We start from the raw sequence: 116,216 nt of genomic DNA, 5'->3' as shown, positions 1-116,216 counted from the left end.
CCTCTTATAGTTAAATTGAGATCACAAGAAATGCAGTTTATTTTTTTTAAATAAGGGATTCTAAATTAAACATTTATTATTTTTTCCCCATAGATAGTATTTGGAGATTATTTTGGATTTTGAAAATATAAGGAGAACGTTAAAAGTATATAACGGTCTTTTTCCTTGGTAAAATATAAAAACTATCGATGGCCCGTCACGCCGAATCGATAGTACCTGTACCATCGCTATTTTCCGCCAGCACTAGTAAACTCCCATCCCTAAGTCTTGTTTTTACTTTTATGAGCATTTAATTGTACCGATTTAAGTAAAATAATTAATCAAAGAAATCCTAACTGATACGTGGGAACAATGGTGAATGACTCTGGTCTATCGACAGTGGACGACTTGGAGCAAAAACTGAATTCGGCCAAGCAGTCGCTGGTGATCCTAAATGAAAACATTCGCCGCATTGCTGGTCGCGTCCCCAAGGATTCCCTGCAGAGGTATGAATCCACACAAGTTGTGCCTAATTTAATTAATTAATTAATGCGGCTGCATCACAGATCGGAAAAATTCAAATACACTCAAGATGGCAAGAAGAACGAGCACAATGGTGAGCGACCGTTCCCCCGAAATGCACCACCCGGTGGGGTCTTCAAAGACAAGCGGCGAATGTACGAAAGCAAGAATCCGAATTCCCGTTTCCCAATCGAAGAGAACGAGGGTCGGCCACCACGGATTAACTCGCGGGTCATCCGGGAGATGCCAACTAAAAAGGAGATCGTCGAGGCACAGGGCACAGACTCTGAATCGAGGGCCAGGAATCGCAGGATGTTCGGATCGCTGTTGGGAACCCTACAGAAGTTCTGTCAGGAGGAATCGCGACTGAAGAGCAAGGAGGATAAAAAAGCTGAGATCGATAGAAAGGTGGAAAAGCAAGAACTGCAGGAAAGAGCGATGCTGAGGAAACAGCGCGAAACACTATTCTTAGACAGGAAAAAAAAGCAATTTGAGATCCGTAGATTAGAGTACAAAATGGCCAGAATGAAGGACTTCAAGGTCTGGGAAGCAACTATGTTGAATGCGAAAAGTAGCATCCGAACAAAAACGAAACCACATCTGTTCTTTAGGCCAAAAGTGCATTCGCCTAAAACGGAAAAACTGTTGAGCAAAAGCAAAAGTGAAGCCGATGTGTTTATAGAATTCAGGCGCGAAGAATTGGAAGTTGAGCTAAAAAACTTGGAGAACATGAACTTTGGGAAAATGGAAGACGATACTGCAATAGACGAAAGTTTCTTCGAAGAGCCTGACGACGAAGAGCAGTTGGATAAGTGTAAGTAAACTTCAGTTTACCCTAGGGCTTGAAATATGATCGTGCGGATATCGTTGTGTAGGGCAATTGGGTTTCAATTTATAAAACCTATTTATGAAACTTTAATTTATACTACAAAAACCAGATCTTAAGCAAATAAATTACAATACGGTGATTACATTTAAAAGTTATATCGTATTTATCAGCTCAGATACATTTGTTTCAATGTTCTACTTCCTGTTTCTATTGCAGCTTTATAATACGTTAAGTAAAGTAAGCAAAAGTAATGATGCTATTCTAGGAATAAAGGATTACAACTAATGCAATTTAATAAATTATTTGCCAAAACAATCGTTTTACTTCAGCGAATGAAGGGGTGTTTAAGAACAACAATTTGTGGACAAAACCAGCCTTGCCATTATTTTTGTCTACTTGAACTAAAACTTGGAACCAAAATTGTTTACTGCAAGCAAGCTATATTTGTATTTTTCAAACAAATTTGTAAAATTGTAAATAAAACTAAAAAATAATTTACACGCAAGATTGGATCGCGAAATAGGAACATTAAATACCTAATTATGTATTTTTAGATATAATCATCCTGCAGCTAAATCACTTCAGAAATCACATATTTCATTCTTGCTTCCAAATTGTTTGAGGAAGTAATCAATTTGAAATGAGGCGTTAAAACAATTATAATTCTTTAAGCAATAAGTTAAGAACTCTTATAAGATAATTATACCTTTTTCGCCGTCTATAAAAGTTTTTAATTAAGACCAGTAGTCAGAAGCAATTAATAAAAAAATAATATGTTAACCTCTGATTCTTGTATTCGTGTAAAAAGAATATTGTTTTTCTGAAAATAAAATGAGAGCATTAACATTCGCCATATACAGTAGAAAAATACAAATTCGATTAATACGTTTGTTATACACGTACATTTTATTGAAATTTAGGTGATTTGAAGTGGAACCGAATTTTTGTATTTATCCGTAGAATGTATGATTCATTGCTCCTCACGTGGATGTATTCTGAAGACTTTGGCATTGGAAGCTTTGGATGTACTTAGCTTGGGACGCGTTCCCAACACGACCACTCACTGGTCAGATCATCCTCCGATGCTCCGCAGTATCCAATCGGAGAAGCTACTCACCAGGGTGTAGACCCCCGGAATGGTGGTCACGCCGCACAGCGTCGGTCCAAAGGCAACGATGCCGATGATCGTATAACGTCCACTTGTTCCAAAGACGCCGGAGGTACCGTCGTCCATAAAGGGGCCGCCACTATCGCCTCGGCACACGTCATTCATGGGCATCCCCTGGGCGCACAGGTGGTTGGGAGTAATCACAATGGGCTGCTGGAAGTTCTCACTAAGACTGGCATAGGCGATGGCGCAACTCGTGGTGTTCACGATGGGCAAACGTATAAAGCGCACCCCAGCGGTGGAGTTTGATGGGTCCATCGAACTATTACCTGGTCAAAATGTGTAGCAGAGAATATATACATTAAAAACATAATAAGCACTGAATTATATTTCGATCGCATTGATAGTAAGTTAAAAAATTTAACAGATCAGATATAAAGTATTTTCGAGACTCACTTTCAGTATTCCCAATACTCCAACCAGCAGCCACTCCAATCTGTCCTATCAACCTGTTTCCCATTGTGATTGGTCCGTTTAAGGGTAAGCATATGGGCGTGAAGGTGCCTGCAGGGTTGGTGGTGGTTATTCAGCGTGATCATTGACCTAGGATAGGAGTATAATCTCTTACCATTAGTGCTGTTGATTCGTAGGAGGGCAATGTCATTTGCATACTTGGGCTGGTCGTAGTTGGGATGAACTATAACCTGCTCGATGGCAAACGGAATCGCCCCATCCTGACTTCCCAATCGAACATGGGACCTGCAAAGGAGCGTGGATTACAAAAGATTTAATTAGGCTTTAGACTTACAGTTCCAAATCGCTGACTAGGTTGACCACACAGTGGGCGGCAGTTACGATGTGGTTGCTAGAGATCAGGGATCCCGAGCAGCGAAAGCTAATGCGGCTGCTGCCTGAAAATAATATCGTAAAACTCTTGTAATAATAAAGATTTTTTCTTGTTTTCAGCACAACATGTGCGCTTGCCCTTGTTCAGGAAGGAGTCTACCACCTCAGAGCAACAACCCTGATTCTTGCCCAGCTCCTGGCTCAGGGGGCGGTCCTGGTGCTGGTGGAGGTGGCCCTGGTGGCGGTGGAGGTGGCCCTGGTGCCGGTGGAGGTGGCCCTGGTGGACGTGGAGGGGGTCCTGCCCAAAAGCGTGGAACGTGTGGCCCCAAACCTTGCGGCGGAAATCAGTGCAATAAATGCGGTAAGGGGGGCCCTGGAGGAAGAGGTGGCCCTGGAGGAGGAGCTGGCCCTGAGGGAAGAGGTGGCCCTGGAGGAAGAGATGGCCCTGGAGGAAGTGGTGGCCCCGGTGGCAGACGGGCTCCCAATGGCGGTGGTGGAGGCGGGGGAGGACCATTTGGCCTGAGTGCCCCACCAAACAATCGCGGACCCAAGGCTTTGGGACTGGCTGCTCTGCTTTTTGCCGTGGGCGTCTTCCTTACATTAAAAATGGGTATTGTGGCCAGTGAAATCGGATGAGCGCAGCCAGGACGGCATTGGACCCGGCTCTGATCTCCAATGCGGAGTTATTTCAAGAGCATTTAAGAGGCGTTGCGTTGGGTAAAATAAATTCGAAATTGCGTATTTAGCCTATCATTAGATGTACTTACTTCGGTTGCGATAGGCGATCCTGGTCAGCCAGGGAAACTGTCCGGCACTGGCCTGCTCTCCTCCCAGCAGTCGGCTCTCTACATTTATCCCGCATCCTTGAGTGTTCTCCTGTGTGAAAGGTGGCACCAATGTGGTTGTTGTGGATGAAGAAGCAGGAACTGTTTCAATTGGTGTAGCTAATGTTGTGGTAAACGGCGCCAGGGGCGGACCTTGATCTATGTTGGAGTCAATTGCCTCCTCTCCCTGCCGCAGGAAGCGTAGGTCCCCGGGAAATACTATGGGCTTATCTTTTGGCAGAGGTCGCAGTAATGTATCCCGTTCTTCGTGCTCCACATGATACAGAAAGTGGTGTCCCAAGCCGAACCGTCGGTCGAAGAACTCTGGTTCCACGGGCGGGGGACAATTGCGTTGTTCCTCGAAGTTCCAGTAGTCGTGCAGATTGGTCTCCGCTTCCAGATAATCCCCGTGTGTGTGCCGGCTGCCCTTGTCACTATCCCCATCATCCCAAATCCAACGATCATTCGGCGGAGCAAAGCGCATCTTTCGACTTGCTTTGACGGAGGATGACTCATCGTGGTTTTGCTTGCGAGAATTCGGACAGCAGACGAGCGGCTCGAGGCCTTGGAAGCCACAACTGGCGCTGAGCACCTTGGCGAACACAGCGGACTGTTCTCCGGGTCCGTGGTGAAGTAGAAGGCGGGCAAAGGGGGCACATTTACCCAGGCGGATGCAGTGGCAGGCGGAGGCTCTGCGAACCCCTGAAAGTAGAACGGATGACCAGGCTGGATGACAAGGCATGAAATCACTTCTCGAAGGTCAATGTCGGCACAGCAATCGCGAGCCAGAAAACCAGCAAACCAGAAGTGCCCACGGCAATTACTCACTCGCTTTTTTGGTTCGGCATTCGCCGTCATTCGCGCGGTTTATTGCCCTTCGCTGGGAATTTCTAGACTAAGACCTTGACCCACTAAGAGGGCTGGTCTTTAATTACCCCCTACCGTCGCACGTTTGTGTCTTGAGTCATTGGTTTATTAGGGATACCCGGGATACGAGTACTCACCACTCAAACACAGGATGCAGAATAAGAGTGCGACGATTTTCAGGCGCCGCATTTCGAACGATACAAGTCAAGAAATTGGGAAACCAGTAACACAACGTCACCCGTCCAAGTGCGAAATTGAAATAAATTGGTTCAATCTCCGAGCCAGCATGCATATCTTACTTCCACACTTCCAGCTCTATTCAGATTTCGATTTTAGCGACGACGAATCAAAACAAAAAGAGAGCTCGAAAAAACCAATTATCAGGCAGTAAACTCGGGTTGGGCCACAGCCGAAGACCAGCCGCAGCAGCAGACGAAGAGTAACCGATTGTCATCCAGAACAGATCAATACAAAACATGTTTTGCTGGCTAGCCAAACTAAACTTGAAGCTGAGGAATAGTAACAGGACACCGTTCAGAATGTGGAACTCTCTTTTGCATGTATATTATTGATGCTTACTTTAAAGTTTATGCTCTTAAGTTAGGCGATGAAATGAGCGGGGCTAAGGGCTACAGAGTGCGAACAAAGTCTTTTTAGTCGGCCTAGCCCAGAAGTGGGTTCGGGCCCAAGGATTGGCTTACGTAACTAGAAATGCATCGCTTGGAATGTCGAGTTGCCGATGATGTAGAACTAAAATACTTAACTACTCATTAGGCCTTTTTTATAGTCGATCTGGTTTGTCTTCAACGATCGTGCCTGGCCTAAGCCACGGGGGGAACTTCTGGAGAAGCCACGGTGACTGTAACGCTATTCTCGACCTGTTCTACAGGTTCAACAATCGGCTGGGGAGTCGGGGATGGCGATGGTGATATATTCACCGCAATCGTTGTCACTGCAGCCGCTGGATAATGGCCATTTACATCGGCATTGCTATTGCAATCTTCACCGGCAGACTTTTCCACGTCGTCGTCATCAACGGGCGTTTCTTGGCTTAAGACCGCCGCCAAGCGATTGTCATCTGCTTCGGGAGCTGGATCAGCTGCAAGTTGCCCCGTCGCCAAAGCGGCGACCTCCGTCACTTCTGACTCTGGCATCTGCTCCAGTTCGGAGTCGCCGCCCTCTTCGCTCGCTCCATTTGCATTTAAATGCACGGCTACGTCGCCATTGTGCACGGAATGGGGCCCCCGAAGCTCATTGATTATTTTCTCCCCCACCTTCGCGTCGATCTCACTGATCTTCTCCTGCAGCTTGCATTTGAACTCGATCGGCCACTTGGGGCTCCATTCACGGAATAGCTTAATCTGCGGACAATAAACCATGAGAAGGGGGAAAACCGAGCATGGAACTTTCTACTACTTACGCGGCACTGGAACAGGCTCATGGGCTTGTCCTGCACTGCTGCGTTGGCCAGCGAGTTGACCAATCCATTCACCTGGCCATCACTGGCGGCAGAACTGGATCCCCGGGCCAGGTACTCCACGAAAACGTAGACAAAGTCATCCCGCTGCAGCTCGCTCCACTCGTTGAACCACTGAATTATGTAGCGGAACTCGCCGTCTATTGATAAATTGCTCATCGACATCCCGCCTCCGTTTGTTTATATTGCTCTTTCCCACGATGCTAACGCCCCCGCAGTTGCTCTGCCTGGCTTTTCAGTGGATTTAGCGATGCGCTGGCACGGATTCGGAGACTCGAAAAACGGTTCGCTACGATGCGGTTGCAAGTCCAGACTGCTGGCTTAACTGCTAAGCGTTGAGCTCTAAAGTCGCTAGTAAAAGTAAAACCCGTTTCCGCTTCTAATTTTTTTTTCGAACAGGCTCGGCTTTGTGCAATCTAGAGATGCGCACCCAGGAGAATGTTCTTCACGATAGGCACGAAAATTGTTACAAAGCTTATTATGCTAATATGGCTTAAGAAATATACAAATGTCATCTTACACTTATTAGATGCTACTAAGAGATATCATACTTGGGTATATATATAGAGAGCTGTGTGTAATTAAAAAAATGAAATTAAACATTTATATGGCAAAGGAAGACATTCAACTCGTAACACGAAAAGTTTTAAATCACGAATGCATCTCTTGAGTAAACCTGCCTCAAAACAGCTGATTAGCGATAACTACTCTTAAGATCGTATCGATTAACCGCACCTGCGGAGAAACTTAAAAAGGTAATGAATCATTACAAATTTTTGAACTTTATTACAACAACTAGTAAATGTCTTTTGTATAGGTTTGCCTTTTCTTTCATGCCAAAGCAGTTCATTAAATCGGGTAAGCATACACTTTGAAAGAACATTTAACAATAAATAAGATGAGCAACTGCAATTTATTTATTCGTCTTCCTTTTAATACAATGCTCAAACTTACAATTGTCGGCTATGCAGATTTACTTTTTAAACACGTTTTTAGGTAGAACCATCGTTTGAATTTCGGAGGCATTCAGGCTTATTTAGAGCATTTGGTGGGAAAGTCATTATACCATTTGGTAACACTGCCTTGAACATTTTCAGACAGTAAATAACTTTAAGAAAATCATTTATTACAACTAAAAAGATGTCTTCGTCCGAACTGGAAGCAAAGAAGGCTGCCGATGGTCAGCAGGAGGCGAAGGTGCCGGCAGGCGTGGAGATTACGGGGTCCAAGCAGCCGGAGGAGGACACAAATGCCCGTACGAAGGCGGAACTCGATTTTGCCGCGGCGGAGCAGTACAAAAATCAGGGAAATGAAATGCTCAAAAGTAAGTACCTCTGGCAATCACATTGGACCGTAACGACCACGATTAGTGTCCTGCGAGCAATCCATTCTGTGAGTCCACTTTCCCAGTGCCACCTTCAACATAACCTTAAAACAATGGCAAACTTTGGCTGTGTGTGATAATTTACAAGTCTGCCGGAACCTATGGGGGTATAATTATTACCATTACTCACCCTTTGGTCTATTCCCATAGCCAAGGAGTTCTCCAAAGCCATCGACATGTACACCAAAGCCATAGAACTGCACCCCAACAGCGCGATATATTACGCCAACCGATCCTTGGCGCACTTGCGCCAGGAGAGCTTTGGTTTCGCACTACAGGATGGTGTTTCGGCGGTGAAGGCGGATCCTGCCTACCTTAAAGGTTACTATCGCCGGGCAGCAGCTCACATGTCTCTGGGAAAGTTCAAGCAAGCCCTTTGTGACTTTGAATTCGTAAGTAATCCCCGGCAGCACCTTGGGTCCACCACTCAATAAAAATTTATTTTCAGGTAGCCAAGTGCCGGCCGAACGACAAAGACGCCAAGCTCAAGTTTACCGAGTGCAACAAAATTGTCAAAATGCGCGCCTTCGAACGAGCCATTGCTGTGGATAAGCCCGAGAAGACGCTTTCGGAGATGTACAGCGACATGGAAAACATAAGTAAGTGGCTTGTAGTTACTCTATGTAGACGTAGAGATTAACTTGCTTTTGACAACGTATTGCAGCTATTGAGGATGACTACAAGGGTCCGCAGCTGGAAGACGGCAAGGTGACTCTGAAGTTCATGATGGAATTGATGGAGCATTACAAGGCACAGAAGCGATTGCACCGCAAATTTGCCTACAAAGTATGCGTGTAACTCCAATCCCAGCAGACCTTTGAATACTTATACAATTTGTTTCAGATACTCTGCGAGATCGACACGTACATGCGAGCTCAGCCCTCGCTGGTGGACATCACTGTGCAGGATGAGGAGAAGTTCACGATTTGTGGCGACATTCACGGTCAATTCTACGACTTGATGAACATATTCGAGATCAATGGTCTGCCCTCTGAAAAGAATCCCTACCTGTTCAACGGCGATTTCGTTGACAGGGGTTCCTTCTCTGTGGAGTGTATATTTACGCTGTTTGGTTTCAAGCTGTTGTATCCGAATCACTTCTTTTTGGCGCGCGGTTAGTTTTTTCTTCCGTTCAGATGTGGAGATGTTATTTATAACATGCTTTAAACTTATTCCAGGCAACCATGAAAGCATTAACATGAACCAAATGTATGGATTCACTGGCGAGGTGACAGCGAAGTACACCAGCGCCATGGCTGACATATTCACGCAAGTTTTCAACTGGCTGCCGTTGTGCCACTGCATCAACCAAAAGATCCTGGTCATGCACGGCGGGCTCTTCTCCACGGAAGACGTGACTCTGGACAATATAAGACGCATCGAACGAAATTGCCAGCCGCCCGAGGAAGGTCTTATGTGCGAGTTGCTGTGGTCCGATCCTCAGCAGTGGATGGGTCTGGGTCAGTCGAAGCGAGGCGTGGGCATCCAGTTTGGTCCGGATGTTACCGAGAAGTTCTGCAAAGACAACAACCTGGACTACATCATTCGAAGCCACGAGGTTAAGGATATGGGCTATGAAGTGGCTCACAACGGTAAATGCATAACAGTCTTCTCTGCTCCGAACTATTGGTAAGCCTACACATTCGACCCTTAAACTTTAGGTAATCTGTTACCTTTTTTTGCAGTGATACTATGGGCAACATGGGCGCATTTATTACCATTACGGGTAACAATTTGAAACCAAATTTCAAATCATTCGAGGCTGTGGTAAGTACTAAAAAAGCAACTATATTCGACTCAATTCATTATCGTAATCTTTTCAGCCACATCCCGACGTCAAGCCAATGGCCTATGCCAACAGCCTAATGAACTGGCTGGCGTAGTCAGTTTCGCATTAACTTCAATAGCTAAAACATACTCCCACACAACACATACCAATTTACAAACAGCTTGAGAACTCACAATCGCAAGACAGCCCAGCTTACAATGATCAAAGGAGAGGAAAAGGATTCGAAGATGCTCAATAGACTTATGCACACCGCGAGCTGCTTCACTACTTAAGTACGAGTATGGCGAGTCCATAAGGCGTAGGATGAGTGGAGGACGGGGAAAGGATCAAGATCACAAATACAGAACAGCAATCATTTTATAAATTCAGCTATATTTGATACAGAACGAAATGTTATAGTGTATAGTGGCTTTAGAAGTCGGATGCTAAGTTTTATCGGTGCCAAGCATCTGCGGTTCCACTTGTAAGTAAAATTGAAAGAAAAAGTTTGTTTATGCATAGCATTTAGTTATGGCTACCAAAACATAATATACGAGTACATATATACAATTTTTCATCAATTTTGTTTGTTCCGAACGCTTTATTTGTGTATAAAACCCCAGTTTTGTTCAAAAACCTTGCCTTGTTTATATTTTATAAAAGTCATTTCAATAAAACTATTCAAGTTAGATACCTCAATAATAATCCCATACATTTTTTTAATCCAATAACTATTGCCTACTCTCCGGGCACAAACAAATCAGTATGTTCTGATCAAAATATCCGAAACTGCATTAAAAGACACCTAGCTTAAGAGCCTGTAATGTTAATCGAGTGAACAGAAATCAGAATAGAGCAATTGTGAAATAAAAAATCGGTCCGTTCTTTATTAATCAAGATCTGCTCCACTAGCTATGCTGAAGCCCATGACCCCGAAGATCTGGTTAACATTAGCCTGATAATCCTTAAGATGGGCCCGCTGCAACAGCGTAACGTATACGAAGGGTCCATTGTAAGATATAAGTTGGAGGAAGAACGCCCTGGCCGGAGTCTGTAGCTCTTGCGGCTGTACCTGTGACAGGTATATCACCACCGTGCTCATGATCTCGTGCAGATGCCTTCCCTCTATCTGCAGACCTAGTATAAAGTCCGCAAGGCTCTTCAGCAGCTTAAGCTGCAGTTTGTACTCCTGAGTCTGCGCTTGCGAGGTCTCCGTACTGCTGTGCAGGGAAGCTGCCTTCAGGAACTGCTTTAACTGGGGTATCACATCACTGAAAAGCACAAGGAAAGGGTAAAAAGATCTAGTTATCCTCGAAACAGAGGCTTACCTAAGGCTGCGTTTAAGTATAAAGTCCTTGGCATGAACGCCTAGCAAGTGCAGCAGGGTGAAGCATCGGTTTAGCACCAATGCGTCCTTTTGGCGGAATTTTTCGATCAGAGGTTGCCACACTAGATGCACTAATGGCAACAGCTCGTCCTCGTAGTCCGCCAGTAATGGCAGACCACTGGAGAAACATTCCAAAGCTGCAATCTGCTGCCCCTGATCAGCGGTGGAAATGAACTTTATTACTTGTCCTAGTATATCCTTAACCATTTCCACGTGGCGCGGAAGAACGGGCTTCGTGGGTTTCGCTTCTGTGTCATCAGCGTCGTCGGCTTCATCCTTTGCCGACTCCTCGGCGTCGGCCATGTTGGTGTCGCCATTCATATCATTCAGTAACTTTGGCCTCTCCAGCACACTCATCCACGTGCTTAGGACATTCTGCTCCTCATCCACTTGCATCGGCAGCTCGGCATTAACCTCCGCCGCAGCATCATCATGCCAATCGGACACATGATTCAGGAATGCTTTGAAGACGCGAAGATAAGAGTGCACGTTGGTTGTCTGGTGCGATTTGGAGCACTCTTCGCGTATAGTTTGGAATAAGCTCTCCAGGTGGGGCACATTGCCGCGTGTGCTGTACTGCAAAACGACGGTGAGGATGTCCACGGCAGCCGTGCTATCTGGCGATCGTTTTAGCAACGCGTTCAGGTGGAAAGTTATGTAGTCGGTGGAGCATTCGATAAAATGTGAGGGCTCCGCATATTTAAGAGCGTACTGCATGGAAACGAACGCGAAACTGGCCGCTTGATGGACGATGGTGTTACTGCTAGCCACCTTGAGAAGCACTTTGTGTAGACTTAAAAATATATGCCTGTCGAAGGTATCACCAATAAATCTGGCACAGTGACCCACTGCATCTAAAATTAGGCAGGTGTGGAGCACATTGAACTGGGCGTCTGCAATGGTCACCCGACTACCGACCACCTCCGTCTGCTCGTCATCAGAATCGCAGTCTTGGGTGCGTACTTCAATAGCCGATGAAAAGATGCCAGGAGTACGGTCCTCAAACCAATGCGTGGGCTAAAAAAAAATTATAGTACACATTGTACACATATAGAATCTATTCTTACCTTGTTCACCTTAAGGCGCCACGCCGAGTCAGGCTGAAGGGCCAGGTTCCAATGCTCGTCTCGGAGGATCTGGTCCAAGAAAAGTTTAGCCAGCACCAGTCGACTTTGCCGCGCCTTCTTCTCCTGCGGCGTTACCATCAGGGTTAGAAGCAGCACACACTCGTTCATGGATGATGACCTTTGCTGAATCAGCTCCTGACAGTAATCAAATACAAGCCGATTTATTGTTGGCTCAGTACCCAACAGGGCTCCAATGTCATATAGGATATCAACTGTACGCTTTGAGCTTAGATGCTTGAACTGCCTCCAAGGTAGTTTGGCCAGTTCGGCGGCCAGACCTTTGGAATCACCTTCTCGAATACGTCGAAGAGAGTATTCCTCGTTGAGAAGGTCCCTGGTTGGCCGTTGGTCTAGTGCTGTCAGCAGACAAGTGACGAACATCTCCAGATTTTTGGGAACTAGCAGCAACAGCTGCAACTTATCGGTGTTGACGTTGCGTAGAAATCCTTTGAAGAACAGAAGCTCGGCAAACTGTTCCTTCTCCTCGCAGCGATGCAGTATGCGTGGCCATTTATTGAGGTGTGCATCTAGCAGCATCTCCGCATTCTCATCGAATATGTCTTGGCTGCTGGCCTGTTGTTGCAGCAGAATTAGGGTGTCCCTGCACCGCTGGGCTATCTTCTCATTCTCGTCCTCTGACAGAGCCAATACGCTCTCCAGTACGTGGAGAAAATTTCCCCTCAGATTGTAAGCACAATGTTTTAGCAACAGGCAACACATATCGGAGTAGGATTCCCTAACCCGCAGGGCGCTGTGAGCCCGTAGAATACTCATTTCGGCAAAAATTGGTCGAAGGCGCCGCGAAGTGGCGGCCACCCACTGATGTGAACGAAGCTCCGTTTGCATTTGATGCAATCGCTCCTCATTCTGTTCTGTAGTAGCCTTTTTGCTGCCAAAAAAGGTGAAATCACATTGTTGAGCTAACAGGTCCTCGTTGTTTTTGAACAGTTTGCGGAAGGCATCTCCATCGTAGCGCATTTTTAAAAATTCATCAGTGGTCTCCTCAAACATTATGCAAATAATTCGTCCCAGCGCTTGAATGGCCATCTAAATATAATATTTAAATCAATTTAAATGAAGTTATCTCTTCCAAAACCATCGAAAAACTCACCGATTTTATAGTCTCTCCCACCTTGTCATCTTTCATTGATGTTTTGAACAGTACGATGAGTACCTTGGGAAGGAATATAAATATGGTATTGGCTACCTGACTACGCAGGACAACATCCACTTGATCGGATTCGTCATGTACATAGAAAACCATCATCAGGCACTGAATGGCTGTCTGAACTAGTTTTCGATACTTTTCCTGTTCGATGATTTCCAAGAGCATGATCAGTATCTGGCCAATAACCATCGCAGTCTCCTTAACGTAGAAAGACTCCACCACATCAGTGGTGGACCGACGAAGAGCCTCGAATATACACTGAACGGCAGCCAGTTTGATTTCCTCGGACAGGTTGGGTCGCATGGCCGCTGTCTTTGAGTCGCGTACCTGTTGCAGCACCACCACCAGGATGGAACGCAGACCCTTCTCATCGGCCAGGTATGTTTTGGAGACAATGTTGCTCAAGCAGTTCATCAGGCTGGTGCGAAGTTCCTGGTTTTCTCTACGGAAGGAACACTCTTCTCTGAAGTCGAAGTCCCAAGCGGAATGGAGCCACTTACCCAGTTAGCTCATCCAGTTTGACCACCAGTGGCACCACCGTTTGCACCTGGTAAATGCGCATTTCTCCAAAGTTGAATCCCTCGATTGCGCGCTCCACCACCGACAACGTGTCCTTGCTGGGCTCCTTGATGAAGCCTTCCACCGCCGGCTTTATCTTCGTCACATACCACTCCAGATGCATCATCGTGGCAGCAGTTTCCACTAACCAAATAAATCCAAAGCGAAGCCCGGCAAAAATCCGCGAAGCTGTTTTGAACCAACAGCTGTTCAGACAGTCACATGCAAACGCGAGCGTTTTCACCCCGCCACCCACGATCGCTATCGAAGGCTATCGGTTATTTTGAATTGCGCGCCAAACCGCCCCCCAATTTCGATTGTTTTTTTTTTATTTAAACCACCAGTATTGACTAATATATTTTGAAGTTTCAGGATTTTGGTAAACTCGGGATTGGCTTAGTTAAATACTGCAAGTTTACATAATCAGATTGAATTTGAAATTAATCATCTAGCTATAGAACTCATGCTGAGCTTCGTCCTTGCGCACGCTGGTCTTATAACCCTTTTCGAAATCCTTGGCGTTGACCACATAGCGATTCTCGCGCACTGCATGCATTCCAGCCTCTTGGCAAATGGCATTGATATCCGCATTGGAGATCTTGTCCGGACGTGCAATAAAGTCCTCTAGGTCCACATCCTCTCCCACATTCATTTTTGAGGTGATTGTGGTAAAAACTAAGCGCTTCTGGCGTCGATCCGGCAATGGTAACTCAATTTTCCGATCCAAACGACCGGGTCGTAATAGAGCCGGATCTAAGGTATCTGCACGATTGGTGGCCATGATAACTTTAATGTTGGTGGTCTCATCAAAGCCATCCATTTGGTTGAGTAGTTCCAGCAGAATGCGCTGCACCTCGCGATCCGCACCTGTCTGTGCATCGAAACGCTTGGTGGCAATCGCGTCGATTTCATCAATGAAGATAATTGAAGGAGAATTCTGCTTGGCCAGGCGGAAAAGATCTCGCACCATGCGCGGCCCCTCGCCTAGGTATTTCTGGACGAACTCGGAGCCCACGACACGAATAAAGGATGCAGTTGTATGATGGGCCACCGCCTTGGCCAGCATGGTTTTGCCACATCCAGGTGGTCCAAAAAGGAGGACGCCGCGCGGGGGATCAATGCCTGCAAGAGAATCAGTGGAAATAGTCGTTTGATATTGCGATTACCCACCAATCTGCTTGTACAACTGGGCGTGGGTCAAGGGCAGCTCGACAGCCTCGCGTATCTCCTGTTTTTGGATATCCAAGCCACCAATGTCCGAGTAGCTAATATCCGGTTTCTCATCCGGTGATAGCATCGATATGGTGCTGTCCGCCTCCGGTGGCACCAAATCGACCAGACAATTGCTCTGCTTGTGCAGCCCAACCGAAGAGGACGGCTTCAGGTGCTCCCTGTCAATGGTGGATAGCACTCGAACGTAGTAATTGGAGCCGGTGGTGGAGGCCACTATGCCGTTGTTTTCATCCACTGCCTCCAGAAACTGACCAATGACTAGTGGCACGGCCTTTATGCGCTTCACTTCCTCCTGGGCGTGTATGAACTCCTTCTTCAGGTTGCGTTGCTCCTCCTTGATATAATCCTCCTGCACCTGGATGAGCTCCAGCTCCATCTGAAGCTTCTTGTACAGTACATACAGATCATGCGGATCCAGTCCACCGTACTTTTCCAGCGACTGCTCGTGAAACTGGGCAATTTCCTCCTTTAACAAACGCATTTTCGTCCTATCCCTGTGGAGATTCGATTCGAAGTTAAAAGCAATGACATGAATTTTCAAAGGCAGGGTATCGTACAAAAATTATCGATAACTGTTAACAGGATTCGAATGGCAATACTAAAAAAGCTTCAATAAATGGGCGTAACCAAAAACAAATAATTTAATTCTTATTAAATGCGTAGTTATGATATATATTATTTTAAAAATATGTTGATTAAGCTCGATCGATATATGAAAATTATACAATTTATAAAATAATTTTTAACGCCCCTTCACAACTTTTCGCGTCGCCACGTGAATGGCAATCAGCTGTTGCACCGACCTGTTGTTCTTCTTGGATTTGCTTTTGTTGTGTTTGCTTTTCTGCCTCCGACGTGGAGCGATCTATTTATATATCTATTTTGGTTTATTTTGGAACCACACATTCTCTTCGGCATAGGAAAAATATATATGCCTAAGCATTGGCACTTTTTGTGAGACATTCAAACGCTTAGTCAAGGAAAGGTGGCGGCTAGATATCGACATTGTGCAACGCCGGCTTCGATTGGGATATCTTCGTCAGATTCCATCGGGCAGAAATTTATAGATTTTCCAACGGACAAGAATATATAGATATCGGTGTCAAAACAAATATGGCCATTATGTAACGCCCCGATTCCTGTCCAGCACACTTTGCACACCAGCGACACCCGAAGGCCAAAACCGCCCGCAACATGGACATCCTTATCTTTCTGACGGCGGCGGCCCACTTGGTCTACACGCCCTTTACGAAAGTGGAGGAGAGCTTCAATCTGCAGGCTATGCACGACATTCTATATCTGCGAAACAACTTTACGCAGGTGGAGGACAACAGTTCCCCAAACCTCCTGCCAGATCACTAATGTCTTTCTGCATTTCAGTACGATCACCATGAATATCCGGGCGTGGTTCCCCGCACCTTCATCGGCCCACTGGTGGTGTCCATTATCTCAGCCCCGTTTGTTCTGCTCTTCGAGAGCCTTAGCATCAACAAGTTCTGGGCCCAATATGTAGGTAAAATCAGAATTTCAACTGCCTATTTCGGTATGTTAATTGATTGTGAACCCCTTAGTGCGCCTTGTCCTGGCTGGAGCCATCTCTGTGGCATGGAACAGCCTACGGCAGGCGGTGACAAAGATTTACGGAGTTGAGGTCCGCTTGTGGTTTACAGCCATAACTATTACGCAGTTCCACTTCATGTTCTACATGACTAGACCTCTGCCCAATATCTTTGCCCTGCCGATAGGTAAGTCAAGTTGACGGTCTCTGCTATGCTATGTACCCAATATTATTAGACTTTTTCTCGTTGCAGTGCTCTTTGCCATTGCCTATTGGCTGCGCGACCAGCACAAGCCATTCATCATCTGCTCTGGTATATCCATCCTCGTCTTTCGATCCGAGTTGGCGTTATTTTTGGGTATTTTGCTGGTAGTGAGCCTCCTACGGCGAAAACTTTCCATTGACGGGTGAGATTATCAATCATTGCATACTATTTAATCCTAATATTTGTATAAATAGGCTACTCAAAGTTGCTCTGCCGGCGGGCGTCTGCATTTTGGCTGCCACAGTGCTGGTGGACTCGTTCTTTTGGCGCCGCCTGCTTTGGCCCGAGGGTGAGGTGCTATGGTACAACACCATACTTAATAAGAGCTCCAACTGGGGTACCTCGCCCTTTCTATGGTACTTTTACTCCGCCCTGCCACGTGCCATGGGTGCATCGCTGGTGCTCGTGCCCATCGGCGTCGCATTGGAGCCACGTATTCGGCCATTGGTCGTGTCAGCTGTTCTCTTTGTCCTTTTGTACTCCATTCTGCCGCACAAGGAGCTGCGCTTCATCATCTACGTGTTTCCAGTTCTCAACATTGCTGCGGCTTGCGCATGCCAACGAATGTAAGCGTTGTATTATTTCATCAGTAAAATGCATTTCTATTATTTGTTTTCTCGTTTAGTTGGATGAACAGCGCCAAGTCAACGTGGCATAGCTTTCTGGCTCTTGCCTGTGGAGCCCATCTCCTGCTAAATGTTTTTATGACGCTCTTCTTACTTGTCATTTCGGGCACCAACTATCCGGGCGGAGCAGCCCTATCGCGATTGCATCGCTTGGAAGCTGGCACCTCCAACGTTTCCGTTCACATTTCCAACTTGGCCGCCCAGAGCGGCGTGTCGCGTTTTATGGAAATAAATAATGAATGGACTTACAGCAAGGACGAGACAATGAACTACACTCAGGCGGATCTGGTTGCATACACACATCTCTTGGTCGAGGCGAAGAACAAACAAAACACTGAACTATGGGCATCGCTCCAAAACGAATTCGATACGCTAGAGTTTGTTGACTGCTTCAACAGCATCGGCATTCAATACAATTCTCTGCTGCCGGTGCGAATAAAGACGAAGCCTTGCATTGGTATACTTAAAAAGAGACCAGTGCCTCCAAAAGAGGCATTAAAAACAAAAGAGAAAATAGCAAAAACTAAGACATCCCCGGTTGAAAAAGAAACGTTATTACCTCCTGTTAAGGAATTTCCAAAAGTGATAGGTGATCCGAAAATGAAAACCAGGTTACAAGTCGATGCTGATGATGATGATGGCATCGTGGCCACTGTGGAGGAGATGTCGCTAGAACTGGAAACGGATACTGAACACCATGCTGGGGCAGAGGCCATCGAAGCGCCCTTGAAGGAGATCAACTTTCAGGAGCTGCGCACCCTCGCCTTGGGACAGGCAACCAAGAAGTCGAAAGCAGCCACCAAGATGAAGATTCGACAAATTATCGAGCAGCACTACCGCGCCAAGGGCAAACAAATCGAAAACGACTCCGCAGAAACCCAAAAAACGCCAGGAAAGGCTGGATTACGGCAGTCCGTAAAGTCCATCATAAAGCAGGAGAAGATCAAGGAAATGATCGAGCAGATCGCTACGATGGATCTGACACGCATCTGCGATTTGGAAAAGACTTCGACCAAAGAATGCTTAAAACAGGTCATTGACAAAATAGATGACAGCTAGGGTTTGAAATCCAAATGACAAAACGTATCATACTTTAAACTGTTTTATTAAATTAAGCTAAGCGTTTGTTAACGACACAGTTGTAAAAATTTAAAATAAAAACAATAATAAAAGCGATTAAAAGTTGTAGGACATTCCTATATTTTGATAGAATGCTAAGTCGCGGCCGAAACGCACCCGAGTCGCGTCCAAATCGCGCCGAAGTCGCCTCAAAATCGCCACTAAGCCGCATGTAATCGCGCCTAAATAAACTGAAACGCTCAAACTAAACAAAAATCGCCAAATAGAATATGACACATTACGGCACGTGGTATATATTCTTTGCTGACCAAAAAGATATATATAAATTAAATTATAGAGTATTAAAATGTCATTATATATGTAGTACTAGTCAGTAGGGATATCGCAATATCCCCATCTCTAGCTTGAACGCGATATATTTAAATTAGCAGTGGTGGAAACACACCAAATTATTTCGGCAATAAAATCGAAATTACAAACTTCCAGGAAGCTGTTATCTATATAATAAGGTGTGATAAGCCTTGCGTCGCAGGTGTATCAACGCTAATCCACTTAATGGCGCTTTCACCACAGCCTAACCCCTAACGCGTATCTAACCACCAGCAATCATATGTTTTCTTATCACCTTCAGGTTGACCTCATACGCAGTACGGCGAATTTTGGAAGGCAATCGGTGCGCTGAAATGGAGCTTACTGGATGGGTGAAGAACTACGGCTGGGGCCGCAAGGGCATCAACTCGGCGGTGGCCCAGCTGGCCATGGCCAATGATCCCGACTTTCGGCTGAACGAGGAGGAGACCTACGCGGAAATGTGGATGGGCACGCATGTGTGCGGTGTGTCCGTGGTCAAGGAAACCGGAGAGACTCTGGACCGGGTGCTGAAGAAGGACCTTTCATACCTGTTCAAGGTGCTAAGCATCAAAAAGGCACTCAGCATCCAGGTGCATCCGAACAAGTGCGAGGCGGAGCGCCTGCACAAGGAGCGCCCGGATATCTACAAGGATCCCAATCACAAGCCGGAACTGGCCATTGCCCTCACGCCCTTTCTGGCCCTCGTGGGATTTATGTCAGCCGAAGATATCAGGGACTACATCGATGAGTTCCAGCCGCTGAGCAAACTCATTGGCAAGGAGGCTGTGGATCAGCTCCACGACTCGACCAGCTCGGAAAGCGTTAAGTTGTGCTACGAGAAACTGATGAAGACCGAAGAGCCGGTGATAGCCAAGTGCATCAGTGAGATAGCCAAGGATTACCAAAAAGGTGAGTCATTCTGTGCAATCTAAGAAATATTTGTAAACATTCCTCCAAAATAGAACTGAAATCCAACGATCTGCTGGAGGTGTTCACCAAGGTCAACAAAGACTTCCCCGGCGATGTGGGCGTACTGTCCCTGTTCTTTCTCAACCTAATCCGCCTGCAGCCCGGCCAGGCGATCTACTTGGGCGCGAACGAGATTCATGCCTACCTGGACGGCGACTGTGTGGAGTGCATGGCTTGCTCGGACAATGTGATACGGGCGGGCCTAACGCCCAAGTACAAGGATGTGGACCAGCTGCTGGAATCTGTGATCTTCGAAAGTTCGTATAAGGATCGCAAGGAGTTCATTCCGTACCGCATAGATGAGCAGGTCCAGGTCTATATTCCGCCAGTATCCGATTTCGCAGTGATAAATGTGAACATTGAACACTCGCTGGAGTCGTACAAGCTGGAGATACAAGCCTTCGGTTCCATATTGATAGTCCTAAAGGGATCCCGCATTCTTAAATTGAAAACCCAGCAGGGAGATAAGGAGATCTTGGTAACCCGCGGCAGCATTGTGTACATTCCCGTCGAGGCGGCGCCGGAAGTCGAGTTCGCCAAGTCCGAAGATTGCGACGAGGACTTCAGCGGCTACATAGCGACCAGCAACTACTTTCGAGTGCCCTAAAATTCTCAGTTAATCGAAATCTTTTGTACAGTGCAATAAATCCATAAACACGTTTTGGTGGTGAATTAATTTGTTTATATTTACTTGCAATTAAGGGCTAAGAATGTAAGCTAAAGTGGCAATAGTAGCGATAAATAAGTTATCTAATCAATTGGCTATACTCGTTCCATAGTACATTTCATAATTAACGAGAAATATCTTGCGCACAAACAGGTAGTTTCTTAAATATTTGCGATTATTGCAACCAACAATTTCAAGTACTTAAGCTACGAAACTCGATCGGTTACATTCACTGGGGAGGGGATAAAGTATTCATATGTAGGAAGCAAGAGGTTCGAGTGCAAATCTAGGGTAATTCAATAGAATCGGTGCTTGGACTGCTGGGCTGGGCTTACGAAATGCCCAAATACATGGCCTACTTAAAAAGGGTTAACAATGGAGAACATAAAATTGGCTACGTTATACATAATACCGCCCGTCTTTGTCTGGTTTGTCGGTGCCCGTGCGGGATGCGGTGGTTCTACGAATTGTAAATACATTAATTCACATTTATCCATCTCAGCAGTTGCTTGGTTTGATTTCACAAAGATCGGTAAAATGCTCAAAAAGTTTGTACCAAAAACAGAGTACATCATATACGGTAAATCTCATAATAAAATTGTTTCCGGCGCCATCTGGTTGCCATTTGTACACGAGTGTAGTAATAGTAAGTAGTTAGTATGTTGGTTCGCATATTTGTATATATATATATATATAGTTGTAGAAAGTAGTAGTTAGTTCATCCGGCTCGGCGGCTCGAAGTTCTTGTAAGTAGATGGGTTTGTTACGCTTGCGTTTGCCAGGAGTAGTTGCCACTACTTGTATATATGTGTATAATATATGGTATAAATAACGCAATACCACCAGCTACGGTTTGTGCCCACAACATTGGTTTCCTTCCCTAACAACATTGAAATGGAGGTGGTGTCTGTTCATGTTCGGTATGGTTTCGGGACGTGGCCGTTGTGCATATTTAACTCTTGAGCAGATTGTTGGCGCGCTTGTTCACGCCGTCCATGCGAATGTTGTTGGCATCGCCCTTGGCATTGATGCGATCCACCTGTTTGTTTTGGTTCTCCAGCTCGGAGCCCATGTCCAGGGCCATGTTGCGCAGGTTGCCCAGCATGGAGTTCACCTGCCCGAGATTCTCGTCCATCTCATCCTCACGCGCATCGTTCGTGATCCTGGCCACATAGCCGGACTGCGGTGGAGCACCCATGCCGCCGCGTTCCCGCTCATCGATGACCCTTTGCGGCTGGCTGGCCACGATTTTGCCATCGTCATTGGCCTTCCAGGCGCTCTCGCCGTCGTCCTTGATGTTCACCTTCTTCCATGGCAGCACGCAGATGCCGCAGCACTTCTCCATGCCACTCAAGTTCTTCTCCGCCTCCCTCATGTCCGCGTTGATTCGGTCCATGCCCTCCTCAATCCGGTCCAGCTGCTCGCCCTGGTCATCCAGGGCCACCAGCGTGCGGATTCCCGCCTCCTTGCTCTCGTCCATGAGGGCGAGCATCCGACGCGTGCTCTCCAGGGATTCATCGGCCACCTGGCCGGACTTAAACTGCAGCTCCTGGAGCTCAGTGCGCGGCTCGGCATTCTCCACGGCGGCCATTTCGGAACTGTCTATCTGGTGAGATCACTTGAACTTGAGCTTGGCAAGTGGTTGCGAGGCAAGACGGCTGTTTTGTTTTTTTTTTGGGTGGGGAAATCTGGCCAGTGACTCACTCGCGCGAGATGAAAAACTACCCTTGGTGCTGGTTCGGTGTGTGAATTCGGTGGATATGTAATTGAGGCGGGGCTAAGCTCGTTTGTGCTCTGTACGTAGGAACTTATTGACAAGGTTTAATAATTTATTTGCGAAATATGAATTTTCACACCACACAACAATTCGCCAATTTGTATACTAGAGCTGCAAAAAAAATCGATGTTAGTATCGATGTCGTATTCGATAGGCGATTTTTACGTGTGTTCACACTGTTTAATATTGCATTTAGGTTTAGTTCGCTATAAGTACAACTAAAGAAATATGGCAAGTTGCAAACCATTTACGAAAGAGGGTTTTTAAAAATTAAAAAAAGTAATTTTTACCATTAAATCGGAATTTAAAATTCGGTTTACCCTGCATAAACTAGTATTCCAGTCTGACATTACATATTTATCTATGACATGAACCTTGTTCGAGTCTGATAAAACACAATTATTTTATGTTTTCAGAAATATTTCCCATCTAGTCACCATAACCATTCAACTCGTCGTGTGTAGAAAAAAGTAGATTTATTTCTACAAAGTTTCCAAAGCGTTAACATCGATTATAGTTTTTTCAATACTTTTCATACTTCAAAGCCGCGCATTCCTAACGACGCCGTTGCGATCTTCATTGCGCGCGCAGTGTTGAAAAGTGTGTTTGAAATATTAACGCTTTGTTTTTTCGGTACAGCGTCGGTCTTCAGCTGCTCGAATTTTCGCTTAATTGCTTGTGTTTATTCATTTGGGATTTCCTCGTGGCCAATTGGGAATAGCATATACTTAGCCATGGACGATTCACGCAGATCGATGGCGGGCAAGGCAAGTGTTTGGTGGTTTCAGTTGGTGTTGCTTCCATTTGCCGGGAAAGGACTTTTCCACATTATCCCATTTTCATTGCTAAAACAATAGTTTCACTTCCAGCAGATCGATTCCCGTAGCTCATCGATAATGACAAACGATGAGAGCGTCTCCATGTATTTATCCTTTGACGCGGAGGACACTCTATCCAATGCCAAGTGGCAATCGGCCCTGGTCACTCAGAGCAGCCAGTTCCTGGAGGTGCACAACACCAAGATGGAGGTAAACAGCGATGATATGGACCTAAGGCGCACTATCCTGAAGGATCTGCAGCAGTTGACCATCGGGGAACCTGACCAAAATTCGCCCCTCCGCCCATTTGACAAAAGTATTCTCAACCGGCACAACGCCTTGTGCTCCACTCCCTCCAAGGGCAATTCGACCGCAACGCAGCCACCACAGATAATGGAAAGCATGGATCTGACCCAAATTGATAAGGAGAACACCCATCCGGAGGGGCACAATCACAGTGGCGGCGATAACTCGACCTTGTCCAGTTCAGTGGACGTGACCGCCAATACGGTTAAGGCCAATACCCTAAAAACTGGCGATGCTACCATGGACAATGTATCCTTGCAGGAGGCTGCCAAGACCCCAGGTCCCAGCCAAGTCTATCCCTTGAGTGCGAACGTTGTTTTAGAGAATATAACTGAAGGTAGGCTTATACCATTGTGATATGGTTTCGTTCTGTAAACATCTACATTTACAGTATCCAACGAAGGGGTATCCATGCTGGTCTCGCCCGGAGCCGAAAAAGAGGTCGCCAATGTCAACGAGGTAGTGAACGAAGTCTCTGAGCTAATTGCCAAAGCTCTAAAGATCTCCGCTGATTCTGTGAAGCCAAAGACATCCAAATTGAAGGTTGAGGCGGGCAAGAAGAGGCAGTCCATGAGCTCCACTTATTCGGGTGCCGCCCTACCGCGCCCTCGGCGCTCCTATCTGCCCACCACCACCGCAGAGACGCGCACGTACTCCTTCAAGCAGCGCATGTCGGTGGTGGTCAAGACTACGCTCAACAGCCCAGCTCGCAAGCGGAGTATCGGCGGCGGTGTGCCACTAAGCCGTCGCAGCTGCTTGCCCGTCTCCAAGCTAACAAAGAGCAACATAAAAAAGTCGATCGCTGTGGCCAGCGGTCGTTCGCCCGAGAAGATCGCCTCAAATCCGGCGAAGACATCGACAAAAAGCCATCTGGAGACAGTTTTTAGCTGCAAGAATTGCAGCGCAACCTTTCGAGTGAAGTCACTTCTTGACGTTCATATGCGAATGCACGATCCGGTCGACAACGGACCCAATACCCTAAAGCGTCTGAACAGCAATACGGTTGCAGCGGGAGGATCGAAGAATCGCTGCAAGTTTTGCGATAAGAATTTCGCACTGGAACGTGCTTTGCACATCCATCTAATGCAGAACTGCGACAAGATACCGCCGTCCGAGAAACGCAAGCTGCAGTTCACCGAGCTGAACCACGAGAAGAAGGCCCAGCTGCCAAAGATCGGTGCAACCAGTGTCATTAACCATCCCATGACGGTGCCCCAGAAGCCACAGCAACGCATGAGTACCATTCCCAAATTGGGTAACTATTGATTGAACAGCACGCGTGCTTAAGGAGAAACTATACTCTTATTTTCCAATTCACAGCTCCCTCACAAGGAGTCCAGTCCATGGCTCCTCCGAGCGTGAAGAAAGTTCCCAAGAACGTGGCGCATGCCGGCGTCTACCGCACTCCCACAAAGACTGTGCCCTGCCACATCTGCAAGCAGTCGTTTAGGAGCATACTCGAGTTCACAAACCACAGCCTGACGGTGCATGGAACGAACCAGCTAAAGAAGATGACCGGCAAAGAGGATGCACAGAGTGCTCAGGATTAAATTAAACGATTCGTGTGTAGCCTAGTCTATGTCTAAGTTAAGTGCTGTGGCGTAGATGTGGTCCAGTTCCGGCGCTTCAGCTGCACGACTGGACTGCTTTGTGAATTTTCTAGTTTTTCGTAAGCTTAATATGACATTCGCACAAAAAAAAAACTATCGTAGTGTAAATGACAGTAAATACATTATATTCTAGGTTACTGAACACTTTTTTAGTTTTGAATTTTGTGTTGCTAGATTTCTATATTTAATTTTTGTTTAGGTTATTGATTGTTGTTTTTCATGGTTTCCAACACGCGTTATAACAATCACTTGCTCTTCTTTTCCGGCGGTGGCTTCATGTCCACACCCTCGGTTTTGATATCCAGCGGTCCTGTGGCATTGTTCATTTCGGAGGTATTTCTAGCTGTGTTCAGATCATCGCCCGCTGGTGGCGGCTGCTGGAGATTCTGCAGCATGGGCGGTATTGGTGGGGGAAATTTACGCAAAAGCTCTGCCAGCAGCATGTCCACACGCTGCTTCTGAAACAGCGTGCCGCTGTTCTCATCCTTCGCTGAGTTGGCGTCCTTCTTATCTGACTTGGATTTATCCGACACTATAAGTAATTCGGTTGATTAGCGAACGCTTATAATATTAAGGAAGGAAGGAGCATGTACTTACAAACTTTGTTGGAAGAGAAGTCCCACGTGTAGCCCTTGTTGGGATGGTAGCGGGCATAGCTGCTTGCCTCCTCGAAGGCGGATTGCAGGTTCACCACGGTGTTGAGCTGGAAACGTAGTGATTAAGCAAATGCATCGGTTTCTCACAGGGTGCCACTTACAATGCGGGAATTGATGACGTTGGCAAGATCTGGCGCCTTGTAGACGGTGCCACCAATGATGTAGTAATCGGCAATCGGCGTGGCTTCCGAGGGATTATGACGGTGCTGCTTGCGGATTACATACAGGATGGGCTCCGCCACGTGCAGCAGTATGTATTCCAGGCCGATCATGTTGCTAAATGATGGAGGCGATTAAATTGAAACAGAATAAAAGGCAGAGGACACCTACTGCAGATGCTCCGGACCAAGGCGCTGCATCCGAACAGTCTCGTTGTTGCACATGTGATCATAGAAGGGATTCGACTTGCGGCAGAAGTAGTCCATGACGGTCTGCGGGCTGAGGGTGGCCATCATCTGGGTGTCGTGCCAGGAAAGGCGCAGGTGGTCATTGGTCATCTGTCGGCTGGCCATTGTGGATGTGGATGCACGTGCGCCTTGTTGGGATGTGGCGGTGGGAAGTGGCTGCAATGTTTTCTCGCTTGGCAATGACCACGACTAATTTGTGGGTCAATGGCGTTGAGAGAGCTTCTTTTTCCTTTTCCTATTCCTAGCGATCGCTTTGTTTACAAGCTATTTTTGGCCGCACGCTGCCGATTGGAAACTGTCGCTGGCAGTTTTTTGATTTATTTGTTGTGTAATAATTAATTTAGCAGGCCGTGGTGCACGCCGCTCTCGCTGCTCCACCTCCACGTTAATACTGTAAGTGTTTTGCTGATTAACTGTCCTTTGTAGCGAGCTTTTATTGTGTTTTCTACTCGTGATTTGCCTTGCGATCGCTAAAAAACCGATTTGTTTGTTATTTTCGCTTGGTCGACTGACCGCACTTCGCAACACTGCACCCAGTCGGCTGGCCCGTGCTGGACAGTGAACGTGCTGCGCCAGGTGGCAACGCTTTGTTTGGTGCGGAGAAGAAGAAGCAGCAGGGCAGCGTCTGCGAAAAAGTTTAAAAATAAACAAATTCCGTTTTAAATCAAACTGATATTCAATTTTCCGGGCGCGCAGTCAAATCGTAGCAGCCCACACACATACACCAAAGAGAGTCCGTTTCTAAGGCGAAATTTGTGCTCTCACACGGAACTTGGCCCATTTCTTCGGGACGCAATCTCATAATTGGGAATCATATCAGTTCGTTCTGTTCACTTCGTCGTGGCGCACGGGAATCAGACGCCAAGCAGCGCAGAGCTCTCGTAATGGTAACCACCCAGTAGTTATCTCACCGCACCAACTAGCAAATCAATAGCAACTCCAGAACCCATGTACATTGATTCACCCGCACAGGGCCACCACCCACTCATCCGTGTACATATATACTCTTGAGCATTGCATATATGTAAGCGCCAGTCAAGGTCGTACGATTCTCGACCAGGCGCAGATACATGTATGTGTGTACGAAAATGTTCTTTTTTTACGCCTCACCTTGATTTTCAACTATGCGATCGTGCGTGTGTGTCTGTGCTGTTTCCATGGCTGCCAATCTTTGTTTATTCCACCTGAAATGTGTATATTGCAAAGTCCCGTGTAAATAACCGGCTAAGTGTTTTGTGTGCCAGGATCAGTGTTGGGAAGGCTACAAGCGTTGTGTACCTAGCTTAGGTACAAGGTAGTTTCGAAAATATAGTACCAAATTCCAGTTAGAAAATATTTTAAATTCAACCGACTTTTTGTGTGCATCATGTAAATATAAAAAGTAATTATTATTTAGTTAAATGGTTAGGGCAATTGAAGTTAGGTTGAAGTATTGCCCCAACACTGGTCAGAATGAACTCCGTTCCGAAACGACTCAATTCTGTTCTCTTCTAGATTGTCGCACACTTTATAAGCGGATCCCTTCCAGATCTGAGGCACAGTCCGTTTCAGCAATATGCGCTACATAAAGTCGGAGCCGTACTATGAAGTAATCGAGCAGCAAACCCAATCTCTTACAGCCTCTGATCCAAAAATCCCAAAATCAATCGAACTAACCGTCTACCATTTACAGGGGCTTCCTCCATTCAATGTCAGCGGCAGCCCATTCAATGTGGTTCCCATTCACAACTACCCGGAGCTTATGAAAGACACTTGCGCCCTGATCAACGCAGAGTGGCCACGATCGGAAACGGCGCGCATGCGCTCCCTGGAGGCCTCCTGTGACAGCCTACCCTGCAGCCTGGTGCTGACCACCGAGGGAATGTGCCGCGTGATCGCTCACCTCAAGCTCAGCCCGATCAATTCCAAGAAGAAAGCCTGCTTCGTGGAGTCCGTGGTGGTGGACAAGCGGCACCGTGGACAGGGATTCGGCAAGCTGATCATGAAGTTCGCCGAGGACTATTGCCGCGTCGTGCTGGACCTCAAGACCATCTATCTGTCCACCATCGACCAGGATGGATTCTACGAACGCATTGGCTACGAGTACTGCGCACCCATTACAATGTATGGGCCACGCCACTGCGAGCTGCCCAGCTTGCAAAATGCCAAAAAGAAATACATGAAGAAGGTCTTATAGACGTCAACGCCAGTAGTAGTGGGCCTGGCTAAATTGGGCCATACCCAGCCCGATCAGAGAGTGGCAGTGAACTAGTCAAATTGGCAAATGCTTGAAATTCTTTACGGGTTTTACCTGCCAGCAGCTGCTTCGAGCCATAACCTGTGGATGCCAGGCAGTCTGCCAAGTGCATGTGTGATTGCCTCGTTGCTCTGGCAAATTGCAAAGCAGCTAAAGCTTTTGATTCCATTACACCGATAAGCAACCATTCATTCACCAAGCGCTTGTGTTGATTTTTAAATATTACTTTCCGCATGTATTTTTTAAACTTTTTGGTTCTTTTTGTATGACAAAAGTGATCCGGGCTGTTCGGTACATCTATAAGGCTAATGTTAATGTTTAGCAATTATAATTTGTTATAGTTTTGCTCAAGTGTGTGCATAATTGCTCCTAGACAAAAATCTACCTGCAATCTACCCGCAATGGTGATGATTATGATAATAAGAAGCTCAAGTATCTTCCAACGAAACATAGCAAATAGACATATCGAGCCTTAGCATTAAGCACTCAACGAAGGGCAATAACTTCCAATAAAACGTGTAGAAACTAAAGATTCCATCGCTTGTTCCTGGGCGGAAGTGGCGACGACGGAAACGCCTGTCTTGCAGCATGAGCGATTCAGTGCATCCATTTGGCCGCACATGACAAGTTCAAGTTCACGGCGACGACGTCTATAAATTGATGTTATTTTTTGCGCAGCCAAATTTGACGGGGGCTCGGTGCCCAAATGGTTGGTTAATGCCCGCCCAGCGAACGTAATGCTTTGTTACAGAAATAACCCGCAGTGATGTAAGGCACACAGATTTCTTTCTCTCGGCTGCCAAAAATCGCTCTCTCAGTGGGAATGGGACTATGACTTGGGTGTGACGATCGCGTCTCCGACAGCGGAAGCTGTTGATCGCTGTTGGCTTGCCCGGGGGCACGGTGATCTCTTATGGTTACACATTTTTTAAATACCTGCCCGGCGTTTGGTGCGACAGGTGCTAATGTGGCGACATTCCGATTGGTCGCGCCAATGTGATTCCGCACGTAATGGCTATTAAATTCGGATCTTCTAAAATGGAAAGTTTATTGTGCGCTCACAGTACGTATATACGGATGCGGGTATGCATGCAATTGGCGAACTATAGAGGACTACGATAGGAATATCAAATTTAATTTGTACGTCTTCAATGATCAGCTGCAATTGGTCACAATCCCATTGGATGATAGATAGTTCTAGGCACTTTTGGGGCTTTTGCCAATGCCGCAAACCTTGCGGTAGTGCTCCGGTTGCTCCAGGCTGTCGATAATGAACTTTCCCAGGTCGTATTTGGACACCAGACGAGCGGGGGCCTCGTCGTGGACGACGGTATAGGCGGTGGCCGGTTCATCGGCGATGTGCGGCGGCAGAATGGCGATCCAGTCAAGATCGCAGGCCTTGGTCAGGTCCAGCATGCGCTGGTGCTCCTCGTTTAGGCGGTGGAACACAGAGGGCACCTCGTTGAGTGGGCGCAGCAGAAACGAGGACATGACAATAGAGAATTTGGTCAGTTTGGCCTCCTTCATGGCCTTGATGAGGTTCTCGGTACCGCGGGATAGCTCCGTGGTGGCCTCCAGCTTGTTGCGGGTGCCCAGGATGACGGCCACCGCATCCACGCCCTCGATAACGCGCTGCACATCCTCGTAGTTGGTCACGTCTCCCTTGACCAGTTCAACCTTGGACTTGAAGCGTTCTGGAACTGTCTTTTCGCTGCGGTATAGCAATTTTACCGACAGACCTGAAAGGAAGAATACGGTTTAACTGGCGTTTCCGGGTCTTGTGGTGTCACCTACCCTTCTGCAGGGCGTGATCCACGGCACACTCGCCGGTCATGCCGGTTCCTCCAATAATAGCAATGCGTTGCATAATTCAGCTGATTCTTTAATTCCGATTGAAATGCGTTTAGTCCAGTCGTTGGTTTGCAAAAGTGCAGTTTCACCTGTGCTCCAAGCGCAACTTATCTATCAAATTTCCAATTCACAAGTGAATCCAGCGCGATTGCCTCGCATTCTCACCTCACCCGTAGCAATGAATGTACAGTGCTCTTTCTAAATAGTGAACTCTCACTAGTCTGAAGCTTCTGTAGAAGGTAACAAGATATTTAACATTTATTTTTATTTTTATTAAGCTACGACTTATTGCTGTAAAAATATCGTGTTATTTTTGTCTCTCTGCAAATAATCTTATTTTGGTTATTGGATCACTGCTTCTAGTTAGCACTGTTTTAGCAAAACAAAATGAATTTTTATATAGATTACTGTCAGGCACAATGATAAGGTATATCATATCTGGCGATAACAATTTTATTTACAAACGCTAATGGTCATTTGTCATGGTGATTAATATTAAAATTATAAATACATTTGCGAAAATTAAAATTAAAGCGGTTTTTCTCAGTCTGGCAGCCCTGCCGCTTGGTTCAGTGTGGTAAAGTGCGGCGCAGTTGAAAGTTTAACCGCCAAATCGTTACGCCTGCGATTCCGATTCTTCGGAATACGGATTATCCGCCGGATTCTTGACCCGTCTCAGTGTTATTCCCAGCTTCAGTTCACTTAGGAAGTCGGTGGTCACCGGCTTACGTTCTGGACGCGGCTTGATGCCACTTATAGTGGCCGCCTTCTGATCCACTTTCTGCAAGAATCGGAGAAGGATTAGATTTCCAATTTGAATGGTTGGCTACTTGTAATACCTTCAGCGTTACGCCTTGTCGAATGCTCTCCAAGAACGCATCCCTTGGGTCTCCGCCGGTGGAGGCAGCTGAAACAGCCTTGGGCTGTGATTTCTGCATAGGAGGCGGTTGTGGAACGCCGGCCATGCCACTTGGTGGAGGCGGTGGTGGAGGAGGAACGCCACCCGCGCATAAGACTGGCATTGGTGGCGGCGGTGGTGGAATACCTGCTGGTGCCGCTGGAGGCGGCGGTGGAACACCTACGGATGCCGCTGGCGGCGGCGGTGGTGGAACTGGCACAGGAGTACTAGTAATCTTTGTTTTCTGCGCTGACAGTGGTGTCATATAGACAGCCGAAGATCTAGAAGTCGGCTTGGCAGGAGGAGCTGGTGGCGCCGGCTTGGCAACAGGCGCGTACTGTACCGGGGACACAGCATACAGCGATCCGTTGGAAATCGTCGAGTTTGTATGAGGCACTATTGTTGGCTTTGGAGGCGCCGGCGGTGGAACGCGCATTGAGCCCACTTTCCGTTGCGGTGATATGGTGGCATACGTCTCATTCGCAACCTTTGGCGCCACAGAGGGCCTCACTTGACGAATGTCAATGGCCGCTGGATAACCATGTGTGTTCTTCGCCATTACCGCCGACGGAGGTGGAGGAACCTTAGGTTTCACACTCTGCTGAGGCTGCACTTGGACGGGTATCACACTTCCGACCTCTGCCAGTTGAAAAGGAGCTGGTGCAGCCGGCGTAGGCGCAGGTAAGTCTATATCGGAGATATCCACAAACCGCGAAGTAAGCGAGGCGTAGTTGGAGAAGTTTGGTGCCTCCGTTGGCCTCGAAACAGTGGCTATTGGAGGTGGTGGTGGAGACGGCGGAGGACTAATCTGGTTATTGGTGGAAATGGTGGCATAGAGCAGCGGCCTGGCTTGATCTTGAACCTTTGGCTGCGCCTGAAGATCACTTTTTGGTGGCTTAAAAGGCAAATGTTATATTAACAGCTTCCAGTTAACTTCAAGACCTACCATCCAAGTAAAATTGGAGTGAATGATCTTCTTGATCACTTCCTGGCGCCGCATGTCACTGATGTCCGCCTCCGTAATGCCACGCTCCATCATGTACTTCCTTAGCACCTTGTCGTTCGGATCGGCATTCAGGTCGAAGGCGTTTCGCGTGCGATCGCGCGTCACATCACCGGAAACGTGCTGAAAGTTGACTGGTCCGCTGATCTCGTACTTGGAGCCCTTGCTGCTGACCAAGACGCTGGTGGCGAAGCTGGGACCCGCCAAGGCCACCGAGGGCGGAGCGCCCACATACCTGTCCAGGCTGTTCGAGGAGGAGGAGCTCTTCATGCCGTCAAGACTGGCGTTGATGCTCACGTTGTCGGCGTAATGAGGCGGTGGACGAACTGCTGGTGGTGGATGTGCAAAGACGTCGCTGCTCACTTGCATAGACGGTGGCTGAAAGGAGAAGCAATGGCAGCGTTCAGGACAACTGTGGACAAAATCATGGACACTTTCGGCTGATGAAGCTAGCAAGATGGGATGCTGCAGGACATTACCACCCAGTAACCGGGTTCCTTATTGCTTCTAATTATGTCATAGACATAGGCGCGCCGCACAATAGCCGGCAGACGTTCGAGATCATCGGACAAATTGGCCTTGCGCAGATACAACTGGAGCATTTCGTCGGTGCCCTGGCCCCGCAGATCGAATGTCTTGCGGAAGTCAATCGCATTGCCCTCCAGCTGGCGGAACTCCACGGGCTCGGAGATGTAGGCGTATGTGTAATCCTCCATCGAACTGGAAAAACGGATACGTAGTTGGTAGCTGCGTTAGTACGGCTGCAAAGGAGGTACCGCCCATTGGCATTGTCTTGGATCTCTCCCCGTTGCCGCCGTGCGTCCACTGGGCCCAGCGGCATTATCTAGTACCCAATTTGCAGATAAGAACTGCTGGCGCAACTTGGCGTTTTATCAATTTCGGATTCGGATCGCGGTGGGCCTTCACGGACGTGACTCATCGACGCTTCCAGTCACCAGTCCAAACAGGCTAATAATTATTACAAAAGCCCATTGAAACGAGATGATGGTCTAGAACGTCAGCAGGCAGCGGCGATGAGCAAGGATCAATTACCGTGTGCACCTGGAAGCGCTGTGTGCAGGGATTCTGCAAGTGCTGAACCGGATCGGCTCGGCTCGGGGTCGGCTGGTGTGCTTGAATGGCACGGAGAACCTTGTGGTACTGATTAACGGCGGCGGTATGCCATGTTAGGCACTGCGTTTACTCATTTCGCGAGGCGTCTTATCTGAAACCGAAGTGCTGAATGCAGATAACTGGCGGCCAGTAATCACCTGGGCCAACTACGACGACTCCCGACTCCGACAGCCTGAGCCAAGGGAAAACATAAACAAATGGCGTTAACTACACTTTGTTGGTCTACGATATGCGTCTTGGCTGTCAGAAGCCTGGAAACATGTTGGGTAAGTCCAAAATCAAAAAATTCGCTAATGACTAATGTGTTCCAGGAGCGGAAACGGCTTTATAAATCGCTTTTATCACTTTCTGAGAGATAGAAAGGCATTGAAACTAGAACACCAATTATAAATCATTCCATTTTTAAAAATGAATATATGTGGGGGACTAAAAAATAAGGTTTCAAAATGTAAAATGTAATGGTTTGAGTTTCTGCTTATTGAGATGTACTTTAAATCTTATCTGATATGGGAAATTATAATTCAAAGTAATTTAAAGACTAAATTTATATAATATATATTTTACAATATACATATTTATAATATTCACTTGATTCATAGGTCATTTAAGTTATAACCTTATAGAAACGTTGTCATGTTTTGCTTTAGAAAACATTTAAGTATTGCCACCTTTGTTAGGAATCCTACAGAGTAGTCCGTTGCCCTGGAGTTACCTGTCAGTTGAGTCAATTTTCCAGCGACGGAGAATGCAAATCTCATTTCCCTACTTATCAGCAGTCCAAACGTTTCGTTAAAATTTCCGAACAAATTATTCCTGCGATCGAAACGGTACAATTTTGAACTTTTTTCGAATTCGGACAACTGTCGTTGCGCAACCGAGTTTTGAAAACTTTGAATCGCTTTTGAGAGTTTAAACTTGCTAGCGGAGACCAATTTTCTGCGAAAGCTACGCGATCGGACTAACCAGACTAGCGCCATGAAAATCAAAGTTTCGGGTGAGTATACGCTGGCCGAGATCGAAGTCGAGTTGGACCAGCAGTTGACCCCGAACGACCTGCAACCCGGAGCCACAGTGCTGGCCACCAACGAGAGTACTGGCGGCTTAGAGCGGATTGTCAACCATGAGGAGCTGTCCAGGTTCTTCGCCGTGGGTCCACCGGTCGCCTTACCAATGCCCACGGATGTGGTAGTGGAGCGCACATTGGCGGATCCGGCTTTCAAGCAAATCCTGCAGGAGGCTGACGGCAAGAAAGGCTTCGATCCCGAGGCGGAGCAAATAAAGATTCGCGACTTTTTGGCCGGCGTCACCTGCAGCAAGATGACCACTGAGCAATCGGTCTTTCATGGTATGCGAATAGATTCACTTCAATGGATAAGTTTTTATAGTATTCCCTACATTATATAGGATCTCGTTCCAATACCTCTGCGCCCACTGTCAACCGTATAAAGTGTCCGACATGTTTGGTCCAGTTCGATGCTGTGGCCTTTCAAAATCATGCCTGTGAAGCGAAGCCGGCCGAGTGGGCGGTGCCTCAGCAGGAGAAGCCATATCTTGTGCCTACTGTATCTGCTCCTCCGGCTCCGATAAGCAAACCGGCTTGCGAGCGGGTAATCAGGGAGAACCAAGTGCGTTTGCGACGTTACTTCAAAGATGAGATGAAGTACGATCTGGCCACAGGCATCGAAAGCTCGCGCATCAAAAACACATCAAAGGGTCCCAACGAGTGCACCATGTGCGACCGCAAGTTTGTCCACGCCTCTGGGCTGGTGCGCCACATGGAGAAGCACGCCCTGGACTTGATCCCATCGCAGACCAGCGAGCAACCACATACGATACCGGCTGCCGGACTGCATGTGGTGGTTAAGTGCAACCCTTGTGGCCGAATCTTCTATGATCCGCAGGTGGCCTTTAGACACGGCTTTATTCACGATTCGGAGCATTCAACGATGCGTCAAGGTCGAATGCCCCAAGTACCCTCCAGTACAGCAGATTTCAATGAGCTGCTGCTGGATGGCGAGTTGCTGTTAGACAACGATGCCACTTTTGCAGCGAGCAGTCCAAACACCAACCCACCGGAGAAGGAAATGTTTTCCAGCCTGATCTTGGGAAGCGTTTTGCAGTGCGAGTTCTGCGAGTACATTTTCGCTGACATAGCCGAGCTGCTTGTCCATTCCGCTTCCCATGTGGCGGAGCGGCGCTTTGAGTGCACCGCCTGCGACATTCAGATGAGCACGGCCAAGGAAGCCAGCATCCACTTCCAGACGGACTGCATCTTCATGCGCGAGGCAGTCAGGTCGCTAAATGTCACGATCAGTCGCTACTTTGTGTGCAATGTGTGCGAGCTGAAGTTCGCCAACACGGACCTGCTCCAGGAGCATCGGTAAGCTATTGGTTAGCCATTGAATGTATGATTACTTAGATTCTCTATTCTCTGTACTAGGTGTACCTCCTTTCACTACTTTCCTCGCCTCAGCGAGAATGGCAAGAAGCTGCTGCTGCCGTGTGAGTTTTGCGACCTCAACTTTGAGTTCGCCCACGAGTTTCTGGCGCACAACGAGGAGAAGCATCTCAACAAAAAGAAGCGCGAAAAGGAAGCGCGCAACACGGGCGCCGGCCGAATACGTCAGTATCTCTGCGATATCTGCGGCAAATCGTACACCCAGTCGAGCCATCTGTGGCAGCATCTACGCTTTCACCAGGGTAAGTGATACAGTGTGTATATGAGGATAAGATGATAATAGTTCCTTTTTAGGTGTGAAGCCCTTCGTTTGCCAGGAGGAAAACTGCGATCGGAAGTTCACCATTCGCCCAGATCTGAACGACCACATTCGCAAGTGCCACACGGGCGAACGTCCATATCTTTGTCTGGTGTGTGGAAAGCGCTTTCTCACCGGATCCGTCTTCTATCAGCATCGTCTGATCCATCGCGGCGAGCGGCGCTATGAGTGCGATGAGTGTGGTAAACGTTTCTATCGCGCGGATGCGCTCAAGAACCACCAACGCATCCACACCGGAGAGAAGCCGTACAGCTGCCTCTTCTGCACAAAGACCTTTCGCCAGCGCGGCGACCGTGACAAGCACATCCGAGCTCGACACTCTCATCTGGATGCCAACTCGCGTCTCATGATGCAGATGCAGAAATTTCAACTGGAGACGGCGGCTGCGCAGAAGGCTCAGGGTCATAATACCGAGCAGCAGGATAACGATTTTGCTGGTGGTGCCAGCACCTCAGATGTGCCCTCGGGCTCGGGATACGTGTCGATTGAGCCAGGCGTCGCGGAGATGCAGTACTCCATTGCGCCGGAGCAGCAGGACGAAATGGTGTGTGTGCCCATTGACCAGGTCAACAACAGTTTCTTTATGTCGCACTACATGCAAGCTGTTCCCATGGAGGAGGATGGTTCGGGGCAGCATATAATTGTCTTCGAGCAGCCAGGCCAGGATATGAACATGATGTCCATTTACAATCAGCAACAGGTTGGGGAACCAATGCATGAGGGCGGCGTACCCAAGCGGGCGCCTGAGGAAAACGCTAGGGTGGTGGTTGTCAAGAACAATCCAACTAAGCCGATCTTTTCGGATACCTATATGTAAAAATCGTATTCAAATTCGAATTTAAATAAAGCGGCAAGATAGCGAAGCTGCCACACTGTTCACTTAGCGAGTGGGCCTATAAAACAGCGTTGCCATTTAGTTTCTCAAACAGCGGTGCTAGACGTTCGATAATCGCTGCGATCAATCGTGCAAAATATCGATACTGCCACCCCCAGGTCAGGGTGCCATCGCTAGTTCCTTTTCTTTTCGAATTTCTCGTGGAAAACGCCAACATGGGTTTCGCTACTCTCTGGTACTCGCATCCCCGCAAATATGGCCAAGGCTCCCGATGCTGGTAAGAATTGTGTATCCCGTTGTTTGGCGCACGTTTTGATGTATAATTTGTTTAAATGTTTTCCCCGTAACCCCGTATCTTGCACGATTTTTGCTTGTTTGTAGAAAGTGGGGTTATACCCGACCCGCTTTTTTTTTTTTTTTTTAACGCATGGCGTCTGCCAATTTGTACTTGCTTGTATTGTCAATTGTTTCAATGTTCCAAAGGCTTTTGCCCCCGGTTGAGTACGGAAATACGTGTTTAAGCATCTAGAACAGTTTCCTTAATTAAGGGTGGCCAAAGTAAGAGCTGCGCGAGGCAAAACGAGCCATTTCCGAATGGATTTGGTCCAGCCAAGTGCAGCGACAGCTTTGCTTTTAATGAAACTGTTCCATGCTACGGAGATTCTCTGATGGAACCGAACTAAATATGATATACCGTCTCATTTTCAGCCGTGCCTGCTCTAACCGCCACGGTCTGATCCGCAAGTATGGCCTTAACATCTGCCGTCAGTGCTTCAGGGAGTACGCCAACGACATTGGCTTCAAGAAGGTGAGTCCTTCATGTAAAATCCTCAACGAACTGATAACTAATAGCATTCGTTTTACAGCTGGACTAAATATGTCCTCTTCGCATTTTAACGCGTTAATCGCGTCTCAAAGCAACCTCTTCCTGCATATTAATTTATGGAGTCGTCGGATGTCGGGGACTCTGTAAATTAGTATGCCGGCAGCAACAGCAACAACTATAATCATTTGGGGATTTAAGCAAGGACAAAGCACATCGAAGCATTGATTCAAGATAGCCAGAATGGCCAACAGCAACACCACAAAATTCCAACAGCTACCACCTTCCGCGAAGGATCTTTGTTACAGCACTAGTTTTGTTTAAATCTCCGCCTGATTAAACCCATAACAAGAAACGTATTTAATTGTGTCATAATTTGAGCTATCTTAGTGGGCATCCTCGCATTTGTGTTGATGGCTGCCGGAAAAGTGTGCATTTCCTTGTTTTTGAACTGCAGTGCAATCAGTCAGCCAGCAGCCCATCCAGTCTGTGTCACCTAATAACATATTAGGCCGCTACCAAAACAAAAGCAACCGGTTTGCAGCGCTGGAGACCAGGTCATCTCATCCCCAAACTTCAGCTCTCTTAGCATTCAAAACTTCATTGTTGTGAGTTTCGCCCGTTGCATAAAGGCTTTTGATGCCATGCGGACTTTAATGTGATATGCAAAACTGGCAGGCCACTGAACCCATTTCATATGCATTCATTTGTTGAGAATATTAGTCCCAAATCATAAATAGCTAGCTAAGTTACCACTCACTTGTGAATTCAAAAGCGGTTACGAACATAGATATATACAAAATGCAAAATGAGATTAAAAATTATTACTCATGATTTTACAAAATGACTAAAGCTCAGTTATTTTATATTTGATAAACTAAAATGTTTAATCATAAGTAAGAGGTCTCAGTTTTTCTTCGAGTGAATAAAGCTCCATCAAACTTTCAATCTCCTTGTCGACAGCGAAATGATAGTGCACAATAAACCAAAGAGCATGATCCGTGTGCAAGCCAGCCTGATTCCCACGCGAATGTGTCAGTCATGAACGGTTTATTCACCTCCTTAATTGTGATGGTGTCCTTTTCGAAAGCCGGAAGCAATCTCCTGGCTGTTGGCCTGCATTTCCTCATTTCTACGCCAGTGGGTTAGTGGTATCCACACGGAGACCCAATGCAATGATAGCCCATGCTCCGAGAGCCGGGCCAGAGTCAAAAACCAGTTTGGGACGCTAAAGAGCGGGTCAGCCCCCGCTTAAGCTCTCTTAGCTGTTTTGTCTGCTGGCTCTGCTGCCGAAAATCGAGCTAGCCATTTTGCACATTCGCCAATTGGGCTTGGGAGTCTGAAGCGGTCGCTTGGTGTCTAAACAACGTAGTCGCGCTTGCCCAACCCAGTATCAGCTAAATTCGCAGCCAAGATGTGTGATTAGTAGTGAGTGTGTGACACAAACTGCAGTGATTCCAACGAAAGGTCAGTGGCTCATCGACCACTCAAGTGATCCCCCCGCTCGCAATGAGATTGATCTGGCTGCAGCTCCTGGCTGCTGGGGTTGCTCTCTACCTGGCAAACTGTTGTGCAACGGCCGCCAAGGCATCCACAAGCCGCGGAGTTGCACAATACAAGCTACCGCTCCCTGCTCCATTGCCAGACCACGAATCTGTGGCGGTTTCAGGAGCGGATCAGGCAAGGCGACAGCAGCAGGGAGCATCCAACCAGCGGAGGCGCACTCAGGTCGTGCGGCGGCGCAGGCCCGCTTCTACAACAACAACTCCATCCACCTCAACCACAACGACAACCACATCGACAACAACTACAACGACGACAACAACAAGTGAGTGCCCAGATAACTTTGATAGACAAGCTATAGTTATATTGGCCATATAGTGTTGATCTAAGATCGCTGCAACTTGTTCGAATAGCCATGCAAACTGGTCGAATATGCTGGCACTGACCTAGCTTTTTGGTTTCGGCCATAAAGATCGAAAGTGGCATTGCGAATACAGACACAAAAGTGACAAAGAAGTTGTCTGGGAAAAGGTCACTCAGAGTCCACCGGTAGATGGAATACCCTTTGCATATGTGAGTTAGTTTAGGATCTGAAATCTAGCTCCCTATATATATATATCGAATCACTTCAAAGTTTCTAGCATCAGAACTAAGACGTTTCTGAGATGCTCTATACTAGTTAAGATCGGTTAGCCATTAGGCTACTTGGACGATCAAAAGTAAATCCAAGATTAATTGCAAAACTGCAGATAAATAGTTTCGCCTTGGATTCGCAGGTATCATTATTCTGACCGCAATGGTGGTATTCAAATTGTGAATAAAACCAGATATACCCGTTTGGGATTCGTTAACGTAGTTAGCCATAGGTGCATAGGTTAGGTGTAGAGCGTCGATAACTGGAGCACCAGAGCTTTCGAATCGGCTTCGGCTGCACCAGGAGACCTTGGCTAAGTCCGAACTGGAGAGGCGTACGCAAGGCCACGAATTATTGGGGCCTAGGCCTTTGCCAATTTGCATGATCTTGATCATGATCACTCGGCTATAGAATTCCACCCCATTTTCGGTCGTGGAGGGTATAAAATTAAATTAAATTTAAGCTGCTCCTCCATTAGCTACTTTTATGAGCTGGAAATTTTAAGTATATACCATCTAATTGCTCTCGAAGAAGATCTCGTTAACCCATGGGGGTAATGATCTGGGTATTTTGGCCGTTTTCGCGCGTGATTCACTTGCGTCCACCTGCTGTTGCAAGCAGCCAAGTAGACAATTGCGTTGGGAATGGGTCTATGGAGCCTATGGAGTGGGTGGGAAGCGTTGGCCAACAGGCTGCGCTCCAGCGGCAATTGTTGATCCATTGTTGGCCTGGCTAAATAATGAAACAGAAGTATACAAAAAAGCCAAATCAAACGCTGTTCATGAGCGGCGGGAACTGCGCTTTACTTGACGTGTAATGTCTGCTATTTGGAGCAGAAACACTAATGGCCATTAAGCACAGTGGCTAAACAGCTTTCCACATTCAATCCCCAGCTCCGCGTCCCAGCCTGGCCAACGGCTTCAACTTCTTTAATCGGAACTTCTGGAGTTTCGGCCAGCAGAGTCTGGTGGCAGTGCGTCCGCCCACCAAGCAGGTCCATCCGCCGAAAAAGTTTAGTCCCAAGGAGGAGAAGTCCGGCCAACGAAAGGTGGCCAAGACCACTAGGAAACCGATGGGTCAGAGAACCAGCACCACTAGTCGAAGCACAACAACAACTAGCACCCAAAAACCCACCACGGATGGACCCTTTCGCATTGCACTGCCCACCTTGAACTTCCCACGCGACAACCAGGATAACAGCAGGGATAGGGAAACGGAGAAGGACAAGAGATCGGCTGCCGAGCTGCGCTTGAGGTTCGATTGCCCGCGGGAGAACGAGGTGAGGTTCCAGCTATTCCCCAAGATCTGCAAGGCGGATCGGGACTGTGCCGTGTGGCAACGGGATGAGCTGTGCTGTGATATCTTTGGAGCAAGCAGCTGTGTCTCTGGGGTTCCAAAGCCGCTGGAGGAGACTCCACATGCTCGTAAGTGGGTTTAATCCTTAGCTACTATATCTATTATTCAATATATTGCTTTTGCTAGCCATCCTGGGCTTGATACCTCGCAAGTGCCCGAGTAGACCGCTGGCCGAGCTCTGGTGGGACGTCCAGGAGTGCTCCACGGACATGGACTGCTGGCCAAGGGTCTGTTGCCCGGATGGGCGTAGGAGATACTGCCGCACCTCGCAGCCGGAGTTGGAAACAGCTCCAGTGCCAGTGAAGCGATCCTTCGACTATCGTAAGTTAAACGTTTTCCGTATGGTAACCGAAATCAATCGAAGCCTTGCGCTTTTCCAGTTACGGAGTACCTGGAGTGCACGGCCCCGCCGCCGCCCATCTTTGACCTTCATCCGAAGGCGTGCACCTCCACCCTGGATTGCTTTCCGAACGTGTGCTGCCAGGAGGCGGGACTGCGCCACTGCCGGCCGCCCAAGAAGTCCGTGCTCACACTGATGGCCAACTTTCTCAACGTGGACTTCGTGAAGCGACTGGCACAGAATATCGTTATCAAGTAGGGCGCACCGTGAATTTCCCAGTATATTTCAACGTGCGTCGAGCACCTTCGACAGAACCATTTCGAAACCGCCGTGAATCGCCCGTGTTTGCTTGGCCACGCTGATAACCAAAAAGAAGATATGCCCACACCCATACCTTTCATATACGTACATATGTATGTACCTTTGTATACTGCGCACCCCATCCATTCGTAATCCTCCATTAAGTAATGTTCACCTAGCCTAGTATTAGACCTAAGCTGCATTCGTAGGCTAGCAGAGTAACAAGATATGTATGTATATATACGAACCATAAACTCCAACTGCGGCTTTTCCACTGGAGGTCTGAGGTGGAGGTCTCCGTAACCCTACGCCTCCTAGGTCACTTCAACCGACTGCCGTGGGGTTCTTGTTCTTGACTTATTTCGTTGGCATTTCGTTTATATGTCGGGTTCTTGCACTTTCATGTTAATTGCGCGATCATATTACATCTATAACTATATGGCACTTTTGCGCTATAAACGAGGCATTTCACAAAACAGACTGAGCAGTAATAAGTCTACAATCATATATTTTCATGAATCACCTATAAAATAATGGAATCCGATTTGAATATGAACTATCATTCCCCATTATGTTGTTTCGAAGTAAATACATGTTATGCTTTTTCGTTTTCAATTTGATAGGCAAAGATTTATTATTTCTAAAGCTAGCATTCTTTAATACGATAGCGGCTATATTCTAACGACCGCGACTGTATTTTTATCTACAAGTCATGAGTTCAAACCGCTGTGCTTTGAAACTCAATTCTCCAGTCGCTTCAGAAGTGAGGCATCTCAGATTGCCATGTTGCTCAACTGACTTCAATGATATGTACATATGTATATGCACATTGTGGAAAACACTTGACCATCCCATTTCCACGACGCATATTGCCGACCACGTAGCTACAAGCTACCTCCAATAAAAGAGAATCTAACCTATAAAACCCCAGGCCAATTGATTATGCAACACGAAAAGACGCAGTTAGGCATCAATTACTTTAATTGAACATTGATTGGAGGGGATGTAAATGAGAAAACATTGTGTTTTAGTATTGGGAATTATACAGAAATCAGTTCGGAGACGAGATGCAGAGCCTCCACTCCAGATCTTTCTTGGGGGGAAAAGCTCACTTGGAGCAGCCGCAGGCGGATTTCTTGTCGCCGCCGCACTTGCAGTCAGATCCGCAGTTGCAGGATCCCTTGGTGGCCTGGCTGGCGCATTTGCATCCTGGAAAGAAATAGGATTTAAAAATGAGTACATGCTGGTACATCCAGTAATCCATAAGCCATATAAGATGGGTGTTCCATTTTATGAAACTCAGTTGAAGAACTTCTTTCTTAGAGAGACGAACCCAGAGATTTCACTTTGCAGAAAGTTTAAGCTTGAATTTTTTTACTAGTATAACACCATTTCTCTGAAAGATCGGTTATTTCCTAAAGGATCACACTAGACTCCGAACTTACCGCTTCCGCATGGGCAAGGCATCTTGATTGAGTTGGATTTCCTCGACTTGTTCACTTCACAAAAGATAGAGATGGGCTATTTAGGCCTTTAGTTGCACTGAGATGATTCACTTGATTTTGCTGCTGACCACAACTGATGCACATTGGCCAGATGCTCTCGGTTTTATACACTTTGGAAACGCGGCTTTACACACGGGTCTTTCGTTCGGATCCACCTCTTTTGCACACGCCGGCCGGCTCCAAATTCGAGTGGAGACGTGTGCAGAAGCTTTCGTTCTGCCCGCGAAGAATTGGTTCGGTTCTCCACTTTGGGGACTTGTATGGGATGCAAAGCTCTTGGTGGGGCACATGGGGCATGCGCAGGCACTCGTACTTGCGTACCACATACTATGTATGGGGGTGGCGGTGGTCGGTGGGGGGTCGGGTTTCTGGGTCTCTTATCGGAACCAGAGGATAGGATAGGACGGCCTGCAGCAAAGAGCTAGTCACATCGGGCACCACATCCTGTCCTGCAACGAATTCCAGTGCAACGAAATGCAAGTAAATACTGCCACGCAATAGTTGGGACTCCCACAGATCCTTTGGGGCCATCTCAATCAACGGCTATGCGGATGCGGTGGCCATTACTGGCTTTTCCCTCGATTCTCGCATGTGGGTGGCAAGTGCAGTGCAGATAAAATCGATAAATCCAAGCCAAAATAAAGCGAGGAAAATCCAAGAGCAAAGCGCGTGAGGTGTACGAGGTGGAAAAAAAACGCACACAAAACAACGAGTGTGCGGGAAAACAAAACGTCGGAAAATCGCAAGGCGGGTCGGTCGAAGGGGGCGTGCCAAAGGTGTCACACGGGTCCACCAGGACAATCAAGCGGAAGTGAGCAGTTACGGCTAGTGTGTGTGCGAGAGTGTGTGTGTGTGAGGGGGCGGATGGGATGGAAACCCGTTCCGAATGGGACACTTGCCTTCAAAGCAGGCCTATTTATACCGCACCCGGTCATGGACAATCATAATCGTGGCGATAATGATGAGGAGAGGCTGGTGCCGATCTGCCAGTGGAGCGAAAAATCAATACCCTTCCTTGGCACATGGCTAAAATTAGCGGGATACGCTCACACACATTGTTTGCCCTTATTAAATATACCTTTAAAAAGGAGTCCTATCAACTTGGATGAGGAAGTTGCAAGGCAACCAAGGAATAGAATCATATATAACATAATCAACGCCTATCATTGTCAATTTAAAAGGTTCCAAGAGTTTTGTAGTGTGAAGGAATATACATTTTAAGACCAATTCAACTAATAAAGTGTGTTAACAAGCCTACTAGTGTATATCTCCATCGGCTTTCGGAAGTTCACTTTCTTTCCCATTTTGTTTTTGTTGCGGGACCCTAAAGTAGTAGTGCCACCCACGCCCACGCCCACCACGTCCCTACCACCCACATCCACCCACTGGCGAACCGGAAAGGTTGTGCGTGCGTGGGCGTTGTGGCCAAGCTGATTTGCTCTTAATCGTTGCAGATAAACGAAAGCATGGCGCCCAAGTAGAACATTCCACCAGCGACCGACAGCAAGCCAACAAGCTTCAGCTCCTGCTTCTTTCTATTCCGATTTCCACTCCGAGTTTGATATACGCGACCGCGTTTGACCCACTCGAATCCGTATCGGTAACCGGGATGACGGAGCAGAAGAATCAGGTGACGCGAGCTGCTCCGGAGCAGAGCAATGACTACCGCGTGGTGGTCTTTGGAGCCGGCGGCGTGGGCAAGAGCTCACTGGTGCTGCGCTTCATAAAGGGCACCTTCCGCGAAAGCTACATCCCAACAATCGAGGATACGTACAGACAGGTGAGTGGTCCGCCTGGTGCTAGAGATTACTCTCCTAATCCGCTGGTCATCGCACAGGTCATAAGCTGCAACAAGAACATCTGCACGCTGCAAATCACGGACACAACGGGATCGCATCAGTTCCCGGCCATGCAGAGGCTGTCCATCTCGAAGGGGCACGCCTTCATCCTGGTCTACTCGGTGTGCTCCAAGCAGAGTCTGGAGGAGCTGCGACCCATCTGGGCGCTTATCAAGGAGCTGAAGGTAGGTCCACTGCCTGACAATCATTCCTCATGTACTAACACATTCTGTGTCCACAGGGAGCCGACATTCCCAACATACCCGTCATGTTGGTGGGCAACAAGTGTGATGAGACCGCCGAGTTGAGAGAGGTTAGAGGATGTTCCGTCTGATCCTTCATATAAATACATGCTTAATCTAAGATCTAAGTTATAATCTTTAAGGGGGATCACACACAGAGAAATCATCTCTTGAGGAAAACCTCTAATCCAAATGTGCCATCCACAGGTCTCCCAAGCGGAGGGTCAGGCCCAGGCGACCACCTGGAGCATATCGTTCATGGAGACGTCGGCCAAGACGAACCACAATGTGACCGAGCTGTTCCAGGAGCTGCTCAACATGGAGAAGACGCGCACCGTCTCCCTGCAACTGGACACCAAGAAGCAGAAGAAGCAGAAAAAGGAGAAGAAGTCCAAGGACACGAACGGCTCGATACCGGAGAACGGCGATGCGGGGGCCAGCGCCAGCGGCGGGGCCAAGGAGAAGTGTCGCGTTATGTAAGCATCGGATGGCCAAAGAGCCAGATGGCCAGATGGCATGGCCATGTGACCCGGGTCACATTGCGTCGAGCTGAAGTGAACGGAGACGACGGTGACAGACAAATACTCGCCTTGGGGCAGCACCCTTGGGTGGGGGGTTGCTGGCTTAGGTAGCCACCCAGCCACCCACACGGGCCACGCCACTCCACACCACACCACGCACCGCACACACCACGTACCACATACCACATACCACACACACAATCCCCAGAAGACCCACTTTACCCACATATAGAGTTACCTCCATAACGAGACACTTGTATTTAGAAACTGACTGGATAAGTCGCACCACGATTGCAATTACGATTACGAGTATATTTTGCATAGGTTCTATATTCTATTCGAGCAGATCAGATCTTTCTAGTCGCACAGAGGACACGATACCAGATACGATACCACGTACTACATACATATATACATATATACTAATCCAAACACACCACGGAAACTAAACCTAAGTTTGCACATAATCGCATCTGAAACGTAACGGCATACATATCAAATGTTTACATACTTACATACATACTGCATGATCCACCAGCCATTCATAACCAGATATCGAAACGAAATCGAACGAAGCTATACACTATATCTCTAATGAAAGCCAAAGTACCTACTTAAAGACATAGAATCTGTATCTACAACGATATGATAACAAAATATTTACATGGATCCATCAACGTAAGACTTCTCCGTGATCGCCACACAGAGAGCATCGCGAGGCAACCGGAAACGGAAGTGGCCGCAATTGGCCGGAAATGGCCGATGCCTCCCCTGACTATCATTGCTGTTTAACTATTTACCACCTAACCAGAATAATACCGATTCGGACGATTCCGACGATTCGCCCCGATCGCCACATAAGCTAATGTATAAAATACTCATGGCCAACACAACACCGACAGCCCACAGTCCGTAAAACAGAAGAAAGAAGAAATTCGCAATGGCATTGTGTTTTTTGTATTATATTAAATATGTGTATGTACAATTTTACACTCATTTGCTGAACTTTATTGAGCAGCTTGAACTTTCTCAGTAGCAGCCAGATCGATCAGTCAGAGAGTTAGCCTAAGTCAGAATCACGTTTAAGTACAATTGCATTCGCATTCATCGTGTGAGCCAAGTAACGCGTACATCGAAGGATATTTGAAGAGCATTTGGTGCACTTTTTGCAGTAGCGTAGATGGGATATAAGTTGCCTGTTTTTAAAACACCTACCCATCTATCTAAAAGTATGTATGGATGGATGGATGTGTCGTACGTACGTATAACTTAACACAGACCGTTCCCAATTGTGGTATTCGTTATTTAAATAGTTAGTTGGCTTGTGCGTAGGCGTAGGCGTAGGAGTTGAACAAATTGTTTCGCATAGTTTGCTGTTGTTTGATATTAAGAGGATTAGTTTTTTTAAATTTTACCAATCGGACTAAGTGAATGATATGCTTTAAACGCTGCTATACCAATTAGCCAAATAGAGGGGCATGTAATTACATTAATTATGATGTTGCTCATCAAACTGGTAACTTTGGCTGCTGGTCCGCCGTCCAGCAGTGCCGGACAAATAAAAGTATAACAGCCGCCAACACAAATCAGATGGGGGAAATTACCCACTAGATCTTAACAAAAACAAAATAAATTGTTGAATTCGAGTAGAGAAATTATTAATCAAGATTATGATAGCGGACCAATTTGCGTATAAGATTTGTGAAATCAATTTAGATGAATTATCTCGGTTTGCCATAGACCTGGACGATTACGACGATATGCCAGCCTTAGTTGAGAATTCTAGTTAGCCTGCCTGTGCTTTGGGTTCTGCTTGGTGTTTTACTAGTTTTAGGTACGTTTAATTGTGGACAGCAAACTGGGTTTTGGCTATTCAGTATGTGCCGTATATTGGACAACATTCTCTGCATACAGTACATTTCACTAATGCGTAAAGTTACTTAGTTGCATACGAATTATAATAACAATGAATTGTAATTAAAGCATAATACATTTTAGGTGCATGATTTAAAATACAACGAATAAATATATTTACACCGAAATTCTTTTCTAATTTTTTCTTACAAATATATACACACACCATATAGATCTATATACATAGATATATAAATATATTAGTTGTATACATATTAAATTAGATTTTACAAGATTCGAAAACCGAATATTAAATTATCGCTTACATTCAATTAATACGCAACTCACAAATGAGCGCCCACTGCTAATAATATTATTATTAATAATCGCCTGAGCGCCAAGTTGTAAATATAAAAGATCAACAAGTTACATATAAAAATTATATCTGATTTTTTGAAGGGCCGGCATCATAACAATAATAAGCAAAATATAAACAGTTTCGTGGCCTACTTAAAAGATCTTATTGTTGAAGATTTATCTTAATAACACTTATCGCGCAAATGAGATTAAGTACATGCAAAATAATTTCAATAAAAATTTAACTATGACAAATCAAAAAATGAAAAAACTTAATTATTTGCCACAAGTGGTCTCTAAAAACTGGGTAAAAATCACGGACTTTACACTTAAATTACAAAATATGTTTATTTGCGGCCACTACACATTATCAATGTTATTATCCTCGTGATCGTCGACCAACGTGAATCCTTCATCTTCAGCAACACAGCTTTTGCTTTTGCTGCTGTTGCTGGAATCGCTTTTATCTAAATTTTCTTTTTTCGTTGGTGTGGTGGGAGATTCGTGCGCTTCCTCCAGCTCTTGGACGCCCGAAACGGCAGGAAGTCGCTGTAGCGACTCCTTTGGAACACTTCTCACGTTAATTACATTTAGCAGCATCTTTAAGTTGTCGCCCGATATGCAGTCCCCTTCGGGGGCCCGTGCATTAATGGGCTGGTGAATCGTTGGTGTCCCTTGTGGTGCTGGCCTGTGTAAAAGAGACGCCCATGCTCGGGGGCTCAAGATGTATTTAAAGGACAGCTTTATGATGTAACCCACTAAAAACACCAAAATGACTGGTGCAAGGAGGTTATACGGGAAGGATAATCCGGCTATGGGTAAATATGGTTATTGAAGTGGCAATTATTGACTGTGCGAATTCTCGAGCTTTTCATCGAATAATAAAGAAACATTCGAGAAGTGTTCATGCTTAAATACTTACAGGACAGTTTAGTCATAGTTCCCGACACCTTTTCTATCATGATTTCCAACTGCTTGATAAATAGGTTGTTCATGTACATAAAGAACACTTGATCTGGCATGCAAATGGAAATGCTGAGTTTTGCGGATTTTCTAAAAAAAGAACACTATAATCAATCGAGTTTCTTAATTAGATGTTATGTTCTTACTTGATCATATCTATCTTCTTAGTTTTTGGCGAGTCTCGGTATATGTAGCCTTGCAGTCGACTAAGCAAGGACGAATCAGGCTCATGGTGATGATTTACGACCTCTATTAACCTATCGATGTCTAATTCCTAATTATAAACATATAATGAGCACAATTTCACACATTTTCAGGCTAGACATACTCTGTTGCATTCTAAATAAGTCTGAATATATCCACACAAAAACACGCCTCCCAGAACAAGTGAAACTAGTCCGACACGGAAACGTTTGTGCACAATGACGGCAAGTGCAATTGCTAATGTTGCATATAGGATAAATTTCACCTAGGAATGAGAAAACCCATTAAATAGCAAATAGTCAAGTTTCCATAAAAATGCGCAACAAGTACCTCGGTCGTTTTCGTCAGTTCAATTACATCCTTGAATATATCCACCAATAAGGAGAAAAAACCTTGTCGGACGTATGAGCATCCGGACCTTCCATTAAACAAAGGAGCCTCCTCGGCACTCTCCAATATTTTTGTCAGCAAAACGTCCAAATCCCGAGCATTCTGCACCCTCTCCAGTTCATCCAGTTGCGATGGGAGCAGGGAGAAGAGCAGCGATCGCTTATGGACCGCCGACATAGCATCGTACTAATTACACAAAAGTTACACACATATGACGTCATGTCGCCAACTTTGGTCTAAACAGCGATCATACCTGAAAACGCTTGCGCTGAAACAGCATGTTGACAAACTTCTTGAAGTATGTGAGTGCCACGGCATCCTCTATGGCCACTGGAGACAAATCTGGACTCGCAGGACACTGGCAAAATTCGCCGGGCTGATTGAAATCGTTAACCAGGTCCGACCAGGCGGGATCCGGACTCAGCCAGGACTCATCGCTGCCACTCTGACAGCATACCCTGTGCAATACCAACAGGAAACAACTGACCGCTGCCTCCGTTCTCATTGTCCTGGTTTCTCAATGTAATCACTCCTAGGTTCAAAGCACTCGATAATAATTATAATTCAGCGCAATTTCGTGGTAAGGCGGCAGATGCAAATTGGCAGTGTGACCAAGTGCAGTTAGCAACAGTTGCCACATCTCAGCGGCACGTCAGTGCTGCAATATGATCTACTTATCATTTCAGGAAAATGTGGCCCCTTAATATTTATTACATAAACATGCTTTAATGGTTTTACTTCACTCTTACCGCAAATTGAATTGTTTTTATTAAAATTTGTATGAAATAATTTAAATAAATTGTTCATGCTTGACCAAGATCAAAAATCTTAAATGCGAAAAACTAAGCATTAAAATAAAATAATAGCTAGACTGTCAGCACCAAAGCTTTATGCGATCGGTAGATGGCCACACTGCGTGTTGTGAATAACTGTTTAGCCAGGTCAGCACTGCACCAAAAATTGCGTGCTTTAAACCCGAAATAAAAACCACGAGGAAAATGGTTAGGTCAGCTCTCGTTGTCGCAGCCATCGCACTTTCCGTGCTTATTGCACTGCAGGGCGTGGATGCCGACAAAAAGCAGAGCAAGAAGTACAGCAAGGAGGCCAACGACCCGCATTTTCAGCAAGTAAAGCAGGAGAAGTATGATCCGGACTTCAAGAGCATCCAGCGGCCATTTCGCATGGCCAAGTTGAATCTCGTGTGGGCCAAGGCGCAGAATGTGAGTGGACACCATAAGATATCTCATATTTTAGCGTACTAATCCCGATTACAGCGCCTAACAGAGCCCAAGCTAAAGTCACTGTACATGGAGCTCAAGATCCACGATAAGGAAGAGATCGCTTGGAAACAGCTCAACTCCCAGCACAAGGACAAAGACGGGCTGAAGGCCGACGAATTGCGCCGCAAGCTCATTGGCATCATGAGCAGCTACGATCTGCTAGAGCATTTTGACGACACGCAGGATACGGAGAAGCTTAAGCCCTACAAGGTACGTACCTAAATCATCTTTCCTAAGAGCAACAGTTTCTTTACATACAAGTTAACGTTCAGAAATTCCACGACGCTGAGGAACGACACAGAAACAAGAGTCTTTTCAAAGACAAGAAGCTCAACCGACTTTGGGAGAAAGCCGAGATTTCCGGCTTTACCGCAGAGGAATTGAAATCCTTGAAACAGGAGTTTGACCATCACCAGGATAAGGTGGATGTGTACTACAGCTTGCTGGAAAACATTGGCACTGTAGACACCGACAAGCATGAAAGTGAGTTTGGCTAAATACAGCACGAAACCCATCAATTAATTTCGTTGTTTACTCTCGTTAGATGCTATTAACACGGAAGACTTGGACACCTATAATCTGATTTCGAATGATGTCAATGAGAACGACATCAAAACCCATGCTCAAAACGTGAAGAGTTTCGAGAACGACCTTAACACTCTGCGAGGACATCACACGGGCATCAAGGATCACTACGATAGGCTGGAACGTCTGGTGTCCTCCGGTCCACACAGTCAGGACTTCATTGAACCCAAGGTTCAGGGTCTATGGCGAGTGGCCCAGGCTAGCAATTTTACGGTTAAAGAACTGGAGTCTATTAAAACCGAATTGCATCACTTCGAAAGTCGCCTATTGAAGCTGCGTCACCTGCATGCCGAGCATGCTCTGCAAAAGGAGAAATACAAGGTATATATTTCCTAATATCAATCAAGTTTGTAAGCCAACTAACAATTATTTATAGGGAGAAAAAGTGAAGGACAAAAGCAGCCGCTTTGAGGAAATGGAGGATCAGCTGAAGAAGCAAACTCGCAAAGTGGAGAAGCTCCAGGAGAACATTGAAAAAACCATCTTCAAGCACACCGAACTTTAATTATTTAAAAGTGAAACAGTGAAAGTGCCAAGCGAATAAATTAGATTTAATTGCAAATGTTTGTGTAACGCACAAATATATTCATTCTTGCTGCTATTCAGCATAGATATAATTTTGATACCAAATATCATTTGAACATAAATAAAATCTCAAGTTTAATTTTGAACTATTTACAATCTATTTTTATCTTTAAAAATGCCATGTGGAATAATTGCAACTTTGAAATATTTTCAAAGTACAGTAAAGGGTTAAGAATAAACCGTTAAAAAACAACGATAAAAATAGTATGACCATATGACATCTGGCACAAAACGCGTATTTCCCTCCACCCAGTAGGACCGCACCTAGTATGACCGCATGCCAGTCGCATTATTGTTGTTGTCTGTTTCGTTTGGTGGGCCAAAAAACAAGAAAATATTAGCTAAGCGAAAAGTTTAAAAAATTAATATATATATATATATATATGTGCAGCGGTCGGTGCAAGTGCTTTATGGGTACATAGTGCATATGTACACACACCGACATGGGCATGGTGGAGGCGTCGACGTCGGAACTGCGCCTGGAGGCCCCAAATTCGTACACGTACCTCCTGGCGACCGTCAGCCTGACGCTCACTTTCATCGTGATGCTGGGCGCTTGTCTCTGCTGTAAGAAGCGGATTCCCAAGTAAGTTCTCCCGATATCCCAGAGGATCAGCAATACACATCGTTTCGGTGGCTCTGGCGGGAACAGGGCGGTGCAGGCCAGCGAGAGAGTGAAAGTGGGTCTCTTTCTCCAATGCTACGCCGCCCAGTTCCAGTTGGATGCACTCTTGTCGCTCGCCACTCTCTCTATACCCTCTGTCTCCACAGAAATGACTTGATGGGCCTGGAGGGCATGGTCAAGCTGAAGAATCCGGATGAGGTTATTGTGGTGACCAATCTGGTGGGCAACAGCGAGTCCCAGGCGGAGCTGAATGCCTCCACGGTGTCCAATGCGGACTCGGAGAAGCGGTAAGTCCCCATTACTTTGCTGTCTACATAACTGAGCTGAAAGTAACGCATCCATAACGAATTTCCAGGTCGAGCACTGCAGCCCATCGCAGTTTGCCTGACATTCCCGTGGCCGAGAGCAATGATAATGGGTCCGAACTATACGAAACCGTGGCGGACAAGCAACTGGTAGATGGTCGCAATGCCCGTAGCCAAAGTCGTAAGTCGTATTTAAACCCATAAAATCAGCTCGTTCTTAATACCTATTTTAAATAACACCCACAGCACAACCAAGCATGAAGAAACAGACCAGCGTGTCGCAGCACAGCTCTATTAGCCAGGCGGACGATGTAAGTTCGCCGTACTCGCGGGTCAAGGGTCTTCCGCACGACTACGCCAAGGTGCGGGGCACCGAACATCCCTATGCCCAGCTGAATGCCCCATCCACGTCTCATGCGGCCAACCACGGCTCTACAGCAGCAGCTGCGGCGGCGGCGGTGGTGGCCGGATCCTCCAGCGATGGTATAGATCCAATGCACCGCAGCTCACAGCACAGCGACGGCTCCAGAGAGCATAATGACTCGGCGCCGGCGCAGGCTGAGATTCCAGCTGCCTCTGCGATTGCAGGCATGATTTCGGCTAGCCAAGATCTTCCCTACATGACGCCGCCCATCGCCAATCAACATTTTAGCGGGGACTCACAAGACTCGTCGAGTAAGTCTGTAAAAATGGAGATGATGTCATATCGCTAAATGTTTTATTTCACAGAGGGATACACAAGCATTAGTGTGAGGGAGCCGCTGGCCAACATTTTGGCCCAACAGCCACCTGGGAAGCCCTCGAACAGGAACCCAACATTATCGCGGGATGTTAATGACTCCCACTACGCCACTGTATCCGATGATTCTGGTGAGTCACAAGAGAAATGCCACATCTCTCCATGGCAATATCAATGTTATACGTATCTTGACTTTAATTTTAGAAAACAAACTTAAGTTAGTAATTTAACTCTTCTATTTAAGATGAGACGTATGCGGCCATTGAGGATCCCAATAACCGTCATCAGGCCAACGCCGCGGATATATACACTAGCGGATCGGAGACGTATGCGCAAATCCAGCCTATGCAGGCCAATCCCATAGTGGTGGCTGTCGAGATCAATAACAGCAGCAGTCTTCCGACCGCTAGTACATCCGCCGTCCGACCCACCAGCAGCAGTGGTGCTGATCATGCTATGCCCGTTCCACCGCCTGTGGACAGTTTGCGAGCCCAGATGCACTCGCGTCAGGCGTCATCCTCGTCGAACAATAGCTCGTCTGTCTGCAATTTGGGCTCACCTAAACCTGAAAAGCGTCAGGCGAATTCACCACTACCACCGACACCCAAGGCAAGTGCGGGCCAGGCGCACCATCTGCAGGCCGGAAGTATTAGCAACCTAGCGTCTGGACGGAATTCGGTCATATCAGTGATCGAAGCGGGCGCGGAAGGGCACGAGGCGGAATCTGGAGAGGCGTCGCCACAGCGCAAGCATAGCAAGAGTCTAAGTCCCTCCAAGGAAGGCGAGGGCAACAAAAACATTGAGGGCATGTACGCTAAGGTAAGAAGAATGTCTGCCAGTACCACACAACACATCTAACACTCCTTTATTAACCGTAGGTGATGAAAAAGCACAAATTCTCGAGGAACTCGCCGTCCTCCCAAAACAGCTCGCCTATTCTGGCAAGGAAACAGCAGCAAGATGGATTGGGGGTCAGTCCGCTGGACAGTGCTGCGGCTTTGTTGGTGGATGCACAGAAGGGTCGTGTGCGGAGCAACAGCTATTCAGCCAAGGATCATGGGTATGAAACGATTCCAGCCGACGGACAGATGATGCACGAGAATCGAAAGTCGGATTGCTATGCAGCCAACATGTTACAAAAGGAAAGACAGCAGGAAGGAGGAGGTATGTCGACAGCTCTTACAAGTCCCTTTGTACCAGTTCCTGTCCGATGATTGCTGGGTAAAATGTGCTGATCCCTGCGATTTGTCGTTACATTTTTCCCTGGCCTTGTCGCTAATCCCTGCCTAATGCCTAATCTGCCTGTCTATCTATCTGTCTCTCCTTGTTTTTCCCTTAAAATGCCATCCCAAACTAAGTTGCTATGCCAAAATGAAATATGCCCGTGTTTTTTAAACTAAAACAACGAAAATTTCATGAGTTTTTCTTTGGAAGTAGCCGTGGTTAGTATTGTCTGCAGTGCATCCATTAACACTTCTCATCAATTCGACTAAATGCTGTTGTTCAAGCTCATGACTAATGAAATGCTATTTTCGCCGCCCTTTCAGCGATTGCCCAGCCCGTCACGATAGCAACAGCAATAGCGATCAGCGCTAGCGCAAAGCACTACGAGACTATTATTAACCAGACACAACCGCCACCGCCTCCATCCAGGAGCAACAACGATCCTGGCTACGAGCAACTGCAACCGCATCCTGTTCCTACCGGCGAGGATGAGGCCAAAAAGTCCGACTATGATCCTAACTACGAGGTGCTCAAAAGTCGTGCTCACTCTGACGACGGCTATGCGAAGGTGTTGGATAAGAAGCGTCCACCTGCGAACGCTGACGGCTCCGGCTACAGCACCATTCCAGGGGCGGATGCCAACCACAACTATGCCAGCATCCTCGAGACAAAGGCCGCTGCGGAGACGGATCATTATGCACGGATAGCGGAAAATGCGGTGGCAGGAACGCCGGGCAGTAGCAGCAGTCGCTTGACCCCCACATCGCCCAGCTCCACATCCAATTCCGTGTCGCTTAACTCTTCAACGGTTGCCACCAGCACGCCGATCTCCTCGCAATATGAATCGCTGACGGGCACGGGGAGCGAAACGGATCCCAATTATGAGTCGGTGTGCTATCTCACCACGGCGTCCAATACAGCGACAACGACAACAGCGACGACCAACACTAGCAGTGGGATAGAGCCCGGCTACGAGCCGCTGCAGACGGATCAGGAGTCGGACACGCAGACGAGCAGTCCGCTGAGTGGGTCAGCATTCACGCCAAGTGAACAGTTGCTAGTGGACGACTACTTTCACGTGTAGCCCGTGTCCAGTGAGCTGGATCTCCCCTCATCAGTTTTTTGCTAAGCAATTCTTTACGCACACATATCATCCATTCAATGCACAGATCCCCCATACACATTAACGCTTCATCGTAGTTAGGAACGGCGACCGCCAAGCGACAGTCTTAGATTGCACGGCAGCGGGTCACTGACCCACGGACAAATCCGGGACAACAGATATCCCATAATGGCACAGCTTCATATCGGTTTGCCCTTTAGAATATAGCATAGCTTTAGGTTGACTTTGTGTACAAACTATTTGTATGAACGGCTCGACAATTGCTTCCGGGCGAGGGTGGGTAATCGCTCCAAGTATCTACTCCATTATTATTATTCTATCTCAGTACCAGTGCGTCCTATTTTAGGTAAATTAAAGGCAGGGGTCCCACTTGACGAGCCACTTGTTTAAATTGTTTAATAAGCACACCGGCGGTCGTTAGTGGGTTGTGTTTAGGCCAATGATATTTAAATGGCGGTCGGGGTTGGGTTGGGGTAACTTACCTACAATACACAAATGTATATTATATATATTTTTTATATGTTTTGGCGTTTTTGCTGCTTTTTTACTTTACTGAGGTCCGGTATAGGCGTAGGATATACACGTATTTACACACACAACACCCACGAGAAGGCAAGCCAAGTATTTGTATTTGATAAATGTTAATGGAACACTTCCAAGTATTCAACCAGCAAGAAACTAAGATAAAATGTTCAATAAATTATTGATGACACAACTCGGTCGCTATTTTGATATCTCTTTGTGTATAATTATCTTTATTTATATTGAATATGTATAGCTGTTTACTGGTTGCAACAAGGCGGATCATTATATTCATGTGGGGCATTGCATGCAACAGGACAGATTCGAATTAGAAGCAGTCGCTCTATCGATTCTAATCACAAGTAATAATATTCAAGGTTGACAATCAACTGATTGGCTGTCCAATGAACTTTCTTTGCTTTAGGCAACCAATCTTATCCACACCGAACGATTTCGTATCTGTCCTGATGGAGCACCCTTCAGGAGAGTTGTGCTAATTATAGATGATCGGTTGCAGAAGTCTTATACTCTGGTTTACATCGTTTTAACTAATTTTCATAACTTTAACTATAACAAAGAAAGACGTTTTTTTTAATTACTAACTGTACGATCCAAGTTTGGAGGAGCACAAAAAATGGGTTTACGGGATACACATAGCATTTGCAACCACATCGAGCACATATAATGGAGATTATTTGATTGGGTAAATGCCGGCTGGCAGTTCATCACGGCCCAGTGGCTGGTCCGCGGGTGAGTCGCGTCACCCAGACGTAGATGAGGGCGCACACCACGAACTGCAGGAATATAAACTGGTAGTCGAAGATTAAGCTACACCTGTGAAATGTAAACGATGAAACGCGCCCGACAAGCGCCAATCAAGCAGCCGCTTCCACGTCTCATTCGTTGTTGTCGTCAGCCATCGGGATAGCAGCTGCCGGCGCCACAGCCTCTGGAAGAGCAGGTTGCACCTGAGCGGGCGGCTGGACGGCTTGGATGGCCATTGCCATTGCTGGTTCCCGATTTAGCAGGGCTATGTTGCTGGCCTTCATGCGGGCTATGGAGGAGGCCATTCCAGAGCCGTTGCCCATAGCTGATAGACACGGTGACATACAAGGTGTTGTGCATGATGAATTGCTGATTTCACACTGGTCAAGTAGGCGGAGAAGCTCATTGGTGTCGGGTCCGCCATTGATTTTCTGCTGCGGCTCATCCTTGGAGAGCAGCGCCAGTGCGGTGGTTAGGTCCCACATCTGAATGGCGCCGTTGCAGTGACCGGTGAGTATGAACCGGGACGATACCTCGCACTCGAGCACACAGAAGGCCGAAATTGTGGAGCTATCTACGGATCTAATGACGCACACCCGATCCCCGTTGGAGGCCAAGCGCACGTACAACTGATCCGTCTCGGGCACCACCTTTTGCACGAATATCATGTCGTCGTAGTCACCGTAAGGTCCAAAATCATTTCCAGCCGCATAGCTGTAGCTGGTATCGGTAGCTTCCAGCGACACGATTTTGAACGATGCTTCCGGCGTGGAGCCCGGCTGGGTGGAGAGCATGCCCCGGAAGCGGGTCAGACGCCATGTTCGCACGTGGTGGTACTCGCTGCACACGGATACGAGATACTTTTCCGACAGCATCACCTTCGTTACGGGGCTTTGGTGCACAAAGAAAGTCTCGAACAGGTGTGGTCCATGGCCAGCTGTCTCCGGATGCTGGACGATGATTCGCACCGCTCCCGACTTTGTGCCATAGGCTATTTCAATCCAATTGCCACTTATGCTCGAGGTTTTTGGGGTAAGGTAGACCGAGATGGCTGTGATTGGGTCCAGTGTGACATCTTTGTAGAGCTCGGTAACCAGTAAATCATTGTCCTTTATCCGGAGCGGGAACTTCTGCATGTCTATGTAGTAGATGGAGCCGTTGTTGCAGCCCAGCAGCAAAAATGAGCCCGCGGAGTCGAACGAGAGCACGGGCACTAGGTCCTGAATCTGCCAGTGCTGCGTCATCGCGTGCCAGACGCCGATCTTGCCGGAGGATGACAGGGCCACCAGCTGACTGCCGATGAAGAACAGGTACTCCACTCGCACATTTAAATTAAACGTGCCCACATCCGTTTTCTGGCCGCCCTCCTGAATGCTCCACAATCTTATCTGACTGCCGTAAGAGATGGCCACCATCTTGCTGGGCAGTGGCTCTGCTGCGGAAGTATTCACCTTCGAGTTGATGGCGATTCTTTCGATGGTGGCGTCGATGTGGGGCGATGTGAACACCTGCTGCCATCCGTTGGAGTCTTTCACCCGGTAGCAAGTCACAAAGTGTGCGTAAGCCACTGCTATCCAATTCTGGTGCGCCTTAATGATTTGCACTCGCAACGGGTCCACCCAGTTTGAGTTCTGTGTGGGACTGAATACCAGGCCAACTTCGTTTCGAAAAACTTTGTTCAGATCCGCCGAGGAGTTCCGCGAGTGGCGCATAAAGTCCATCGAGGGATTACGTGAGTGCAACATGGGAGCTGGGGGATTGGCACCATTGCCAGTGCTACCTGTGCGACCAAGGCGCAGATCCCATGATGAATTGCGCGAGTGTGAGGAGCGTGAGGGTTCTGGAACGCGCACCATGGAACCGGGACGACTACCAATCGCACTTGCCGAAGTGGAGGGCAATGACTCGTCAACGCTAGTAGCAGGCACAGCTTCGTTTGACGGCATGGGCGGCGCCGCCAGAAATCCGTAGAAGAGCAAATCACCGCAGGACGAGTGGTTAAGGTCTTCGCAGAGTGCCAGGCGCTTGGTAAGCGGCGTGATGCCATAGTACTCGGCCTCGTGGCGCAGAGCGCGTATTTCGCAGTTCTTGATGTCGATGTCCTTGGTCCTTAAGTAGTTGAGTATGATCGAGAAGAGCGTCGGATCGCGGTCAATAAAGATGGCATTGTGCTCGTCTCTGAGACTCGAGATGCGTCCGCTGAGAAGAGCCGTGAAGAAGGTGTCCGGGATCCACGTAAGCGTTTGCCGCGACGTGGAAAAGCTATGGATAGTGAGATGGGATATTGCATGCGTCATCAATGCCGTTAGTGGGCCGTAATGTGTTGGTTCTTTGTTCTTACCGCTGACCACCCACATTGAGGTTGACCAGGTCGCTGCTGGAGGCGTGCGTGAAGTGGGACATGGCAATCCGATGACCCGCGGGCTGCCGCAGCAGCGGACGGTGAGGATTGCTCTAAATGCGCCTCTATTTGTGTGGCTTCCGTGCTCCCTGCGCTCCAATCAGCAACTGATATGGCGGAGCAGTGGCAGCGGCGGCAGCGTAGCAGATAACTCGCGATTTCGGTACCCAACCCACTTGACGTGCGCTGCGGGGTGCAATTTATTCGATTAACTCTTTGTGCCAGGCTATTTATTTATTTATTATTTGTTGCACTGCACTGTGGAAACTAGGGATGGGCAAATTGGTCGTGACTGTTCCCAGTCATGACGAGTCACTGTTTACGGGGGGTCCCCGTTGCATTTAGCTGTTTTGCTGACACTTGCTAGTTTTGCTTTTGTATGTGATAGCTCACAATGACTTTTGATAGTTTCCAACCAATATTTCATCATTAAAAAAATAAATAACATAGAAATAAACTTATTTTGGGCATCAGAAGGTATATGCATTTCCACATTTATAAGCGTTATTCTTGTTGAAGCAGTGTCCATCTCTAACTTTCGATTAAATTCCCATGCAATACGGTCACACTACCCTTTCCTCAAGCAACGGTTTATTTCGCTTGGTGGCAAATTTGAAAATATTTTAAAATTATGCCTTGAATTAAGCATCAAAACAAACAGCTCATGGATCTTACTGTCACACTCTGAGCCTTAGGAACTACGCTTTAGTTTAGTTTCGGACACCACTCACAATTTCGAAATAGCCCAAAATGCCGGCGAGGTGCGGTTGCTTGAAGAAGGAGGCTCGCGTCCATGTCATCTACGTGGGTGGAACCATCGGAATGATCCGCAACGAGTCCGGAGGTGGGTATATCGATGGTTCTAGTCCTTGTACCAATCAATTGTTTCCCATCAGTACTGCACACCGAGCCCAAGGTGCTGGCTCGGCAGCTTCAAGAGTTTCCCAGCTGCCACGACAGGAATTACACCAGCAAGGATAATGATGGTCCCATGATGGTGCTACCCGCAGTGTCTGGAGCTCCGTATAGAGTCCTTTACGATTTGATTGAGTTCTGCCCACTGATGGACTCCAGCTGCATGGGCTTCTGCGACTGGAAGCGCATTGCCAACGAAGTGGGAGTAAGTTGATCCTCGAGGATTATTATGTTAATCTAAAATATGCTACTTTTTTCGCAGAAGACATACAAGTCCTACGACGGCTTTGTGATCCTCCATGGAACAGATACCCTAGCCTACTCCGCCTCGGCACTGGCGTTCATGCTGGAGAGCCTGAACAAACCCGTGGTATTCACTGGGGCACAGATTCCGATCTTTGAAGCCCGCAGCGATGGGCGGGAAAACTTCTTGGGCGCACTTCTCATAGCAGGCAATTACAATATACCCGAGGTGCTGGTCTTCTTCGGCAACAAGATTCTCCGTGGCTGTCGCTCCACGAAGCTCAGTTCCGACTCCTTTCACGCACTGGACTCACCAAATTTTGCCCCATTGGGTCGGGCGAGTGTCAACATTGAGATAAACAGCCGCCAAATCTTTCGACCGTGCAATATTAAACCATTTTCACTTCATTCGGAACTCGAAAAGAACGTGGCGCTGCTGCGAATTTACCCGGGAATAAGTGCCAGTGTGGTCCAGGCAATCTTGAAGGAGCCAACGAAAGGTGTGGTCCTCCAGACCTTTGGAGCCGGCAATTTTCCGGTTAATCGTGAGGACCTGATGGACGAACTGAGGGAGGCGGTTCACAGAGGCGTTATTATTGTCAACATCACGCAGTGCTCGGCGGGCATGGTGGCCAACATTTACGAGACAAGCCAGGGCCTGATGGAAGTGGGCGTAATTCCCGGCTATGATATGACTCAGGAGGCCGCCTTTACCAAGCTGGCCTATGTGCTGTCCAAGCCGGAGTGGGACATTCCCAACAAGAAGAAGGTGATGCTACTAAGTTTGCGCGGCGAGCTGACCACCAACAAGGTTTCCAAGATTAACGACATTGATCTGATCGAGGGCGTGGCCCGCACATTGCACATGTCGACGGCGATGGAACGGCAGCAGATGTGCTCCACATTCTATCCCGCTTTGGTGGCGGCCGCGGTCACCGAAGGTGATGTCCACAAGTTGGGCGATCTCAAGCAGTACGGCGCCAATCTGTGCGACACCAACTGCGATGGTCGCTCCGCCATGCACCTGGCCTGCTTCCTGGGCAAACTGAACTGTGTCTGCTTCCTGATTTCCGCCGGCTGCCCGGTAAATGTCCACGATCGATTCAACCGCACGCCATTGCACGAGGCCATCGACACGGACAACCATGATATAATCAAGGCGCTGCTCAAGAACGGCGCCAAGCTGAACGATCAGCCGCTGGTCCAGGCGGAGCTACTGCGTGCTCTTACGGAACGGGGCAAGATCAAGCGATTGGAGTCATTTCGTCTCGCCGGAGCCAATCTCACGCTGGCCGATCGGACTGGACGAACGGCTCTGCACTACGCCTGCCAGTTGGGCAATCACGAGGTGGTGGACTATCTGCTGCCGCACTACGAGAATCCCTACATCAAGGATGAGCTGGGCATGTCGCCAATCGACTACGCCAAGGCAGCCAATCATGCCCACATCCTGACCCTGATGCGGTTCAAGGAGAAGGAGCTGGCTAAGCAAGATCCGTGTTCCTGCACGCAATAGAAGCACTATTAGCTCTATCGGTTTCTAAATTCCAAATTAAAAACGTAACTCAACATATTTTCTTATTTTTTTTTGTCAAATTTCAAATATTAGCTTATACCTTGTGTATATAATATAAGTATGTATATTTAGTTGTTTGTCCAAGTAAAGGGCGACGTTATTAGCTTGCATAGGTAACACATTAAAATCAATTTCTACATAGTATAGTCGCACGTCGAGGACGCACTTAAATTTTTGTTAGTAAAACAATACAATCGGATGTTCGTATATTTCATATAGTTGAATATAGAATATAGTATGCAGTATTTATGTGGTTATTTGATCCGTACAGCAATAAATGGCCTACGAAGGTGAACCGTTGCGGAAAACACGGGCAAACAAATATAAATAAAATGTAAGGCAATAAAAACAAAATACTTAATTCACACACGCAGTTATCGGATAATGTCATCTATGCAATAGTTATGGTTTTTGCGTTCACTTACATCTAGGCTACTACAGACTTAAATTATAAAAATGATTCGCATAATTCAAATACTCGGCCCGAAGACAAACTAAATACTAAACCTTTCATCAACTTACTGGACTAAAATGACACATGGCTTGTTTCTATTTCTCGTTTAAGTTTGAGCTACAAATTTGTTCTACAACATTTAGACATGAAATATTGCTTGGTATTTTACGCTTGGTAAAAGGCTTTTGATTTTGTATCCTGTCCGTGTGCTGCATCCGTAGAATTCTCATGAATATATATGAATATATATATTTATAGTGTGCTGCTGTATAATTATGTTATGTGTTTACTATACTCGTATATTCATAGGTTAGTTTGCTGAAGCATTGGCTGCCGCTAATCTAGTTTGTTGTTAATACTTAGAATTGCTTTCTTCGAATTGTTGTTAGTCAGGGGGCATCTTACTCGGTTCGCCTGTGTATGTGTATATCGCTTATGAATATATCTTATGCCTACACGTAGTTTATGTTAATTGATGTACTTTTAAAATCTCTACTAATCTACATTACAAAATTGTTCTTCACTGGGTTTTCGAGAGGGCTCTTTTGCTCCTCCTTCGTTTACATTTCGACGTACAAACAAATGCATTGTGTATTTAAGGTGTTGCTCCTTTTTAGTTGTTCATTCGTTGTGACATAAATGGGAAAAGTTTCAGTGGTTTTTGCATTGATTTATCCGTACCATGCTCAGTTAAAAAGTGAAAACTTTGCGTGTGAGTTCGTGTTAAACTAAATTGCACATTGAGTAAAATTTTGAACGCAAGAATAATTAGTTATTATTTATATACAATTAATTGTATTGTGTATAGTTTTTTGTTTTGCTTGTTGGGTTTGGGTTTCTTTCGAATATTTACAGCAACGCGTGAGATGTGCGAGAGATTTGAGAGCTTGGCCTTAACGACTTAAGATATAGCTATAGTGGGAACCGCGGATTAGCTGCCGTTGTGGGTTCTCTAGTTGACCATCAGTGTGTGTGATTCCATGGGGGCTGCCGAGTCGTAGAGTGTGTCCGTGTCCTGAGTGGGTTCGCCCTGCAGTTGACACTGATTGGACAGGGTGCCAGCACCGCAGTCGCAAAAGAAGCTGCAAGATATAAACAAATATATAATATTTATAAAATATAAAAATACAATGCATTAGTTCTTTGCTGCGCACTTACCGATCGTGTCGTATAAACTCGACGTCATGACCAGCATGACAATTCTTAATGCAATTGACGCATATGGCGTTGCGGTCGGTTGTGTTGCAGGTCTGGCAGCGGTAGAAGTCGTGCATGGGAAAGGAGGTGTAGCTGCTAATCTTGTACAGGCACTGCCCGCTGGATACGGCCTTCTCCACCTCGTCCTCGTTGTTGAAGATGTTGTTGCCCCGGGTTATGGGCTGAACGCCGCTGGCTAGGCACAGCCCACCGAACTTGTTCTTGAATATCTGATTATGCTCAAGCGTGGCGGTGGCATTGTTGGTTATCTCCACGCCCGCCGCCTGGCCATCGTAAATGCGATTCCGTCGCAGGATTGGGTGCGATTGTGTCGAGATGAGTACTCCGGCCTGTGTGTTGCGGAATATATCGTTTTCCTCAAGGATACCCTTGCCGCCGTTGAAGATGCAGATGCCGCCATCACGACCGTCATAGATCTTGTTGCGCTTTAGCGTCGGATTGGAGTCCGTTTTAATCCAAACACCGGCCATGGCATTGTCGAATATCTCATTCTGCTCCAACAAGCCCAGACCACCATTATACACCAGTACTCCACCATTCTGTCCGCCCCAGATCTTGTTGCCGCGTATTACCGGATTGCTGCCCGTGCGGATTTGCACTCCCGAGTACAGGTGGTTGAATATGTCATTGTCCTCTAGCTTTCCATGCCCGTTGTCGTAAAAGTAGACTCCCACCTGCTTTCCCGAATGTATTCGATTGCGTCGCAATACTGGAGTGCTCCCAGTGGTGATCCACACGCCAGCCAGTGTGTTGGAGTACACCTCGTTCTCCTCTATCAGCCCTTGACCCTTCTCGTGTACATATATGCCGCCGTGTTGGCCATGATGGATCTTGTTGTGCCGCACTATGGGATCACTATTGGTGCGAATTTGAATCCCTGCCAGAGCATTTCCATAAATGTTATTGTGTTCGATAAGACCTCGACCCTCGCCAAAGATGTACACTCCTCCTTGGTGTCCGTTGTAGATCTCGTTTTTGCGGATCGTTGGATTGCTGTTGGAGGTTATCCAGACACCTTGACGACAGAAAGCGTGTGTTAGATACCATTAATGATCTAGTCCTGGCTTTGTAAGCTTACCTGCAAAGTTATTCGAATGAATGCGGTTCTCTATGAACTGACCAAGTCCGTTCTCGTGCACATAAATGCCGCCCGTTTGGCCATGATGGATTTCACACTTGACCACGGTAGGATTGGCTCCGGCCTTAACCTCGAAGCCAGCTATGCGATTGTTGTGGATATCATTCTTCTCAAAGTAGCCCTAGGAAAGGATATCAAACATTAAAATAGTTAATATAATGTTAATGTTATATTCCAAATAAATTACAATGAGTTGTGCTAATACAATTAGCTTCAGCTTACCATTCCATTTTCGAAGGTAAAGATGCCCACATCCCGACCGTGGTGTATGTGGTTCTCTCGCATAATCGGACTGGCGAAGTTCTTAACCCAAATGCCCGCCAGAGCGTTCCGGCTGATCTCGTTGTGCTCGTATGTTCCCTGGGCGTAGTCGGTGACGTAGAGGCCTACATTTTCGCAGTCGCTGATATCGCAGTTTCGAATGACGGGATTGGCGTTGACCCCGCCCACACAGACGGCAGCGCCCACCACCGAGGTAGAGCGAATGATGCAATTGTCCACAGTTGGGGAGCAGTTCTCGCCGATGTCCAGGCAGTAGTGCTTGTGATGCGATACTGTTGATGTGACTTCAGGCGAAAACTTGAGTGTGAGGTAACCCACGTAGGCGTACTTGGCGCCCTCTACAAACATCACAGTGGATCCGGCCTCCCGTTCCAGGATCACTGATTCGGCAACGTTGCCAGGCGCTGCACCAACAAGTGCCACGTCCGAGTCGATGAACAAATATTCCCCCTTGTAATGACCAGCATGTAGGAATATCAGTGGTCCGGGATGCTCGGTCGGAGCCACTTGCTCCTCATAGATGTTGACCAGTGCGTTAACGCTGGCGCCACCGACTCCCGCTGACGCACTTGTGTTGGACAGTCCGGCGGATACCACATTGCCGGCACCTGCACCGGCTGGCACAAAAACTCCTGCAGCCGCTCGCTCTTCTGGGTAATCCAGAGCCGCCTGAATTGTGTTGAAGAACACAATACTGCGGCCAGAGCTGCGACGCTCCTGGTAACCGGGACGCACATGAACACCGCGGTACAACTGGCGGAAGCTCTCTTTCCACGGATTAGCGTACTCCGACTCTTCGGGCTTCTCAAATACGAACTTGCACAGTTCCGGGTTGAAGAGCGGCAGGTCGTACTCAAAGACAGACTGATAGAGTCGCTTCCACAGCTCCGTGTCGTTGGCAATGGTGTTAAAGCGCTTGCATACGAGCGCCAGGCGGCATAGGTCCTGTTCCATAAGATACGAGAAGATGGCCAGCAGTACCTCGTCGGGCAGTTCATACTGAAGGTACTGGGCCGCCGTGGGCGCACAACCTGCACCGCCGGACGCTGCTGTTCCAGATCCGGCTGCTTCACCTGTGGCACCCGCAGACGGTCCCATCTCTCCGCCTTGTGTGTAGAGGCGTCGAGACCTTTTCCTCGCCGGCAGCATGTAGTTATTATCCTCGATGGCAGCGCCAACCGGCAGTGCTCCACAATGCTGTTGCGGCACCGAACTGTGGACATTGGGTGGCTGCGCCAGAGTGGCTCCAGTGGTGGGTGCATTGTTCACCGGAAAGGTGGCGCTGGTCGAGGGCGCCTGAACATTGGACGAGGAGCTCGAGGACGAGGCGGACGAAGACGACGAGCTAGAGGAGGAGGACGATGAGGAGCTGGATGGCGAGGCACCCGGATTAACCAGCGGCGGTGAGCTGCTCGATGGTCCTACGAGTATTGCGGCAGCTGCTGCCACGGCGGAAGATGAGCTGGTGGGCCATTGCTCGTGGCTGCTGGCGGAGATCTTTCGGCGCAAGTCGTACGGGCTCTGGTGACTACTTCCGGAAGAAGCGGAGGCTGCAGCTGCTGCGGCGGCGGACGTGCTTGCCGTACTTGATCCGACTGTGGCGCAGGTGGACTTCGAAGTGGTGGTGGAGGAGGAGGCTCCTAGTGCCGGTGGCGTTGACTGGCTGGTGCCGGCGCCCGAACTCTCAGTGGTGTCCATCATTTGCAGGGCATTGTAAAAGCTGCCAGAGAAGCCCGACGAAGCTGCTCCGCTGGATCCACTAGCTCCTTGGCCGCTGTCAAAGTACTCTGCAGAACTGGAGGCTCCTGCTGCAGTAGCTCCGGCGGCTGCTGCTGCCGCCGCTGCAGATCCGGATGTGGATGTGGCGCCAGTACTTCCGCTACTGCTGGCGTTGTTGTTGCCAACGCCACCACCACCGGAACTACCGGCGGCACTACTGTTGGAACCGGATGCACTGGCTCCCACACCGGCGGCGGTCACGTTTTGCTGAAGCATGGGGTCCATTATGTTGCCCGTTGGCCGGTTGGGCATCGCTATCCGGTTGGCTCCTTTCCGGCGGGAGCGGCGCACGTAGGTGCGCGATGATGTGAATGAGGCGCTCGGCATCTTCGCTTCACCTGCCCAGCGATGATAAGTTTTCCGCGAGTTAATCAGACCCAAAGACTTTTGCGTTTGAGTTTTCACAGTTTTCCAACCCCATATGCACACGCACTCACACTGGCATACACACACTGGCACATGCACATGCACAATTTGGCGACGACTTTTCGCTCTTTCTCTCGTTCCCCTCACTTCGCTTTCGATGTGGAGTGCCACCGATCGGTTCGGATTGGCTGGCTATATCCTTGGACCCTTTGATTGATTGTTAATTTAGCTACATTTGCTTAAGTTAATCCGTCTGCTGACTGCTCTTCTTATTGCTAGCGAGTGCATGTGTATGTGTGTGCGAGTGTGCCTTTTTCGGGGTTTCTATCCTTTGTCTCTCCTTTGTTTTGTTTTATTTGGTTAGAAGAGCACCGCTAGCGCACACGCTGGTCTGCTCCGTCTCGCTCACTCATTGTTACTCCGTCTCCCCTTTAATTCGTCTTCGCAGCAGAGACTCTGATTTCTTTTCGCTTATTTCGCGGCCCAAATAAACACTTTTCACAATGCAAATACGCAAGTTCCATTCAATAGCTTTTGCACTTGACACAATTGAACATTATTATTCCGAAATTTCAGGAGCGAAACCACCTATACTCGGAGTTTTAATTTTAGCGTTCAGTGTGGCCGCTGCTCGACTGATGGAAAATACCAGCTAGCAAACGAAAAAAAACGACATCGCCTTAAAGTCGTTTGGTATTTTTAAACATCGTTTTTCTGGAATCGATTTTAATATCGATAAGATCGATATATTTTGGGCGCGGATTCAAATTCTACATATCTATTTTAAATTATAATCCACATTTAAATGTATGCTTTTGTCGCGTTCCGCCGAATAGATCTTAACAATAACAATAACAAATAAAGCTTATAGATTTAAAATGCTTGCATTAGGCTGCACTGATTTTGAGAGCGCGTGGTAAACAGCCAACATGCAACCAAGGACTTTAGCTGCTGCAAATCGACAATTAAGGCCGCGCCACGCCCCCTTTGGGTATAAGTTTCATTGTTCACCTGCTTGTCATTGCCGTTTTGGGCCATGTTTTGACTGCTTCATTGAACGAGTGCCCAACATTGAACTTCGCACACGCGATTGCATCGACTATGGGAAATTGAACTTAAATGTTTCTGTTACTGAACTTGTGACCCAAATGACAAAGGCACGTGTCAAATGTTAAGCATATTTTATATAAATAGCACTCTTTGGAGTTGGCTGTCCAGCTGGTTTCCAATAATTAAACTCAATAGTAACAAAAATCAGATGTAATTTTGAAATAAAACTAATTAGAGATCAGAAATATATAATTTTATATTTTTATGTTTTTTGTTTCAATTTAATTGTGTATAATTCTTTGACACTCTCAATATATAAACAATTTGAAAAGGGTGAATCTTAGATTTTACTGTATTTGTTAACTTGTATAGTGGCAACTTGAGCCATACAGCTGCCCTAAAATGATTTGTTAACCATTTGTTTATATTTTTCTCGACCTATTCGGTGTGTCCTCGTCCTCTCGTAGTTTTCCGTAATTTTTTTCCGGTTTTCGCCGCTTAAACCAGCTTGTAGCTACGTTGTGTTGTTTTGGTCTGCGCTTTGTGGTGCCCATTTAGAGGTCCTACTTCCTTTCCATTCCCTCACCCGGCGTGAATGATAATGGCATACGCATCCCTTTGGTCCGACGCCCACCAAAAAGGGGAGGGTGGGTGGCTTGACTATGGCCATATGTTCTCGGGGGCCTGGTGTCCTGTACTCCCCGGCATCCCCTCGCCGCTGACCTCAATAATAATTTCGTCTAATTGCTTCGTTATTATGCCGCGCACATGCTTTTCTTGATTCGCCCGTTGTTGGTAATTCACTTGGCCCCCACGGTTACCTTCCTATCTTCGCTGGTGCGTGCTCTCCTCTCCTTTGAGCTCTCGAGGATGTGGACGTGGATGTGGTGGCCTCAAGTGGGCGGTGGGCGGTGGTCGGTGGCCTCTGGTGGGTGGAAGCGTCCGAGTCAACCATTTTCGCATATTATTATTTGTCTCCTTTGTTTTGCGCAATTTTTCGTCATTTGCTTCATTTTCTGTCATTAGAGGCATTTAACTTTTTGCTGTTTTGCCTCTTTTCCGATTTGCCTTCATTATTCAGGCGGCCGCCAGTTTTCGCATTTCGGATTCAGGCCGACGGAAAAACTGAGCAAATGGATTTTCCTGTGGTCAAGCTGAAAGCAGGGCAAAAGTGGACAATTAAATTATCATTGCAGCGATATTTAGTCGTATAAACAATATAGTATGTGGAAAATAATAACCACTACCATGTCCTCTTAAAACTTTTCTCAATACTAACTTAAATTTAAATTCCCCTGAAATGTAAGAAATTTTCTATATTTGCTTCCATTTTAAGTTCAACTCATTTAGGAGCTGCTACCTTTAAGAAATTTCCCTTTCCATACGAATTTCTTTTGGGGAGCTGCAACCAAGGAGCGGATCAATGTGTGTCAATGGGCCTGTTGCCTCCAATTGAATCCACCTGTCCGCTGGCGGAGTGCCGAGCTGCATGCCTGACGTGCAGCAGGATATGCCAAGTCATTTAGATGGAATCGCTCACATTTTTAATGACAACTAATGCGAGTGCCCTGCACCATCCACCACCACCCTTCGCCAACCTAGTTTTTGGGCCCGGCTTAATCACATTTCCAGGAGCTCTCTTTCGGGCACAAGTGTGTATGTCTAATGCGCAAAACTTTTAATTGAGTTTAAAATTGCATGAAGAAGGGACGAACCGAAGGTCCTGCTCCAATGGAAATCGGCAAGCGTAATTAAACGCGAGTGCGTGTGCCATATATACACACATATATGCGCGCTGTTTTTGAAGTGTGTCGGTTTCAATCTCGGTAAATTGCCCATGAAATATTAACTCAACCATAATGAGACGCAATTTGCGTATCTTTCGCAGTTTGGCCAACGAAATTTGTGGCAGGCGTGTAAAATGCCACACATTTGTGCAAGACAAAGGTTGAACCGTTTGAATTATAAATGCTGTGGTTTTATGTCTTCGACCTTTTTGCCACCTCCACGCACCTGATGCACCTGTCCGCTCAAAATACAATGGGAAAATGGCAGCGCCATAATCCTGCTTATTCCGCGCTCAAAGGACACTTTCTGTGACCCAATTATGGCCATGAAATTGTGACACATTGAGGCCTCGCTGCATTCGCCCTCGCCTTCGCACATTCCCTGTAATCCAGTGCGGAATGAAAAATGACTCAATTTGCAATGGCCGGCACACAACAGCACACCTTATAGCGGAGCACAATCCCCCCAATTGCCACATATAGTGACCCATCCCATCCCATCCAGCACCGTCATTATTTTCATTTCCACCGCAGCCACAGCTGCTTAATAAGAAGTAATTCTACTTTCCACACGGTTAGTTAGTGGAAAATGACTTGGCTTATGGGTGGAAATTCCCCCCTTTTTCTTCGCATCGACAAATGACTTTTCGGCTGCATGGCACGAAAAAAAATCCAAGTGAAAAGGAAAACTGGCGAGAATTTTCCGACTGCCAGATATCCGCTATAGAGATTCACACCATGGTGCACCATGAACCATGCACCATGTCAAAAGTTGTTTAATTGGAATTCTCAGTGGCGTGAACACTACGTGCATACAATACAATGCGTATAAAACAATTTACAAGCGGCAGAATCGATGTTTGATTGCCATGCTGGCGATTTGCAGTTCAAGCTTGAAACTTGAACTTTTGTCATAAAAGTTGAAATAGTTATACTGGGTGGAAAAAAACGGCTTAGTGTTTCTGGTTAACAAAAGAAAAACACAAATATTGTCTTATTGCCACTCAGGCTTAAGAATTGTGTATAGTATAGTATATATACTCTGAGTACTGTGTGTACTGAGCAAGTGTAGCCCATATACACGTACTATTGCAAAATTAGAATTTATGTTAATGCCGCTCTTCTTTATGCTGCGCGACCAGCTCGCATTTCCAATTCAATCGAAGCGCATTTGGTTGAGCATAAAAGACTGAACTCTGATTAGTTGCCAGTGAAACATTAGCTCGAGTGGAAGCGGATCGACTTTAGATTTTCGTTCAGAATGGCCGACTTACTCAATGGAACCCTGATCATATCGGAGGATCCTGTCCGCCTGCCACTCATCGGAAGTCCATGGCCATCGCTGACCATCGTTTCGCTCTATCTGCTGTTCGTCTTGAAGTTGGGCAGGAAGTTCATGGAGAAACGAAAGCCCTACGATCTCCGTGGAGTCATCAGGGCATACAACATTATGCAGATCGTCTACAACGGCGTTGTTCTGATAGCGGTAGGTATACAGAACCCAGACGGTCATAGGTCACCATTCTGCATAATCATTAATGTGACATAAATATCAGAGAACCTAATGAATTGACGTTATAAAAAATGCATAAACTATCAGTAAATAAAGGTAAATTAACACAGATAACATAACATAACATATAGATATAAATAGATATAGACTTTGTTCTGTGCTTACCACATCCTTTGCTTCCAGGGTCTTCACTTTTTGTTCGTCCTGAGGGCCTACGACCTGCGATGCATCACCGGACTGCCCCTGGATCACGAGCTGAAGAGCCGGGAAAGATGGTTGACCTACTCGTACTTCTTCAACAAGTTCATCGATCTGCTGGAGACTGTGTTCTTTGTGCTGCGCAAGAAGCATCGCCAGATATCCTTCCTGCACGTCTTCCACCACCTGGTGATGTCCTTCGGCGGTTATCTGCACATCACCTTCAACGGCTACGGAGGCACTCTCTTCCCATTGTGCCTGCTCAATGTGGCGGTCCATGTGATCATGTACGCCTACTACTACCTGTCCTCCGTCAGCAAGGATGTGCAGACGAGTCGGTGGAAGAAGTACATCACCATTGTCCAGCTGGTGCAGTTCATCCTGGTGCTAGCGAACTTCAGCTACACCCTCATGCAGCCCAATTGCAATGCCTCGCGAACTGTGATATATATTGGCATGTTCGTTTCGACGACCTTCATCCTGATGTTTGCCAACTTCTACATTCACAACTACATACTTAATGGTAGCAAACAGAAGCGCGCGTTGAAAACCGATTGAGGCCGCAAATCCTTTGAATGTGACTGTCGCGATTCCGAGTAACTAATAAACTAGCATTGGAGCACTCAGCACCAAGACTCTACTAACCGCCGAATCCACAGCTATCTAAGCACTAGCCCTGGCCAAGTTACTCGCTAGTCTTTTAATATCTTGGAGTCACTTAGCATATCCACGAGGTGCGGCACTTAAAAATCAAAGCTCCCCAAATTCCCATTTAAAATGCACACTACGGCATACGAATGTAAATGCTCCATTTATAGAACCATTGTAACAATTTGTTTAAGCTAGTCACCGAACATTTGTTTCAGTACAGTTCCCGCTTTGTATTGCTGATTGAAAAGCAGCTCTTTAAGTATAACTATATACAGCCATATACATTTCATACAATGGAACAGCTCAAGAGTTACCAGGAGGAAGACTTCCGCTTGGGGAACCTACAAAATGACCTATGTATATACATAAGTCGAATTGGTGGTACCGCGGCATAATGTAATTCTCCAAAAAATTCAGTTCATTCTGTGCCACTTAAGGTCGAGAGCCGAATTTCGAAGTTGGATTAGTCACTATCGATCGCACAACGCGATTAGATTCGCCATGTTCGCTCCGATAGATCCTGTAAAGATACCCGTTTTCAGCGATCCATGGGTCACCATGGTCACGTTGAGTGGCTATCTGCTGTTTGTGCTCAAGCTGGGCCCCAAAATCATGGAGAACCGAAAACCCTTCCATTTGAGTGGCGTCATCAGGGTCTACAACATATTCCAGATCCTTTACAATGGCCTAATACTCGTTTTAGTAAGTATTTGAACTGGGGCCTCTGGACTTGTGATGGCTCTGATTGGAGGATGCTACTTTTTCAGGGAGTTCACTTCCTGTTTATCCTGAAAGCCTACCAAATCAGCTGCATTGTCAGCCTGCCGATGGATCACAAATACAAGGATAGAGAGCGTTTGATTTGCATTTTGTACATGCTGAACAAATTCGTGGACCTTGTGGAAACGATTTTCTTCGTGCTCCGCAAGAAGGACAGACAGATATCCTTCCTGCACGTCTTCCATCATTTTGCGATGGCATTTCTGGGATATCTCTACTACTACTTCCACGGCTACGGTGGTGTTGTCTTTCCACAGTGCCTGCTAAACACCGCCGTCCATGTGATTATGTACGCCTACTACTACCTATCCTCGATCAGCCAGGAGCTGCAGCGAAGTCTCTGGTGGAAGAAGTACATCACCATTGCCCAGCTGGTTCAGTTCGGCATAATCCTGCTTCACTGTACCATCACGCTGGCACAGCCAGACTGCGCGGTCAACAGACCTTTGACCTACGGATGCGGATCGCTGTCAGCGTTCTTTGCCGTGATATTTGGCCAATTTTATTTTCACAACTACATAAAGCCAGGAAAGAAGTCATCGAAACAGTCAGCGATTCATTAAAATCTTTGTGATTAAAAAAATTAACTAAATTTAAACTAAATCATGAGTAAACAGCCTAATTAATCCCAAAACAACAATAGCCGCTGTCTATTTTTGAATATTTCATATATTTTATAGGTTAAATAAATTTAAAAAAATTCTTTCTTTGAGTCAAACTATTTTTAAGGCCGTCTCAACACTGTCATGCAAAGGGTAGATATAAAAATAGCTAAAAATCGAATGCCAAAAGGGGGAACGCAGGCATGCGACTGCTAAGGGAACTGCACAATGCACGTTTAATGTCATTTAAAACGGCAATTACTCAGCACGCTCGGTGGCTCGGCCAGTTGGAGGCCCCATTCCAGGGGCCAAGGAAGGACGAAGGACGATGGGCTAAGGACGAAGGACCCGAAAAGCCAGTGCCCAGCCAGGAACCACTGCACTTGGCTGCGGCTTCGCTTTAATGTTGCCGCTTGGCCGCAATTATTCAGCTGGCACTTTGACTCTGATTCGCCGCATGCGATTCCTATGCAAATACGGCCGGCCACGGGTGACCCTTCCGGTGCCATAAATCGCCGGTGCTGGTGCCCAGGTCCAGGCCCGTTCCTAATATTCTAATTAAAAGCAGCATGGAATGTCCAGAGACGTGCTCGGTCCAAGCTCTGCGGAGCATGCAGATCACGTGCAAGGGGAATCCCCTCGATTCGGCAATGGAAACCACGACCACGAGTAGTCGAGATGTGGCCGGTGGGATTTATTCCGGACGGAGTCCAACTCCTTGACCTTCTCGACTGCATTTGAATTAACTGTCGATGCATTTGAATTCATCTATTATTCAAACGGCGCATATGCAAATTGTCGAGTACACTCAGAGAAATTTGTGACGTGTCACTTTATAATTCAATTTAAATTTAAATAATAATAAAAAACAGGATCAAAGTTGGGAATTTTATAAAAATTATTTATGAAAGTTGGAAAGACAATCCTCAATCCTATGCACCCAAATAGTTGTGCACATACGAATTACCAGTTTTTGATCACAGTGTAGCAGATGCATTCAGTTGACCTTGCCCTTGGACTTGACCTCTTTCGGTCGAATGTAGGTCTTTATGTAGAACTTGGTGAACATCAGAAACATGAAGGCGCTGGCCGAACTTATGACGTAGATGACACCCCGCGACGCCGAGCAGTTGGGCTGGAAGTAGGTGTACATGCAGTGCAGGAACATCATGAGGAACTGCACCAGCTGGCCCAGGGTGAGGTACTTCTTCCACCAGAGGCTCTCCTGCACATTCTCGCTCTGCGACGAGGCGTAGTAGTAGCCGTACATGACGATGTGCACCAGGACATTGAACATGCAGATCAGGAAGACATGGCCACCGAAACCGTAGAATCGGATCAGCATGTGCGAGGTGAAGACCATGAAGACGTGATGGAACACATGGAGGAACGTGATCTGGCGCTGCTTCTTGCGCAGCACAAAGAATATGGTGTCCATCAGGTCGAGCACCTTGTTCAGATGGTACAGGTACGACAGTGTCCTTTCCGTGGACTTTAGCTCATGATCCTGCGGCAGGACCTGCATGCAGTTCAGGTTGTACGGCTTCAGCACGAATAACAGGTGGATGCCCTGGGTGATACGGAGAAGTCCATTACAAACGATTGGAAAACTGTGTTCATCGATATCCTTCGACTTACGTACCCCCACAAAAATCACCGAATTGAACAGGACTTGTCCGATGTTGTAGAACTTGAGCACACCTCGCAGCTGCAGTGCCTCATGCTTGTCCATCAGCTTCCTGCCCAGCTTGAGCACAAACAGTAGATACACCGTGATGATGATCACCGAGGTGCGGATACTGCCCGCCAGCGGCAGCTGGACAGGATCGGCCAAGGGCTTATCGAACACCTCGAACATTTTCGCGCACGACTTATCGGATGACTTGACTTTTAGCTTCTGTGCTTTCTTTCTTGCCCGATAGCCACTATACTATTACCTATTTGCTAATTACATTAGTGCAAATTTCCGGTATGTTTAACCCACTATCAACCTTCAACTTGAATACTTAAAGCTTTGCAAATCGAACTAAATATAAGTAACAGTTCAACTATGTTTTTATTTTCCACATTTTTGTTAATCAGCAGAGCCATTATTTAGAAAATTATTCCTTTTGACATTGTTGTCAATCCAAAAAATAAGTGTCCTACATTTATATAAAATTGGCGAGACCCAATTAAAAGGGTATTTTGCATATTTAATAGTATTCAATAGCAGTCCAGTGAATAGAATGTTCTAGAAACCAACAAATATATCCCATTGGTCTATATATAATATACGATACATATAAAAAGAATTTATTTGTTATACCAAAAGCATTTATAAATGACATTGATTAATATAAGGAACAGTGATATTATATCTTAATTAGCTTTGCTCATCGTCCTACCCGCCGAGTTGGTTTTCTTGGGAAGAATGTAGGTGCGGACGTAGAAGTTGCTGAATAGAATTATAAATACTACGGAGATCAGTGAGCCCCAAGTTGCCGATAATCGGGATGTTTGGCAATCAGCTTGCCGGAGGATATAGACGCTGTGCGAGAATATGATAACGAACTGGACAAGCTGGACGACTGTGATGTACTTCTTCCACCAGAGATCGCCACCCGAGTTACGATTGAGGGAGGATTGGTAGTAGTAGGTGTACATCATGGTGTGCACCACCACGTTGAAGGTGACCAAGAAGAGCCCATGGCCGCCGTATCCATAATAATACAGGTACAAGAAGCTCGCGTACACCATGTATACGTGGTGGAAGACGTGCAGGAAGGATATCTGGCGATACTTCTTTCTGAGTATAAAGAACACCGTCTCCAGCAGATCCATGATCTTGTTGAAGAAGTAGGAGTAGCTGACCCAGCGCTCCCAGTTCTTGTACTCATGATCCAACGGCAGATTGGCGATGCAACTGAAGTTATAGTTGCCAGGACCCAGCATGAAGTGCACACACTTTAAGTTTGGAGATAAATATATTAAATATTAATAGATTTTTGTTAAACTAAGAGCATTACTTACAAAGACTAGCATAATGACATTGTATGCGATCTGCACGATGTTGTAGATCTTGATAGCTCTATCCAGATTGTAGGGCTTTCGATTCTGCATAAACCATGGACCCACAACTTTTATGAAGACTAGGTAGATTCCAAGGATGGTCAGCACGGTCCACTGGCTGCCGGTCAGGGGAAGACGCACAGGATCCGGCGGCGATCGATTCAGGAAGTCCAGCATATGGGCAATCATGTCGGATATCTAAGTGTTATCGACGTCGGCGGAACAGCGACTGATATATACATTATTTAAATGGACTGCGGCCGAGAACTGAATTGGTAATCTGCTCGTTTTCGAGGCTGATTTAAGTGTGTGCTTCTATTATACAAATACCTACATACGTAAGCAAAACCTATTACGCCGACCATAAAAGAGGGTATCGCGGTCACAAAATAAGGAAAATAGGTGTCCATCGTTTGGAATGCCGGATATGTTATCCACTGTCTCCTGGTTACGAAAGATAAAATAATGGCATTCGTATCTAGCTCTTAATGTAGTCCAGTTTTTAATGCAGTCCAGTTTTTAATGCCTCTTGACGTAATAACTTTAACGTATTCTAAGATCAATGGATTTTATATAATTCTACACGTGTCACTCCTAATGAAGTCTACCTACACTTTGATATTTAAAATTATATTTTCGTAGAAATAGCATACAATTTCGGGCAAGTCTTGTGTTTTTCCACCTTTTTCCATAATATTATCCATCCGACTATCAGTCATTACTACTAAACAAATATACAATTGAAATACATCTTTATGATATTTATTAACTCTAAAATTAAAATAGGTTTCTCAATAGAGATCTAAATGCTTCACAGAACAAATCTGATGAGTAGCTCTAGCTTAGATGTTTTTCTGTTTCGTTTTCTTGGGTCGGATATAGGCATGAAAATAGAAGTTACTAAATAAGATGATGAACACAACGGAGATGGTGCCGGCACAGGTCGCCGAGAACCGGGCAGATGGACAGTCCGGTTGCTTCAGGGTGTAGATACTGTGCCCCAGAACGATTCCGAACTGGATGAGCTGAACGATGGTGATGTACTTCTTCCACCACAGATCGCCCTTTGAGTCGCGATTGAGCGACGACTGATAGTAGTAGCTGTACATCATGATGTGCACGACGACGTTGAAGAAGCACATGAAGAACCCATGGCCACCGTATCCGTAGTAGTACAGATACATGAAGCTGAAGTACAGCATGTACATGTGATGGAAGACGTGCAGGAAGGATATCTGGCGATCCTTCTTCCGCAGCACGAAGAAGACCGTCTCCAGCAGATCGAGCAGCTTGTTGAAGAAGTACGAGTACGTGAGCCAGCGCTCCCAGGTCTTGTACTCATGATCCGACGGCAGGTTCTGGATGCACCTGAAGTTATAGTCACCGGGTCCCAGCATAAAGTGAACAGCCTGTAAAGTGGTTTGTCTATATTAAGCAATCCGTGTTGGTTGATATTTGGGGGGGAAACTCACAAAAAAGCACATGATGACATTGTACACGATCTGCATGATGTTGTAGCCCTTTATCAGACCTCGAAGGTCAAAGGGCTTTCGATGCCGCATGATCTTTGGACCCACTATCTTCACGAAGAGCAGATAGGTGGCCAATACCATTAGGACGGGCTTGTGGCTGGCCAGGAGTGGCAGGCGCACAGGATCGGGTGGGGACTTGCCCAAAAAGTCCACTAGATCACCCAACATTGCGATTGTGTGTGCTTTCCGTGGATCGTTGGAAACGCGACTAATTTTATTGTGGTCTATAAGCTTCGATTAACACGCTTAATTAGCATGTTAATTTAGGCGTAAGTACGACAAGCAGGGTTTACCAATACTCGAAGCATGCGACAGATGCATGATTTGTGTTTATATACCCAATAAATTTAAAGAGCCTGAGGAGACAGACACTGAAAATAACCATGAAAACTGGATTCCCCTTGGCTTTAAATCAATACCAATAATGCAAAACTTTCCACGGACCTTCGCAACTTTAAACATGATTATGGAAATTCCATTAAAAGTTTAATGGGCTACCGGGAAATGTTCGAAAATCACGCACATGCGAAACGCAAGCGTTACAAAAAGATGGGCGGCCATTCTCGTATCGCATCGGGTTACGCAGTGGGCGTGGCCAAACTGCAACTGCAGCAACTACCATACAAAGCGGATGCGAAAATGGGACACAAACAAATACCGCCACATCACGCACATCCGGTGCAACAAAAGTGGCAACAGCCAAAACAAATTTAGAACTAAATACGGGTTGGGTCGGCATCTAGTGCACTTATTTAAATGCAATAGTGGGTTTTAGCACAATCTACATATAGATTTGAAAGAGTCTACCAAATTCGTTGTGTTTTTTATTGAGCGCTTTAATAAATGGCAATGAGCTGATGTCGAAACTAGCCTAATTAGATACCAGTCGCTGGCTTATAAAAATGAAAATTCAGGCCAAGAACAAATCACTCGTTGTCGGCTGTCTCACAAACAGCCACATACTTGCGATTCTTAATTACCACAGTTTGCATGAGTAAAGGTGTGGCCTTCGGAATCCGATGCACCTTGGGTGGATCGATTACGCGGAGATTGTAGCTTTGGAGAGGGCGCATCATCTGTTCCTTCTTCTCAGTTTCCAGATCAGCTGCTTTCTTGGCTATCCCTTCGCTTTTATCCTCGCAGGTAATCCTTTTTATTTTCGCCTGCTTGGCAGCTGCATTCTTTTTACGATTCTCAGCTTCCATCTGCTTTTTTTCCTGAAACGTGCTCTTAAAGCAAATCTGCAAGATTTAACATGAGTTTACAATTTCCACACAACTAGTCACTCTGGCTTTCATACTGGGCACACGTAGATTAGCTTTAAGGTCACAGGATCCTTTGCCATCTTCTTGGTTCTCACGTTGCACATAGAACAGGCGGAAAAAGGTGGCATTTTTAAATTAATTTTCTATAATAATCAAGCAAGTTGCACCACGTGACGAATAGTAGGACCTTGTGCAGCTAAATGTTTTTTTGACAGTGACAGCATTGTTTTCGCCATTTTCGATAAGCCAATTAATTTTGGTATTTCATGTATGTATGCATATGCCAGGGCTGAGGACTTTAAACTTAAAAATCCGAATGCATCCCTGGGAATGTTATCAACATTCATTATCATTCTTTGCCAAATTGCTCAACTTTTTAAGTGCTTTGATTTGCATTGCATTGTGAGTGGAAAGTGGAAAGTGGACATGAATGTGGATGTGGGGGCAGTGGGTATATATAGCGCTGGCTTGGCAACTGCGCCCAGTTTTCAAGTGCATCTGCATCCGAAGTTGAGAGCTGATACCGAATCCTGTAGCCTGTGTAAACGACCTTTGATGTGGGCCTGGTTGGTTGGTTGGTTGGTTGGCCGTTGGTTTAGTCTCGACTCGTATTCGCATTAACGCCATTAGGCCAATTTGGCACTTTGCCCTGGCCCCGAAAAGGCGCGCACGGAGAACTTTCACAAACAAAGGTAACAAACGGCGTCAGGCTGTTGCAATAGCTCTTCTGCTGCGCCACCACCTCGAAAGCCGCCCGAGAAGTAGCCAAGAGTCACCCAACTGCCCCGCTCCTCCTCGCCGTTCCACTCCATGCCACTCACATGCCAATGCCCGTGTAAATAAAAGTCAAGTGAGGAAAACAAATAAATTAGAAGCGCATCCTCCGCTCGTTGGCAACGGGCATTTCTCTTCGTTATTGCGCGACTGCCTTTAATTACGACACCAGGCGGCTGAAAGGAGCTGGAGCTGCTGTTGCAAGGTCCTGCCCGGGGATCCCCCCACTTTCACCAATTTCCACTTTCCAGTGCCCCCACGTCTGCCCACTGCCACCTCGTGCTCCGTGCTCCGCCGCAGCCGAGCATCCTCAATTTATGTTTATTTGAAAGCTGTTGCACTTGACTAATGTCCTCTCCGTCTGGCCTCTCATCCTGCCACTTAGCAGGATGCGGCGACATTCGCAGGCTCTTGGACCTTGGCCATCTGGTATTTAAGCCATCAAATCCACATCATTTTGGCCAGGAGGCTGTTCAGGATGAGCAAGTGTTTGCCAAGATGTGAAGTAAGACAAGGTAATTCTTATTGAATTTTACTATGTTATAAAACATTTGTTAAATATTTTGTATAATTTTGTACATAGGACGACTGTACCCCAAACGACTCCATCAATAAAGAAATCGATCTATTGATCCACAATCCAAGTGGATCCCCTGCCGTGGACTTCCCGGAATAAATTCGATTGTAATTGACGGCGCATTTGATTTATTAGTTTTCTCATTAAACAAATTGTTGAACAATGCCGGGCCAAGAACAATACACTGTGCGACATTCCATGCCACACGCACCCATACATATACTCTCTCGCCCAGCACTTGCGTTTATTTATGTAGATTGATGGTCATTCGTGTAAACACATCCATTGACGTAAATTTGAATAAACATTTTCATTAGCAAAATGTCCATGAGCCCCCGGAGACAGTCGGAGCTCAATATCTGATGGGCAATGGACGATGGACGATGGTAATGATGACCTGGCAATCACATTTGCTCAATTGGATTCGACTTGGTCGCTGCCCGGATTTTGGGTAATTTATTACACCGGCTAAAAGTGCCAATTACAAGGCATCCGATTCAATCCTTTCCACGATTCCCTGGCCAGCAATTGACCTTTGGTCAAATTGGTAATGGCCCATTATTACATAAACATCTGTCAGTTTTTCAACAGTTTCTAAATTTAAATCATTTTAAGTTATGCACATTTTAAATTGCCTAAACATTAATAGGTATTCTGCTAAGAAAAACATAGAAAATAGTTTACAATTTACCAAAAGGTATATAATTACTTTATTATATCACGTTATCAAAATGTATATATGTATATTTCTATAAAAATATTTGTACTTTCATTTGCATTAAAAGTGGATAGCAGCTACAAATTTTCTTTTCTATTTTCTGAAGAAACGGTGGGTATATCTGCAAGCAGGTCGATATTGTGCTGAAACATCACCATGTCTTCATCCACGATATCCGATTCTGAAGAAACGGTGGGTATATCTGCAAGCAGGTCGATATTGTGCTGAAACATCACCATGTCTTCATCCACGATATCCGGCACATTCCAATAGTCTTCATTGACTTCGTATTTGGGATTCTTGTCGCAGAAGGGTCCGGTGAGTACGGAGAGCTGGAACTGCTGGCGAATCTTTTTGAATAGCTCCATTTTCTGTTGGCGCTGCAACCTCACCTCCGCAATCACGCGTTGGAACGTGGGGTTCATTTGGCTCTTATCCTGGGCAACCGAACGGCGAACAAAGCTCACAAGGAGAGCCTTCGATTGGTCGACGGTCAGTCTCAGTCCGTCCATTGGTTTCTTTCCGGCCCAAATAGTGAAGCAGCGGGCACACAGTCCAGTCGGTAAATGGTACACCAAATTGAAGCACATCTCACATTTGGTAATTTCCAGAAGAGGATTGCGGCGGATTGGGTCCATTGTGTCAGTCACTGGCATATCTTTAGCAAATGCAACTCCCTTCGAAATGTGCTCTGTCACTCGATAGTCTTGAAAGCGTGCCACTTTCTGCCTAACCTCAAAAAGGTTCGATAATAAATCTCTAAAATAGGGTTAACACCTTTACAATGGATTCTTATTGGAATTTATGTGCCAATTGTTTTTGAATTCAAATCAAAAACTTGATCGACCGTTAAAATATATTTTTGGCACGGTTATATTTTTCATGGGAATTTAGCGATATATATTATATGTTAAAGTGACGCAGTGCCTGCAATTTTTGTGTAAATACAAATTTCATGCATTCCCCATCAAATAAATGAAATGAAAAAGTTGCTCCCGCCAGCAAGTGGTTTTCCACCCACTTTGTCAGGTGAATTCATCCACATTTATCAGCTGTAAAAATCTGCAGCTCCCAAAGCAAGGACTTCTTAAACCTTAACTCTTTTGACGGTCGTCGCTGCTCTCTTTTTTTTCCTCCAGCTCAGAACGGAATTCGTTTAATTTCTTAAATTGAAATTATGGTAATTTCCTGCAGTCATGCGAACCTTTTCATACCCGTTCGTGTCTGGCCGGAACCAATGACGAGCGGGCCTGGGCAGGATGGAGGGGCCTCCCTTCGCCGGCTGATGGCTGTTAGCTAACCGAAAGTCAAGTTCATAAATTTATGGTAAGGCCCACGGTGCGAGGAGAACTACCTGTCCAGGTTTTGGTGGTCGCACTCATCGCACTCACTGCAGCAGCACGCCTCATGGCTCAATCCGCCTGCCGCCCCAATCCTCGTGCCCCTCTCCTGGCCCAGGCCATTTGCCTGACGCCTCCAATCCGAAGGTTGGAGCCCGGCTAATCGATAGCTCTCCATGGCGATGGACGGGGTGGGTGTTGATTTATGGCATTGCCGACGCACCGAAACTCGCTCCGGGATCCGACGAAAGTGACACATTAATGTGTTCAATTGAAGTGCCAACTACCTGCCGCTTTGCTCCTCCTCATCCGCAGCGCAGGTGGCGGAGGAGGAGCAGCAGTCAGGACAGTTGGAAACAAAAAGCGCCCCCGGTGCTCTGGCAGCTTGTTAAGCTCGTTGTTCTCTCAATTGCTCCGCCAAGTGGAGCCCTTCCTTCCAATTTGCGCATTTTCGAGCCATCAATCGCTGGGATACGGTACTCAGTGGTGGGCAGGGTACAATGTCTTCATGTGAGCTCATGAAAATGTAAATTCCTGAGATATGTTTGTAACAACACAACTCAATACTACGGATATTTAAATGAAATTAGGATTGTACTAAATATTTCAATATATCTAGACTTTAGCTTAAGGTTAGATATTTGATGTATCCAAGTGTATGTAGACACGAGGAAGATATTCCAATGGCTACTAGTTACCTGTTGAGGAAACGCGTAGCCCGCGGAGCTGCGTTCTTGTAGCGATTTGTGCTCGCAACTTTGTGGCAGCTTCCGGTGTGAGGGACTCGCTTCCTGCCCCACTAATCGATGAAGGATCAACTGGGGCTTACGGTTATGACATCGTTCCCATTCGCTCCCTCAACTTTTTCCCACCCAATGTGCTTGTAGTATTCCAGCACAGAGAACCGACCGCAGAGTTGGGCTAACTCAGTTTTCGGGTTGCGTAGGGCAAACAACTTGAATCGAAGGCTGTGGCTGCTGTTTGCTGGATCCTGGTTTCTTCGTCCTGGCAATTCCTTTTTTCCCATACGCGAACACAACCAACGCACCAGGCGATGGAAAATCAGTGGAGTGGGGCCAACGAGGGATTGTGGCATGGAGATTGTGTTTGCCAATGCTGCAGCTCAAGTGTAAACATCATCTGGTGGCAAGGATGTGCGGATGAACTTTCCCATAAGGCGGGAGAATGAGCACAGAAACAAAATTCTGCGCGGCAAGGATATACTGGTGGAAAAAAGTTCTCGATGTTCTTAGAAAACTTTATCATTGAATTATGGAAACTGCAAATTCTCTGTTGAAATATTTGAAATTGCGAAAATGGAGTCTTGGATATGCAGCAAAGAGGTTGCTGCATTTGCTTTGTTTCCCCAAAACTTTCGGAGTTATAAAATATTCTTGCATACTTTTAGGAACATTTATTATTAACAGAGTTTAAAGCCTTCCAGTGATTTGCATAGCTCCAGGGATTTCGCCCAGTGTAGATGTCTACCCATTCCCACCAAATCCCCTGAGCCGAGATGTTGCACGTGTGTGCCCCTATGCGTTGGCTTCTGGTGCCTCCACCAGCGATGGATGCCTTTGATTTCATTTCACTTCATTTCATTTTGTTGCCGGTGGAGGCAAACTCGCGGCTGCGTCGCCGCACGCCACCCAATCCCCCACCTCGATTGTGATGGGGTTCCTTCCCTGAACTCATTTTGCATTTGAGGATAACCAGCGGCCTGGAATGACGGACGGCGGATGGCATCGGATAATCTCTGCCGCCTGGTGATTTTGCATGGGGATCCCGTGGACTTCTGTTAGTTAGTTGATGGAATTAAAAAGCCAGGGTTTGAATCTGTTTTCTTATGTTCGTTTTTAATTTCTTTCAATAATATGTATGTCTCATTTATAATTCAATATGCGTTCTAGTTCTATTATTTTCCATTATTTCTCTCGTCGTTATATGTGGTATAAATTAATGTCAATTGTTTAATGCGTGTGTGTGGTGTGTGTCCGCTTCAAAATGCCGGACAGGCTTTAAGTTGATCGAATTTATGAAAAAAAAACGAATTTCCTTGCACTGACTAAGCCAATTTGCGGTGTATAAAAAATCATTGTGCACACAATTCGAATTCAAATTTGCCATTATAACAACAATGATAATAACAATAATAGTAAGAAATACGCGAATGTTTATTGCATTATCTGCGGTAACAACAAAACCAATTAACGAGGGTGTGTAAAAATGGAATAATTTTCACGGCTTCTCCTCAGTTGGTTTGAATTTTCCTATTTGTTGGTTTACTTATCGTATCGTAGTACCTTTGCCCTCTTGCTGTATCTTAAAAAATGTATTAAAATTAGCTTAACTATCAAAATTATATGCACTTTGTTGTAGCTTCATTGAGTTCGTTTGGTTTGTTCTTTTTTTTTCGTTTTTTTTTTTGGTTTCAAAAGTTTCCATTACCAATTTTCTAGTCAGCTTATATACATTTGTTGTTATTTGTGTGTGTTTCTCTGGCTTTAATTGTTATCCTGTGGCTAGGCTCGTCTTAACTATGAACAGTTTGATATTACAAATATAATGCAATTATCCTTGATGCCATCGGTAGCTTTAAATCCTCGTTCTCTTAAGTTTAGTGAGTGGCATTTACATGTATCTACATGAATATCAAAAAACTATGCAGGTTCCTCTAAATCCAACAATGTTCTGCAGCTTATACAAATAAATGTTAACATTCAATATCCCCTAATGTCTCCAATCTCGTTTCGTCCTTTTTCAAAGCCTCTGTATCTCAATGTGGAACAGAATAAGCGGGTTTAGTTACAAATTGGGCGCAGCGTGTCAATGTCCTTAAGATGGAATGATTGAAAAACTCCCTTTAGAACTTAAATATTGTCAAGCACGATGGGGTGTTTGTGTGTGTGAGTGTCTGTGCGTGTGTGTGTGTGTGATCAGCCTCGAAATTAAAGAGAATCATAATGCTATAATGCCATAATGCCAAGTGGGATTGCGATCTAACTACACTACGCTAGTTGATGGGCAATTGTATAGCAACTTCTAGGCGAAATGTGCGCTGGCGTGCTCCTTGATTGATGATTGATGATGGATGGCGGATGATTGAATCATGATCGAGAAGTTAATTGCTTTTCGTAATTTTTTGTTGTCAACAACAATACTCAATAATATCATATTCCTCTATATATCATTCAAATGATCACAGTCAAAAAACGTTCATTATTGAATTATCCTTTAAACATTTTAACCTTCAGTACACAACAAAGATTCGGTTTATTTAGTCGACCAAAAAAAACCAATGAGTAATGAAAATAAGAGAAATTTCCCGATTGAAATTTGACCAAATTCTCTCAACTTGGGGCACTTCGTGAAGGGTATACGAATGTCGTCTAAGACGAGCGTTCATAACCCGATTTCTACTGCGCAAACCAAAAGCGATTGATGGTCGGTTGGGTGGGGGTGTTATATAATGTGGGCGGGCGGATTCTATAGAAAATGAGGCGTGGCGTGTCTACATTTGTGTGGAGCGATTAACCGAAGCGTAAAATGTTTTTTTGCCGCTGGCCGAATTTCCATTTGAATGCATATTTCCAATTGCATATTCGTAACTTCGTTTTTTGTTTTTTATGTTGGTTGCATTTGTAGTTTGGGTTGCTTTTGCTTTCCATGTGATTAGCTGAACATTTTATTGTATTTAATTACTAATGCATTACAAACTTATTCATTACCTAATGCAAAATTGTACACTTAACGTTAATGTTCTCATGTTTTCCACTTTCTCGTTTCTCTTTCAGCAGTACAAAAATTATTCATTGCATTTTCTGTTTCGGTTTCTGTTTAGGTGTGTTTTTGTTGTCTCATTTAGCCATTGTTTTACATCCGTAATGATTCTTCACATTTTAAACTAAATTTACACATTGCCAAATTTCGCATATGTACATATATGCACATACATATATGTTGCATACGCGGCTAGAGATACAAATACATTTGCCACTGCCACAGCTTAAAACTAGACTTCGATCTATTTCATTAACCGATTAACACTTCTGTTGGTTTCTCCTCCGGCGTCGGCTGGTTTAAAAATCATTTACGCTAAAAAGTAACTAAATTTAATCAATCTTAGGAATTATTCAGTTGGATCAATTATTAATTTATGTGTGTCTGTCTATGTCCTTTTGTGTCTCATTAATCTGATTCATTTCTGCTCGGCTAGTTGCACTAAAAACCACTGATAGTTTCGCTCGTCGTATCTTCACTTCGTTTTGGCCATCACCCAACTACCGATCCGCCGATCTTTCATCTCCATTCGAAGTTCGTTTTGGGCCGACACTATGTTGGAAGAACAAATAGATTATCCTTGGCTAGTTCCGCAGGACTCGTTATCAGGTTCTGCTAGAAGTCGCTACTCGTCGAGGGATTCCCTAAATTGCTCTCCACAGTGTCGTCCTTGTGTCAGAGGGGCGGCTTGTAGACTTCAATAGCAGGCGTGAGCATATCCACTCGCGTTGATATCGAAGTATCACTGTAAAGGAAAGAAAACAATTGGTTCAGTTTCAAGTGAGCATTTATAAATATTATTTGTTGGTAATAAGCTATAACTATAGCTATGTTAACTTTCAGCAAGAGAGCTATCGAGATTGTCGAGGGACATCAAATTTTCCAATACGTACTACTTCATTCTAAACCTTTTGCGATTGCATTTTATTATGCATTAGTTAGCCCTTATATAACTTTAACATCCCAGAGACTTATGGTATAGCCCCGAATAAAGTTGCCTCGCCATAAAAAGTTTAAAGACACAACGCCAAAGGAGGAAAAACATCGGAAAATAGGTGAGTTGGAAAAGGGAAAAGCCAAAAACTTTATCGCACCGTGTGCAGGCAGGCAACTGCTGCTCCTGCTCCTTGCAACTTGCAACACGTTGAGCCGCACAAACAAGGAAAACTAATCCCAGTTTCACCATCAGTCATCCGTGTTTCACTAATTGCATTGCATTGTCCTGGAACTCTGTGTTCCTTTTTCCAGCTGAGTACGATTTTTGAGCCAAGCTGGGTAATTTAGAAAATTTAATCCACTTCTGGCAATCTTTTCATTTTCAGCTTCTACATGTGAGAGAATGTGTTTTTAGAGCTTTTTTGTTTATTTATAAACATGTGCATTTTTGTTTATTTCCAAACAGAGGCTCTAGATTATTGCAGAACTTCCATAAACATTATTGCAAAAATGTTTTCCTTCTTTAAATGCGAACTCATTCGTATGCACCTATAGCTTCTCAGTCAGCAAAGTGAATGCTCCTGAGGCCAGAGATTTCATTTATTCGGTTCAATTGTTACACTTATTTATTAAACACACTGCCATGTACACTTGTACATATTTTCTTTCATTGCTTGACCCCAAGACCTACGACTGCCTCAGCAACTGAGTTTTCCTCAGCTTTCCTCATTTTTCCGCTTTTCCGCACTCCTTGCTTCGTTTGGCGGTTGGTGGCTCGGTTTCTTTATCATGGGCGCCCACTCGATTGGAGCTCCTTTGTTTGCTTGTTGCGGATTCGGTTTCGCATTGTAAATGAAATGGAATTAAATGAAATGTGAAATTTATTGTATTTAGGGGATTTCCATGCGACAAGCGCTGCGCTGCGGAAACGGATGTGGATGTGGATGGAGATTGGGTGGATTTTCGGATGGAATGGAATTGCGATTGGTAACGAAACAAAGCACAGCAATGCGAAACAATCGCATTTTCGCTTACTATTTCGAATGTAATTTATACGCGTACTTATGGCCCCCACTGTGCTTTGTCTGTTCGCTTTATTGGCACTCTACTTTAGTTGGCCCTTCCTCTTTGTGTGTATTCACTGTCCGCACTCTTCAACTCTCGTATTAAATGAAATGAAAATCTCATTTCTCGAACGCAAGCTGTACTACCTTGTCCTTAATAAATCCCCAGACTTACATACTTAAATTCGTACTGCCACGCCCACACGGGCGGGCTGGTCAGTTCATAGAAAGTTCAAAATAGTTGCTGCAAGTTTGGCTCGGAGCAAAAATAAACAAAAACGGGCAGAAACTAAAAGATATTATGGAAACTTTCGAGTGTTGGCAACTCCTCGAAATGCGCTTAAGGGTCATAATTAAAACGAGAAGCTTAAAACATTGAATTGGAAAAATGCATATTTTTTTAAGAGATTAAGAAGTAGTTTCCCCAGTTTCAACGGGGATGGTAAGTTGTTGCCTGAAATAATATTTTACATATGGATAAAGGCCAAATTAGATGCAGGATTAAGCTACATTTATAGTGAATATTAGTTTAGTTGGAAAATGTTGGTATTCAAGCGAAGCTTTGATGGAAAGTAGCATATAAAGCTGTGATCTTAACTTTAAATCTACAAAATGAGAGTTAAATTGAATTTATTTCTTTTATAACATAACATTTGAAATGAATAACAGTAAAATGTGTATAAAAGTCGAAATTTGTCTGCCTTAAAAAACGAATGAACTCTTTTATTGTTTTGCCACGCACTCAACTTTTCTTCAGAGTAAGCGTTAAATTGAGTTGCAAGTGAACACCATTTACGCCCTTTGCAAAGTGCAAAAGCTGCTGAGTCCTCCAAGTTTGGGTGGGCTAAAAGCCAGGAGACGGACACCATCTGGTGCTGACCATTCATCAGCATCAAAAAAAATAAGGGAGCTGATGCAGTTGCATTAGGGGAGCAGCAAAGATGGGGCAAAGAGCGCTGAAACATGGAAAGTGTGCAAATTGTTGCCAAGCTGTTGAAAACTGTGTTCCAATTAAAAATGCAACAAATTCGAGCACAATTTGTTGTCGTGCAGCTGATGGTGGAAGTGAAACTGCAGCTGCAACTGTAACTGCAATTGAAAATATAAAGGATGCCAATGCAATTAAAAAGCTTTTTCAATTGCATTTAACATGAAATTAGTTTCGAGAGTCATAAAAACCATGAAAAGCTGGAAAAGTGCCTGCGGTTATCTGTCGGTTGCTTTGTGTCACTTTGTAGCATGTAAAACTTGAACTTTTTCATTGAATTTATGATTGCAATCGATTGCAAACATATGTATGCATGCCTACGACTTTTTGGGACCGACAAACGTTTGCAGTTGACTGAAACCATGAGGTTTCCTTTTCGGTTACCGCACAGCTCAAAACTTCTCAAAGTTTTGATTTGGCCAGGAACTCATTTGAAATGGGAGCCCAAAGTATGGAGGATATCTCGGCAGAGAAACTCCACAACTTTATGCAATTAACTGCCGCCCCAGTGGGCGTATCCTTGGGGCCAGAGGAAGCTTATTACAAGCGACAACAAGCAATGTAAATGTAAATGCCAACTGGCAGTGAGAAATGGCCAACGGCAGCACTTGGCCAAGAAAATCTGCAAAAAACCAGGTCAAACAGGTGTGTGCAGGTGGTCCTGGGAGTGCCGGAGTCCTGCCCTGCGGAAGAAGGAGGGCGCAAGCTGTCCTCGGGACTGCAAAACTTCCAACGTATTTAATTTGAAAATGCGACACTGACACTGCGGCCTGCTGAATGCTCGGTGTAAATTAAATTACACGCGCCACGCCTTCCAGGCGACTGGGGGATAGGCTGGCCAAATTCAACCCGAAACATTAAAATTTCATTTGGCCAAAAGTCCCACAAACTTGGCTAACAAGTCGCAGGCGCTGCAAGGACAGCTGCCTCGGACGCGTGAAAACAACAACGAGCGGCGATGCACTGAGAAAAATGCACATCAAATCCAGGATAATGTCATAAAATGTAAAAAAGAGATGGGAACTAACTCTCAGAAGCTTATCAAGATTAAAAAAATAGTAAAAAATGTTTTTTATGTTGCGAATACAACCAAATATTCTCAGACTGCATCCTTAAAAAGTATAAACAATTTATTAACTATAAATTATAATTTTATTTTAATGATAGAAGGTTCTTTTTTAATGCTTTTCAATACTCATTGTAGGTAAGGAAAAATTCAAAGGATTTCAGTTTAAAATAAATACTTATACCATTGTATTTGATATATTTTCTTCAGTGTACAGATACAAATACCGAGATACAGATACAACTGGCTGGCGAGCAGATTTCCGGGATAAAGTGCGAAAGTGAGGGTGCCAGCTTAGAGGTCAGAATGCTGCGGGCTCGGGACTTTGGACCCAGCCAGGCACCTGGGTCGTAGCCAGAATCTCGGCTCCTATCCAAATCCGCCGCCTGCAGGCGACAAGTAAACACAAACGTCCACACCCAAAACACTCGAAACACCCAACAAAAACACCCGGAACACCCACACAAAACTGACAAGTGTCGAGTGGAGGTGGCAGTGGGAGAAACTTAAAATCTCATTAGTTACATTTTTGAGAGGACACGAGCTTTGGCTGTCGGCTCAGAACGGCAACCACTTTGGGTTTTTGCCGCCTCTTTTGGCTGGGAAATCTTTGCATCCTGGCCAAACATTATGAAATTCACTTTGGCACGCTGGCCGCTTTTCACTCGCCTGTGAAACTTTAAACTGATAACATCCAGTTCTTTCGATGATCTCAAGAGTTTTCCTAAGTTTTCTCAAAATATTCAACAATTTGTTTGGCAAAAATATAATTATTATTTATAGGATTTTCTTTTGTTTAAATTGAAAATGATGCAATTGGCGTGTATAAAAAGTGCCTGCCACAGGCGAGCACCAAACATTTAATTGAAATTAAAAAAAAAAAAATTGTTAATCCATGAATAACTATTATATTTTTGCATGTGTGCACCACCAAAAACAGCAACAACAATCAGCTGCCAGAGGCAGGCATATTTGAAAACTGAAAAAGTGCATTGGAAAACATTTGCGTATATATGTATGTATGTATGTATGCATATTGGGTATTTAAATTTTTTAACATCCTCTATATGCCTGGGCACGTTTCTCCGTTTCTCGAACGCAGTGGGTGCTTGGCTGGGTGTGTGGCTAGGTGGGTGTGTGGTACATATACTACATTGGTGTTGTCTTTCCCACCGATGATATTGCTATACTGCTGGCCATATGGCAGCACTTTAAATGCAAATGAAAGCGCCGAGCGCTTGTCCTCGGCGTCTGAGTTGATGGTAAAATGTGGTGAGGTCGCTCACGATTTGAGAAGTGCTTAGCCGCCCCTCGCACTCGCCGACGCCCTTCCTCCAATTGGAGGCGTGGGCCAGGTACATTTGCATAAAGCTCCCAACTAGAATGAATATTCGGTTAGGCCTTTTCCTTGCGGTGCTGCTGATGGCACGTGACTGCCTCACGGACGAGGCAAAGTTTTGTGTGTCAAGGCACTGCAACTGCAGATACATTGTGCTGTGGATACTTGTTGAGCATGTCCTTCGTCCTGGGAGATGTATATACGTATATATATCGTGGGCCACCTTGAACACATCCAATGACAGCCATAGCTGTAGGTCACCCCGCTGGCTGACATTTCAAATCAATTCACTGCCACCCACTCAACGCAAAGTTAAACAAAAGTCGGGCTGCATTTTTGAAGCCAAAAACAAGTGGGGCGTTGCTAACTTTTGTTTTGTCATTTGCGCGGGCGTGGCCCAATTCAATTGCCAACTTGCAATTGGAACTCGAACACAGCGAAAGTACAACAAGAATTCAAACTCAAATGAAGAAGGGGGCGTTAGATTTTTATTGGCCAAGTCGACACTGGGGCATTGATATTAAGTAGCCCTGCCCGAAAGCACCGACTATTCATCATCCGCCCTTGGGTCTCGGAAAAACTTTTGGCCAGCGAATGTTGTGTAAAGTTTTCCTGGTTTTCATTTTGCACATTTCTCAGTGGGCCGAGCTGATGAAGATGCTGCCATTAATCAAACCAGAGCTACGTGATGTCTAGCCCGTTGGCCATAAATAAAATCCAGCCCGCTGCTGGCCAGGGAATAGAAAAATCCAAACTGGCCAAAAGGATTTATGCAAATAAACATTTTCTATATTCGATGGCGTGTGATGGGTGCTTGTAAATGCAATCAATGTGGGCAAAAAAACTTACTTCTAAAAATTGAATATAAAAAATGTATTAGGTGTGAATGGAGTAGGAGTATAATAGACAAATCTGCAGAATAATCAATAACTTCCAGTATCCTATAGAATACTGCAGCACAATAAGAATAATTCATTTCGAATTTCGATATTACTGCAAAGAAAAGTGAATTTTTCACGCTGCAAAAAGAAAAGCGTGAAAAGCCCAGAAATTTAGTTTCCGTTGATTAATTTCCGCTCACAGCTCAATCAGCAGGTCCATCAATTTTTCGCATATTTCTTTCCCCTTAATATGATTTCCACTTGAGGGCTGAATATCGGATGGAAACGGATTGCAGGGCACGTGGATTGACGGCCCAAAGGATATCAATTCAGCCAACGGGTTCTGGATTTAATTTTGGGCCATGTTCGTTAAAGGTTCGGTCAAAATGATTTATTTCGAGTTTCATGTCGATTTCTGGTTTTCGGTTGTCGATACTCGACTGTCGGTGGTTTCTGGTGACGCCTCCCGTTCCACTTGGCTAATGAAATCATTCCGTGACACTCCGCACTCCAGACCTCCGTGTGCAACCCCCTTAATTGTTAAATCGAATTCGCTGCTTTGGCTGTGCGCGACAACGCGGCGTATGCGTAATGCGATTATTGAAATGTGTTGATTGGAATCAAGTTTGCATTTTAATTGGATTGCCATTGTTTGGCGCGCACAGAACACAGCGATGACAACAAGCGCTTTCAAATGGATTACACATTTTAGTTATGAACTTCAAGTGCTTCAAATTATACATCGCAATTGCATCCGCAACTGGGTTCGAGTGAAATGTGTGTACATATGTATGTATCCTGGTCATAATTTATATGCACTACCCCCAATATCCTTTAAGCTTTTTGGGGCCTTAATGGCATGCTGTTGTGGGTGTGAGTGTAAAGAGCAAATATGAAATATTTCCCAAACGAATGTGCCATAACAGTTGAGTGAATAAAACATTAACAAATATTTATTTCCATAACCGCTGCTGCTGCTGCTGCTGCTGTTCGACCCCCGAGGGTGTCCTTTTATTTTATTATATTTTTTTTTGGCCTCCGTTTCGTATTTTTTGCTGTTTTCAGTTTTCTTGCTTCCTGCAATAGAGCATGTCCTCGCGCCAGTGCTGCGATTGAGATTATACCAAGCGGCAAATAAATAAAACAACAAGGAACACACAATCGCCCTCGGAACAACGCACGGGTCAGAGGGCAAACCAGAGTTCCACCGCAGAGCTTGGGTTTTTAGTTTGGGTTTGGAGGGGCTCCCCAAACGGGTGGCTTCTCCCAAAAAGTTGCGGGAAATGCTGCAGCCTGCAGCGCCAAACAGTCAAAGCGTCAGCATTCCACTTTTCCGCTTTTCCCATGCCACTTTCCACCACCACCACCATAACCACCACACCTTAAAAACCGTGTGGACTGCTGCTAATGCGGCGTTTAAGGCAAAACTCTCACCACTCGCATTTATTTTTTGATGGGCAAACCACACAACAGAAATGGCAGAAAGCCAAGGCGCACCTCTTGCATCCTGGGTTTTCCCATTTCCCCCGCCACTCGCCACCACTTTTCCCTGCTGAGCTCCGCTGGCCACGTAAATTGCGTAAAATCCCCGCTGCCAAAGCTGCGAAGCCAACGCGTACTCCGCACTAATTGCACATTTTTATCTCAATTATTGCGGCTTACTTCTATGGAGTCCTGGGGAAAACCGGCAACAACTGGGGACGAAGGACAGAATAGAGCTTAGGAGCAGCAGTTGGCGGCACAAAGGACGGGATTCATTAAAGGATTATGTGCCGGCTATGTCATGTTGCATCTTTTGTGCATTTTCAGCGGCCTGGCGCATTTAAGTTGGCTCTAATTTCATTCAGCCAAAGTCCATAAAAACGGTGCCATTCAAATTGATTCCTGTCGCTGAATGTATGCTTATGTAAAACCTTTATTAAATACTAAATACAATATTTTGGTAAAAATATTTCTATAAGAAATTAATGTAAAAAGTTTTGGAGACGTCAGAGCACAGCTATTATTTTTTACAAAAACTTCATATTAAAAGTTGAGTGACTGCAAAACATATTTAATTTAAAAACTCCCATTGATGCACAAAATGCTGCATGTTAAATTTTTTTTTTTTTTTAAGCTGGCCATTGTGACGCTGCCACAAGTTGACCCGAAAAGAAAATATGAAAATATTTTCTCAACTTGTTTGGCAACTTTAAACCCATTTCTATTATCAATGCAGGGCGGGCATTTTGGGCAAACATTGTGGCATGGGCCAAGTGAAGCGTTGCCAATTACGAGTGGGCGAGTCAACAAACTCAGTCAGCAGTTTGGGCGCCAAAAAGTATGCAAAGCACCAGTTGTTGGAACGGGAAAATGTTGGGGAAAACGTGATGGAGCTACAAGGAGCAAGGAGCGCAACTCTCTTGTCCCAGAGCCCAAGTGAGTTACTTGTAATTACCACAAAATTCAATATATACACTCGTAGGCTGCGGTGGCCTCCCCTGCTCCGTGCTCCCTCTTAAAAATTGATGGAGCTCCGCGGAGCTGGAGGAGCAGCTGCTGCCATAGTCAAACATCATTTGGCATAGTCGCGCTGGAACTCGTTTTGCCTAACGACCCGACCATCGACTTGCGTCACATCGCTCCAACTTGTCGAAGATGGGACGACCGCACGCACCATCAGCAGCCCATTCCATTTGGATGCTGGGAGATCCCGGGCTGCCATCCCATCTCATGCCATGGCATTTTGAAGTTGGAGGAGCCGCCTCGAAATGGCAGCTGTAAAAAATCACAGCATCAGCATAAAAGTGCTTAAAAGCAGCCGCCGTGTCCTTAGAGCGGGGCATGCTTTTGCTTTTTGCGCTTCACTTTGCACTGAATTTCCCAGATTTTCCTCATTTTCCATCCCATCTCAACCGAACCCAACTCATCCCATTGGCGGCTGTAAGAGTTTTGAGCAGTTTTTCTCCAACAGATTTCGATCTTTACCGCGTTTGCGTTACTCGTCCGCCAAATTCATCTTATCAGTTGTCGCTTTCTGAGCTTTTAATGGAATTATTTGGAAAAATAAATTATGAAGCATTTTAATTGGCACAAAACAGATTCCATCATCCCCCCCACGGTTACCATTTCCGCTTCAGTTCTAGCTCGTTAATGCGGTAACCTAATTCAATTTCGCATCTTAATCCAATCAGCAAATTGAAGAATAATTGGTAGTAGGACGGCCACGCAGGCATAATAATACATTTTGCATTTTAATTGGGATTTACTAATTAAAAAGTTTACCGGCCTAAATCCAGACTTTTTCGTAAACAAACAATGAAAGTTTTCCGAAGAATGTTTGGGTTTTGTGGAATGAGCTGACGTGGTTAGATTATAAGGACCTCTGTCCCCTTTTCCTGGATTATAGCGACCACTGACCCATAAGACTTTTAATATTAATTAACATTGATTCTTTTGGGTTTTTGTGGCTTAGTGTTGCAACTGGCCTAATTATCTAAAGCAAAGTTTGGCCTTAAAGTCCATGAATATTTAACGAAACAAAGACTTCTGCTTTTCATTAGAATTATTGGTGAATATATAATTGATCTGTTCAAGTAAATATACTTCAATTAAAACATTTAATGAAGTGTAGACATATATTTCTATTATTTAGCCATTTAATTATTTAACAAATTCAATTCCTTAAGCATTTTGGTTTATATAAACGATTTAGATTCAGGTTGGAATGCATAATTATTATTTATTTATCACCCAATTCCGTATTTAAGTCATCCTTATGGAATGAAACGAAGTTCGATAAAAAGGAAATGGTCCCAAGAGACCGTTTCGAAAGGCATTGAATCGAAGGCACCTCGAATTGCACAAAATTCCCAGTTCGGCACGCATCATTAAATTCGTCTATGCAATTTGGTAGCGATTGACACAGTAAAAGAGGCAAAAATAAAAGGGGCACATACGAATAAATCGAGAATATTGCGCATAAATGTATTTAAAATTACGCATTGCTCATACGCAGCGTATGGCAATATTTCCGCTTGACGGCGCCTTTTGTGGCATTCCTTCTACGAGTGTGTTTGGGTGTGTGTGTGTGTGCTCAGGAATCGGTCACTTAGTATTCCGCTCATGGACACACAGCTGACACGTTGTTGGCCAGCAAGGATGGCAAAGGATGGTTCCTATGGCTGCTGTAGTTCCTTTGGTCTCCTGCTTTCATATCGCATAGCAACGGTGGCATCCAAAGGAGACAGAGGTCGGGGGATCGAATCAGATGCCGTGCTTCCACTCACCGAAAGGATAACGGGCTACGCAGGCCAATTTGCAATAATATTGATTTTTCATTTGCCGCCTGGGCTTTGGTTTTATATTTTCGGTTTCATTGCCAGCAAAAACTAAAGTCAAGCGGATGGCCAAAACAAAAAGTTGACTGGCACACGCTTTTGGCTTGGCCATGCCCAAATGCCGTGCAAAAGCCAGCGATGAGCCAACAATCACACACATACACGCGCACACGATTATAGAACACCCACACATTGGCATGTCTCGGGGCCAGTTAAATAGTCAAAGGACAACAACGCTGGCGACGGCGAAGGCAACTCTCCATGCCATTGCCAAGCATAATGTTGAAAGTCACACGGCGATACGACTACAAGATACCCCTTGTTTTGTCACTAACAATAAATACTAGAATACGATTATATAAGCATTTACAAAGAGAATATTTTTGGATAATTTTAAGAGAAGTAATCGTTAGAATTCTTATTGCATACCTATGAGAGCTGGTTAACTTTGTTATAAATTATGAATTTAACAAATATTTCTTTTAATATTCCTACCCTACTTATGCTCGAATACAACATACCCTTTCAAAGTAAACTTGTAGTGGGTACCCAAAACAGCAACAGAAACGCAAACCAAATGTAAAAGCAAAAAGCAAAAGCAAGCAAAACAAAATTAGTTTCATAAGTTTTTTATGAGTTCATCGCTTTTTTTGTGTGTGTGTGTGGCCAGCAAACACAGTCACACTAGCACACACACGCACACGCGGAAACAGTAACCAACACATGCACAGCGGAGTCGCCTGGCTGACTAACCAGCTTTTGTGCCAAGGGTCGACTGTTGGGGCGTTCGTCGCGTGGGTGGACTTCTCACCCGCCCACTACCCACCGCCCATTGCCCTCTGACCCCACCGCTTTTCCCACCCCCCCCTCTTTGCCAATGTTCTGGCACTTCCGTCCACCCCCGCCTAACACACACACACACAAACAAACAGTCTCGTATACAATTTGAGGAACTTTTAGGCAGGCAAATAATTCACAAAATATATATGTATGCATATTTATATGCACATACAACATATACACATACATATATACAGCGCGCAGGAAGCCAAGTAAAATATATTGCGAGTGAACTTCTTTTGTTGCTCGGCTAGACGCTTAGTCGCTGTGTGCGAGCGAGACGGCGAACGGGCTAAAGCAATGGCGACAATTTGTTAAATTGTTATTGTTATTTCTATGTTAAATGCTCCACTGCCCTCACAATGGCCACCCAAAGGGAAAATACACTTACAATACCAACACCCTCACACTCACACAGAAACAACCACCCATCCACACTCATACACCCACCACACCCCAACTCACCAATTTCACCACCCAACTGCTGCTGCACGTAGCGTCGATCTGCATAAATTATGTGAAATGTATAAGGACAACAGAACACAGCCTCTGGCAGCTAGAAAAACTTATTACGCAAAACAAATATTGTACATCCATTTTCATTTTCATTTTATTGTTCAGTTTTAGCCATTTTATTTTCGGCCACTGACCCACCAAAGGAGGAGGGGTGGGTTTTCCGCCGTAATCGCAGTTCCTGCAGGTGGCTACTTAGGGAGTTTCCCCGAATGCAGGGAAAAACTGCAGTGGCCAAGGTGGGAATACAATAAAGAAATGGGTCTGAAAAGGGAAAAGCTTGTTACCAAATGAAAAGTATATGAATAAAAGATTTTACGGAGGTAAGCAGAGAAATTCTCAGTAACCAGTTGCCTAAATGAATAAAAGTAGAAAGTCTTAGAGAAACTGTCATAGTTTGTCGCGTATTTAAAATTCTGAAAAATGGTATAGAACCATGAAAAGTGCAACCTAAGTTTCCAACTGTTTAAACCGTGAAATATCAAAATGTAGAGCAGTTTACTTACGGAACGATAACGATTTGTTTACACAGCGTGTGTGGAAAATGTACGGCGAACAATGGGAAAATAAATTGCATTCACATTCGCGGCGCCCTGCCAATTACCGTAAAGAGCGCATAAATTGGGGGATTGGGTGGATTGGATTGGTTTGCATTGGATTGGACTGGGTTAAGTGGGCTTGTTGTGTTGGTTGTGGGTCATCCAGCCAGTCATTCCACATGTCACATTCTTGCACGGCATATGACTGACCATTTCCGCACTCAAACCCCACGATTTTCCACGGCTTGTCATGGGATATGAGTATATATATGGCTATATGCATGTGCTGCGGGCAGGGAAATCGAGTTCAAGTGAACTCAGTCAGTTGGCCGGAGCCTTGGATTTTCATTAGCCCCACAAAAGAGCCATAACAGCAACGGCAACAATGTCCATAAACAGAGCAAAAGCCAATTCCGATTCGTGTGAAGTTCTTTGCAAGCTACGAGCCTTAGTGGCCAGTTCCCAATTCAACGCCCCCGAGAAGGCAAAAAAAAAGGTGACCAAAGTTAGCGGGAACTTAACTTTCCGGGCAACCCACTGCCCACTGCCCACCGCCACCCAAAACGAAATGGCCATACAAATTGATTTTCCCACACCTCGCGGAAAACTCCTCCGCACGCCAAGTTGGTTTTCTTCGCCTCCTTTTTTTTTGGCTACATTTCGATTCGTTTCTGATAATGCTAAAGCGAAAGTCGCGCAATGAAATAGAATCATCCACCAGTTGAAGTTCAGGTTCCTTTTACGGCCTTCTCGACCTTTTCCCATTCGAAATCTCTTTGGGCAAGCACATGTCAATTATGTGAACAGGTCTGCTTCGAAACATCCCAAAGTCAGTCAGTCAGTCAGTTGGTCAGTTAGTCAGTTACTCATTCGGTTGGCAAGTCCGCAAGTAACAAATCAATTAGCCCGGAAAGGATAACATATGACTCCTGGGCGGATGTGAAGTTCGGAACGGAGTTTCGTCTGACGTGGAACAGATTAATGCTGACTCCTCTCGACTCTGGCCATTAATCCCAGCGTTTGACAGCTGCGGATTAATTCAATGAGCTCGTGGCGGATTAATCGAATAAATCCAGTTTTATCACATGAACAAATGGTAATTAATTGGAAGTTCTAAACGTAAGATATAAATGAAATTATTGCTTTAATGTAGCCTCTTATCACAGCGTTTTAATTCAAATATTTCAGATAAGAGCGCCTGCAGCTTTCAATTGATATGCGATAAGCCATCGGAAGTATGGGACAAATATTTCAATGGTATTGTTTTACAACTGGAATTGATTTTGACCTCAGGCTCCATGGTTAATTATAACAAAATATTGATGTAATAAAGCAGAGGCAATGTAAACCACTCACACGTATGAAAGTCAATCCCACACACTTAAACAAAGACAAACACAAACACACAGTGACAAAGACAAACAGCGAGTGACAAGTTTCGGTTGTCAGGTGCAATTTGCTGTGAAAGGACGAAGGACCCAATCGATCGATCGATGAGAGTGCTTAATTGTTGGCCCGCAATTCGTGGGCCTTGTGGAAGTGAGCCTCTGTCCATACATTACGCATTCATCCATTTATATTGACACTTGTTCGGGCTTAAAAATTAATCAGCGATGAGGCGAGTTTCCACTTTCAATCTGCACATTCATCACATTTTACAGGGCACTCGGCCGCCCACCTTGTTCAATTATTTAGGAGCGAATTGCAGGAAGATAGCTGGGGGAAAAGCTACTTAGCGGTTTAGCCATGGTCCATGGTTCGTGGACCATCCAACAGCAGGGTAGTGACGACAAATGGTCATTGTGAATTCATGTTGGTCTCGACACGTGCCAAATGTCCGGCAAGGTCAAGAGATTTATGCTGAGGAAAAGGACACTGGCAGGACACGAATGGCCAAGCTAACCCCAAAGGGTTATGGACACGTTCGCCACTCTGGTTAATTCATTAGCTCGGGTCTTATCTCTGATTATGGCAATTAAATGCTTCCCAATCCCCTTGATCTGTGGCCAGTTTCAATTCGTTGGTCTCAATTTACCCCGGAATTATCATCGGAGTGCTGCACTCGCCTCCATTTCGATTCGATCATCCTCTGCTGAATCCGGCTCATTCCGAAGGATTCATTGTTTGTTTTATTAAGCCCAATTAGTGCGTCTGCCATCCCCACCATGTCTCCCCCAAATGATTGCGTCTGATGCAATCCGATTGGCTTTCAATTAATTGACAAGCCATCATAATTGATGCTCTGCTCACATGGCTTCGCATTTATTAAACAACTGTGAGGGGCGACCGAAATTAACTTATAGGCTGTCATGGATGTTTTCCGGTATTAACTATGGTACATATTCAGTCAATCGATTTCCCATGTGTTTTCACATGCAAATTGTGTGGCAAAAAATTGATTTATATTCGGTTAAACAGCAGAGATTTTTATCCTAACTCAGTGGCACAATTTAATTAGGTTTCTTATTTACAAAAATGTATTTACACTGCATAGATCCAAAAATTCCCTAAAATATTTTATAAATTTTTAATATTGCCAAGAAACAAGTATGTTTTTTTGTTATTAACATTATCCGACTTTTATGCCCTCCGAAAACGTCTTTAAACTGAAAAAATCATTCATTCGTTTGACATTCAGTTGATGGCTGTCATCATGCTTAAAAATCAGCGATAAATTTAAATCAATGGCTCAATAAGAATGATTTAATTGCCTTTTCATTTGGTTGGCCCGTCGAGTGTCTGGCGAGCTGTTAAAATTCAAATTGAAAGTCCGAACGTGACCGAAAATGTGAAATTATGCCGATGCGAAAGGCGGCTCGACTCGACTTTAATAGGCAATTTGCAGTCGTAATCCAAATGCAGGCAGTTGGCAAAGTCACGCACAGTCTAAGGATAACAATAATGGCCGAGGATTCGGCCGCAGGACAACGAAATTATTTTACACATTCAAGGCGGCGATAAAGCGCGCTCTCCCCCCCTCCGCAGTCAAATGCAACTGGGCTAAAATATTAGTGGCTTAAATGCCAGGGCTTAATGGCCAATAAATCGATTTGCTTTCGGCAGCCAAAGGGACGCACTGCAGCCAAGGCTTGGCCACCAATTTTGGATGGGCTGAGCTGAAACGGGGGGTCCTGTGCTTATCGGCACGCATGCACGCAGCTGGCGGCAATTTGGATACAAAGATAAAACATTTATTGGCCACATAAAACGGGTGAAATTACCAAGGACCCGCCAGCTCCACCAGCTCCACAATGGCCACATCCACGTCCTGTTCTCCCATCCGGCATTTTGAGTTCGATTCGGATGCGGGGATCGCCTTTGTAATTTCACTCTGCTGTCGCACGAGCGGCAAATCAATTTCAGTCTTTGCCTTACGGAACTGCCACGTTTTGGGTCCACAAATTAGACAAATGATTTGGTGCACTTGTCATAAAACTGCCAAAGGGATTGCCTTTGTCCTGCCTCCAAATGGACCCAACTCTTTCTCTGCCTTGGAGCTCGATTTTGAAAACCCTATGCCAAGTAAAAACCATGGCTTTCCATGTATTAACTGCAACCTTGTTAAAATAAGTGACATATGGTCAATATTGAGCTTGTTTTGAGCATATTTTGAGGCCATAAATTTAATATATTCAAAAAAATGTAGTACATAATTCACATATGAAAATATTTCCAGTTCAATGCTTTTGTGTGACATCAGGAATCTGTGCGAAATCTTAACCTTTGTCATCGTAGGTGCCCTTTGTCATGTTTTCCATCCATTTGTTGGGTTCTTTCAAATTTATCATTACGCGGAAACTTCAAAAAGCACGAGGCGGAAACTTTTCTTTCCGAGCGGTGCAGAAAAGAGAGCGAAAAAAGTCTAATTAAATAAATTACAAAATGCTTTGCCAGCGACAACAATTCATTAAAAAAGAACGAAAGACAAAGGCAGCCCAGTTGGTTTGGGTTTTTGTTCGGCTCAAAAAAAAAAAACAAACAAAAAGTTGAGGCATTCTGCCAGACGAGCGTCGAGATGCGTTTAGCACGGCTTCAGGACGAAGGGACGAAGGACTACAGGACGACAGGACGACAGGACTTGGCTGGCTGGCAAATTAAAAGCCGACTGCGAAGGCGCCCATAAATCTCAGCCAGCAGGTGAGTGGGCATTGGTTGGTGGTTGGGTGGTTTTGGGTGGCTTTCATAGACAAAGGCGGCTAAGCAAAAAGCGGGCAGCCACAATAACTTTTAAGAAATTATTATGTTGTGCTACCAATCCTGCCCAGCACCTCCTCCTTCTCCTTACAGATTGCCTTGGCCGCAGAGCACTAGCATGGACACGAAACGATGTCGACTTATTTGCATGTTTGTCACTGGCTTTTTACCATTTTCCCCCCTTTTTTTTATTTTTTTTTTATTTCAGTTGTTGGGTGCTTTTAGTTTCCGGCGCGTTGCACTTGGAGCTCGTTGGCTGCCGCACAAAGTTGCCGCACAGACAAACAATGCCGAATCGCGGGGGCGGCTTGCTTTCAAATTGCGTTGAAAGCGCCCGAATGCCCCATTTTGCTGCTGCTGCTGTTGCTATTGTTGTTGTAGCTGCTGGCGTGGGGAAAAGGCCAGCAAAAAATAGCGAATAAAAAAATGAAGTCGACCAAAAAAAAGGGAGGCAGCACAAAAAAAAAAATAAAGAACTAGATGTGACACGAACAACGGCAAGCGACAACGTTCCGGAACAGAAACGGAAATTGTGAAATATACAAATGTTCGTCTTGTTTAGGTGAGTTACATGCAAACCGGACGGGGCACCCGCATACACTGAGAAAAACTAGAACAATTTTATTAAAATTATATCAAATTTCGCAAAGAAGTTTACTAAGTTCACTAACTAGAGGTATTTGATCAAATTGATTAAAAAGCAAGTTAATGCGATTTTGTACCATAAAAGTTTTTGTTTATAAAGAACAGCAGTTTAAACATATGTATATACAAAATATATTAAATTTTTGTGTATCAAAAAACATATATAATATTAGGAACTCAAAGCTTTATCGACTAATAAATGTTCAAAGTGTCAAATAATAATTAGATAGTTTTCGTTTAACTTCTAAGGAATGCTTCTACATTAGAAACACGCACATCAACTATTTCTCGCAGTGTAAGCCCAAGTGGGACCGCCTCCAGAGTTTCGCGGACAAGGGTATAAGGAACGCTTTGTAATAAAAATATATGGATCTGGCTCGGACAACGGCAACATGTCACATTGTTAAAAAAAAGACACAAAAATCGGAAACGAAGGGCGGCTGGGCGGCAGAAGTGCACAGAATGGAGAAATCCCGACAATTTGTTGCCGGGCGTTAAACGCTGGAATATCCGGTGAAACACGCTTATTAAAACGGTAGCATTTAGGCCGGTTCACACCCCACTTTGTCCGCAGGGATAACAAATTGGAAGGACAACAAATAAGGCAGCAGGAGCAAGCCGATCGTGTAATGAATGTAAAAGGAGACTTCGGGCACAAAAAAAAGGTCAACCATTGTTCTCAATTGCACACAGCTTTTGTCAATTTAGGCTAAAGAGGGGAAAAAATTGACTCGAATATATTATTTAAATTTGTGTTTACATTTTAATGCTTTAAAAAAATGCACTCGAGTGTTTTGTGGATATTAAAAAAATTAATATATAAAAAAATGCACTCAAGTGTTTTGTGGATTTAAAAAAAATTTGTTGGCACGCAGAAAAAAGGGTAATATTTATCATTTTAGATATTTTTATGAAACTCGTGAAAGAAAGATTTTTTTTCCACAATCTAACTTTTTGTTTAATAATTAAATCATTATATTAGTGCCAAAAAAGTGTGACAAAATAATATAAAAATTAAAATTTTATTCCTTTTACCTATTGAGTGAAATTTATTTTATATCAATAAATACAAGGCATTGCCTTAAATTAGTATCCATTAATTGATAGATCATTATCTATTTCTGACTTCTTGCGATAATAAACTGCATCAATCTTCGTTAATTAGGGTTTTTAGTTTTCCAATTTAATATGTGGCTCACATTCCGAAGATAACATGGTGCATTTCAGGGCCCAGGAGCTGCAAATAATCGATTTACCATGAGAGCCATCGAAAGACGAAAGCCACAAGGTCCTGGCTACCAAAATATGCCTTTTGCTATAATTGCCTGTCACTGGCAAAACTACGAGGCGAAGAAGAATTTCGAAATTAGTTTTGAGCTGCTCCCATTTAGTGTTTTTGTGCGGTTTAATTAAATCAAATATCCTTAAGGCTTTGATAATTGGCAGGGCCGGCCGCAAGAACTGTCAGAAATCATTGCAAAATATTGCCGCCCAGCCGGATACTTGGGCGAAATGCAGGCAAGAAGGCGACTCTTGGCAGGCGGCCAGGAAAAAGGACCGGCAAGGATTTGTAATTACGAAATTAAAACAGCGACAGCTGGCCCAAAAATGCATGATGGACTGTCCAAAACTAAATGAATGGGATTCCTCAGCACGGGCATGTGGACTAGATGGATTGGCAGGCGAACAATGTGGGCAGATCAGCCTTGGGCTGTGCCTCTGCAATATCCTGTCGGCTGTGCGGGCTGAAATTTGCGAAAGCAACGGCCAGCGCCTTCGAAATGTAATCTTCTCTTGCGGCCAAATTAGTGCCAAACAATGTGACATTGTTGACAATTTAAACCTAAATAAACACACGTGCCCCCTACTCATTCCCATTTGCTGTCTCTCAGTTTTTTTTTCTTCTCTGACACGTAGACACACGACTACACTTGAAGACGGCCATAAAGATAAATGTTTTATATACGTGAATTGCTTTGAATAAAAGCTTTGTTTGCCCTGTTTCACGGGCCCAGCAGACAAACAAACTTACAGATGAACAGGACCTACCGCCTCGCACCCTCCACACGAATATAACTCATACGCCCCGTGGTGCGCGCGTCTCAACTCACACATTTGCATTTGAAGCTTAATTGCGATGTTGGGGGTGGAGGTGGATGAAACGGGAAGCGGATGAGCAGGAGGAACAAAACGGAATTCCTTAATGTGCAGTTAAAACTTTAAATGTTGCTAATTCAAAGTGAATTTGTGGTAATCTGACGAATGTAAGCAGAGTTTTAAATACAGTTCCCCAAGGCTAGCACTTGATGTTCTTGGGAAATTTAAGAACACAAGTTGAAGGAAATTGACACTGATTTTGTCTCGCCGTTTAATTCGGCCCATATGTCTTAGTATACTTATGTCCTTTAATATGATGTCCTTACAGCCGTATTAAACCAAATGTCTGACCATTAAAAATCGTACGCGTTTCCTTAGCAAAAGCAGACAGCTGTGTTCAAGATAATAGACCTAAAATAGACTTTTTATTTTAAGCAGTGCCATTTTCTTAAGCGCTCATAAAATTATATGCAATAATATGTTACTAAAAAGTTTTTAATGGAACTGCAAGCTTATATTCTTTGTGTGCTTGTTTTTTTTATGAATTTTATTTATTTAATTCTATTATTGCGAACACTGCTGTAGGTGTGTGCGTATGTGTGTTCTCCATTTATTATGAGATGCCTCATCTTAAGGGGTCGTCAAGCTAAAAAGGGAATATGCTGGCGGGGCCATAAATTCCATTTAATAACATATTCAAATTTAGATAATAACCGCCTCTAGTGCAATATTAATGCTTGCATCCTTTCCAGCTGTATCTATATATTTTTTATGTGCGATTTTTATGAACATGAATTGGAGTGTGCCATGTCAGACGCCTGAAAACTTTAGTCAGTTATGCAGACTCCGAGAAATTCCAGGACTTAAGCATTTCCTTGGCGTTTTGTTTGCCCAACTCAAAGGGAAATTCAATGAGGGCTCGTATTCCCCGTATAATATGTATCATTGTCTGGTCGCTTTCAGTTCCATTCCGGATTCATAGTTGGGACAGTGAAAGTTCTTACCATTTACGTAAGAACCTTCATGAATATGTATTCGCCGGGGAATGTGTGTTCATGTTATTAATGAAGCATTTGCTGCGTCTCCACTAACTCGGCAGACTTTTCCCAAACGACGAGCTGGGAAAGTGGGAAACTGGGAAAATACATAGGGAAAATGGCCATCGAGGAGGTGTAGGGATTTGCTGGGGATTTACATGAATTGACTGACTGAATTCGCTGGCAATCTCCAATTGAACCGAACAAGAAATGGAAATTTATTGAACAGCATTCATATGCTGCGCATTATTAATATCGATTTGCGGGGCGTTGTGGGCGTGGCAAGGCGAAAGTCTCAGCGTGACTGGCGCATCTTAAGGATACATATGTGTATGTGTGTGTGTGGGTCCGAGATTGAGATAGCTTGCACTTCTCTACTTTCCTTTCGGCACAGATAAATAAAAAATAGGGGCCTACAACAATGGCTCTTGGGTATCTTTTGGTATCTTGGGTTTTTCCTGGGCTTGTTTTTCCCCCCCAACCATTGTTTCCAGCTTGGCAAAAGGGATACGTGACACTCGATGGGGCAACATCTGTCTGCAACTAAACGGCATTTCAGCAATAATCAAGAAGCCTTTGTTGTTGTCATTAGATTGCGGCAGCCTGCCAACCCAAATGGAATACGAACCACAACATTATTATGTGAGCTTTCAGAGCTCACCAAACAAACAGGTGAGCTTCTTTAAAACTAACAAAATTGATAGAAATTCAATTCGTTAAGTTTAGCCTATTACGTTTTCGCCATGTCGATGACAAAAAACAGACACACAATTCGTAAGAAATCATTTAGGAAAATGAAAGACGTGACTGCGTTGCATTCTCAGCTGCTTGCGATGTTCATAAAAGGAGCAAAATTGATTTTTCTATAAAAAATAAAATAAAAGAAAGGCAGGCAGCACAAAGTGGCACACTCTCGCATAGACACACACAGACACCCACACACACACACACCCGTGCACAAAGAAAAACGCTTCTAGGCAGCCGCAAAAGCAGAAACAGAAGTAGGCCACACTAGGAGCATTTCCCCCATGGCATCCATCGCCATCCCCCAGTCCGACTCAGCCCCATCCCCCATCGAAAGCCGCACCCTCTTCCATCCACGGCTGAACCCTTAAACTCTTGTTCCAGCTGCACTTGAAGAAGATGCTGATGGTGGCCATGCCCATACCCTCGCCACGGGCACCACAAAGCCATCGAGTCAGTTTAGTTTTCCGATTTAATCATCTCCGAAAGGAACTATTTGTAAGTTGCGGGATTTCGGGGAACGTCACTTGGTGAGCACATTTAATGAAATTTGTTCATTGTGCAAAATACTTTATATCTCCAACTTTATGTGCTCTCTCTTAATTAGCAGCAGTTAGAAAAAGAAGACTTGTAAAAGTATTAATTCGATGAAATTCCACGGTATGCATTAATCGAACCCATATTGGCCAATATTTGCCTACTTGGCTTTTAACTCCTGTTGGCTGGCTGGCTACTTAGTTGCCGAGGCAGTTGGTTGCTATTGCCATACTGGCTGCGATATATAGTTGCGTTATGGCCAAATGATTGAGTCGGCCAATAGTGGCGCTAATGCGGAATCGTGCTAGAGACTGCCACTCGAAATGGCGGCAACGTGCAAAAGTGCCATAATGCTGCACTATAATCATTAGCATACTGTCAATGGGTTGAATCCATTTTAGTTGCACTTAACTGGCAACTGAATTGCAGCTGCCAGTTGGCCATGCACACGATTCGAATTGCGAAAGAGTTTAAAGCTCGAGTGTCGTGTGAATGATATCCTGCAAATCCCTCAGCGGCAAACTGTGACTGAAACAAAGTCGGATTCAGCGACAAGAAAAGGCATCAGCGAAAGGTAAGCTGATTATGTAACACACACACACACTCGGTGGGTGGTGGGTTGCTAGTCTGCTGCGTGTGTGTGTGCCTGCCAGATAGCGCCATTTTGTTTCGCAACTTTTCAACAGCTCTTTCCCAACTGTTTTTATTAGTGATTTCCGTTGAAAACAAGTTAAAATATGCGCATTAGATACATTTCCACACCACCTGCCAATGGAATTTGCAACGTTAACTTTTTTTTGTGGGAGAATATGTTGAACATGCACCTGCAGCTGTCCGCAGACTTATTCTCACATTCAATACTGGCTCTTTCTTGTCCATGCACAGCGCTAAATAATATGTTATTAAGATAAAAGATGCCTGTGTTTTAGTTTATCTAATTTCTATCGATATTTCTATTTTTCCTATATTAAATTGAATTTATTTAATATTATGTATAATTTGTATCATCTACTTTTCTTGAGCTTGCTCAAATAAGTATGCTATGATTTCTCCTTGTGTAATACCTGACTGAAATGGGGTCACCTTTCTATCCGAAGGTCGTTTACGGCCAGCAATTATTCGGCAATCTGTGGAGTTAAAGAACGATTGCAAGACCCTCGCACTCCTCTCACTGCACCGGATTATTGATGGAGCCTCTGGGCCAGTCCAAGCCAAGCTGTTTGGATGAGCCAGACGTTGGAAAACAAGGGATTCGATTGGACGGGGAGCACTCGGTGAGCTTAAATTGCCCAGCCGGCTTGGCATGTGAGAGCACCCTGGCTGCCATGACATTTGAATAATGCACGTAGCAAGTGAATGGGCGGACAGGAGCAGGAGCAGCAGTGGGACCAAAGGAATGGGCGGCGGGGTAAAAAGACCACCAATTCATTATCGATTGAATCGATGTGCAATGAGTACTGAAAACTGATGGAAATTTCCTCGAAAAAAAAAAATGGTAGTAAAATGGAAGGCAAATCAATGGCACAGATTCGATAATGCTGCAATTCAAAGGGAATTCAATAAAAACCGGCATTAAAGACCAGCTGGCGCAATGGAGTTGAAGTTTGATGAATCAATGGGCCTTTGTTTTCTATTCGCTCGATGGTCAAATGTAATTGTCGCGCACCCCGCAGTCCAAATTCCATTAGCAGTCGATGGCGGAGACAAGAAGCTCAAACCCCGGCGGCTCTGTCAACAGCTCAACATATCAATCATACGCAGTGTGGTGCGTGTTTGTTGCGTGCTCTAATGCTTTGACTGCGCTGTGCAGGGTGGCAACTACATGCGACGCCTGGTCTTATAAATAATTTAGACCGCATATTACTCCAAAATAACAACACCCCCTCCGTTGACACGTTCACTTTGCCCCCAAAAACCCTTCCTCCACTCAGTACACTCGCACACACACACACACGGAAAAACTGTCATTAGTGAATTATTTAAATTACGCCGACGCCAGGAAAGCAAATATTGCAGACAGGAAGGAATTTCCTGCTGAGAGAGTTTTGTTAAATTAACTTACTGGCCAAAGAAGACAACGTGCATGCGATAAAAAATCGTTTTAAATTCATGTGTATTTGAATAATAAAATTAGTTTGGCTTCTGAAGAGAGATAAGTAAGCATGTTTAAACTCCAAATGCTTAGGAATCCTCGTTTTATTAAAAATTTAAAAATACGATAATATACTTTCATGAAAATTAGTTGAGTGACGAATTTTTTGAAACTGACAAAGCGAGTAATTCTTTCTTTCTTCCTCATTGATGTTCTAAAGAGCTTCTTGTGATTGTAAGATATAGCGAGTAGAATTCGTCACCACTCACCTGAGATTCTCGATGCGCGGCCTTCGGCACTGCGGCCGATTGCGGCGGTGGCTGCGATCCTTCTTGCAGCGGCAGTCGCAGTGCATGATGCAGAGGGCGATGGACGAGATGACCGTTATCACAAAGGGCACCGCGAAGAAGTGGATGATCATGGCCACCTGGTCGTCGTGGTTGTACGACGTCAGCACCACCGTCTTGTTCTTCCGCGAGTAAAAGCACGGAAAGATGGCACCCTCGATGCCGTAGTAACCGTTGAAGTTCTTGCACGTCACCGATGGCGGATAGCCGCATCCCTTGATATTGACGAGCAGTGTCGCCTCGCCGGACTGCTCCATATCGGACGTAAAGTTGCTATAATCGGTCATATTCTCCGGTATCGTAATGTTCTGCTCAATGAACGTCACATAGATATGCACGCAGCGGTACAAATCGGAGGTGCAGCCCTCGCGACACGAACTCCACGAGCAGTTGAATATACCCACTAGATCCTCGCGACGCGTCGTCGTGCACAGCGTTGGCTTCTCGATAAAATCGTGGCTCAGCGTCGATATCGCCGGGTCCACATAGAGCGGTACGAGGAAGAGCAGCGATGCCCCGGCGGTCACCGAGAAGAAGGCCAGTGTCGAGGTGCCATAGAAACGCGCACGTTCCCGCCACGAACGAAAGCGCCGATTGCCATTTTTCTTTTTCGGAGCCAGTTCTCGGATTTTACGTAACCGTAGCTCTTGTTGTTGCTGCTCGAGTAGTAATTCCGAACTGCCACTCCTCATATTATTGTCGGTGCACACAGGGCGCTGATGTTGCTGATTGTTGCTGCTGCTGCTGCTGCTGGCGTTGCTGCTGCTGCTGCTGCTGCCGCTGCTCCTTGTATCACTGATGTTGCTGCTGTCGTCGCTGGCTGCGCAGCAGCAGCTGCAACGGCATCAACGCTGCTCCTGCTCCGTCGCCGCTCCGTCGCTCTGCTGCGCCCCGCTCCGTTGGCGATGTTGCACTTGTGTGTGCAACTGCGACGCCTCCGTCCGCCTACCGCAACATGCAGAGCGCTTGTTTTTTTAGGTTATGTACACACGCTTCGGCGCAGGAGAAAAGCTGGAGAAAGCTTACACCTCAGCGAGAGAGAGAGTAAGAGCGAGTGTGCGAGAGCGAGTGAAGGATAGAGATGGAGAACAGCTGTTCCGGCGAAAGTCTGCGAAGGGGAGCGACAGAGACAGCGACAGAGAGAGAGAGAGACAGAGAAGGGAAGAGACAGCGAGTGACAGTCAGAGAAAAGCGCGCTTTGGCGTTTTCATTTGTCCTGGCTTATTGTTTACTCCTTTTCGCTGGTTTATGCACTTTTCAACAGCAGCTAAAACACTGAAAAACAATATTACTTAGTTGGCTTTTAACTACAAAACGATATGCGGCTTTTATGGCATTTCTTTTCACATTTTGCGGCTTGCGTGGGCGGCACTCTTTTCACAACTCACAGCTGTTGATGTAGGTTAGTTAGAGAGGTACATCTTGCAGAGCGATGGCGAATGAGAGCATGAATGGGAGAGCGTGTATCGAAGTCGACGTCGGCGCCAGCTGCGACGCCATCGTCGGCGTTCGAAAGTCTACGGGTTTCGCCCTAGTGACTGTGTAACCTTTTTTGCCTCTGTGTGTTGTGGGTGGAATTATTTATGCTACACACTTTGTGCGGCGGCTTTTCGCATTTCGCTTTTTGGTTGCCAGTTGGTTATTATTCCTCAATTTATTTGCATTTGTCTGCCCAGTATTCTTGGTTTATTTGGGATCTGTGAGGAGAAGTCTGATCTAACTAGTTTCGGCACCAACCCCTCTCGCTATCCAAGCCGAAACATCCTTGCTTCACCTTGGTGGTCTTTAAAAAAAAAAAATATCGCTACTGTTGTTCTTGCAACTTCGCGTGACTCTGGACTTTGGTCAGCGGCTCGTCCTTTGTTCTTGCCCCGTTTTATTGCTGCTCTGTTTCATTTCATTTCATTTATTTTGCTGTCTTTTGTTTTTGCCACGGCACGCATTTCACAATTTTCATCACAGACACCCACACACACACAGGTGAGCTTAACTGTTATTGCCACAGTTTGTGTGTGGTTGGTATGATTTCATTTCCATGCTTTGTTCAGCGGTCAACGCGGCGTATGAGTAATGCACTTGGCAGGCACATGGACTTCTGTCTAAATTATCGTAGATACCATGGAATGTGTTGGGATTTGTTTGCTTGGGGCTAGCAATGCATTTAGCACGGAAATTGTGGAAACGCGAACTTTTCCAGCAAGGGGCTAGGAGCAGCGACAAGAACAAGAACAAGAGCAGCAGAAAAGCTCCTTGAGCTCCTGTCATTGCCATAAGAATTAAGTCTCAAGTACACCGAAAAAATCTTGGAGCTACTTCAATGTGAAACTTCAAATCTATCTAAGAGTGCAACATTAAGTTCCTTGGTGCAAAATGGGCGATGGTGCTGGCTAACGCAATGTAATGACTCACAATTTTGCGCAGTGCAACGCCCACGCCTTTGCTTGTGAAGAAAGGGAGGTGAGTTTTGGAATGGGTTAGGTGGCTAAAAACTAAAATAGAAATAAAAATGGAAATAAAACATTAAGCTCTCGAGTCGAACTAACTTTTGACAGCTGAACTGGCAGCTGAAGAGCCCGCAGCCCACAACCCGCACAACCCGGTCGCGATTTCCCGATCCGCTGGCGCACTTTGTTGATTTTGTTGCTAGCACAACGTTGCTTATGGGTTTTTCTTTCAACTTTTCCCTGCTCGTGTTTATATTTGCAGGACGCTTTCTTTTTATTTTGAATATTTCTTTGTTACTCGCACTTTCACTGGATTTCGTTGGCGTTTGCACTTGAATTTGGTTTTGGGGGCCAAACTTTTGCACGTATTTTGCACGATTACGGCACGGTATTTTTTGCCACAGCACTGGAATTGGCTAACACCGACGCTGCCATTGGCTCACGCACACACATGCACCCACACGCTCACGCACACGCTGGCGGACAGACAGGACAGACAGACAGAATTCTCGACACGAGAAGCGCGCGCGCTTGGCCCTGACGTGCCTCTCGGAGTGTTTGTCCAAAACTGCGGACTCGGGAGTCGCAGGACTCGAGTAAGGACTCCGATGGCAGGACACGCTGCCCCAAGCCCGCCCCTCCTGTTCGTATTTCGGGGGCGGCGCCGCGACGGTGCGTCGACGCCGGCAGCGCTGCCGACGGGGACCCAACTTCGCTAAAGTAACGATACAAGGATTCGCGTGTGCGCGCTCCAGAGAGAGAATCAAATGAAAGAGAGAGAGAGAGTGAGTGGGAGCAAAGCAGGACAACAAATATAAGTTTGCACTGCTTGCAAACACAGCCGCTCCCATTAAGTATTCTCATTGTCAGCCGGCACAAAAGTGCACGAACTCATTTAAATATTTTTAAATAAATATGTAAATTGTTACATTTTTTGTTTATATAAGCTGTCAGTCTTGCTACAAAAATTTTAAAAATAATAAAGTTACTTGAAGTGGAATAAAAAACTTTAAGCTTGTACAAGAACCAAACGGCAGAATTTTAGCAAGTTTCTTAAGAAAAAACGATACAGTACAAATATGAATTTTACATGCGTAAAAAACATAACGTAGAAAACATTGCAGTTGCGATAAGCAAAGACACCAACCAATGTAATAAATGTACACACAATAAATTAAGAATACTCATTGGCTTTTTTCCTGCGTTTATTTTTTCAAAATACCTATTAGTGTGTATACATTCAGGATCCGGATCATTAGCCGATCTGGCCATGTCCTTCTCTCCGGCCGTCAGTCCGTTCGTATGAGCGTTGGGATCTCAGAAGCTTTAAGTACTACAAATATTGAGATTAAGCATGCGCAGCGCAAGTTTGTGGATCCATGTAGCCACGCCCTCTGTAACGCCCAAAAATGTCACGCCAACACTTTTGGAAAATATTTGAAATTTTCTTCCTTTTTTTGTTTGTGTTGGAAATTTGCAATACCAAACGCCTTCAAACCGCCCAAAATTTCCGTACACCTATTTTTGAATTTTTTTCAAATTTTTTTCTTTTTTTTATTATTCAATATCTATCGATGTGCCAGGAAAAAGATAAAATTTTATTTTTCAATTTTGCTATGATATGCTATATATAGTAGCTATATATATAGTTTTTCGATCCGGCCCGTTTCTACCTATATTTTACTGTCTGCAAACGTAAGCTATTATCATTATTATATTATATTATAATTATTATCATCACTTGTTTGAAGGTTTCCTTAATGTATAAATTTGCAAACGAATTCTATATGTTGCACAAGCTAAATGCACAGCTGTTCACATCCCTGACACAGATTCCGCCACCAAAAAAAAAACTCGAAAGTGGGTCAGTAAGTGACGTGGCTGGTTGACCCATTTGCGACCTGAAGTTTGCCTAGTTGCAAAGTTGCCAAGGTTGGTTGGTGGCGTCTTTGGCCTGAATTTTGGGCCTGGGACTTTGCAGCCGGGGGTTAGTTCCATTCGATTGCCTCTTGTTTATGGAACTCGGCCTGCAAAATCAACAGTTTGGCACTGACAGCTGGTTGCAGCCTCCTCCCTTCTCCCTTCTTCCCTTCTTCCCTTTGCCCCTTCCCGCCTCGCCC

At 45.4% G+C, this 116,216-nt stretch overlaps 34 protein-coding genes and 1 long non-coding RNA gene across 41 annotated transcripts; 17 read left to right on the top strand and 18 right to left on the bottom strand.

Annotated features, from left to right (window-relative positions):
* Positions 1-252: 252 nt before the first annotated feature.
* Positions 253-2,380, top strand: LOC117145775 (pinin). Of its 2 annotated transcripts, none has more exons than XM_033311552.1 (3): positions 253-485; positions 546-1,315; positions 2,291-2,380. In XM_033311552.1, coding segments are annotated over exons 1-3 (906 nt in total). In that variant the 5' UTR covers positions 253-351; the 3' UTR covers positions 2,293-2,380. The 2 variants fall into 2 exon arrangements, with proteins under 2 accessions (XP_033167443.1, XP_033167442.1); XM_033311551.1 differs by lacking the exon at positions 2,291-2,380 and adding an exon at positions 1,547-1,645.
* LOC117145773 (phenoloxidase-activating enzyme) lies at positions 2,214-5,410 on the bottom strand. Of its 2 annotated transcripts, XM_033311550.1 has the most exons (6): positions 5,113-5,410; positions 4,052-4,810; positions 3,247-3,349; positions 3,067-3,197; positions 2,895-3,002; positions 2,214-2,767 (listed from the first exon to the last, which is right to left on the bottom strand). In XM_033311550.1, exons 1-6 carry the CDS (start codon positions 5,162-5,164, stop codon positions 2,403-2,405), a joined length of 1,518 nt encoding a protein of 505 aa, XP_033167441.1. In that variant the 5' UTR covers positions 5,165-5,410; the 3' UTR covers positions 2,214-2,402. The 2 variants fall into 2 exon arrangements, 1 of the variants encoding a protein (XP_033167441.1); XR_004459731.1 differs by lacking the exon at positions 2,214-2,767 and having other exon boundaries at positions 2,910-3,002; positions 3,067-3,172.
* LOC117145777 (S-antigen protein) lies at positions 2,890-4,028 on the top strand. The gene is made up of 2 exons (XM_033311555.1): positions 2,890-2,978; positions 3,405-4,028. The coding sequence occupies exon 2, from the start codon at positions 3,411-3,413 to the stop codon at positions 3,918-3,920; it is 510 nt and encodes a 169-aa protein (XP_033167446.1). The 5' UTR covers positions 2,890-2,978; positions 3,405-3,410; the 3' UTR covers positions 3,921-4,028.
* A 105-nt stretch (positions 5,411-5,515) lies between the features above and the next one.
* LOC117145776 lies at positions 5,516-6,869 on the bottom strand. The gene is made up of 2 exons (XM_033311553.1): positions 6,396-6,869; positions 5,516-6,336 (listed from the first exon to the last, which is right to left on the bottom strand). Exons 1-2 carry the CDS (start codon positions 6,615-6,617, stop codon positions 5,797-5,799), a joined length of 762 nt encoding a protein of 253 aa, XP_033167444.1. The 5' UTR covers positions 6,618-6,869; the 3' UTR covers positions 5,516-5,796.
* A 637-nt stretch (positions 6,870-7,506) lies between these two features.
* On the top strand, positions 7,507-10,309 carry LOC117145772 (serine/threonine-protein phosphatase 5). Its single transcript, XM_033311549.1, has 8 exons — positions 7,507-7,776; positions 7,987-8,228; positions 8,285-8,435; positions 8,501-8,622; positions 8,680-8,950; positions 9,015-9,465; positions 9,522-9,603; positions 9,660-10,309. The coding sequence occupies exons 1-8, from the start codon at positions 7,593-7,595 to the stop codon at positions 9,717-9,719; spliced, it is 1,563 nt and encodes a 520-aa protein (XP_033167440.1). The 5' UTR covers positions 7,507-7,592; the 3' UTR covers positions 9,720-10,309.
* A 154-nt stretch (positions 10,310-10,463) lies between these two features.
* LOC117145771 (TELO2-interacting protein 1 homolog) lies at positions 10,464-14,070 on the bottom strand. Its single transcript, XM_033311548.1, has 5 exons — positions 13,787-14,070; positions 13,230-13,728; positions 12,059-13,165; positions 10,933-12,008; positions 10,464-10,875 (listed from the first exon to the last, which is right to left on the bottom strand). The coding sequence occupies exons 1-5, from the start codon at positions 13,969-13,971 to the stop codon at positions 10,494-10,496; spliced, it is 3,249 nt and encodes a 1,082-aa protein (XP_033167439.1). The 5' UTR covers positions 13,972-14,070; the 3' UTR covers positions 10,464-10,493.
* A 114-nt stretch (positions 14,071-14,184) lies between these two features.
* On the bottom strand, positions 14,185-15,606 carry LOC117145553 (26S proteasome regulatory subunit 6B). The gene is made up of 2 exons (XM_033311253.1): positions 15,015-15,606; positions 14,185-14,966 (listed from the first exon to the last, which is right to left on the bottom strand). The coding sequence occupies exons 1-2, from the start codon at positions 15,556-15,558 to the stop codon at positions 14,293-14,295; spliced, it is 1,218 nt and encodes a 405-aa protein (XP_033167144.1). The 5' UTR covers positions 15,559-15,606; the 3' UTR covers positions 14,185-14,292.
* A 665-nt stretch (positions 15,607-16,271) lies between these two features.
* On the top strand, positions 16,272-18,694 carry LOC117144678 (probable Dol-P-Man:Man(7)GlcNAc(2)-PP-Dol alpha-1,6-mannosyltransferase). Its single transcript, XM_033310001.1, has 6 exons — positions 16,272-16,397; positions 16,458-16,590; positions 16,649-16,822; positions 16,889-17,042; positions 17,095-17,466; positions 17,526-18,694. The coding sequence occupies exons 1-6, from the start codon at positions 16,272-16,274 to the stop codon at positions 18,583-18,585; spliced, it is 2,019 nt and encodes a 672-aa protein (XP_033165892.1). The 3' UTR covers positions 18,586-18,694.
* A 316-nt stretch (positions 18,695-19,010) lies between these two features.
* Positions 19,011-20,598, top strand: LOC117143813 (mannose-6-phosphate isomerase). Its single transcript, XM_033308659.1, has 3 exons — positions 19,011-19,115; positions 19,238-19,866; positions 19,920-20,598. The coding sequence occupies exons 2-3, from the start codon at positions 19,290-19,292 to the stop codon at positions 20,531-20,533; spliced, it is 1,191 nt and encodes a 396-aa protein (XP_033164550.1). The 5' UTR covers positions 19,011-19,115; positions 19,238-19,289; the 3' UTR covers positions 20,534-20,598.
* A 792-nt stretch (positions 20,599-21,390) lies between these two features.
* LOC117143814 (synaptosomal-associated protein 25) lies at positions 21,391-22,490 on the bottom strand. Its single transcript, XM_033308660.1, has one exon. The coding sequence runs from the start codon at positions 22,182-22,184 to the stop codon at positions 21,546-21,548; it is 639 nt and encodes a 212-aa protein (XP_033164551.1). The 5' UTR covers positions 22,185-22,490; the 3' UTR covers positions 21,391-21,545.
* A 435-nt stretch (positions 22,491-22,925) lies between these two features.
* On the top strand, positions 22,926-25,246 carry LOC117142476. Of its 3 annotated transcripts, none has more exons than XM_033306492.1 (4): positions 22,926-23,137; positions 23,228-23,831; positions 23,886-24,749; positions 24,815-25,246. In XM_033306492.1, exons 1-4 carry the CDS (start codon positions 23,105-23,107, stop codon positions 25,042-25,044), a joined length of 1,731 nt encoding a protein of 576 aa, XP_033162383.1. In that variant the 5' UTR covers positions 22,926-23,104; the 3' UTR covers positions 25,045-25,246. The 3 variants fall into 3 exon arrangements, with proteins under 3 accessions (XP_033162383.1, XP_033162384.1, XP_033162385.1); XM_033306493.1 differs by having other exon boundaries at positions 22,927-23,137; positions 23,240-23,831; XM_033306494.1 differs by having other exon boundaries at positions 22,929-23,137; positions 23,243-23,831.
* On the bottom strand, positions 25,209-26,703 carry LOC117142478 (mediator of RNA polymerase II transcription subunit 6). The gene is made up of 4 exons (XM_033306495.1): positions 26,091-26,703; positions 25,862-26,036; positions 25,702-25,807; positions 25,209-25,636 (listed from the first exon to the last, which is right to left on the bottom strand). The coding sequence occupies exons 1-4, from the start codon at positions 26,270-26,272 to the stop codon at positions 25,350-25,352; spliced, it is 750 nt and encodes a 249-aa protein (XP_033162386.1). The 5' UTR covers positions 26,273-26,703; the 3' UTR covers positions 25,209-25,349.
* Positions 26,704-26,759: 56 nt separating this feature from the next.
* LOC117142480 (N-alpha-acetyltransferase 80) lies at positions 26,760-28,933 on the top strand. 2 transcript variants are annotated; one of them, XM_033306498.1, is made up of 3 exons: positions 26,760-27,054; positions 27,662-27,755; positions 27,840-28,933. In XM_033306498.1, the coding sequence occupies exons 2-3, from the start codon at positions 27,723-27,725 to the stop codon at positions 28,341-28,343; spliced, it is 537 nt and encodes a 178-aa protein (XP_033162389.1). In that variant the 5' UTR covers positions 26,760-27,054; positions 27,662-27,722; the 3' UTR covers positions 28,344-28,933. The 2 variants fall into 2 exon arrangements, with proteins under 2 accessions (XP_033162389.1, XP_033162390.1); XM_033306499.1 differs by lacking the exon at positions 27,662-27,755 and having other exon boundaries at positions 26,763-27,054.
* Positions 28,934-29,426: 493 nt separating this feature from the next.
* Positions 29,427-30,442, bottom strand: LOC117142479 (flavin reductase (NADPH)). The gene is made up of 2 exons (XM_033306496.1): positions 30,198-30,442; positions 29,427-30,142 (listed from the first exon to the last, which is right to left on the bottom strand). Exons 1-2 carry the CDS (start codon positions 30,268-30,270, stop codon positions 29,601-29,603), a joined length of 615 nt encoding a protein of 204 aa, XP_033162387.1. The 5' UTR covers positions 30,271-30,442; the 3' UTR covers positions 29,427-29,600.
* A 227-nt stretch (positions 30,443-30,669) lies between these two features.
* On the bottom strand, positions 30,670-33,602 carry LOC117142475 (formin-like protein 20). 2 transcript variants are annotated; one of them, XM_033306490.1, is made up of 5 exons: positions 33,209-33,602; positions 32,635-32,875; positions 32,099-32,533; positions 31,094-32,047; positions 30,670-31,035 (listed from the first exon to the last, which is right to left on the bottom strand). In XM_033306490.1, exons 2-5 carry the CDS (start codon positions 32,869-32,871, stop codon positions 30,871-30,873), a joined length of 1,791 nt encoding a protein of 596 aa, XP_033162381.1. In that variant the 5' UTR covers positions 32,872-32,875; positions 33,209-33,602; the 3' UTR covers positions 30,670-30,870. The 2 variants fall into 2 exon arrangements, with proteins under 2 accessions (XP_033162381.1, XP_033162382.1); XM_033306491.1 differs by lacking the exon at positions 32,635-32,875 and having other exon boundaries at positions 33,209-33,599.
* A 328-nt stretch (positions 33,603-33,930) lies between these two features.
* Positions 33,931-36,939, top strand: LOC117146054 (testis-specific zinc finger protein topi). The gene is made up of 4 exons (XM_033311993.1): positions 33,931-34,634; positions 34,694-35,669; positions 35,730-35,989; positions 36,042-36,939. Exons 1-4 carry the CDS (start codon positions 34,265-34,267, stop codon positions 36,881-36,883), a joined length of 2,448 nt encoding a protein of 815 aa, XP_033167884.1. The 5' UTR covers positions 33,931-34,264; the 3' UTR covers positions 36,884-36,939.
* A 131-nt stretch (positions 36,940-37,070) lies between these two features.
* On the top strand, positions 37,071-38,083 carry LOC117146058 (40S ribosomal protein S29). The gene is made up of 3 exons (XM_033311998.1): positions 37,071-37,178; positions 37,610-37,709; positions 37,768-38,083. The coding sequence occupies exons 1-3, from the start codon at positions 37,117-37,119 to the stop codon at positions 37,774-37,776; spliced, it is 171 nt and encodes a 56-aa protein (XP_033167889.1). The 5' UTR covers positions 37,071-37,116; the 3' UTR covers positions 37,777-38,083.
* Positions 38,084-38,181: 98 nt separating this feature from the next.
* LOC117146056 lies at positions 38,182-42,117 on the top strand. The gene is made up of 4 exons (XM_033311996.1): positions 38,182-39,552; positions 40,755-41,285; positions 41,344-41,538; positions 41,598-42,117. The coding sequence occupies exons 1-4, from the start codon at positions 39,234-39,236 to the stop codon at positions 41,813-41,815; spliced, it is 1,263 nt and encodes a 420-aa protein (XP_033167887.1). The 5' UTR covers positions 38,182-39,233; the 3' UTR covers positions 41,816-42,117.
* Positions 42,118-42,817: 700 nt separating this feature from the next.
* LOC117146059 (metallothionein-1) lies at positions 42,818-43,458 on the bottom strand. The gene is made up of 2 exons (XM_033311999.1): positions 43,303-43,458; positions 42,818-43,066 (listed from the first exon to the last, which is right to left on the bottom strand). Exons 1-2 carry the CDS (start codon positions 43,322-43,324, stop codon positions 42,966-42,968), a joined length of 123 nt encoding a protein of 40 aa, XP_033167890.1. The 5' UTR covers positions 43,325-43,458; the 3' UTR covers positions 42,818-42,965.
* A 246-nt stretch (positions 43,459-43,704) lies between these two features.
* LOC117146057 (GTP-binding protein Di-Ras2) lies at positions 43,705-46,017 on the top strand. Its single transcript, XM_033311997.1, has 5 exons — positions 43,705-43,842; positions 44,817-45,142; positions 45,200-45,385; positions 45,442-45,513; positions 45,650-46,017. Exons 2-5 carry the CDS (start codon positions 44,972-44,974, stop codon positions 45,920-45,922), a joined length of 702 nt encoding a protein of 233 aa, XP_033167888.1. The 5' UTR covers positions 43,705-43,842; positions 44,817-44,971; the 3' UTR covers positions 45,923-46,017.
* Positions 46,018-47,764: 1,747 nt separating this feature from the next.
* On the bottom strand, positions 47,765-50,236 carry LOC117146055. Its single transcript, XM_033311995.1, has 6 exons — positions 49,985-50,236; positions 49,672-49,917; positions 49,466-49,606; positions 49,284-49,411; positions 49,097-49,227; positions 47,765-48,986 (listed from the first exon to the last, which is right to left on the bottom strand). Exons 1-6 carry the CDS (start codon positions 50,234-50,236, stop codon positions 48,535-48,537), a joined length of 1,350 nt encoding a protein of 449 aa, XP_033167886.1. The 3' UTR covers positions 47,765-48,534.
* Positions 50,237-50,647: 411 nt separating this feature from the next.
* LOC117145009 (alpha-2-macroglobulin receptor-associated protein) lies at positions 50,648-52,158 on the top strand. The gene is made up of 5 exons (XM_033310502.1): positions 50,648-50,951; positions 51,006-51,221; positions 51,284-51,494; positions 51,556-51,917; positions 51,973-52,158. The coding sequence occupies exons 1-5, from the start codon at positions 50,730-50,732 to the stop codon at positions 52,099-52,101; spliced, it is 1,140 nt and encodes a 379-aa protein (XP_033166393.1). The 5' UTR covers positions 50,648-50,729; the 3' UTR covers positions 52,102-52,158.
* A 466-nt stretch (positions 52,159-52,624) lies between these two features.
* On the top strand, positions 52,625-56,912 carry LOC117142583 (mucin-17). Its single transcript, XM_033306654.1, has 8 exons — positions 52,625-52,767; positions 52,953-53,093; positions 53,162-53,292; positions 53,358-53,786; positions 53,841-53,981; positions 54,095-54,669; positions 54,729-55,014; positions 55,398-56,912. The coding sequence occupies exons 1-8, from the start codon at positions 52,625-52,627 to the stop codon at positions 56,156-56,158; spliced, it is 2,607 nt and encodes an 868-aa protein (XP_033162545.1). The 3' UTR covers positions 56,159-56,912.
* A 9-nt stretch (positions 56,913-56,921) lies between these two features.
* LOC117142585 (BTB/POZ domain-containing protein KCTD3) lies at positions 56,922-60,162 on the bottom strand. Its single transcript, XM_033306655.1, has 2 exons — positions 59,826-60,162; positions 56,922-59,746 (listed from the first exon to the last, which is right to left on the bottom strand). The coding sequence occupies exons 1-2, from the start codon at positions 59,885-59,887 to the stop codon at positions 57,616-57,618; spliced, it is 2,193 nt and encodes a 730-aa protein (XP_033162546.1). The 5' UTR covers positions 59,888-60,162; the 3' UTR covers positions 56,922-57,615.
* A 371-nt stretch (positions 60,163-60,533) lies between these two features.
* On the top strand, positions 60,534-62,616 carry LOC117142697 (L-asparaginase). The gene is made up of 3 exons (XM_033306854.1): positions 60,534-60,729; positions 60,782-61,005; positions 61,063-62,616. Exons 1-3 carry the CDS (start codon positions 60,636-60,638, stop codon positions 62,557-62,559), a joined length of 1,815 nt encoding a protein of 604 aa, XP_033162745.1. The 5' UTR covers positions 60,534-60,635; the 3' UTR covers positions 62,560-62,616.
* Positions 62,617-62,665: 49 nt separating this feature from the next.
* On the bottom strand, positions 62,666-68,496 carry LOC117142696 (F-box only protein 11). Its single transcript, XM_033306853.1, has 4 exons — positions 65,652-68,496; positions 65,370-65,550; positions 64,232-65,306; positions 62,666-64,155 (listed from the first exon to the last, which is right to left on the bottom strand). Exons 1-4 carry the CDS (start codon positions 67,815-67,817, stop codon positions 64,026-64,028), a joined length of 3,552 nt encoding a protein of 1,183 aa, XP_033162744.1. The 5' UTR covers positions 67,818-68,496; the 3' UTR covers positions 62,666-64,025.
* A 3,408-nt stretch (positions 68,497-71,904) lies between these two features.
* LOC117143488 (elongation of very long chain fatty acids protein F) lies at positions 71,905-73,037 on the top strand. Its single transcript, XM_033308201.1, has 2 exons — positions 71,905-72,179; positions 72,390-73,037. The coding sequence occupies exons 1-2, from the start codon at positions 71,955-71,957 to the stop codon at positions 72,960-72,962; spliced, it is 798 nt and encodes a 265-aa protein (XP_033164092.1). The 5' UTR covers positions 71,905-71,954; the 3' UTR covers positions 72,963-73,037.
* Positions 73,038-73,159: 122 nt separating this feature from the next.
* On the top strand, positions 73,160-74,498 carry LOC117143487 (elongation of very long chain fatty acids protein F). The gene is made up of 2 exons (XM_033308200.1): positions 73,160-73,757; positions 73,823-74,498. The coding sequence occupies exons 1-2, from the start codon at positions 73,557-73,559 to the stop codon at positions 74,396-74,398; spliced, it is 777 nt and encodes a 258-aa protein (XP_033164091.1). The 5' UTR covers positions 73,160-73,556; the 3' UTR covers positions 74,399-74,498.
* Positions 74,499-75,311: 813 nt separating this feature from the next.
* On the bottom strand, positions 75,312-76,347 carry LOC117145316 (elongation of very long chain fatty acids protein F). The gene is made up of 2 exons (XM_033310911.1): positions 76,080-76,347; positions 75,312-76,007 (listed from the first exon to the last, which is right to left on the bottom strand). Exons 1-2 carry the CDS (start codon positions 76,293-76,295, stop codon positions 75,435-75,437), a joined length of 789 nt encoding a protein of 262 aa, XP_033166802.1. The 5' UTR covers positions 76,296-76,347; the 3' UTR covers positions 75,312-75,434.
* Positions 76,348-76,711: 364 nt separating this feature from the next.
* LOC117145315 (elongation of very long chain fatty acids protein F) lies at positions 76,712-77,714 on the bottom strand. The gene is made up of 2 exons (XM_033310910.1): positions 77,450-77,714; positions 76,712-77,383 (listed from the first exon to the last, which is right to left on the bottom strand). The coding sequence occupies exons 1-2, from the start codon at positions 77,675-77,677 to the stop codon at positions 76,799-76,801; spliced, it is 813 nt and encodes a 270-aa protein (XP_033166801.1). The 5' UTR covers positions 77,678-77,714; the 3' UTR covers positions 76,712-76,798.
* A 509-nt stretch (positions 77,715-78,223) lies between these two features.
* On the bottom strand, positions 78,224-79,213 carry LOC117143804 (elongation of very long chain fatty acids protein F). Its single transcript, XM_033308648.1, has 2 exons — positions 78,961-79,213; positions 78,224-78,897 (listed from the first exon to the last, which is right to left on the bottom strand). Exons 1-2 carry the CDS (start codon positions 79,186-79,188, stop codon positions 78,331-78,333), a joined length of 795 nt encoding a protein of 264 aa, XP_033164539.1. The 5' UTR covers positions 79,189-79,213; the 3' UTR covers positions 78,224-78,330.
* A 620-nt stretch (positions 79,214-79,833) lies between these two features.
* Positions 79,834-80,475, bottom strand: LOC117144339. Its single transcript, XM_033309452.1, has 2 exons — positions 80,321-80,475; positions 79,834-80,261 (listed from the first exon to the last, which is right to left on the bottom strand). Exons 1-2 carry the CDS (start codon positions 80,411-80,413, stop codon positions 79,947-79,949), a joined length of 408 nt encoding a protein of 135 aa, XP_033165343.1. The 5' UTR covers positions 80,414-80,475; the 3' UTR covers positions 79,834-79,946.
* A 1,870-nt stretch (positions 80,476-82,345) lies between these two features.
* On the bottom strand, positions 82,346-83,020 carry LOC117144734. Its single transcript, XM_033310081.1, has 2 exons — positions 82,747-83,020; positions 82,346-82,692 (listed from the first exon to the last, which is right to left on the bottom strand). The coding sequence occupies exons 1-2, from the start codon at positions 83,008-83,010 to the stop codon at positions 82,432-82,434; spliced, it is 525 nt and encodes a 174-aa protein (XP_033165972.1). The 5' UTR covers positions 83,011-83,020; the 3' UTR covers positions 82,346-82,431.
* A 2,511-nt stretch (positions 83,021-85,531) lies between these two features.
* Positions 85,532-112,421, bottom strand: LOC117144800 (protein tipE). Its single transcript, XM_033310176.1, has 2 exons — positions 111,575-112,421; positions 85,532-88,219 (listed from the first exon to the last, which is right to left on the bottom strand). Exons 1-2 carry the CDS (start codon positions 112,342-112,344, stop codon positions 88,150-88,152), a joined length of 840 nt encoding a protein of 279 aa, XP_033166067.1. The 5' UTR covers positions 112,345-112,421; the 3' UTR covers positions 85,532-88,149.
* Positions 99,029-105,624, top strand: LOC117144801. The gene is made up of 3 exons (XR_004459663.1): positions 99,029-104,096; positions 104,247-104,715; positions 105,048-105,624. It is a non-coding gene; the product is annotated as an uncharacterized LOC117144801 (long non-coding RNA).
* Positions 112,422-116,216: the final 3,795 nt, after the last annotated feature.

This window comes from Drosophila mauritiana, chromosome 3R, assembly GCF_004382145.1.
Source record: "Drosophila mauritiana strain mau12 chromosome 3R, ASM438214v1, whole genome shotgun sequence".
Taxonomy (NCBI): Eukaryota; Metazoa; Arthropoda; class Insecta; order Diptera; family Drosophilidae; genus Drosophila; species Drosophila mauritiana.
The sequence above is the reverse complement of the archived record's forward strand: the minus strand, read 5'-3'. Positions and strand labels throughout refer to the sequence as shown.

Bases quoted from the DNA above. Each gene is read 5' to 3' on its own strand.
- LOC117145775 (XM_033311551.1), top strand. From the start codon at position 352: ATGGTGAATGACTCTGGTCTATCGACAGTGGACGACTTGGAGCAAAAA. The intron at 486-545 runs GTATGAATCCAC...GCTGCATCACAG, and splicing joins CCCAAGGATTCCCTGCAGAG to ATCGGAAAAATTCAAATACA.
- LOC117145777 (XM_033311555.1), top strand. From the start codon at position 3,411: ATGTGCGCTTGCCCTTGTTCAGGAAGGAGTCTACCACCTCAGAGCAAC.
- LOC117145773 (XM_033311550.1), bottom strand. From the start codon at position 5,164: ATGCGGCGCCTGAAAATCGTCGCACTCTTATTCTGCATCCTGTGTTTG. The intron at 3,198-3,246 runs GTAAGTCTAAAG...GCTCCTTTGCAG, and splicing joins CTAGTCAGCGATTTGGAACT to GTCCCATGTTCGATTGGGAA. The intron at 2,768-2,894 runs GTGAGTCTCGAA...CATTTTGACCAG, and splicing joins GAGTATTGGGAATACTGAAA to GTAATAGTTCGATGGACCCA.
- LOC117145776 (XM_033311553.1), bottom strand. From the start codon at position 6,617: ATGTCGATGAGCAATTTATCAATAGACGGCGAGTTCCGCTACATAATT. The intron at 6,337-6,395 runs GTAAGTAGTAGA...TATTGTCCGCAG, and splicing joins TGAGCCTGTTCCAGTGCCGC to ATTAAGCTATTCCGTGAATG.
- LOC117145772 (XM_033311549.1), top strand. From the start codon at position 7,593: ATGTCTTCGTCCGAACTGGAAGCAAAGAAGGCTGCCGATGGTCAGCAG. The intron at 7,777-7,986 runs GTAAGTACCTCT...CTATTCCCATAG, and splicing joins GGGAAATGAAATGCTCAAAA to CCAAGGAGTTCTCCAAAGCC. The intron at 9,466-9,521 runs GTAAGCCTACAC...CTTTTTTTGCAG, and splicing joins TTCTCTGCTCCGAACTATTG to TGATACTATGGGCAACATGG.
- LOC117145771 (XM_033311548.1), bottom strand. From the start codon at position 13,971: ATGATGCATCTGGAGTGGTATGTGACGAAGATAAAGCCGGCGGTGGAA. The intron at 13,729-13,786 runs GTAAGTGGCTCC...TTCCTTCCGTAG, and splicing joins AAACTGGATGAGCTAACTGG to AGAAAACCAGGAACTTCGCA. The intron at 12,009-12,058 runs GTAAGAATAGAT...ATTTTTTTTTAG, and splicing joins GGCGCCTTAAGGTGAACAAG to CCCACGCATTGGTTTGAGGA.
- LOC117145553 (XM_033311253.1), bottom strand. From the start codon at position 15,558: ATGCGTTTGTTAAAGGAGGAAATTGCCCAGTTTCACGAGCAGTCGCTG. The intron at 14,967-15,014 runs GTGGGTAATCGC...ATTCTCTTGCAG, and splicing joins CCAGTTGTACAAGCAGATTG to GCATTGATCCCCCGCGCGGC.
- LOC117144678 (XM_033310001.1), top strand. From the start codon at position 16,272: ATGGACATCCTTATCTTTCTGACGGCGGCGGCCCACTTGGTCTACACG. The intron at 16,591-16,648 runs GTAAAATCAGAA...TGAACCCCTTAG, and splicing joins GTTCTGGGCCCAATATGTAG to TGCGCCTTGTCCTGGCTGGA. The intron at 16,823-16,888 runs GTAAGTCAAGTT...TTCTCGTTGCAG, and splicing joins TATCTTTGCCCTGCCGATAG to TGCTCTTTGCCATTGCCTAT.
- LOC117143813 (XM_033308659.1), top strand. From the start codon at position 19,290: ATGGAGCTTACTGGATGGGTGAAGAACTACGGCTGGGGCCGCAAGGGC. The intron at 19,867-19,919 runs GTGAGTCATTCT...CCTCCAAAATAG, and splicing joins AGCCAAGGATTACCAAAAAG to AACTGAAATCCAACGATCTG.
- LOC117143814 (XM_033308660.1), bottom strand. From the start codon at position 22,184: ATGGCCGCCGTGGAGAATGCCGAGCCGCGCACTGAGCTCCAGGAGCTG.
- LOC117142476 (XM_033306492.1), top strand. From the start codon at position 23,105: ATGGACGATTCACGCAGATCGATGGCGGGCAAG. The intron at 23,138-23,227 runs GCAAGTGTTTGG...CTAAAACAATAG, and splicing joins GCAGATCGATGGCGGGCAAG to TTTCACTTCCAGCAGATCGA. The intron at 24,750-24,814 runs GTAACTATTGAT...TCCAATTCACAG, and splicing joins GAGTACCATTCCCAAATTGG to CTCCCTCACAAGGAGTCCAG.
- LOC117142478 (XM_033306495.1), bottom strand. From the start codon at position 26,272: ATGGCCAGCCGACAGATGACCAATGACCACCTGCGCCTTTCCTGGCAC. The intron at 26,037-26,090 runs GTAGGTGTCCTC...TCCATCATTTAG, and splicing joins CTTGGTCCGGAGCATCTGCA to CAACATGATCGGCCTGGAAT. The intron at 25,637-25,701 runs GTAAGTACATGC...AATTACTTATAG, and splicing joins CTTCTCTTCCAACAAAGTTT to TGTCGGATAAATCCAAGTCA.
- LOC117142480 (XM_033306498.1), top strand. From the start codon at position 27,723: ATGCGCTACATAAAGTCGGAGCCGTACTATGAA. The intron at 27,756-27,839 runs GTAATCGAGCAG...TACCATTTACAG, and splicing joins AGTCGGAGCCGTACTATGAA to GGGCTTCCTCCATTCAATGT.
- LOC117142479 (XM_033306496.1), bottom strand. From the start codon at position 30,270: ATGCAACGCATTGCTATTATTGGAGGAACCGGCATGACCGGCGAGTGT. The intron at 30,143-30,197 runs GTAGGTGACACC...TCTTCCTTTCAG, and splicing joins GGATCACGCCCTGCAGAAGG to GTCTGTCGGTAAAATTGCTA.
- LOC117142475 (XM_033306490.1), bottom strand. From the start codon at position 32,871: ATGGAGGATTACACATACGCCTACATCTCCGAGCCCGTGGAGTTCCGC. The intron at 32,534-32,634 runs GTAATGTCCTGC...TTCTCCTTTCAG, and splicing joins AGGAACCCGGTTACTGGGTG to CCACCGTCTATGCAAGTGAG. The intron at 31,036-31,093 runs GTATTACAAGTA...CGATTCTTGCAG, and splicing joins GACAAGGCGTAACGCTGAAG to AAAGTGGATCAGAAGGCGGC.
- LOC117146054 (XM_033311993.1), top strand. From the start codon at position 34,265: ATGAAAATCAAAGTTTCGGGTGAGTATACGCTGGCCGAGATCGAAGTC. The intron at 34,635-34,693 runs GTATGCGAATAG...TACATTATATAG, and splicing joins TGAGCAATCGGTCTTTCATG to GATCTCGTTCCAATACCTCT. The intron at 35,670-35,729 runs GTAAGCTATTGG...TCTCTGTACTAG, and splicing joins GACCTGCTCCAGGAGCATCG to GTGTACCTCCTTTCACTACT.
- LOC117146058 (XM_033311998.1), top strand. From the start codon at position 37,117: ATGGGTTTCGCTACTCTCTGGTACTCGCATCCCCGCAAATATGGCCAA. The intron at 37,179-37,609 runs GTAAGAATTGTG...TCTCATTTTCAG, and splicing joins GGCCAAGGCTCCCGATGCTG to CCGTGCCTGCTCTAACCGCC.
- LOC117146056 (XM_033311996.1), top strand. From the start codon at position 39,234: ATGAGATTGATCTGGCTGCAGCTCCTGGCTGCTGGGGTTGCTCTCTAC. The intron at 39,553-40,754 runs GTGAGTGCCCAG...TTCAATCCCCAG, and splicing joins TACAACGACGACAACAACAA to CTCCGCGTCCCAGCCTGGCC. The intron at 41,539-41,597 runs GTAAGTTAAACG...GCGCTTTTCCAG, and splicing joins GAAGCGATCCTTCGACTATC to TTACGGAGTACCTGGAGTGC.
- LOC117146059 (XM_033311999.1), bottom strand. From the start codon at position 43,324: ATGCCTTGCCCATGCGGAAGCG. The intron at 43,067-43,302 runs GTAAGTTCGGAG...ATTTCTTTCCAG, and splicing joins GCCTTGCCCATGCGGAAGCG to GATGCAAATGCGCCAGCCAG.
- LOC117146057 (XM_033311997.1), top strand. From the start codon at position 44,972: ATGACGGAGCAGAAGAATCAGGTGACGCGAGCTGCTCCGGAGCAGAGC. The intron at 45,386-45,441 runs GTAGGTCCACTG...CTGTGTCCACAG, and splicing joins CGCTTATCAAGGAGCTGAAG to GGAGCCGACATTCCCAACAT. The intron at 45,514-45,649 runs GTTAGAGGATGT...TGCCATCCACAG, and splicing joins AGACCGCCGAGTTGAGAGAG to GTCTCCCAAGCGGAGGGTCA.
- LOC117146055 (XM_033311995.1), bottom strand. From the start codon at position 50,236: ATGAGAACGGAGGCAGCGGTCAGTTGTTTCCTGTTGGTATTGCACAGG. The intron at 49,607-49,671 runs GTACTTGTTGCG...TCTCATTCCTAG, and splicing joins AACTGACGAAAACGACCGAG to GTGAAATTTATCCTATATGC. The intron at 49,412-49,465 runs GTATGTCTAGCC...GTTTATAATTAG, and splicing joins CTTATTTAGAATGCAACAGA to GAATTAGACATCGATAGGTT.
- LOC117145009 (XM_033310502.1), top strand. From the start codon at position 50,730: ATGGTTAGGTCAGCTCTCGTTGTCGCAGCCATCGCACTTTCCGTGCTT. The intron at 51,222-51,283 runs GTACGTACCTAA...GTTAACGTTCAG, and splicing joins AGAAGCTTAAGCCCTACAAG to AAATTCCACGACGCTGAGGA. The intron at 51,918-51,972 runs GTATATATTTCC...AATTATTTATAG, and splicing joins TGCAAAAGGAGAAATACAAG to GGAGAAAAAGTGAAGGACAA.
- LOC117142583 (XM_033306654.1), top strand. From the start codon at position 52,625: ATGGGCATGGTGGAGGCGTCGACGTCGGAACTGCGCCTGGAGGCCCCA. The intron at 53,787-53,840 runs GTAAGTCTGTAA...TTTATTTCACAG, and splicing joins GGACTCACAAGACTCGTCGA to AGGGATACACAAGCATTAGT. The intron at 54,670-54,728 runs GTAAGAAGAATG...TATTAACCGTAG, and splicing joins TTGAGGGCATGTACGCTAAG to GTGATGAAAAAGCACAAATT.
- LOC117142585 (XM_033306655.1), bottom strand. From the start codon at position 59,887: ATGTCCCACTTCACGCACGCCTCCAGCAGCGACCTGGTCAACCTCAAT. The intron at 59,747-59,825 runs GTAAGAACAAAG...CACTATCCATAG, and splicing joins CTCAATGTGGGTGGTCAGCG to CTTTTCCACGTCGCGGCAAA.
- LOC117142697 (XM_033306854.1), top strand. From the start codon at position 60,636: ATGCCGGCGAGGTGCGGTTGCTTGAAGAAGGAGGCTCGCGTCCATGTC. The intron at 60,730-60,781 runs GTGGGTATATCG...GTTTCCCATCAG, and splicing joins GATCCGCAACGAGTCCGGAG to TACTGCACACCGAGCCCAAG. The intron at 61,006-61,062 runs GTAAGTTGATCC...CTTTTTTCGCAG, and splicing joins GCATTGCCAACGAAGTGGGA to AAGACATACAAGTCCTACGA.
- LOC117142696 (XM_033306853.1), bottom strand. From the start codon at position 67,817: ATGCCGAGCGCCTCATTCACATCATCGCGCACCTACGTGCGCCGCTCC. The intron at 65,551-65,651 runs GTAAGCTGAAGC...ATCCTTTCCTAG, and splicing joins TTACCTTCGAAAATGGAATG to GGCTACTTTGAGAAGAATGA. The intron at 65,307-65,369 runs GTAAGCTTACAA...TCTGTCGTCAAG, and splicing joins TCATTCGAATAACTTTGCAG to GTGTCTGGATAACCTCCAAC.
- LOC117143488 (XM_033308201.1), top strand. From the start codon at position 71,955: ATGGCCGACTTACTCAATGGAACCCTGATCATATCGGAGGATCCTGTC. The intron at 72,180-72,389 runs GTAGGTATACAG...CTTTGCTTCCAG, and splicing joins ACGGCGTTGTTCTGATAGCG to GGTCTTCACTTTTTGTTCGT.
- LOC117143487 (XM_033308200.1), top strand. From the start codon at position 73,557: ATGTTCGCTCCGATAGATCCTGTAAAGATACCCGTTTTCAGCGATCCA. The intron at 73,758-73,822 runs GTAAGTATTTGA...CTACTTTTTCAG, and splicing joins ATGGCCTAATACTCGTTTTA to GGAGTTCACTTCCTGTTTAT.
- LOC117145316 (XM_033310911.1), bottom strand. From the start codon at position 76,295: ATGTTCGAGGTGTTCGATAAGCCCTTGGCCGATCCTGTCCAGCTGCCG. The intron at 76,008-76,079 runs GTACGTAAGTCG...CGTATCACCCAG, and splicing joins ATTCGGTGATTTTTGTGGGG to GGCATCCACCTGTTATTCGT.
- LOC117145315 (XM_033310910.1), bottom strand. From the start codon at position 77,677: ATGATTGCCCATATGCTGGACTTCCTGAATCGATCGCCGCCGGATCCT. The intron at 77,384-77,449 runs GTAAGTAATGCT...CCAAACTTAAAG, and splicing joins ATGTCATTATGCTAGTCTTT to TGTGTGCACTTCATGCTGGG.
- LOC117143804 (XM_033308648.1), bottom strand. From the start codon at position 79,188: ATGTTGGGTGATCTAGTGGACTTTTTGGGCAAGTCCCCACCCGATCCT. The intron at 78,898-78,960 runs GTGAGTTTCCCC...ACCACTTTACAG, and splicing joins ATGTCATCATGTGCTTTTTT to GCTGTTCACTTTATGCTGGG.
- LOC117144339 (XM_033309452.1), bottom strand. From the start codon at position 80,413: ATGCCACCTTTTTCCGCCTGTTCTATGTGCAACGTGAGAACCAAGAAG. The intron at 80,262-80,320 runs GTATGAAAGCCA...TAAATCTTGCAG, and splicing joins AGCTAATCTACGTGTGCCCA to ATTTGCTTTAAGAGCACGTT.
- LOC117144734 (XM_033310081.1), bottom strand. From the start codon at position 83,010: ATGCCAGTGACTGACACAATGGACCCAATCCGCCGCAATCCTCTTCTG. The intron at 82,693-82,746 runs GTGAGGTTGCAG...ATTCGCCAGCAG, and splicing joins TCCAACGCGTGATTGCGGAG to TTCCAGCTCTCCGTACTCAC.
- LOC117144800 (XM_033310176.1), bottom strand. From the start codon at position 112,344: ATGAGGAGTGGCAGTTCGGAATTACTACTCGAGCAGCAACAACAAGAG. The intron at 88,220-111,574 runs GTGAGTGGTGAC...TTTCCTTTACAG, and splicing joins CCGCGCATCGAGAATCTCAG to TGATACTTCGATATCAACGC.